Below are 144,179 nucleotides of genomic sequence, written 5' to 3' on the forward strand. Positions count from 1 at the left end.
AGTGGGTAAGGCATTCATTTCCACAGCTTGTCTGCAAATACTTGCATTTACCTTGGAAATGGGCCCAACCCAGAAGAGAGACCAAGAGACTTCCGTGCTTTGGAGACCTTCTAATCTGAGCACAACAGGACTCCAGATACAAATGCCTTTGTAACATGGATGCACATTCAGCCCTGGATGTGACTAGAGGAGCTGGGGCCTATTTCTCCTGCTAAGAGAGAACTGTGGAAGAAACAAGATTTGAATAGTGCATTTTTAAATGACACAAAATGCAAAAAGCCTACCATGAGAGGCACACTCATCTCCTGAATTGGACTCAGCTTGATCCAGCTCACCCCTATTGACTCAGTGATATTTTTCCTTCCTTCATTATGTTTGACAGTATTAATCTGCTGCTGCAGAGAGCTTGATCAGATGCACGGCTCCTGAACCGCTGGGGAGCCAGGCTTGAGAGAAAGCTCTCATCTGAGATGCCACTCGAGCAGCACCTCAGCAACTCACGGAGGTTTTTCTTCCAGAGGTTGTAGAAAGATGCTACTTTTTTGTTTTACCTACAAAGACAATGGGCAAAGTGTTTGGCTTTTCAAAGGCTAACTGGGATGATGACAAGAGTTTGTGACATGGTGACTTGTTATTCAGAAAGTCTGCATAAAAGCCTTTTCATCTTGAAAAATAATGAAGCCAGAGCAGCACTGCTCCATAGCAGGGTGAGACCCACCTGCCAGGCAGAAGCTGTGGATGCCTCTCCCTGAACAGATTGCAGCAGAGATGAACGCACTAGATTGGAAAAGCCGTTTCCTGATATTTTTGTGACAAAGCACCAGATTTTGCTTCAGGAGAGGCAGGTTCATATTCTGGCTCTGACCACTGATAGCACAGACAAGCCTTTTCTTTCTGCCCTGGGATGCTACTCTGGAAACACAGGTGGATTAAGTCAGGCATTTTATAGCCAGGTATGTTGAAGTAGCAGTAGGCAGGCAGATGCATGCATTGGTCAAGTGGTTTGGGGGCTGCTTCTCATGCAGCAAGTCCTACCACCAAACATCTCCCTGCAGAGAGGAGCACTGAGGACCACAGCCACATCCCATCTGAATTTAACCCCCCGCAAGCCCAAGCCAGCCGCTCACTTTGCAAAATGAAGAAATGCTTCCTTTTCCTGTTGCATCTACATAGATTTTAAACTCTTCCCTGTGGGTCTCCCTTCCTAAACATGTGCACTGCTCTTGGCACGGCAGGCTGCCATGCGAGCAAGGACCTCCGGGCAACAGCATAACATAAACAGCTGTACAGACACCCTATGCCTGAAGTCTGAAAAAAGCTTGACTCGAAAAGAGAGAGGTTTAAAAGGAGATGTGAAGTTGTTTTCTTGCCCTTCAGGGCTGTGTCTACATGAGCCAATTTAATACCTATTACTACAAGTATTAGCACAGACAAGGCTTAGGTATCTCCATGGAGCCAAATTACATCCCTGAGCTGGCATTTCTTTTTCCATCCTCTAGCTCTAATGACTGAATCATGCACTCATCGAGGGGGATACATCTTTTATGATAGTCCCAGTCTCCTGGAGGCTTTAAAGCCCAAATTCCTGCCGAAATAAACTGTCTGTGGCTCACCATAGACCAAAGTGGCAGGAAATGTTGACTCATCCCTTGCATCAGGGCCACACTGATAATACTGTGGGTGGTAGGGCTGGGGAGGGGACAGGTCTTCCAGGTGTGGGTTTGAGCACTGCAAAGGGAGAGGGAAGAGCCACCAGCTGAGCCACTGATGTCCACTGAGCCACCAGCTCTCAGATGTCACAGCACCCACACTAAAGGGCAGAGGGGTTTTTAAAGCTGGTCTGGCAGCTGTGATCCCAGCAGTAACTATATGGAAAGGGACTGAGCCACCTCCAGAGCAGCTCTGCTGGGGACATTCAGATATGCCTTGGTCACAGCAATGCAGGGAGCACTTGTGGCCATTGGCATCAGCCCATCAGGTCTGTGACCTACCTGGGGTGAGGGAGGTCAGGCCACAGGTCTCCAGTCTTTCCCCAGCTACCCTGTCTGCAGATCATGGGTCCTGCTGTAGACAGCTCAAATACTGTCTGTGCACAGAGGGCCAGCACAGATTAGAGAGTTCAACACTTCTGAAGCATGGGGCAAAGAGCTTAAAGTACTGACTGGGGGCTGCTTAAGAGCAGTCAGCAGGAAGCATTGGGCTCAGGGTCTGGACTGAATTGAGGCTGGCTGAGCCATGACTGCCCCCATAGCACACTTCCTAGCAGCACCCCTGGGAGCTCCCCAAAACAGCTCAGGATTAGCCAAGTCCTCTCCACAGAGGGCAGAACTGCTGTTTCAAGAGGCTTGTCAGCTCAGAGGTGGCAGGTACAAACTGGCTGCTTGCTGCTACACAAGAATCAGTCTCCCGGAGCTCCATAGGTCACCTCCAGACTTCTAAAAAATGTTTTTAATGACTCATATTATGTCCTTCAGCTGAGGCGTTAAAGCAGGCTTCCTGGAGGGTATCGAAGTAGAAGTTTAAGGCTGCATAGCACTTTTTCAAAAGCAAAAAGGATGCAGCAGCACTGGAGCAGAGTCAGAGGCACCATCTCACTCTCTCCATCAAGCAAGCTAAGCCAGCAAACTCTGCATGTGAAACTGCTGCTGAACACCATGGGAGGCATAACTCCCTGCTTGGTCCCTAAGCACAGACAGCTAATGGAAAGGTAAAGCATGTCATATTCGTGAGAGACTTCCTCAGAAGACATGGTCCTCATCTTACTCACAGGTTGTTTTGTCTTCTGTAGCCTTGTGCAGGCACAGGGACATTTGAGAAACACAAGTCTCCCTTAGCTCTGAATGCTGCTGGGTTTGGATAAAGGCTATCTGAATAAACCAGAAATTTCCACTGCAGGAGACACAATTTCATTTCTGAGGAGATATGCTGGATCTGTGAGCACTGGGTATTATTCAAGCACTTTAATTAGACCCCCCAAAGCAAAAGGAAGACTGTAGGTGCCATTCATTCAGCAGGCAGCATTAGTACTTGCCCCTCCTCCATTCCCTGGCAGCATGGAGCCAGAGCAAATAACAGCAATAATACAATGCTGTAAACCCTGGAAGAAAGCAGACATCTGTTGCCCATCAGATATTACACCTTGGTGACCATGCAGCTCAGTAAGTATGAAAGTGATTACTTATACTTTGACAGCATGGCCACAGCACATAAATGGGAAGCTTTGTACAGCAGACTTGCAAGGAAGACCTATGAACAGCAGGACAAGTCACCATTTCAGCTGTGAGAATATGTCCATGTTGCTCTGACTGTTGCTGAGAGACATTCATTGCAAAACAGCTGCAGGTTGATGAAGAGCATATGGACCATCTCAGGTAGCCTTGATTTCACCTGGGTGCCATTAATCAGCAAGCATCTGCTGCATTGCTGGGGGCGTCTCAACCTCCCACCCCTGACAGGAGTTGCACACAAAGTCATTGGAGATGGTCATAGTTTCAGCATCAAATCTTTAACACCAAGACAAACATTATGTTGACCTGCCTAACTACCTACTAGTTTTACCTATGTTCAACACATAGATAACCCTTTCTTTCCCCTTGTTCACCTTTCATTTGCAGTCTTTGGGCACTATAAGTACTTTTGGATCACAGGTAGGTAGACTGAAATACCTTGCCTTGAAGAATTAAACAGAAGCCCCCAGTTCATTTTCTGCTGTGGCAGCGAGCAGAAGAGGCTCACAGAAAAGTGGGCAAAACCAGGCATGGAGAAAGCCCGAAGTACGGGAAAGGTTTTAGCACTGACAGTTCATGAAGAGGAAGCATCTGAGCCAGTGAAAATTGTGTGAGCCAGAAGTTGTCCTCATTTTTGATACAAAAGCAATAAACTTTTCACTGGATCTGGGGTGAGCGATATAAAACCCAATAATTTATAGAATCAGATTATTCCATTTTTGTGTCTGCTTGAAGTAGCTGGAGATTGCAAGTCTTCAAGGAAAAAACCTGGACCAGAAACATCTATGTTCTTATGCAAAACTGGTCTAGTTTAGAGGCCCAAAGGCTGAAAGTCTCACCCAACTGTCCAAACCCCTCTGAAATCAGTCTTGAATGATGCACAAGTAAGATAAGTTTCACCTCTCATTCCCCGCCCCCCCCCCCCCAGTCTCTTCTCAGAAGACTGATGTAAAACAACCCTTCTAATTCCACCAAGCCCCTTGCTTTTTTGCAGGAACAGCAACAAGGATTTAAATCCAGCTCTGTCCTCTAGAAAGGAGACATTTGAGACATCTGCCTTCTGGCAGATGGCATCACCTTCATGACTGATTCTGCCCTTGCTGGGGCTGGACCACAGAGGCAGGGCTTGGAGGGGAGTCTCGGGTCCCTGGGTCCCTTTTCTCAGTGTAGGCTCTGTTAGATCCAGCAGATGAAACACAGAGGACACAAGATGTGCACTACAGAGCATGTGGAAATCTAGCTTCTGGTCCAACCAAGTCTGAGTTATGGGTTGCTGACATGACCCCTGGATCATGCAACATTGATGCTCAAGCATCTTTAAAGAAATGAGATAATGGAGGGTTTTCTCCCCTCTGCCTTAGAGCAAAGTTTCTCAGCCTGTAGGTTTTCTCTTTCCCATATCATCCTACCCCAAGCTCTGCAAATCTGTACCTGTGTTTCTCCAGGTCTTTCTCCAGCTAATTGCCTATAAAGATTCAAATCATGAACTGCAACTCAAAGCTTTTCACAGGCATTAGGGGAGTATTAAATGGGAAATTCTAAAACTAAATTATAGTTTCCCACTACAAATGTTTAAAAAAAAAATATATCTGCTTTTAATTAGAAAGAAGGAAAAAAAAAAAAAAAAAAAAGTCCCACAGTTGACTACAGGCTCCTTCCTACCTACCACACGTGCAGGCTCTGGCCAAATCCTCACTGGGAACAGAGCAACAAAACTCCACAGGAACTGGTGCATTTACATCGATGGGCTCCGGCAGAGGATCTGGCCCTGCTGGCGCTTGGACAAGCTTGAAAAATCTCTGCAGAAGATCCCCTGTCTCTCCCCTTCCAGGCAGCTCAGGTTCCTGTTGAGCATCTCACACCTCTCTGCTGGGAAGGTATGATTTATTTGGCAGCTGGGCTTTCCCTCCCGGGGAGCTTCCTAATAGATCTGTGAAAGCAAAGGTTACATGGAGGCAGCTCCAAGGATGAAGTCATTGGCTTTGCTCTGAGACCAGAGATTTTAGCCAAGCCTGATGGTTTCAATAAAACAAAGCTCGCGAGCTTGCCGTTTGCCCAAACGGGATGAGCTTTGCTGCTGCAGCACCAGGCAAGGATTTGGACAGAGGACAGCAGCCCCTGCACAGCCTGCCATGGTGACAAGGAACTGCTGTGTAGTGACAAACGAGGCACTTTCCCTAAACTGTCTGCAATTGTGTGTCAGGCCTTGATTACTCCGGGGATTTAAGGCACCAAAGCCAGCACCCACCCTTCCTGCAGGCAGCTCAGTCCCTCCCCTGCCCAAACCCCGGCCCACAGCATCACCCTGCGCAGGGACCGGCAGCATCACCACTCGCCTTCACTGGGGGCTAGCGCAAGGGTGGCATATCCTTAAGTGGTTAATGGAGTTACCCCTCCTCTGTCTGCATCTGTCTCAGCTGTAGCATTCAAACCAGGGTACTCAAGTTTTGAGCATGCCGTCTTTGGGAAAAAAAAAAAAAAAATCCCAAATATTCAATGTCAGTCAATCTTACTGATTGCCTGTAGTTATAGTAGTCCATAGACAGAGATTGATAAGAGATGAGTATAATCACACAAGAGAAGAGTTTTCCCAAAGCAGAAATGCATATATATATATATAAAATACACTGCTATATAATAGATATATGCGTAGATGCACAGCCGAGAATGTCAGTGTGCATAAAACAATGCAATATGTTGTCTTTTTGACCTTCTCACCAACTCACTGCCTGCTAATCCATCTCCCCTGAGACTTATTCCCAAATCCCAATACTTTGAACAGTTTCCAGCAGATCCTGTTGGGGATGGGGGGCAGAAAAAAACCCCAACATAAAATGTTCCTCTGTCTCAGGAAAAGATACATCCATAGCCAGAACTACATTGGCTTGAGGGTCTCACAGGCAATTTGCAGGCCAGGTCTTTTTTCATCTTAATTGAGCATTTGCTTTTAATTTTGGAAGGTTCTGAGTTAATGCACTTTGCATTTTTTGTATTTGTATATAGTTACATGCCGTTACAGTAACTCAGGCCAGATCCACATCCCACTGAAATTCATGTGAATATTTCCAGCAACTTCAGTCAGAAAACAGAATTCCAGCCCTCACAGAGCAGCTTAAATAGTTAAAAACCCAATCTTGTAAATATTTTTGTGAATGAAAGTGGTTGGCTGTGACTCACAAGCATTTAAAAAACCACAGGGCATTTGAGAAATGTTTGCAATTCCCAAAAGCTTCAAGCAAGTCAGCATGAATTAGTGTTCACCCCAAATTTCCTAGCCTGTTGTTCATTGCTTCCTAATTTAAAACAATGTGGAAGTAAGAGTGATACCGTATGACTGGTGACCAGTCACAGACCGTGTAAAACTGAATTGCAAGCACCGAGCACTCGCAGAGGACGTGTCACAAACCGCCCACTGATAGCAGCTTTCCAGCCAAAGTGTCTGAAGAATAATTGCAACAAAAAACCCTGAGTCAGAAATGGTTCCTGAACAATTCACAGAGGCAAAAACTGCACATGAGCTCACTCCACCAGCTGCAGCAATACCCAAACCCCTGAAGGTCCATAAGTTGCTGCCATATTTATAAAGCTCAGGGTCACCCCACACCGGAGCTGTAAGGATACCCTTCACACCTTCCAATTTCTCTCACAAGGCTTCCAGAGAAGACCCAGGAGAACAAATGCCCCAACCTTCCTCATTTTGGAGGGTGGGAAGAAGTTTAACATGGCATATGTATGTGAGGGAAGGGGGCATAAGTAGCTACAGGATATAGGATTGGCTCTCAGCCAGTCAAAAAAAAAAAAAAAAAAAAAAATCAGTATTTACATGAGCCATGATTTAATTTCATCCTGAGACCTGCAGAACAAAGGAGTCGTTCAAAGGAAAGACACCAAGACTGTGAAAAATGCCAGATCAAATTTTTTCCACCAGAGAAATCTAGTTTTTGATCATATTCGGTGTGACTGGTCCTTCAGATGACCCCATAACATGGATTATAGGTTTGCATTATTTTATCCTCCGAGAAGCTTGCCACGCTATCTCAACTGTGCTTCAGCACTCACGGTTACAAGGCCTGAAGTATACTATACTCTAGCTTTTGACAACAATCCTTAGAAGACACATGACTATATTTTCTGAAACTCTCTCATTCCTGAGAGTACTTACTGAGATCCAAGAGGCATTATAAGCAACGATTAATTAATAACAAAGCTGGAAAACAACATTGCATTATTTCTGTAAAGCGCTCTGTGCCTCAGTTTCCCTGGCTGCGAAACACAATAGCTATACTGTAATGCAAACAACAAATATTTGCAATATTACTTTGCCTGGAGTGATTTTTAACCCATTAGACTCAAAGACAGACCATAGCCATCAAATCCAATTCATTCACCAGGGAAACAATTCAATATTTGATATACAAACACAGGTTCCTAGAAGCTCCTCAGAGCCTGAGCAGGTTACTGCTCCCCTGCAAGGACATGACACATCTCAGAGAGCAGAGGGAACACCTCCTAAGGGAGCTAAGAGTTTGAAACCCTTTATAAAATGTCCTGTAGAACTGCAAACCAAAGGGAAACCTGTCTTCCCCAGGTGTGCTACAGCAGCAAGAAGAAAGCTTGGGCAAGCCTGCTAAGACAGAAACCTGCCCAGGTGTTACCTTGGCTTTCTTGTGCTGTTTGAAGAGAGAATATCAGACTTCTGCAGGGTCCTCACTTAGCAGCTCCAGAGATTGCTGTCCCTCTACTCCCAGTCCCAAGCAGCTCTGAGCTCCTCATGATACCAAGCCAGGCTGCCGCAGTTCCTATTTAAGGGGTCTGCCCCACATCCAGCTGTGCTGCATGAGGGTGCCATTACAACACAGCTGGCTCCAGGCACTGCTAGTGCTGTGCCATGGGAATCTTCACTTCCACGCTCACCAGTTAACCAGAGAGAGAAAAAGGGGTAACGAGGGACTGAAGTTTAAGTTACACCGAGTCAGACAAGTGTCAGACAAGTTTAGGGACGAGGTGGATTAACCCCTGCTCAGCCCAGCAGAAGTTCCCGCTGGGCTTCATGGGGCAGCTGGCTGAAGGAACTTGGCTCGGGTTATACAGGCAGCCAGAACCTTTAATAAATGTATTAATAAGGATTTAGTCTTAATTAAATCAAAACAAGCTATTTCAAAGAGGAATAAGGGCATGGTTACCTCTGTAAATTGAACTAATTGGTTTAAATATGACACCTTCAGTTAAACAGGTGCAGCATCATTTAGAAAATGCTACAATTTCCATCAGAAAGGTGAGCTCTTTTTTTTGAGACCTGCTAGTAGAGCTGGAGGAAGCAGACAAGCTTTTGGGGACAAAGCTCTTCTGCTGTGCCCCAAATCTGAAATAGAAGCAGTTTCCACATTCTTTGCTCCTGGGTGGCTTGTGTTGACAGCACTAACAAGGACTGCACAAAAATTATGGGAGGTAATAAATATTTTCCATGCCACATCCCTTTAGAAAGTGGATAGGGTTTTATTTGGACTGCAATTTTTTTTTTAACAAATGAAATTATCAACATAATATACATGATTTCCTTGATTTTTAAAATATTCTCCCCAAACTTCTGGAAAAAAACCCTAGAAATCTTTTCTGGCATTTTTAGTAATTTTGGTTCTTCCAGAGCAGTTGAATCTGTTCTCTCAGAAAACCTAATTACTACATTTTCCTGTTGTAATGACATTGTTTTTTAACAAAGACGACTTTCAGCTTTGGGCTGAAGACACTGAATCTTCACCTGTCCCACCACAGGTTAGGATGAGTTCTAAATAAAACCTGCAACAGTAAACTCATTTTTGACTGTTTTCATCTCTGCTCTTGATCCGTTCCTATCTCAGGGTTTTATGGTAGGAGCTTTTTAGCTCCTGAGAGGTGCAAATATCTACTCCTGTTAGGTGATATTTCAGTACCATTAGTTATTGGTTTTGCTTTGAAATTGCTGCAGTGAGTGACTGTTCATCTCCCAAGTCCAATGCTCCCCAGTGCTCACACAGATCTCTTTGAAGTGTTGCTTTTGCCTCATAACACTTCCTTTTCTCTAAACTAAACACCAGGAATAGAGCAAAGATTTGTTATTTTTCCATGAGGTTTCATACATCTTACTGTATTTGGGAGGCAGAAAAAAACCATCTTCTGGATTTTCCTGGTCTATTAAAAAAAACAAACCACCAACTCTGTAACCTTTAAACCTAATATCTAAAGAGGGTTTGGGTGAATCAAACCCTTTGAGTGGGTGAATGGGTTTTGCAGTTATTTTAAGAGGCTGCGGGAGAGCTTGTCCATGCCATCCCACCAGGTTTGGTGTTTAATGACACGACACTAAACAACCTTTGGAGGTGTTTTGTTTTTTATAAGAAGGCACACCAGAGAGCTCACGCGCTTGCCTGAGAGCAGCCTGTTACCGGCAGCAGGGATGTCGGTGTGGGGAGATGCTGAGACCCCAGAGCCGGTGGGGCTGAGGGAAGGGCGGACCACCAGAAGCCTTGGCAGGACGAGGGGCTCAGGTCCAGCCTGGGGGTCCAAACCCTTCTGGCCCTCAGGGCAGGGGGACGCTGAGGGCCCCAGGATCTGCCTGCAAGCCTGAACCCATCAGCGTCCTGAGAGCAAGCCTGGAGCTTTTCTCCCTGTCCACAACACCCAATCAAAGAAAAATATTTGCAGCCATATTACGAACGACCATGTTGAAACCAGAGTTTCAGAAATGCTTGAATTAGAAGTCATCCAGCATAAACTCCAGCTGCTTCCACAATTTTCACTAGTGCCTCATTTAAATCTGCTGAGTGGATGTAAAAAGGAGCCATCATTTTTTGCAGCTTTGGCTGCTGGAGGAATCCCATCCATTCAGCATCACCTTAGCCCATGCCTGGGCTGGCTTTCCAGCCAGTGTACATTGGCGCTGCTCCACTGGTTTTAGCAGAGCTACACTGGTTTGCATCACCTGAGGATCTGACCTCGGGGAGCAGGCTGCTGCCTGCATTTACCAGGTGAGTGCATCTCATTTTGGCAAGCAACGGCTGCAAGCCAGTTAACAGCCTTTTCTATGCCTAGCCAGGTACTGACTGCAATCATCAGGGGAGATAATGTCATACATTAGGGCCTGAACCTCACTGTGACACCTTTATGCAGTTAAAAAGCCTGTTCTATATATACAGCCAGATAAAGATGTATATTGTAAAGCAGTGAGGGGGGCTAATCTCATTACAACCTCTTCAAAATGCAGTGTGAGAGTGAGAAAAAAAAAGAGACAATAATTCTGTGGATGCTGATTTCCATGCAGTGAAAGGGCACTTCTTTCACTTTCCTTTCAAAGAGAGGAGCGCAGTATGGGCAGGACATCAGCCAAACTGCTCTCACATCCTCCCTGTTGGGCTCTGCAATATGAGTCCACTTTCCCCACCACCCTCTATGACACTGACCCCAGAGGACACCATGGGACTTCTTGTGGGGCAGGAAGGTGAAGAGATGGGCAGGAATTTGAAAGGCAGAATGAAGCCTGGGGAGCCAAAAACGGGGCAAGACAGCTGGGTTCAATGTGGGAGGTCAAGGCTAGAGGAGCCACTAGATGAGGCGGGGAAGAGTTGCAAGAGGCTGATTTAGAGATATGGGAACCATGGAAAACTGGGAGATTCTTAGAGTCCATGGAAAAAGGATGGATGTGATTATAAGGCTCAAGACCAGCCTGAGAACAGCCATTTGTCGGCAGAAATAAGTCGAGGGGCGTAAAGGAGCCACAAAAGTGGAGGTCCCTCAACACCTCTCAGGCAGCACATAAGCCAGGTCAGTCCAGGTGCCACGTGCTCTGTCCATGCATGGGACGTGATGTAAGAAACAGCTTTTTTTTCCCCATGAGGTCAAAACCCTAAAACTACTTTGAGGACTGGTAATAAGGGCTGGTGGGTGATCACCAAATTAAGGCTTTTTTACTGCTGAAGTGCCTGTGATTCTTTAAGAATTCATGATGTGGTCTGATGTTGCATGTTGATAAATGATCTGACCCCTCTGGTGTTTGCAGCCCTTCGTTAGTGATCCCACAAGGGTTACAGGTTCTTGCTATGGGAGACTGAAATGTGGTTTGATCAAAACCAGCTTATCAGCCGACACCAAGCCAAGGTGGGGTTTAGCAGCTACCAAAGCAAATTAGCCCTCTAAGAAAAAAAAAAGGACCTATAAAAAAGTGCAGAACTGGGCTGAGAGAAAGCAGTTTGCAGGACTGTGTTGATTTAAAATGGGGCAACGTGCCCATCGTTTTAGTTCACAGTTCCAAGGTTGTATTAAAAGTCCCGTGCCTGGGAAGAAAGGTGGTGACACCAGTTTCTGCCATGAACACGGTGCCAGTAGAGCCTCCCCTGTGGGTATAAACACAAGGTTCCTACACAGCATTTGCAAAGGAGTTACGTGCCAGGTTGAAAGTCTTTATACATCAAACATTTCTTATCATGTCTTCTACCACCCTCATTCTGATTTTCATCTTCAACTAATATGTAAACACAAGCATAATCTGTAATATCTAGGCTGAGGTTCAACTTACTTTAAATCAGCTTCCCTCCAGGGAGCTGTGTGGTGCTGCCCTGATGTACAGCAGCCATGAGACCGGCCCTTGAGTAGGACAGGTAAAAAGCTGGGCACCCAAATCCTGTTGGAAATAACCTGTGTACCCTGATCCCACTCTCTCTCAGATTGCACTTAATTGCAGAGCTGTGATGTGTGAGATAGGGGAGATATAGGGTCTGTATCTGGTATAGGGAAGCAAAATGTCTGCGATGGAGTAGCTGTGTGCACTAACACATTTACTTGTCATTATGAAGTGCAGCAGAGCAGATAAACCCATTAGATATTTAAAAATTAGTTAATGCTAGGATGCAATGATTTGGGCATTTGTAATGCTGCTTTAAATTGGATCAATATTTTCCAGTTCATTTTACTGTAGATTTTTAACCCTGCTATTGCACTGAGCTCCGTGCTCTGAGCAGCAGGTAAGCTAGCAGACGTAGGAAAGATTTCTGCTGGGATGTGACCAGTTGTGTTTCAGGAAGTGCGTCAGCTCCTGGAGACTCGCTAGGCACCATCTCTTTTATTCAAGAGAGCTTAATTGTCATCCAGGACATCTGGGATGATCTCTCAGGGGCTTGTGTTGACAGAACATTAACTAACACACGAAAGCTCTGGGATCCCATGACATGATCCATCACTGAGTAAAGACAAGTTGCCTGTATCACATAGGATGAATTTATCAAGGAGCCAAATCATTAGCATAGAAAGGTCATCTACTTGTCTGTCATTATTGTGTGAGGCAGATAGTCTATAATGTGTGCAGGAGTTCCCCACGGAGTGGCAATCAGCCTCTTGCTACACTATTTCATTGTTCTTTTTAAAGCTGGTGAAGAGCTTTCTCATTGAAATCTGAAGCTGTAAACACCTGAAAGGAAATGTATAAATCTTGGCTTCTTCTGTATATGAGTATGAACACCCTGGGATAAAAAAAGTTCCTTGCATGAGTATTACTGATCTCCACCAGACACAGTCAGACCTAAAGATTTGAAATGGACTCTATATGGCTTGTAGCAAAATAAGATTTCAGTCTTAAATAGCAGAAGTCTGCATATGAAACAAAAACTCTATCATTTTTTTCTCCCTGGTTATACCATGAGCTGTGCCATGTAGTTTAACAGTGTGGCCATAGATGTCCACAACCAAATGTCGATACTGCCAATTCCTCTGGCTCTGTCTCCCAGAAGGTCAGGTAAACCTTGCCAAGCAAGCACTAGCTGGACAATTCTTTTCACCTCATCAGCCAACCTGCTGAATCTGCAAATAACATCAAGAAAATGCCCCAAAAGCAACATATTTTGGAACTGGACAAAAAAATCAATAATTTTGCTCTGTCAGTGGTGAACGTACGGTCTATGTCATTCCATTGTGAACTTGGATATAATCCCATTTGGCACTTGAAAAATACGAAACCAGCCCAGCTATGAATATCATTTTATTGTGACTCTGGCTTTGCAGGTTTGCAGGTTCTCCACTCTTTTCCATAGTGCTTAATTTCCAGTGTTGCTCAAAACACGAGCTGCTCCCTGCCATCTCTTTCCCCAAGCACTTCTGCCCGGGGTGGCACCTGGTTTCTGGGCCAGAACTCCTACATTGAGTCCATAGCTGCCTCTCTGCAGCTGAGAGCAGAACATCAGGGGTAAATTGTACGCAGACAAGCAAGTCTTTAGTGTGTCCTTGAAATGCTGTCTTGGGCTGCGCTTCTTCCCCCTGCATGCCAGTTCACTGCGCATGGGCTGCTTGGGCTTTCACGCATCGCTCGCCTGAACGATAGAGTGATCACACGATAATAAAGCTGCATATTTCAGCTGGTCTGAGGGTCAGGTTGAAAACTTGACCCTAAACATCAATGACGCATGTCTATGGTGGTAGTATTTCACACACTTTATGGGAAGACCTTGGAGGCTTTATAGTGCATCCTCTCAGAGGCAAACTGTCCTGCCTGCCTTTGTGATAACCTTGCCGGCAAACAGATCTATAGCACCTCATATTATTTCATTTCAGAGGTTCCCATTCAGAAAAGAGGCACTGAAAATCCATAACAATTGAAATATAGTAGAATTTGAACCAAGGTCACGCTAGCTTGAGAGATGACCTGCCGTGTTCAAAATTAACCTCACCCGATGCATGTGCTGCTGGGTTTACAAGTGATGCTCTGAACCCCTGATATTCAGAGTAACAAAAAGAAAAATGTTTGCAAGAAAGGGTGGACTGGTAGATATGAAGGGCAAAAGGAAGCCATATGATCATTTCGCCTATCCTCATGCGTAAAACAGGCCAGCAAACATCACTCTGGAATTCCGCTGGTGAGATCATACATATTTCTCTGAGCTCAGTTTACCTCTGAGAAGAGTCAGGAGAAAATCCAGAAAAAAAAAAAATTCCTATCGACCTCAATAGGGCCAAATTTCCAAGATGCCTTGGGGCAGAACAAAAAAAATCCATGTTTTTCTGTGTTATAAGCATGACTGCATCCCTGCCCCCTGCCCAGCGAGCAAGGGCTGGTTGGTTGTGTGAGCTCCATTAATATGCTATCGGCATTTTATGCACAGAAAGGTGACCTATTGCTTTGCCTGTTAATAGATCTTCTACCCTGGAATGTTTCTATAAGGCAGCTAAAAAGTTAGCCAGCTTTCTCTGTTCAGAGTTGCACCAGTTGACCTCGGAGCGTTATTTTTCAAAGGATTTTGCAAACCTATTGCAGAACAGCTGCGTGATGTACTTCTATCAGTTTTGTCCTAATTGACATCGACTACAAACAGGCTTAGCCTAAGCAGAAATAAGTAATCTTATGCTGGGGGAGGCTACGCACAAGGCTGGCTGTGTGCAGGGAAAACTGGTTCCAGTTTTGCTGTGGTCAAGCTCCTGGTTAAAAGACAGAGGTTTTTATAAAATGCACAAAGGCAGCACAGAGGGATGCGGGAGGCACTGTGAGTAATTGGCTGGAGATATCCATATTTAAAGGAAATTAGGGTGATTGGGTTTCTTGGTGTATTAGCTGTCTTCAAAGGACAGAGCTAATGCTGCTTGAAAGTTTTCTAAAAATGCAAGTTCATCAAAATGGAAATTTTCTGCAGGAATGTGTCCACTTCAACAAGGGTTGAGTCTGAAAACACCCTAAACCGAAAAGCTCGACAGCAGCAAACCCTTCCAGCTTGACATCACTGGACCAGAGCGGTCGGAGGAAGTTTCCAAATTACATTTTGGCTTCACAACTAGAACGTGCTTTTTTATCATTGAAGGCAATATGCAGCCATTTGGTCTCCTTGAAACAGAAGCTCTGATAGACATAATTCCCTTTCTAATTCACTCCAACAGAAAAATATGGAAATATTCTACCTAGAGCCTAAGGTTGTGCTAATATTTTTAATTTCAAATGTTTGGATGCAATTCATAATTCCAGAGCTGTCTGGTCAACCCAATGCCCTGAACACCACATCGACCATCCAGATGGACGCTGCTGGTGCCGGGCTTTGCTGTGAAGCCACCGCGGACCCAGCGGCTTGCAGGGCACCAGTGCGTTGGCAGGGGCTCTGCACCCCACAGGTCCCCGCGGCTGATGCCGATGGCCCTGTGACATCGACAGCAGCAGCCAAAAAGTGCCTGAATCACCTCAAGTACTGCATGTCTCGAGCAGGGCCGACAAATACTGGCAAATACGCCGGTGCACTGGCTTGCATTTTTTCCCTGTTTCTTCTATATTAACAAAAGGTGGGGGGGAGAAGCCTAAGTAATGGATTTTTTTTTCTGCTTCATTTTACTCCCACCTTCTCTGCCCCCTGTAATCTGATTTTTTACACCTCATTTATGTGTTTTTATTCAGCTCATCTTTGTGTTTTCTTTTTTTTCACACCTTTGGATCAGCTCTCTCCCCGTGTCTGGCACCTGTGATTATATCCTTCAGCTTCACAATGCAGACTTGCAGAGCAGCATTTAATAACAGGGAGGATTTGACTGACTGGAGCTTTGATAATGGTGGTGGGAAAGGCACAATCGCTGCCTTTTCAACAGTATACTTTGTGCAGAAAGCATTCGACAGTGTCACAATCTGATAAAAAAAAAATCCCAGATTCTACCCATAATTATATCTTCTCTCCTATACCTATCCACCTTCTTTTCAAAACTAAGCTATTGTGGGTGACACCAGTCTCTGGGGAGCTGGGGGTGGTGGGACACAAACCTGGAGAGAGACAGAGAACAGAAAAAAGTTCAATTCACCATGATTTTGCCTTGGCCTCTCTGTCTGCCCACGCTCCCGCATGTCTTTTTTCAGCTGACACCTTGTGCTCGGCCGTGGGCAGGCCAGCTCCGTCTGTGATCTGGTGAGGTTTTAGGATGACAAAATATCGTCCAACTGGTGGCATTGCTGGTAATCCATTGGAAAAGGAAAGCCTGAAGGCTTTCCAGGAAATTAGAAACCCAGGTGAATGAAGAGGTTGCATGGTTTTTGATCATCAGCTCCACTCAGAGTCCCGGCTGGGAGGAAGATGAGGGACTCTGGATGTCCAGCTCTTGCTGAAAACAAGGTGCGTGTGTGCCCTGCTGCTTTGGGGTTTCTCGGGATGAAGAACCCCACAGCAGCTCTGAAAATACACCCCAGCCCTTTCCAAAATGCAGATGGCCATGAGGGATGAGGACCATGGCACTAAAGCAGCGCACAGTGTTTCCCAGCTTTGGCTGGACTTTACGTTAGTCCTATACCTCCACACAGGTTTAAACTCTCCAAAACAGTTTATAAACATGGGATGGACTGTCCAAAGCTCTCCAGAGATGTCAGTGCCCACCCCTGGCAGCCAGAGATCAAAGCACATTGGATGCACCCAACACCACCGAGACCTCAAGGCATCCGACCGCTTTTAGAAACATCTGCGGGTGCAAGGAGGGGACAGAAGGAGTGACCCCAACCCTCACCCCTCAAGTACTCATCCAAACGGTGCAACACCAGAAGCTGAGACCCACCCCCCACCTTGGTCTTCTCATTTAAGCCAGCTAGAAATCTCAGGGACTGGCGTGAGCGATGAGGGTTCGAGGCGCTCTCAGCTCTGCTGCAAGCAGTGGCAGGCACTCGAGCCAACTGCTCTGCCTTTCGCTGCGCAGTCTGCGTGCTTTGACACATGGAACTTCCAGTAAGCGGGGACATTGCATCCGTCAATGCTGGCAAAGGACCAGCATCATGAAATGTTTTTTTTAGAAGCGTCCTTGGGAAGAGATTCAAGTAACAGCTGTCCTGGCCTGTGTGGACAGGGCATATCTGATTTGAAATGGCTGGGGGAGCAAGGAATGAAGCAAACATCGAGGAAGATTTTAATGATGGTGTTACTGGCACCAACTTCTGGCTAAATACAGTAATGTGGAAAAAAAAAAGCTGTTGTTGTGACGGTCTCAGGGCTGCCTTTTGGCAAGAGGACCTGCCCTCTGGGGTGTGATCGATATGGTGCTAACAAGCCTGGACAGATTGACGGCGGCGGCTATCGATAAGGGAGCTGCTGCAGGCACGGGGGATACAGCGCTTTCCCCAGCGCCCAGGCAGAGCTGACGTGGCAAAGCATCGGCAGAGCCGGCACAGGTGAAATGCCGAACCCGGCATCACCCGTGCCTGCTCGAGGATGGGGCTCTTCCCCCCGACGCCACTGCGCTCAGGGTCAGGGCCATAGCAAATACTAACCCGGTCTTACAAGGGGACGTTATAAAATCCTCCTGGATTTTATAAAGGCAGATGCAGCTCCGATGGCCAATGCACTCCTCTAACTGGGGATTTCTAAGCTGCTAGCGCAGCACGACCAAAGCAGTGCAAAATCGGCTTCGGCACCACGACCATTCCCACATGATGCAGGGCTCATGCACGTTAGAGTGCCCTGATCATATTTTCCTTGGTTTACGGCTGATCTTACAGCCCTATGGCAAATAACAGCATCTGTGGCTGCACTACAGGAACCACTGAGTTAAAACAATACACGGGTTTTTTTCTGCCGCTGCATTCCTTTAGGCAGAATTAAGCATTTTTCTTTCTATTCAAGTTCATTTTGAAATAATGTGTCAAAAAAAAGAGACCCCCAACTATCACTGAAAACAGAATCCGTCTGGTCTACATATATACTTGAGATCTTATTTTTTAAAAGTGACTTTGTTTTTTAAAATCAAATTTTAATATTTGTTATATTATGGCTAAGACCATGCAAATTCTCTTGGGTAAAGAACCTATTTGCCAAAAAAAAATAACCCAAGTTGGGTAATGCTGAAATCGAAAAATTTATGCCAACGTCAATATGAGCATTACTCTTAAACCCATTGTTCAGTTCAAGTGTTTTCTAGGTGCAATGTTTTTAGTTGTTCTTCTTTTATATTTACCTAAATTTAACTTAAAAGCATAGCTGTTCTCACTACTGTTCCCTTCGATTCCCCAAACAAAACCACTTAATTTGTCATTGAATGAGACATTTTTGGTAACTCTGTAACTACTTTTTTTTCATTTATTGGTGGGGGGGGGAGTTCATCCAAACTATTATGTTTGTTTAGCCAGTAAATCCAAAAGAAATCTGTATTTCACTCAGTTTTAACAGGAGCTCTTATTTTAAATGATGGAGTGAAAAAGGAAATACCTGCTCTTAAATCATGAATAGTCTAAGTAGTAGAATATCAGAGTAATGAAACAAAAAATAATTGACCTTGTTTTTCTCTCTGTATGGGGATCAGCCCACCTTTCAGTGTGGTTGCTTCAGTTATAGCCCTAAATTAGCATCGCAGTCGTGAAAAAGGACGGCGATGTCAAGAAGCCAGCCAGACACTCACTGTGCAAAGACAAGAATACGAAACAACTCCATGATAATCACCATCTTTGTTATATGATTGTGCTATTCATTTTGTAGGAATCATCTTTTTACACTTTATTACGCAGTGCTCTGTCTTTCTCCATTAAAATCAATGGCAGACATAGGAGGCAGCCTGTTTTGTTATGGTCTTCCAGGCAGCTCAGACACTTCTGGGAATCAGGAACAGAAGAATAATGCGTTTCAATAAGCAGCTTATCGACCAAGTAGGAGTTAAGTGAACCTGTGGTGTACTTCTCTAGTTTCTTTCCTCTCACATGATTATTGCACTTTACTCGTGCTTTGCTTTTGTTCCTTTGACAATCAATACCTTGCAACGACTCGCCTGATCCACAGCCCAGCGCGAGCGGTGCGGTGGGGTAACGGGACAGTGGGTTTGCTCCCATCGGTCCCACCAGCTCCCTCATCTCTAAAATCTTGGAGCACTGGCTGCTGTCCGAGTAACCAGCCCACCAGATGTGTAGTGCTCCCCTGCTGGCTTTCCAGCATTCTGACCAAATCTGGGCTCACAACCCTGCTCTTCAGAGAGGCACGAGGAAGGAGGAGAGGCTGCACCAGCTTCAAGTCAAAGATTTCCCTTGAAAAACGCAGGAGACATTGTCCATGTTTCCTCCTAACCCCTTTAGACAATTCAAAAAGAGGCACTGCAAAGAAATCCATGGAGAAAAAAAGTGAAGTATAAAAGCAAAGGCAGACACTCTTCCAGGGTTGAAATGGAGAAGCCCAGCAAGAAACAGACTGGTGAGTCACAGTAAAGACAGATCTAGGACATGACAGATCTTATATTTTCTAGATGGTGATGAACTAATCCTCTTTCAGATCCCGGTTGGCCAGGATGTCCCATATCTGTTACAAACAGTGCCAGATGGACCCTTGCAGGTGATGGACCCGAGAGCAGATCTTTGCTCCAGCACGCAGAGCTCTGACTTCAATGCCCTGGATCACAGGACTTCCCACAGACATCCTAAAGCAGAGGAAGGAAATCTTTATGCCATTTATGCTCCAATGTTACAGGAAAGACCCGGGTTTGGTGCTGAGACTGAAAGGCAGCAGGACCTGGGAGCCATCATCTGTTAAACACCTCCTGCAGGTAACAGAGGCTGCGTCTGTGGGATGGGCAGCTGCCTGACCTCCGCTTGGTACCAGACAAGGCACATGGCCTTCCTCAGAGGTTTTTTCTTTAATGCAATTATCTGATGCATTTTACAACAGTTATGAACAATATACAGCATTCTCAAAGACAGTAAGCCTCCTCAGATTACAACCTGGACCCTGCAGCTCCTCCATGTTGTGCAAAATAGCATTAAAAGCATTAAGTTCAAGCCAGGGACCATTTTCATTGACCAAGACAGCTAGAGGTGAAACCATGTCGTGGGTTTCTCCTGTGCACAAAAGCTGCTCCTGTGCATGCGGTGTGCAAAACATCTGCTGTGCAGGGCACCTGCTGTGGCGCAGGAACGGGACGTGTGGGAAGATTTTAATTACTCACCATGGCAACCTACATTAATAGCTATAATCCCCCCTAATAAGCTGGATCGGCCCTTCTCCCACATCCACAGAAATACCTCCACGAAGGACATTTGTGCTGTAGATATGCTCTTGGGCACCCGATGCCAAGCTGCAGAGGATCAGCACGAGGCCCCATGCAAAATGAGCCTGACCCATCCATGACAACTCTTTGGTATGACTCTCCTGGCCAGATCCAGGGGGATCCCACCCAAACCCACAGCGCTTCCCATACTCTCACACCTCTGGCAGCTGAAACGAGCTCATCTTGTATGGTGAACCAGCTTGTAGTTGTTTCAGGCTGGTTTATCCTGAACTCATTGATCTTACTCCATTGATCCGAAGCTTGGATTAATCTGAAGCTAAACCTCTCCCATCAATGTCAGGGAGATGGCCCTCCAGGAATCAATGGAGATGAAATACTGTGTCCCTCCTGTGAGCAGACACCTCTGAGCCACATGTCTGCATCTCGCCCTCCTGCTGCACCCCAGCAGCTCTGCACAGGAACACCGGTGAGACCCCTGTGAGCTGTGTTGGCAAGATACCAACTGCCCTACTTTCCTGCAAGGAATTATAGACCTGGGGAAGCCCCAAGACAAAATGGGAAACGTCAAAGGAAAACAGAATATAAGCTGCCAAACTGCCCAACTGACACTGCAGGGACAGATGAGGAAAGTTCTGCGAAATTCAGTATAGAGCTGCTAAAAACTACAAACAAACAAAAAACCCACAGAGAGGAGACAGGGATGCATCATGCAAACACAGCATTGATATTTTTACTTCTCCTTCATCTGTCTCTCAGACCATAAAGGTGACCTGAACTTTGCCCACTGCCAGAACCACCACAGCCACTTTGGCTCTCAAGTTCCACTTCTATGGCACAAACCACACCAAAGTTTCCACCAGATCTCCGGATCGCCAGGGTCCTTGGGAGCAGGCTGCAGGGCTGCGAACACCGTGACACAGCACCATCATTTGGCCAAGGTCAACAGCAGCAGCAGCTCAAGTTTCCCATGTCTCTAGTACTGACATTTCATATCTGTGTACTGAGCCCATCCTGGTTTCTTTTACATGAAGTTAGAGGACTGTGGAACTGGAGGGACTCTGGAAATGACTGGAGCTACAGCAGAGTCAATGCAAGATGATCCAAGGTCCTCCTCACCCTTATTGAGATGGACTTTTTCAGCTTTTCCCTTGAGCAGTGTCTGCACTTCACCTCCCATCCTGAACAGTCATTCATCTTTGGGAGACTCCCATGAGAAGACAAGGACAGTAACACCCCTTGGGGACAACGCTGCCTGCGGAGCTCAGCATCTCCCACAGACCCCACTGCAGAGGTGAAGAATGACCCACTTGTTTCGTTATTCACTCCCGTGTGCTGAGACTTTCGACTTACTGCTTGCCTGGCACGCGACTGAACCCCTTCCTTTGCAGAAGCGCTGGTAGAGGGTGACATTAATTATATTGGAGGCAGATGTCTGATAAATAAACAACCTTGGAAAAATGATGTGGCACTTCAAATGCAGCGTCCTTTGCCTCACCTTGCAGGCTCCTGGGAAAGCACATGGCTCATGGCATGGCACAGGGCTTCAGTGCCTTGGGAAGGACTGAGGAGGGGAGCAGCACCTGCTGCTGCGCTTTCTCCTGCTCATGCCAAGGAGCTTCTCATGCTCACCTCAGGCTTAGCTTTTTTTTTTTTTTTTAAATTTTTTTTAAGTGACAAATCCACTGATTCCAACAAAGCAAAAGAGCCTTTGGCCAGGTAAGGATCCAGTTCTTACTGCCTTCACAAAAACAGTTTGTACAAGTCTAGCGCTTTTTATGTGAAGATTTTATTCAATCATGCACAGTACAATCCTGCAAGATGGGCTAATATACTTACTTTATGACAGAGAAAATAGAAACACAGAAACCCAAGTAAACTATTTAACCACATGCATTTAGAGACATGACGTGTGCTACAAAACCAGAGCTTGAGGACTGGCAATACTGGGAGAAAGCTAAATTCACCTAGCCCAGATTCATAAAAAGAAGTTGATATAATCCCCCTCTGGCATTTTTTAACCAGACCATGAGCTCATTTTACAAGATCCTGACCATTTGAAACCTGGACATTAGAACAACTCCGAAGCCCCCTCCCCAGCGATGTCCAGACCATGACGGCAGTGATAGCCTCTTCCCAAACAAACAAGCTCTCTTCAACAGCGCAGGTGGGAGCCAAGTGCTTTGGAAAAATTTGCCTAGATTTTGGGTATTGTCAATAAGGACCATTCAGAAAGAAGAAGTAGGCAGGAATGATGCCAACATGGAGAGGGTTGTTCCTGCCATGAGAAAAAGGCTTTGCCCCGCAGACAACCTTCAAAGCTTTCCCTTTCCCAAAATCCCTTCATGGGGACACGTAAGACTCGACTCTTGAAGGCATCAATCTCCTGCTTTCAGGATGCATGTGTGCCCAGCTCAGCCAGCCCATGCTGCATGTCCTGGGTGACTTGGGTCAACTGAAGTTGGAGGTAGCCAATATAAAAAGCTGGAGGTGACCAAACTCCATATAAACCAAATAAGAGCAGTCCTGAACTGCTTCCAGGCCATACAGAAGACAGGTATTAGGCTGAGCTGACTCTTTTGCAGGGAGGAGGGGAGAGAAAAAAAAGAAAGAAAGAAAGAAAAAAGAACAATGTTACATTGTTTATAGATTACTTACTTTTTTTTTTTTTTTAATTAAAAGTTTAAATAAAGCCCTGAAACTTGATAATGGACACTTTAGCAGAGGGTAGCCACATGGAACCAAACCTTAGAAACCATGAAAGACCTGATTTATAGGAGCGGGCAATAAAACATCAGTGGAAAAAACCCCAGCAGTATCTGTCAGGAGTAGACTGTCATCTTGCCTTTGACCCCATTTTATACTGGTGCATTTCTGCTGGTTTTCATCTGGAGTTACTGGTATAATTGGAACAAAACACCAGGACTCTGCTTGCGGGAAGGGGATCATGCTTGGACACCACCGAGCACCAAGCCCAGCAGACAAAGCGGTTTTGTTGTGGCCCAAGGTCTTTTTACCCCCTTCCACAGACATTTGAGCCAAATTCCAATAGGTAATGAGCCTGGGACTGCCTAGGTAAGGACTGAACACCAGGGATATTTAAAGGGGGGAGAGGGGAAAACCCTCCAGCAACCAAATTGTGCTGATTTTAGACTGGATCACACAAGGCTGGGGAATGACACATTGAGCTTCAGCCCACTGCGAATTATAAGACCCAGGTTATAAACCTTTGAAAAATGGAGTTTATGAGGGAAATGGCAACTGCTCATTAACTCCAGCTGAGAGATGGGGCTGCTCTAACTCTCAAAGCAACTTCTTTACAACACGGCAGATCGCTTTAAGGGTGGGCAGGGGTGCGTGTGTGTGTTTTAGCACAAACGAGATGCAATCTTAATTATTTTGGTTTGACTCATGTTATGAACGTTACAATTGTACACATATCTGGCAATTGAAATAAATACCCCAGAGAAGAGTTACAGGTATTTTGCCAGACCTGTGAACCAAGCCTGAGAAAGAACCAGCTCCCATTTCTGATCTCAGACACCCAACAGAGCTGCCTCAGGTTCACGGTCTGCAAAATTTAGCTCAGTTAGATCCCAAGGGAACAATAAGCCAAGCTCTTCTGCCATTTCAGGGGACAGTCACACACACAGATGTCATTTAAAGCCAAAGAAACTCAGAAACTCCAGGCATGGCAAGCAGCAACAAGGCACTTGCTTCATTTCAACAGATAATTTTTATTTCTCCCTCTTTCTATTTTTTTTGCAGAAGGAGCAATGCAGCAGCTGAGTAAGTGCAGAAAAAGAGTAAGAGCAGTCTCTCTTTAAGGCAACTGCCTGGTTCAATGTAGGTTGATTTAATGATAAGACACTGTTTGAAGTTAATTGTAACTGCAGGGAACAACAAGAAAGCTGGAAACTCACTGTCAGGCGAGGCGAGGAGCCGAAAAAGACACAGGGTCAAACTGTGATACAACTCCAGGGAATACATATCGTGATACAGCTCCTGGAAAGTCTGCAGAGTTACAGTCAAAATTAGTCTACATCCTCTTAAATACAGGGCAGAACTCAGCTGGAGGAATTTGGCCATTTTAAGCCTCAAAATACAGAAAGGAGATGTGTCCTGCTGAGCCCATGACAATGCCAAATAGGCTCGGCACAGGCTGGTCCTGAACCCCTTCCCTTCCTCTCGGTTCTGCTGTGATGCTGCTGGGTGTTCATGAGCGCTTAGGTCCCTAGAGAGATGGGAAGAAAGTGGGCTTTGGGATTTTTTTTTTATGTGTGTGTTTTTGAAATAATGGGATTATCAATTTTTAAAGCCAAAAGAAACTCCTAGGAAAAGCTATTGTCTCCTGGTTCTTTCTTAAAGTTATGCCACTTTAGAGAGTAATGAGTATTGAACAGTTTCATGGGTACAGGCAGAAAAGGTTTCTACCTTCATAAAGATTCCACGTTAGGGAGGGAGACCTGAGTACCATGCTGGAGACCCCAAAGAGGATACTCCAAAATTAAATTTAATGGCAGACATTTTTCACTGAAACACAGAGAAAAAGCCAGACTGCCATTGCTAGCGCCCAGCCTTGCAGGGGGGGCAGGAAGTGGGAACCAGAGCACAGCACAAAAAGGGGATTTCTCCATTGGTTTCACAGGAGACAGCACAGTCCCGGGCTCCTGCACTGGGGAGGAATTCAGAGCTGTGGTCCTGCCCTCCGTTTGGGGTTTGGATCCTCGCTGGGAAGGGCTGCACTGACCCTGGCTGCCCCGCATCCTGCCCCACAGCTCCTGGCAGTGCAGCCCCCAAGGAACTTACAGGGATGTTCAGCCCTGCCTGAGGGTCACATACAGGCTCATTCCTTGGAAAAAAATCAAAACTCCCTAAAGGGAAGGGAGAAACAAAAATTTGGAAGGCTTGGCATGCTTTCCCTCACTCCAACATTAGCATTTAAGGCATGAAGTTGACAGGCACCTTGAGCAACATCAGACAGCGGTAACTGCAAGAAGTGCATCTAGCAAACACCAAATCAGTGCAACAGGGCAGGGGGCTGTTCTGCAGCCACACGGTCCCTAACGTGGCTGGGGCCTGGCCAGGGTCTGCCGTGGGCTCCCACACTGCCAGGGACACCCCCCAGGCAACACCCCCCCTAAAGACTGAAAGGACTCACAGACATTAACAGGATCAGGTCCCCTAAGCCATTAACAAACCAACACCCTGTAAATCAAGCATTTAGATTTATTTTAAAGTGTTTCTAACAGCAGTAAATTTTAACAGCCTTTTTTTTTTTTTTTTTTCTCGTGCCGCTATGCATCCCCTAAATAAGACTGTCTGAAATCAAGGGACCTGGCGGCCCGAGCCAGTACAGCCACCACTCACCATGGGATGCTCTGAATTATAACAATATTCCAAGCAATAAATCATAGTGTTTTCTCTACTGGAAAGTGGAAGGTGTGGGAGGGGGAGAGAAGAAGGAAAAAAAAAAAAAAAGAAAAAAAGAGAAGCTTATCTAAATCTATTTACACGGAATGATTATTCAATTAATTTTTTCATTACACTTGCCAAAAAGAATTGCCCGTGTCTTTAATGCTGTGTGTGAGATTTCATTAATAATTAATAGCAGCAGCTCTTTCTCCTCTGTTTAGCAAGAGGGAGCTTTTGTCTTTGGAGGTCACACCCTGACACGCGCCGCAGGGACACAGCCCTGCTCAGCTGAAGGCGCGGGGACTCTGCAGCCACCGAGGTGTGTGTGGGGACAAACTCTCGTGCTCTGAGCTACTGTCAACGGGGGTTCACTGGTTTCACCTTCAGTGGAGCGGTGTTTGCCACAGCAAACGCCTCGCAAGGCGAACAGGCACGGGGCTGCAGGAACGAGCAAGTCCTCGTCCCTGCCAGCCCCATCTCCCCGCCTGGCGCCTGTCCCTCCGCTCCTCATGCCCAGCTCGGAGAGCCCAATCCTCTCCCCCCCAGCTTCTTTGCCCCCGGCATCTCTCCCACCAGCCCTGCAGCCCCTTTGTGCCTTTCTGCCAAACCCACCCATTCCCACCACGCTGCTTGGTCCAGGGTGCCACCAGCTCCACGTCCTCGGCTCCCTGCACCTACGTGCTCGTGGGCCTGCCCTGTTTGCAGCAACTGGGATGAAGACCCTCATTATATTGAAGTGATCTGCCTGGAAGAAATAAGCTAAATTGTAACCCTCGTGCCATGACCATCTTAGGTTTTAGCAGGACACACAAGAGGAGAGCGGTTTAGGTGGGGTAGAGGCACTTTCCCAACCTCTACCAACAGCCACACAAGCTTTCCAGACTATAACCTGCTGTTACAGCAGTGTGAAACAAGAAGTGCTGTTAGCAAACACAACCAAGGCTCCCAGCAAAACCCTCCTGAGCCCCAGCACGGGCACAGCCCCGTGATGCTGGGTACACAGCAGCAGGACCACCCTCTGCTGGGAGAGCTGAGGGGCTCGGAGCTGCTCACACAACAGCCAGGTCCAGGACAGCACCGTGCCACCGTGCAAGGTTGACGTGACCTTAAAGTTGCACCTTGTCTGTGGGACAACCAGGTTACCTCAGACCACGGAGCGACAAAAGCAAAGTGAGCAGTGCAAACAGCAGCTATAAATCACCCTATCCTTCCCAAACATAACATTTGTAAGAGAGCCCTGGGTTCTTATAAATATTTAAGTCAAATTTCAGCTGTTTATGTCTTACATCTGTCTTTATCAGCCTGTAATCATTTCTCTGCTCACATCCCACGCCGCTGCCTGCTAATTTAAGCTGGCTGCTCTTGGTGCAAATGTGTTTTCTCACTTCAGTTTGGACAACCATCATCTGAATTCTTCTGCCTGGCAATCCTCTCCAAAAATGCCTCTGCCGGAGTGGCTTTTCATGGAGCAGGTAAAAAGGAAAAAGAAAAGGCCTCTTGAGATTTAATGATAACTCAACAAAACCAATTAGAATGTACATGATATCTTTCTCTTGGAACAACAATCATAACGTGGCTGGCTGTGCATGCCTGCGTGTTTTATAGTTTCTTCTTTCCTTTTCGTGCCACACAAGCTACATATGATAATGACCTGGTTTCTTCTAAAGAGTGCATACTGCTCTGTTCAACATGGGGGAAAGGTGGAAGGGCAAAGTTTATCCGCAAAAAGTCGGCTGGTGTGGATTATAGCCAGAGACTGCCAAGTTCTGACTTTCTAGTATTTTTTTAGTAGAAAGGAAAACAAAGAGGAAATTGTTTTTGAGAACCTCTTGGAAAAAAAAAGCCATGCTTTCCAAGCAGCCGTAGGGCTGGTAAAAACTGCAAGAATTTGGCAATTCTGAATATCCTATTTAACAGAGGGGAGACAAACCAAGGACAGAAGGGGAGCACCCCACTGAACCAAGGTTTCCCAGAGTCCCATCCCTCCCTCTCAGTGGCCCTATAATAAAAATCCTCTGGGATGTTTGAGAAAGGTCCCAGTGTCCCCTTCAGACATACTGAGATTCCTGTCAGCTGGAGGTACTGCTGGGCTGTTTGCTGCAAGTAAAGTGGAAGGAGATGCTGAGGCTCAGTAGGGAAAAGAAGAAACCTCATTCAGTGCTATTCCTCTCCTGCTAAGACTCCTCTGATTGCCTGTGATCTCCCGGAGCCCTGGGAGGGGAGGAAGAGAGGAGCAATGAAAGCCAGAGCTTTTCCCTGTGAGCATGGAAATCCGCCAGAGCTCGACTTCCAGCGACTCGTCAGGAGCGCCACTCACACCAGAGCACCCCACGAGGCCAGGCCGTCACCCATCACGGCCAGGCCACCAAGGCACAGCGGGTGGAGGGTCACCCACGACAGCAAGCTCTGCCTGGGGAACTCCAACTCCCCAGCTCTCTGCTCCCAGCGGTGGAGCGAGATTTGCTCCCGTGGAGGGCAACTTGGAGCATGAACCACAGCAGGCACCTCCAAATCATCCTCCAGACATGCCTGTCTCTCCTCACCAGGGATGTTTGCCCCACCACGTTACCACGAGCCCTCGTGAACATTTCCTCTGCGAGCTGCTGCAGGCAGGGAGCCCGAGGAGGAGCTTACAGTCCCTCCTCCATGCCAAGGAGCACCAACACGTCCTCGCCGGTGCTGTGAAGCTGCAGGAGAACAGCACCGGCTCTGACACGTCCTGCAAGCTGCCAAGCGCAGGTATTGACGTGCTGTGCTGCCTGCGAGGAGGGCTGGAGCTTCATCCCAAGCTGTCCCAGCCTGGCAGCTGCTTGGACCACAGAATTGGTGCCAGCAAATGATCAACTCGGCCATCCCTAGTGGTCCTGGCACTTCCAGCACTCTCTGGGGCTGGAATTTGGAAAATCTGGGTTCAGTTCCCAGCTCAGCTACACATTTTTTTTGTCCCTGTGGGCAAACCTCACTGTGCTTTAGTTTGCCTTCTACAAGCTGGAGTAAGGTTACAGCCTTTTTTCTCACCACTATTTTGACTTGTCTACTTACATTACAATCTTTTGGGAGAGGAGGCTGTACATGCGTATCTACCAAATCTAATATAAGTGATCTAATCCTGGCAGATTTCTCTAGGTATTACTGTCATACAAATACTGAGGACTGTGTCTATATAGACAGCTTAACCCACTCTCAGGCGCCAGTAAGTGACTTATCTCAGCCCTGTGCCCATGCACGAAGGTCTCTGGCTTGATTTAAATTTACTTTCAGAACCTGAGCTCCGGTTCTCCAGGATTACTGAGCCCAGAGACCTGATACTGGCAGCCCACCCCACCCCTGTGGGCATAAGATATTGCCAACATTCAACTGCGGAGCAAGAACTTCCCATGCCATTGTGCATCCGGGAGAAAAATAAGCCTCAGCAAATTAATTTAGATAAACAAGTTAGGTCAATCACCACTTCCCACCGATTTTATTCATTCTAGTAAACAAGCCAAAGAGGGCTACTTTTTTCCTATGTTTTGCTGGTTCTCTTTCAATCTTTGGGACATGATTTCCTCACTTTCCTACTTAAGAGCAGGACTTAAACACTTAAAAGTTATCAACTTCCATAACCTGCTCTCCAAGCACGATACTGTCCCACTCGCACTGCCAACTGGCAGCATCTGCCACCTGCAGCACTTGCACATCCGCCCTGGGGTGAACAGGGACCCACGATCCTGGCAGCTGAGGCACTTCTCTGGGCAAACAGGCTGCTCTGGGTTTTTGAAGTAGATATTTCCCCCCAATTCTCAGCAGAGGTAGCATTGACTGTCAGGACACGCCATGACTCTGCTCAGGGCTCTGTGGTCCTTGCAGGTCTAGCCCAGAGCATCTTGCACAGGGTAAACCTCACAAGGCCCCAGAAAACTAGAGCTGCTGCTACCACGTGTCTGTCCGAGGCTGGACACTTGCTTGTGCAGGAAGGACAGGCGCTCAAAGGGCTTCACAACGGCATCACAGCTCGGAGCAGTAAATAACCACGATATGCAGCTGGGGAGAAGTAAGAAGTCACTCTCACTTCCACGTCCCTTACAAAGCTCTGGTTGTCCATCGCCTCCACCCAGCTTTCTCCTTTGGGATGGCACAGCCTATTCTCTGCTTTTAATCGAGGGAAAGGAAAAAGAAAGAAAGAAAAGGAGAAGCAGCAGCCTGTGCAGTAACCAAGTCCTTCGCTGCCTCCTGCACAGCTCCAGTGCAATGCCATGTTTGTTCGAAGGTAAAGAGGAAGCATTGGGGATTATGGACATGGCTTTGATTTTATTTTAAAGGCTTTAATATTTGGAGCTGTATTGATTTATCTCAGCATGCCAGTGTACCACTGGTAACTAAGCAACACCAATCCTCTCTGTATTCTGGGAGGCTCCCGGGATTTTGCCTATGAATGCTATTGCTTTGTGTGTATGAAACTAAATGGACCATAGGCACCATTTGTAAGTGGAGGATATTTGAGTTTCTTATTTTTTCATTTCTTCTTGCTGGGGGATGGACATACTTCCTGGCACAGCACTGTACCCACAGCCCAGGCTGTAGAGCAGCAGGACCCAGATGCACATCCCTCCTGGAGATGCCAATGAGAACAACTCAACCCAAAGTCATACAGATGCACTGAAAAAATGGGAAGAAAAGCACCTGGTGTGGTGCTGCCATGCCCTCCTTTTTGGCCTATCTGAAAAAACAAACCCCAAAACTAGCAGGGTCAACTTCTGTGGCACTCAGAGTGGCACAGGGGAAAGCTCAGCAGGCAGAGAAAATAGAATAGAAATTTTCAGTTGAAAGGGACCTACAATGATCAGCTAGTCCAACTGCCTGACCTCTTCAGGGCTGACCAAAAGTTAAAGCATGATATTAAGGGCAAGGTCCAAATGCCTTTCAAACACTGACAGGCTTGGGGCATTGACCACATCTCTAGGAAGCCTGTTCCAGTGTTTGACCACCCTCCCGGTAAAGAAATGCTTCCCAATGTCCAGTCAAAACCTCCCCGGTGTAGCTTTGAACCATTCCCACACGCCCTGTCCCTGGATCCCAGGGAGAAGAGCTCAGCACCTCCCTCTCCACATCGCCTCCTCAGGAAGCTGTAGAGAGCAACGAGGTTGCCCTTCAGCCTCCTTTTCTCCAAACTAGAGCAAAGCTGGCTGCGCTGAACTCCCTGCTGCAGCTTTGCGGAGGGTTTCCTACCCCTCAGCCCTCCATCATACAGAGCAGGGACCTCAGCCTTCGCCCCATCTGCTGGCATCTCCCCTTCCCTCCCCTGTAGCTGCCAGCAGCCCTGGCAGAGGCAGCCCCGACTGTTTCTTTAAGACGATGGCGTCTGTGTGGTCAAAGTCAGCAGGCAAAAGAGGCACTGTCAGCTCGCGCTATATGGTTCAGTGGTTTGGCGTTAATGATGTTTGTTTTGGAGCCCGCCTGCTGGTCTGACCCATTTAGGATCCTTGCTGTACTACAAGCTTGCCTTTCAATTATAAGGGGAGGCAGAAGGGGTCTTTAAAATGAAATCGGAGCCCACCAAGTCTGAAGCTGCCAAGCGCGGTCGCAGTAAGTCAGGCTGCCATTGTACAGCTCTCCTTTGAGCTGACCTGGGGACACAACGTTAGTAATTTCACAAAATGGGAAGGAAGAAAGGAACCAGCTCTGCAGACGGACGGCTTCTCCAGCTTGGGATGGTGCTCCCCTCGCCACCATGAGAGCCAGGGCTGCTCTGCAGCACAGAGAAACCACCTTTTTCTTCACAAGGCTTTTTCTGGAGAAGGGAAGGACTTGGGCTGGGTGGGCCATAGAAGCCCTTTGACCCTTGATCTGTATCAGCAGAAATGAAAGCTCTGTGCTGCTGCCTTCAGCAAGACCAGTGCTGCTGGGGAAGGGCATCCCCAGAGGCCAAGGGGACCAAGGGATCAGAGATGTGTGCAGGGAGCTGGGACTGGGGACCCCCACCAGTTCCTGGGGGACTCTCGCATGACCCACTCCACGTCAGTCTTGCTCATCCCGCACAGGAATGGGAAACTTGCAGCTGCTGGAGCAAGAGCATCTTAACCTATGTACCCAGCAGGCGAGGAGCTTGTCACAGACCTTCTCAGTGGAGCAGCAAGCAATGCATTGCTAAACCTTCTGTTCAGAACCTCTTTGCAAGCCTGCGTTGGATGCGCTGGTTGTCCTGATCTTGCTTCAGGCCTCTGCTGCCAGAGGAGCTCACTCTGAACATCACCATACCTCCACTAAATCAACCTTTACCAAGAGTATGACAGCAATTGCAGAGCACACTGAAGACCTCTTTGGCCTTATGCATCACCATGAGCATTTTAATATTATTATTATTAACCAGACCCTCCCATGGGGAGAAGATGACCAGGTGGGCATCACTTTTTATCCTTTTGTGGCTAAAAAGGTTGTTGCTCTTTATCTTTTCATGGCCTGGCATGGATTTGCCAGACCCATGCCCTGGACTGAGGCAAGTCACACAGCTGAGTCTGCTCCCACAATGGCCTCGTGTATGATGCTTTGCACTGACAAATACTTCCAATTAAGAAGCACAATTATATGCTTGTCAAATGGACAAATAGTGCTAACAAAAATGCTGTGGAGTGATCCTGTGGTTCTGGCATGTACAAATTGGTCATTATTTTAACTTAGCTGAAACAAGAACCGTGTAGATTAGGGGGCTGGGTGTTTTTTCACATGAAATCCGAAACCAGGCAAAATGCACATCAGCTTTGCCAAAGAGCTTCCCTGAGGTTTGCAGATTTCTCAGCAAGTCTGGACTGAGTTAGAGGAAGTCAAAATGATATGGGGAAGCACTCAGCCTCAGAGGGGGACCCAGAGCAAGAGCTTTTGCCAACTTTGAATCCAAACCCCTTGTCATGGCCTCCTCAGCTCAACTCTTCCCCGAGAAGCTGAAAATGGTGCCTTTCAGGTAAGAACTGGGCTTCTACAAACACCTTTCAATAGCATTAACATGGATACACAACCTATAATGGGAACACCCAGGACCAACACCTGGGCTTGTTCTGCACTTAAGCAGCAGTGGTTTTGGTGGGCTCCTTGCAGCTCTCCATGACCCCTTCCCAGCGGGGCTGGTAGCAATCAGCATGCTTCTCTTAATTCCCATTGCCATGGGGCCAGCATGGTCAGTCCTCAGCATTTCTTGGCCTCCCAGAAATACCAACAGGCAATTGGGGAAATGTGTCTGGTCACCTCAGCCAGGAATACATGGTCTCAGGGTACCCTGTATATAAGCACACATGCAATGCAAACAGAAAACTCCAGAACAGCCCCATCCCTTGTGCTTGTCCACCTTCATTTAAAGCACCCAAAGCAATCCATTCCAAAATCCAACTAATTAAAAAATTATGGAAAAAAGGTAAGTACTTTGGGAACAGCATTGTCCACACTTCACCAAGTCTTACTGTTGCTCGGAGCACTCTAGAATTAAACAGGTGCTTAATTTTAAATTCTCTAAAAAAATCTTCATTCCTCATTTCCAAAAAAAAAAAAAAAAAAAGTTAGTGGTTGCTTACGCACCGTCTGGCAGCATAACAGAGGAGATGCCCTCATCGAGATGCTGAGATGCAGGGACAGATGCGTTAGGGACTGCAGGTTCCCAATCACAGCATTGGGCAGCAGCAGCACAAACTCATCCCCTTCACTGACTCACTGAAGCTCAGGGTAAAATCCCATCATGCTTTCTATTGCAGCTAATTGCTTGGCCTCTCCTGCAGCTACCTCCAGACACACAGCTAACAGGGAGGGCAGAGGCAGGTTTAGGTGAGGCAGCTGCCTACCTGCTGTTGATACCAAAATGAGCTTCACATCAGCAACAGAGCGGTGATTAACTGATAATACTTTTCAGCACCATGAGTTGGATTTGCACCAGCCATCTACCAGCAAAAGCCTCTGACTCCCAGTGAGCCTCAGTATTAAAAGACATTGGGAAGGAGTTGAGGTTCAGAGAAGAATGGTCCTCAATTAGGGAAAGAGAGCTCAAACCCATGAAGCATTTCAAAGCGAAACAAAATCTTTGGATGTTGTTTGGCTGTTTTTATCTGCAAATTGAGTTTTACCTGTGGGGGGAGAAAAATAAACCCTACAGAAATGCTTAGTGCGGTGGAAAAAAATAATGTTAAATAAAGCTTACAAAAATGTTTCTCTTTCTGAAAATCTTGGCTGGCGACAAATGGCTTATGCCAAGTTATAAATCAAGCGTTGGGTTTCTTTTAACGCTCAGCATCCCCTGATTTATGATGCCATCACAACCTCTCGATTGGTTTCTGACTCGGTGATCCATCTTCCTCCATAGGTAGCTGCCCATTATAACGCCTTTTCCTGAGCAGGCAGCACATTTCGCTTCCCAGAAGGGCCTTATAAAGGAGACGATTGAGCGGAAACCCGCTCGCTGTCAAGAGCACAGACCCGAGAGGCCAAAGTGGCCAGAGAGGGAGGGGAGATGGATGGTGTTTGTATGAAGGAGTAGCACTACTCACTCGAGTACATGCACTGAGGGGTCCAGGTTTGCTGGCCATTGAGCCAGTATGGCCTTTGGCAGCACAGCTATGCTCCTGGAGACCCCAGGAACAACCCTCCTTACTTGCTTTGGATGACAAGAGCCCCCATACTTCAGCAGGGTTTAGTTCCCAACAGCAGCCATCCCTCACAGGTGGAAACAAATTAAACTTTGCAAGCTAGAGGGAAGAGTCAAGCTCACTGAAACCTCTCACCAAATAGGAAAGCCTTCTCCTCTAGAAGCAACCCACTCCTCAGCAAGGTTCTTCCCATGAGCTCAGTGATCCAAGGACATCAGGGCTTACCTGGGACTCAGAGGACCAATGCTGTGACAAAATTCCATGTGATGCAGTGGACATTGTGCACCTCCCCATCAGGTACCGGTTGGGTGGGAGCTGTACAAGAACTTGTTCCTGTATCCTTGCTTGGCTGTAGAGGTCACCAGCCTCATCTGTTTGTAGGCACCTACCTCCTGGATATCCTAACCCACAGAACGCTCCCTAAGCCACTCTTGCCAAAACAAGTCATATTACTAAAGTGCAGCTACTTATATTGAGCTTGTTTTAACCAAAATAGGTGAGGGTGGGTTTTGGTGACCAGCAGGTATGGCAGTGGCAAGCAGCTGGGAGCACTCACCTCCAAATCCAGCACAGCTGGAGGCTGTTAAGGTGACCCAAGCACCTTGGAAATGAGAGACAACAGGGATGTCGAGGGGAAAGGTAGCAAATATCAACCACTCAAAGCCCTTTGAGGTTTCCAGATTGCAGGAGGCCATGGGTTAGATCTGTGTCCTAGACAAGGCATCAGCCCTTGGGGTGAGTGCAGGGATCATCAACACGGGCTGGAAATCCCTGGAGCGCTGCAGTTCACTGGCTACAGAGTCATGCCTGTATCAGACAGGTTATATATCTTTATCTAAAGCGCTGTCTCCTATATAAACATTTTCTTGGGGAGTCCAGAAGCCGGCTGTCCACTCAGATGGTGCCTTTTTAACTTCGAAGATAAATAGGGCTTTTTTGTGTCACTATAAAGCATTATTTATAGTGGAAAGGGCCTGTGAATGGCACATGCTGTCAGTTCAGTATGTAAATGATGCCAGCTCTGTTTGCCACATCCCATCAATTATTTTCATACACTTTTCTTTGCCTTCATCTGTCAGAAGAAAAGTCACCTTGATGCCTTGAAGTGGTTTTCTTCTCCCATTTCCTTTGGTGTGTGACTCTACTTTGAGGCTTGGCAGGGAAGAGAACATGGGATTTTCAGAAGCAGTTAATTGAGTTGGGAGAACAAGCCCTGATGGCCTTTGGAGCTCCACCACTAAGCAAGACCTGCCTCAATCAAAAACTGTGCTACAGGGCTTCTTCACAGGAGCTTCAAGGATGGGATGGCCTCAAGAGGCAACCCTGATCTCATGGAAAGGGTAGAATGGCAATGCTTACACGAGCAGAATAAGTGGGATTAGACTCTCAGCATCACCCATGTGTATTTTTTTCAAACAGCCTTTGCTCATCCCATTCTTGGAAGTTGAGTGCTGCTGGCTTCCACTCTCTTGTGGCTTTTTTCTCCAGGCTCAACTATTTCTCAACTTTCATTATTAGTCTTTGGGTTAGACTACTCCCTTCCCACACTTACTTTGGGTGTCTTTCTCCCATTCCCACTCAGCACCACTGGATCATCCCCAGTTAGACCCTTAGCTGGTATAAACTAACTTTCTTGGATTGGTATTAGCAGTTATGAATCTGACCCAGTTACCTATCCCTTAGAGAGCACTTTACAGGGGTTCAACAAAAGGCTTGCAGAACTTTTGGAAGCAGAGACATCCCCTGTTACTTTCCCCAGTTATGAGCACGGCACATACACAACACAACTTCAGCCAGCCCTTCCCCCTGGCCTGCAGACAGGCAGGCGGCAGCGCTCGAGCTTAAGGTGCTTGCTCTCTCTTCTGATGCAGAGAGAGGAAAAAAATAAAATAAAACAAACCCATAAATCACAAAGCTAGCAAATGAAAATAAATACACTTAACAATATTTCCATGCCGCTTTTTATTATTATTATTTATAATGGTATTACAGAATTTTGTAAAATTAAAGTAAATGTCAAGAAGAATGTAATAATTTTCCTTGGGGTTTGGCACATTTGTGTGCCTGACAGTTTCACATTTTTCTTTATATCCTTGAAGACAGGAGCCTGACAGGGCTATATTTTGTTACCCACTTTGTTCAATTTTGTCATAAATCGGAGCGAACAAAACAGTGAAAATACAGACACCAAATTAATCAAAGAAATTACATTTTAAAGCACCTCATACAAACATGTATGAAATAATCATACTGTGCCAGGAAAGCACATGAAAAAAAACAACATTCCCTCTCCCAAACACATGCACTTTGACCCAAGAAGGGCAGAGACCTCACCCCAGAGCCATCAAGTGTTATGCACCAAGATGTTGCTCCTCGGCTCTGTGTCAGGACCTTTCAACAGGTTGCATTCAAGTTCACACCTTCATCCTCTGACTTCTGCTGCCGCCAGCTCCCCCTGCAAACACCCTTCAACCGCAGTGCCCGGCTGCGACTGCCAGGCTACGGGGGACCTTCCGTTAAAAGTGCGGTGGCTGTTCCTGTTCTTTAAAGGGACACATTTGCGGCAGCATAGGAAGAAGCACCATGCATAAAGAATTGCAATTTCCATGAGAATGACAAGGAGAAACATGAAGCGAGTGGTAGGGCTATCCTCCGGCCAATCCTTTCTGCCTGAGTAAATTCGATTTGAATTCCTCTTGAAACACCAGCTCTGCAGCACTTGGACTATATTGAAAAGGTCACTGGAGGCAATGTCAGACATACTCTCCAGCTGCACTACAAGTGCACTGATAGAGATTCGTAACCACGTATTACTGCAGCTGGAGATCTAAAGTGACTCTCCAAGGAATCCTCTCCACTTATCTGGCAGCAGCAGACTATTTCATTACTTTAATGCCTGGGTGGAGGCGTTAGTGCCTTCTCTCCCTTCCCCCCAAACGCTGACTTGGAAGCACTTTTTGGAGCTTGTTGAAGTTGGTGAGGATGGTCGGTGGGGTCTTGCAAATCTGAAGGGCATTTCAGTCATCTGAAAGAGCCGCATGGGTATCTCACCTACCTTCTTCCTACCTGTCTGGGCTTCAGAGGACTGTTTGGATATAAAAGAGACCAGGAGCACTGCAAAGCCACAGCGGCTGAATCAGCTGTTGCCTGGGATTGTGCATAACACCAACAGCATCCAAAATGCACCTCTGGTATGGGCAGAAGTCTTGTTATCTCCTGCTAGAATTAGGCTTAAAACCTGAAACATAAGATGTTTCCTATCTTCTCAAATTTAGTATTTTGCCCTGTAACCCTGTGCTATGAAAACATGAATTTTTCCCCTTACCCAGCTAATAACCGCCCCTTTGCTGCTGACCCAGCAGCGCTGGATGCAGGCAGCGGTCGTGTTGCAATGACTTGCACGTACTCACCCGTCCCAAGGAGCTGGAGAGCAGCAGCGTCGTACAGAGCACGGTGCAATGGGAGAGCTGAACAGCAGAGAACTGGAAAGCTGCCACATTCCCTTGCAAATGTGGAAGCAGTTCAGTGGTAGATTAAGGGATTTTTTTCTACCCAAACTACATGCACCCATCACTATATGGCAAAAATGCATTTTAAGCTTATTTGTGTATTTGTTGCTAAATACCATAATGGTCTCCAGCTGTCTAGCAGGAGGGCCCATTCACTGAAATTTTACTGTTGATTTTATTTTTATTTTTAAATTTTTTTTGCTTCCATTATTGTACTATAAACGTATTTCCTTCTATTTTGCTCTGTGCCTGTAGAATGCCTGACGTGTCCTATCACACCTGTTTTCTATTATTTGTCAACCATTATTTTAATTCCCCATCTATTGTGCAGAATCTGAAAATCCTCTGATAAATCCCATTCTTTAAAAAAAGCCCATGAGAAGGTTTTAATAAGTGAAATTTGTATTTTTCCACACTGTGCACAATGAAAGCGTCCGGTGAATAACCCCTGATTGTCAGGTGTTCACATTCCCATCATCTAAGCAGGGGGATAATTAGCAGACAAACGAAGGTTTACAATTCTGCAAATATCTCAGAAAAACCATTTGGCTGCTTGATCGGTAGAAGGATATTTTTAAAACTGCCATTTGAGACTCAGCTGTATTGCTAATTAAATGAGAATTTCATAAAAATTATCTGAAAAAAGTCTCTGTTAATTGGAGAACGATAACGAACAGACTTGCTAAACAGAGGCATAAACGTCAAACAATTGAAGAGGGATAATAAAGTGCCATGTTATCGTGTAATGCCAGGCAGCTTTCCTACTTCTATTTGAAGTTTTAACTTTTAGCCTTTTTCTTTTTTTTTTTTTTTTTTGTGAATGGCATCCAAAAAAGTGCTTTGCAATCATAATTTCCAGAGCTTCCATTCGGCGTTAGCAATGCATGGGTAACAGTGACTGTCGCATTAATGGCGTCCCTGCCTTAAGACTTCTTGCGTTCTGTTAACAGCTTTTGTGTTCTGCAATGAATATGAGGGGGGAAATGCATTAATATTGTATGGATGTTATTCATGCAGGATAGTGGTGTTATTGAATTAGTGATTCTTTGTAATAATAATGACTTCCAGTACTGCATTGTACGGTAAAATACATGGAGTCAGGAAGAAACTCGCGAGCCTAATGAGCCTAACTCAAATACAGTTTTGTTGGTGCTGCTCAGCGTTTGGTTCTCATGTGCTGCAATCGTGCAGGGAGCAGCGTGCACCTCCCTTCCCCTCAGGTCATCGGATTAAGACTGATCATATATTTATAGGGGCAGACTCTACCTGTGCTGGTGCACTGGAGCAGGGAGCGCTGCCGGGATGGTGATCCTCGGCCACCCCGTGCTGGGAGGAAGGTGCCATCCTAATTCCACAGCTGGCACGGGCTCATGATCTTGCATTAGCAACAGGCTGGTGGCTTGCAACCTCCAGTCCACCTTGCTCCTTCCCCGGCCCTTGGCACCGTATCACAGGCACACAGCAGATGGCACAGAGCTGCATGGAAAAAATTGCAGGAAAACCTTCATTCATTTTACACCGGCAGAGAGTTCTGCAACTGTGGCTGTCTCCCGCAATGTGAAATTTGCCAGGCTGCCTTCACACTCTCACAGCCCAAAGCGAGCAAGAGTGTGAAGCAAAGACCTCAGCCTGAGCATGAAGTGTCTCTTGGATATTCCACTTCTGTGAAAAAAAACCCTCAGCTTTGTGAAAGCCCAGTGTAATGAGAATTGAGTGCCCTCCATGAGAAATATCGATGAATTACTCTGCAGTGGAAAAAAAGGCAACTGTGATGATACACATTTTCCAACTGCAGCACAAACAATTGCTTTTGAGGCACAGAGAGCCTGGGCTGAGAAATCTAGTGAAATGAAGTCATCTCCAGGCTGGAGACAGCAGTCACATTTACTGGAGTGCCAAAAAATAGCAAGAGAAATTTTGGCCAAAGAGACTTTCTTCTAACAGTGTTTGAAGCGAGATCATCTCCCATGCTTTTGGCTCAAGCTCAGTTTGGGATTTTTCTAGAAGAGTTTCTTTATGGGAACATGTACTTAAGCATCTACCTTGGTCCATGGAACCTGTTTAAATGTGTTGAATCTCAGCAGCCTGAAGCAGTCTCTGGGAAATGGCCTTAAAAGTTTCTGGTTGTTGCTGTGCTGGTGGCAGTGCTCTGGCCATGCCACTCTGCCGCAGTCCTGTGTCACCTCCCTAATGCACTTAGAGACCACAACAGAGCCATTGGCCATGACAGTCTGACCCACTCTGGACATGGAAAAAGCATTGGAAAATGATACTTCTGGGAATAGTAAAAAGAAAACTCAATTTTGCAGGGCTGGACTAATACTGTACTAACACGAGAATGGAAATCCAAAGGCAAATGAATGAATCAGCTGCACATCTGGTCCAGCTGTGGGCATGCAGTATCTTTCCCAGTAAGCTGCTCAGATGCCCTGGGAAGCGAAAATATTAGAAGATGCCTTCTGCTGACCTGCTGTTCCCACTGGCTTCAGAGGTAGGGCAGGACTAACAGTGGGCCCTTTTTCAACTGTGAAATCCTTTTCTTTGAATTACATCCAGAGCCTTCGTTGTAATGGTCAGTCCCTGCTGGGAAAGCCCCAGGTTCAGCTCCTTTCTCTGACACAGGCCTTGGGTGACCTTAGTCATGTCACTTCATCCGTCTCCACAGCAATTCCCTTTCAGGCAATTGGGTGTAGTGCTTCTTCTAGGCATGCTGGGAAGAAAAACACATTGTAGGTGGTAAAAAGTCAGATAATTGGATAAAAGCCATAACAGTACAGAAGATAGATAGAAATAAGATTCCCCTATGCATTCAGGCGCCCGGTTCATTCTCTCCAGGGATGCATTGTGTAGGATTGTGTAGGTGAGTTATTGGACTAGCTGATTCTCAGCTGCATTTTGGGTCCCCAGTGCCACAGGTAGCGGCTGTTCTCTGGGAAGAAGAAATTGCAAGGAATGGTCTAAATTTAATGTGCATAGTTATGTACTATACACACACAAGGCACGGAAGAAACCTGCATTACTAATAATCTGCAAAAAGTGTAAGTTAATGTTATTACCACGTAAGTTTAAGCACATTATCACACAGGCTTTTGCCTGTTAGCACGCAAAGTGTGCAGTGCTTCACACCTGCCCTGGCTGATGCCAAGCTGGCGAGGCACTGGCCGGTTGAAAAGGGCAGCCAGCCAGCCCTGCTTGGCTTGTGTCCATGTGGTTCAGTGGCACCCAGGTGGACAGTGGTACAGAAATTGAGAGTTTCTGCTGTGAGATTTGGAGCTGGATTGGAAAATGCAAGGAGGCAACCGGTTCAGCCCTTCTCCAGCACCACGTAGAAGACTCCTTCAGGACCATGGGTCTTGGTCATCACCTCCTACAAGTAACTCATGGGACAGACTATGGCCAGGTCAGAGTAAAGTGATTTAGGATGTGAATTTTTATGACACATCTATACCAACAAGAGCTTTACTGTAGACAGACTTACAAGGGAAGTGTTAGCAGAAACACAAGATCAGTGTCAGTGCCCTAACCCCACCTCTTTCATGAGCAATGGGACTTTTGAAGCCTGGTTTCTGGAAACTCTGCCACCAGTTGGTTCCTCTGATGCCTCAGGAAGAGATTATAGCTGGCACTTCTAGAGTCCAGCCCAGCTCTGTGCAATGGTTTCAGAGCCACTCTAGCCTACCCCCATGTTTGAATAATGTGATGCTGATAAAAACATCTTCAACACCAGTATCACTTTGTCTGTATCACAGCCATAGTATATTTACTAGAGTTACGTATTGGGACATATGCATGTGTGTAGAACTGTATTGGTAAAAGCATGTCCTTCTCTCCTCCCCTGCAAAGATCTGTAGTTGTATAAACATTGCAAAATTGAACTCTGATGCATCTTCTCTTTACCCTTAGAAAAACTTTGAGCTGTCCACACTCAGTCCAGTGATGAAGGTCATGAAAGGTGAAAGGTCTGCTTTGTAGACGGACAAAATGGAAGGTGCAGCCCCAAATGACTTGCCCAAAATGCATCCTGCCATGAAGACACTTCGCTGAATCCCAGTTGCACCTTGATTGGGCTAAGGAGCTAACTGCAACCATTAGCTCTGGCTTTCCTCCCCAGACATGCTCAGGATGGCCCACGTGGGGCTGGGGGGAGGAGGGAATGGAGGACACATGCCATCGCTTCCCCAGCGCTTGCTCCAGGAAGGATGACCTCTGTAAGCAGCCAGCGAGTCCTGCCTGCCTGAGACCAAGGAGCTGTGACCTGGGGAAGCAAGTGGGCTTTCTCCCACCTAGCTTCTGGTACATCAACCAAGTAATTCCAGTGAAAATAAGATCCCAACTGGACTGGCTCAGAAGGGCAGAGGTGGACTTATGTGATGAACTGGACCATGAGAGTAAAGGTGCTGAACTAGTTATCAGAGACTTTCCTAGCCCAGGGCAAGAACAGGCAGGGATGTACGAGAGGCTTATTTACAGCACTGTATGCCCAATATTTTCCTTCTTATAGTCTGCTGCACTCAGGCAGCTTTTTTTAAGTGGTGCATGGCGATTCTAGGCACAAACCACATCAGCGATTAATTGGATTCATGGGCCTCACTTCCACGCACCCCTTTGAAACGTTCCCTCAGGAGATCATAAAAGACGGGGACTGAGCAAAGTAGTAAGAGGAAGGTATAATGTGGAGAAGACCCTTTTATTAATCCTGTTCTGCCTATCTTTCATTAGCACACCTTATTATGACATCCTATAGATTTGCTGCTTTGGCTCTGCTGGTGAGAGGCAAATGATGTCTTAATGAATGATGGTGCCTTGAGCTGATAACGGACTGCCCCTCACTCCCACTGAAAAGAGATTGTGTTCGGCACAGTATGTCCAACTGCACTTAACATAATTGGATGAAACTTGTAATAGTTTGTTCACTCCAGGTGGGTACAAAAGTCATGGCAAAAAATCCCAATGACAAAATATCAATTGCTGTCTCTTGCTTAAGGGTGTAATTGTGGTTAGTGGTACTTGCAGAGCAGAGCATCTAGGATGGCAGATAACGCAAGGAAGGACTCACACTGGCATGTAAAGCACAATGCAGATGCATCTTCAGTATAAAGCTGCTGAGGACGGGGGCCAGAGTAGGCGGCGTGTGTCAAGACATTGAAACCGCTTTGCAGACTGTCTCAGCTAAGTAGCATTTACTCATCCTGTGCTCAGAGGATACTCAGCGTAGCCTCATGCGGCTCAGTCCCGGTGCACTCGTCTTCCTGCTGCTCTGGTGCAGAAATAGCGCAGGAGCGATAGTCGTGCCGGTGCCCACTCCAGCTGGGTGCCGCTTCAGCCCCATGTGCCTTAGCCACTGTGTCTTAGAACATTTTCCCAAATCCATTACTTTTACACCCTGAATGATTACTTCATTTAGCACATACATCAGAATTAAAATACCCAATATTAGCTCATATACGTTCATGTTCAGTGATGGATTAATCGTTCCTGTTTTCTGGAGCAAAGCCCAGCCCATTTCATCTAAGGACCGAGGAGAAATGTTCCCTTGTCTCTCGAAGTCTGAGACATCTGCTGTGCTTTGTGTATCTGCTTGCCCACAAAAAACCAGTGAATGCTTAAATAAAAAAAAAAAATTGCTAAAGCTATAGATCACACCTGTTTTTTTCCTGCTTTCAGAGCAGGTGCAAAGGAAGCATATCAACAGTACAGTCAGCATAAGCCTGTGTCTCCTTTGAGATTTCAGATGTCACATCATGTTACAGTGGATATGGCTTTGTGATCTACTATGCTGCATCATGGGCCACACAGGAGAATGCAGAGTGTGAAACAAGTCCGTAATGAATGAACACAATGATAGCAGACACCTACATTAGCTCCAACCAGGCTGAGATGAAAGAATCCTGTATGCTAAATATTATGGCCAAAATAAAATAAAAGCAATGGGTGAGTGACCAAACTGAAATGCTCGAGGTCTCCTGTTCCCCAGAATTAATAGAGATGTTGATGAGTCAGTGCAATGAGTAAATGATGGGAGGAAACATCCCTACCTGTCATCCTTGTGGGCAGCAGACTTGTAGCAGGAACCAAGGCTGTGTCTATCAGGCACAGCAGCCGAAACTGGAAGGCATCACTCAGCCAAAACTACCTTGGCTCCAGCAACAGTTTCTCAGCTTGAGGGCCTCTATTCTATGGAAACTGTACTTGTTGAAGTCCATTTTCTTCTAAAGCATGGGTAGCAGGACTTTGTTTTTTAAATATTTTTTCCCCTTTAGGAAGGCTATGTGTTCTGGTGGCAATGAGACGTGTTGCTCTGGGGCTTCAGTCACATCATTCATCCCAGTGCTCAGTGTCTGGTCCTTTCAACCAGGGGCTGTACCCTGCCTTGCTCTGCCTGGATGTGGTGCAAGGACTACGTAGCCCTGGTGTCTCCAGGACTCTCAGGCCCTACTGCCCTGCGTCAATACTGAAACACAGCTGTAATTGTGATTAATAGGGTTTGTTCATCTGCCTTTTAGTGATCCCTAAAACATCAGATTGTGAGTAGCTGGCGAGGAAAGGGGCAAAGAGAACAGGGGATGGGAGCCGAGATATTCTCAAACTGAAAGAGTCACTTTGTTATTGAGATCTCTATGTCTCACCTGCCTCTTGGCACAAGAAGAAAACCTCTCCTTTTGTTTGGTCACAGACCAAGAATGCTGCTGTCTTTTTGCATTGTGAAAAAAATACAGAACAAGAAAATAGCACTGAAACATTTCAGACAATCTCCTTTATCCTGTGCTCAGCAATTACTCTTATTGTCAGCAGGAGTAAAGAAGCATGTACCATTTGAAAGTATTTAGAACTGACTGTGTGTTTTCAAAACACAGGATCTTTCAAGGGACTACTCTCTTCTCATTTGGTGACACAGGCAATTAAGTTTTTAAAAGGTTCTCTGTAGCATTAGCAGACTATATGATATTCTTGAAGACGCCTTTATAGCATCCTAAAGACAAATTGCTTGCATCTTCCTTGGAAAATAAAAGGCTAAATTCCAATACTGGAAACTGACCAAGCTCCATTTTATATGCAATCCAAGCTGGCTGGCTGCACATTGCTGCTGCTCCACTTTCCACCGTACAGCCCTGGCTTTAATTCACCATGGGGAACTGCTCCCCATACCCGATGCCCCTTACTGGGGAGGGAAGGCTCAGTCCTGCCCCTTTGGCTTTGCCCTGTGTCCAGCTGCGGTGAGCACCCAGCTGCAGGGAGAGGGTGTCAGGGAGCACCAGGGTCTGGGTATGTCCCCTCATTCAGCTCTAGCTAAGAGGAAGGTAGAAATCAGAGTACAAAGAAGCAAGGAAGAGCCCATCCTTGGGATTGGCCCTCAGCTGCTCTAGAATTATATTTCTATTAGATGCTGCCATCCTTTTGGGCTGTAATGTATTTCCTCATTATGGTAAACATTCACATGGCATTTGTGATCATTTCTGGAATGACGTAGCACAAAGTTGGGTAATAAAATTGCCTCTGATCTCAGAAAGCACAAGGCTCAAGACAAATAAAGTCTGTAAACAGTTCTGCACTTCAGGATGTTTTATGAGCTGAACCATCGTTTACTTAGGGCTAAACCTGAAGAAGTTCATTTCATCTCCTGGAAAAGGCACCGTGCCTGCAGGAGGCTTCGTTTCTCAGGGGTTATTGGTGTGGTTACTACAATCAAACTCTCACCTACCTATTTCCCTTTGCTGCTCGCAAGTCCGTGTCATTCATTCCACATTTCCCTGTCTCAGCAATACTTCCGTGATATTTAGAAATGTATATAAATGTCAGCAAGCGGCAAAAGCCCACAGGACTCTGCAGGCAGCAGGTAGGCGTGGAGTTCACTGGGATTACATTACACTGAAACCTGAGTGCTGGGGAAGGGGCCAAGCTCTCCCTTCCCAGGGTTTCTTGGCTGCATTGCCGGTTGCTGGAGGGGACTCCTCGGGGAGGCCTGACACCGGGCAGTGGCAAGAGATGGACTGTGAGCGATGGCATCTCTCGCCGCTATCTCCAGCGGTGCCAATGTGATGTGTGCAGGTGATGGGCGAAGCCAAAGCTGTGCAGGAGACAGAGACAGACCCTTTCTTGAAGCATGTGCGTCACAGTGGAAACTGGAGTGGGGACATACATGTGAAGTGATGAGAATGGCACGAGGATGATCCCTTTCCATTGAGGCTCTAAGATGTTACAGACCAGGCTGTGCTCCAGCTGAGGTCAAAAAGCCTTTTGCTCACTCCTGTCGCAAAATGGAGAGGTTTGGACTGCTTAAAGAATCACCTCCCAAGTTATTAGCAAAAATTATTTAAGAGGAATTTATAAAAGTGCGACCTCACAGAGATTCGATGGCAAGGTTCACTCTATTACTTAATACATGGATGAAATGGACAAAGGAAAAATCAAGTTAGAATCAAACTAAAATTATGTATACAGAAAGGTTAAGAGAGAAACATACAAAGGAAAATTGGGTTAGAGTTGATTTATCACGATTGGTACAGAGATCGGGAATGTAAAAAGGTAGGGGAGACCCTCCCGTTGAGTCATGAGGTTCAGAGGAGACCCACTTGCTTTCTAAACTCCTGTTGGAGTCTAGGTGCGGCTGGATCGAGTCCTAGTCTCAGACTTGGTCAACGGTTTCTATCTAAAGGGATTATGAGTATAATAGCAGCCTGAGATTCATTCACAGTCAAATAAAGTTCACGACAGTGACTTGCGTATAGATTTGAAAAGCAGTATTTGTAATATACTTGCTATAAAATATTCGGGTTAGTACACACACCCACATGCACAAAGACATTAAGAGATATACATAGAAGTGAGTCAAAGAGGTATACCTGTTAAAAATTCCTCTCGAGTTCAGTGAAAATATTCACATCACATACTTTGGCATCTTTCTCAGTGGGCAAAGGGTTGAGCCTCAAGGAGCAAAGAGTATCAGCCCAAGTCTCATTGGCTTTTGGTGGCGGACCTCTGATCTTTGCAAACTGAAGAGTCTGTGAGCTTTGAGAGGTGTCCCACTCAGAGGGAGATGCTCGCCGCAGCCTGCTGTGGTCCAGGAGAGCTCAAAGGATCTCACTTAGTACTGTTGTTTATAGGTTTGGGAGATGATTGGCTTTAGTCATCAGCAAATTACTGGAATTCCAGCTGCGCTGGTACCATTTCACATGAGTTACAATTCAGATGAGGAAGGCTCCAGGGCTGTCAGAGAATGACTTAGGATTCTGATACAGGATACTCCAAGGCAGTTAGGAGAGGACTGAGATGTGTCTCAAGGTTGTCAGGAAATGACTAATTATCCCTACTCCCGTCCCCAGCCTCCACCAGGCAACAGGAGTCCTTGGAATGGTCAGTACGACTCGCTGTCTTTGGCATGCAAGAGTTCCCGGTACGGTCAAGGGACGCTTAACCCCCCAACTCATTACACTTATGGTAAGGCCTACTGAGACTTCCTGAGTTTCTAGATCAGCCCAGTGAGGGGGGAAATGCACCACCACAACTCCATGAAGACACACAGCTTTTTGAATTTTAAAATACAGCTGGCAGTTGGGGCACCTTCCAGAAACAAAAGGGTAAGACTAGCATGGCACTAAAGTGAACTGCCCAGCTTGGCTGCCCAACACCGGTTCCTAGGGGCTGCCATGCCCCGCGCCCAGAGGGGTGCTGGCTAATCACCCCATGCAGATGAGGGAGACTGAACATCTCACCACATCTAATAGTGAAATCAAGAGACATCACCAACTTGTTCCCCAGGATGGAGCTGCTGTTGGGAAGCAGGTGGCTCACAGGGTGGTAGCAGAGGTTTCTCCTTTCCTGCTGGCTTTGGGAACGGCTTTTCGGTAGAGCGCCATACCTAGCGTCCCACTCCTGATTCCTATTTTGAAGGGTTGCACGTGTAACCACCAGTGAGAGCAAGGACAGTGGCAGCAAGATGCATCCTGCAATGTTGAGTCAGACCAATGTCATTTAGAAGTAAGTCCACTGACATGGCAGATTTAGCTAGGGCTGCCCTGGGCTTCTGTTTGGAAAGCTTGAACCTAATGCATCACTACACACTGAAATCAGCAGTGTCATCCCCAGTGTCACACACAAGTCACACCAGCCACTGTTAAAACCATGATCTCCAGACCAAGCAGGGCCAACGTACCAGGTTGCCTTGTCCAGCTGAGTTTTGAACATCTGCAAGACTAGAGATCCTACAGCCTCTCTAGGCCCCTCATCTGGCATTTGACCATCCTCAGGGTGGACACTTTTTACATCATATCTAATCAGAATTTCCCATGCTGCAATTTGTGCCTGTTGCCTCTTGTCATGTCACTGGTGCATCTCCAAGGACAGTCTGGGTCTGTTTTCTGCACACCTTGCTACTAAGAGTCATAGACAGCAATAAGATGTCCCCTTTGCCTCCTCAACCCCCCCAGTTTTTCTGAGCCTTGCCCCAGTACGTTGATGCCTTTTTGCAGGGGAAGCCCAGAACTGGCCACACTACCTCCAGTGCTCAAGTACGCGAAGGACCAGCTCTGGGATTCACATCTGCAGCCCTTGAGTAGCTCCAGCTGTGCTGCACTAATTCATCACCCGCCGGCGGGTGTCAGTAGCTCCTGGAATAAAGCAGAAGTCGGAGAACTTTCTCGGCTGGTTCCCCTTTTGACAGATTTCAAGCATTCACTCTTCTCTCATCTGGCTATTTGTAAGGGGTTCACACATCTATAGCTGCTCCGTTAGAGCTTGTCTTCACTGCTGGAAAGCTTCATTTGTTCAGGATAGCTAGTGCATATCTACTGTTCAGAGGTAAAACCAGAGTGTAAGACAAGCCACGTTAGTTATATCGTGAGGGAAACTCATTAGAGTCAAACTCAGCTGCAGACTTAGGCTGACTTTATCTTCCTGGTGTCTTTACCTCAGGATAGCACAAGTCTTTGTTACACAGGGGAAAAAAAAAAAAAAAAAAGGTAGTGATTTTTTTGCAAGAGGCTAAAGGAATCCTCTTACAGATATTTTTGGGCCAGACCAAAAAACCCAAGGGGTTTGGGGGATACCTGGAGGAAGAGGGAAGGGGAAGATGCCCCTAGGCAGCACCAACAGGGTGAAATGCTATTAATGCACCTCCCGTGTCTCACCACGAACCCTTTCCCTGGGAAACTCCAGAAGGGCCCAAATCCAGCATGTGAGAAGAAAAAACTATTTATAATAAGGCTGCAACGGGTATTCCTCAGGTTTACAATCAGTTCATCTTTGCAGCTTGTACATAAAGGGGATTATGTATGTTACATGATCACAGCAGATGTTGTCTGGGATTTTCCTACGCCTTTAGTGATTTCCTTCACTTTTTTGAGCACCAAACCAGAAATGGCGGGAAGACAGCAGGTAGTACTGCAAATGGCAACCATTCCTCTGGAAGCAGGAAAAAAAAAAAGGCCTTTTGCAGGCCTGAGTGAAAAATGGAAAGTCCCCAAGTCAGCCATCCTTCTGGAAACCTCTGGCCTCAAAATACACTTTGCCACTGATCTGTTCTAATTCCAGGAACAACACACTGAGCTGAGGCTTAGACCTTGGGCAAATTCGCCTTTTGGCTCAAACAGCAAAGATCTTTAGCTGAAAATGCCTGCTGCTGACAGTCTGCGTGATGGCTGCGTCCCAAGCACTGCTGGCATAGCCATGGTGGAAAAAATAAAATACATTTCATTCCCCAATGGTCATGCTGTAATGGCATGAAATTAGAAACTCTAATCAATAGCGCTTTACACAGCATGACTCTCATGTCAAAAGAGCCCATGGTTTAAAAAAGAAGAGTCACAAATAAATATGAAAATCAAGGCTGCGAAGCGTCAGTAATGAAGTATAATTCTGTCAAGCAATCCCAGCCAGTGATTCTCTTCACAAAACCTTCACTCAACAAATCCTTCCTTCTCCACACCTCTCTGAACTTCCATCTCCAAATAATTTTCCTGTATTTATTTGCCCTTCGCACATGAAATGTCACTGATTTGAGTGTGAGTGACAAAACTGGGAAGGGCTGTGTTGGAGCCCTTGCTCTGCCTCTGGTTGTTTTTGAATTCTTTCACCGCTCTGTTGCTTCATCACGGGGCTTTGGAAAAGGCACCAACCTGCATCTGTTCACCTTGCTGGGGCACATGGTGAGACGGATGACACAAACTTCTTCTAAGATGTACTTCTTATATTCCTACAAAATGTAAATCAAATGCAGATCGTTATCAATATAACAATAACAGAAGTCATAGTTATCCTATTTATATAAAGAATTAAAGGCAGCTATGGCAAGACCCTTATTTTTTGCTTGTACAGGCAACACATTGCCAGAAGAACCACCGGAGAGGTAAAGTATTCAAAAATAATAAGCAGACCCCCAAAGGGCATGAAGAACTGACAGCTACAGGGCACTCAGTCTGTCATACAAGTCTTTCGGGAGCTGGCAGCGTTTTGTTCAGGGACAGGGTTTGGTTTTTTTCCAGCACTTGTTTTAAAACTCCTCTCGCCATGCACTGCTAACGTTAGCACAGCTTGGCAGGTGGAGAAGTGCCCTGAAAATAGCAAATTCTTGGAGTGTAGATTTTGTTAATTAGACCTTCTTCCTGCACACAGCCCTGGCTCTCTGTGCAGCTCCGGTGGCAGAGACACAGTGATCGACCAAGTGTTGGATGTTTTCAGGAAGAGAACAGATAACAGCTGCCTGACTTCAAGACATATAAATGAAAGTCCTCCAGAAAGACCTGCCTAATCCAAAGGCACAAAAGTCAGTGGGAAAAAAACTTGCATGGCCTCAAGTGAAGGTCTCAACCTTTGTGAGGGGTGTCCCTGGCAGTTTCCGGGTCCTTTTCCTAAATTTGCCACCAAACCACGCTACTTTGGTTAACTGAGTTACCTGCAGCCTTATCTTTAGCATAGAAATGTATGTTTTCCACCTGAGCCAATACTACCTGAAATCTCAGTGAGGACAAAGCAGCTGAGGTTTGCACACTGAGTCCATGGCCTGACAAGGCTTTACACTGGTCAGGGAACTGCAGAATGGCGTCTGGTGGGTAGGCAACGCAGGCTTGGCTGCAGTCAGCTTAGTGACACGGTCCTACATTGGAGCTGCTCAGCTAGACTGTTTTTCAAATGTAAAGAGACTTCTTGGAGAGCCTTATTTCAAAGGCAATGCCCTTCTTGCCTTGCCTGACAGGAGGCTGTGCAGGAAGCAGGGGTTTGTAGCAGCTCCTCCAGAGCTCTTTGCAGAGATTGAAGCCCAGATGGCATCAGTAACAACAAAACCCCAAGTAAGAACCCTTCCCTCCAGACACACCGAATATCTAAAGAGAGAGAGGTGTTTTGGAAAGGGCATGCCTGCTCATGCTTCATGCTGCTGAGGTGAGCCCCCAAAACACCTCCTGATGAAGGTGCCCATGGTCCCTGTCAGAGGCAGGATACCGTGGGTCAGGCCCTGCTGAGCAGTTCCCACAACGCTGCTTTAGCTCTTTCTCTCTGAAGAAACAGTTGCCTTCACTTCAGAGCAGTCACTTATATCATGCCATGTCTGAAAAGTGGGATAAAAGCCAAAAAATATGTCTCTCCCAAGCCCTCAATAAAACCAGTGACTTGTGCAATACATGCAAAGCTTTAACTTCGGGAACTTCATGTCACCAAGCATCTGTTAATCAGCAACGCGCCAGTCCCCAGGGATTGTGGAGATGTTAAAAGGTTATCCTTCTCTCCTGCACATTACGCTGCCGAGCTCCATTACACACAACTGGAGGATGATTTTATGTGTGGCAAAGAATTTTTGATTCTCCGGATATTATTTTAGATGTGGAAACCCAGCTGCTGAATGCTGCTTTTCAGGTTAAACAAAACTTGCAGCCAACACTCATTCTCACACTATTAATGAAGATAATCTTGCCCTGCCATTGACTTTTTTCCAGAAATAGCAGGAGAGGAATTTTCAAATACTTTCAGGTTTGCAAAATGTTATCTCACTCTATTCCTTTAATCTCCTGATGCTGAAAGATGGATCTTTTTCTCTTATGGCTGGATGTACTTCTATACTTCAGCAGCAAACCATGAAAGAGAATCAGGCTTAAGGAAAAAAATAATAAAGAATTTGCAGTGTTAACATTTACTTGGGCTTGTCTAGACTTTCTCAGCTTTGAATTCCTACACGATTGACCAGACCGAACATTACACAGAAGAGACAAACAAAATAACAAGCTTTGCATACAAAAGAAGGCCTGCTAGGCAGGGGAAGGGACCAGGCTCTTCTCTACGGCAGTGGCGGACAGGACAAGAAGTTGGAGAGCTCGAGAGCAGCCAGGGAGAGAAGTAGGTTGGATGGGGGAAAAGATTCTTGCGGTACTTCAGCACCAGTACTGAGTGTTGGGATACACTGTGAGGTCTCAAGTGTCGTCTCAAGTGTCAGAGTTTTAAGAACATATTGAGCAAATATGACAGGGCTGAAGCTGGCCCTTCCCTGGAGGAAGAAGATGGCCTGGAAAATCTGAGGTCCCATTCACTTTCTGGTTTCTAGAAAAACACAAAGATAAACTATACAGCTACAGTAAAAGGCAACACATTCCCTAAGCAATTCCTCCTCCTGAATTGCAGTGAAGGCACAATTCATAGCCTGCTTTTTCATTTCCATGAATCTTAATTGTTCACATAATAATCGCAGAAGTATTTAATAATACAAAGCATATGGGCCAGATGTTCAACTGGTGTAAATCAATAGCACTCGGGAAGCTTCAGTGGTGCTGTGCTGGCGTAATCATTTGAAGATCTGGCACTGTGTTTTTAAGGTGGCTCTCAGGATTTTAGTACCTTCTTATTGCTTCCACTAAAACCAAGTCACAGTTTATTGCCCACATACAAATAGCCACCCCCCACCAAATGCTCAGAATCTAAGATTAAAAACCCAAAGCTCAAAATAGATTGACTTAAGGTCATTTAAAAACCACTGATTTGGCCTCCTCTGGCCATCATCACAAAGCTTTAACATGGCCATGTATTTTCCCAACTGACCGTACCCTAACTCGGGTAGGGATACACAGTACTCACTTGACCAGCTGCCCATCCAATGCCTTGTTTTAGTCTCATCAGCTAGTGTGTGAGCTCTGCTTTATTTGCTTCCCACTATAAAAAAAGAAAAAGAAAAAGCTTTTAATTCACTTCCTCCTGGGAGTTTCTGTGATGCCCATTGATCCACTCCACAAGTACTTTGCAAACACTAATGGATCTAGTGAAACTCTCCACTAATCTCCTTCTGAAACTTGGCACCAAACTGCTCACTTCTGACAGTTTCTCCTTTTACAGTTGTTTTTCTTTGCTACCTGTTTCAGTCACTCCAGGGCTCATTAATTGTTCATCCTTTGTCCCTTGAAAATTTTCCTTTTAATCTTTCCAGTAACATGTTGGATACTGATGTGAAATAGACTTCAATTTGCAGTCTTTCACACCTGCAAAGATACTATTTGAACTGATTGTGGCATTACCGGTTGCACATGGATATATGTAATTGAACTGAAAAGCTTTGCAAGACATGTATTCATTGGACTTCTGATCTCATTTGTTAGAAAGCCTTAGGGAACGGGCAATTTCGACTCCTCAATTTATGAAAACTGGTCATAGTTACTTAAATGGAATAAAATAAATCCCGGGGCATGTGTCCCTTCTGGAAACCAGGTTGACAATTGCGCCCAGAAGAGAATTAAATTGCTCAGTGACAGTACTGTATCGAGTGAAAAATACATATATCTCAGAAAGTCAAGGTAAAGTTTTTTGTGGAGGTTCCCAGGTTAATATTCATACTGCTAATGTGACTCCCTGGTTGAGATTCTTGCAGATTTCAATAAATTGTATGGAGACTATGCAAATAAGACGGTCTGCTGTAGTTGAAAATAACATACCCTTGTTACCCTTGTGCTAATTGTATTTAGGGCTAAGCTTTGACCTACTCCACTTCCATAACTAGGGCTAGATTTTCAGCTGTTACTAACAGCTGGATTTTCAGAAGACCTGCAGACCAGCATGGTTGGGCTCTTTTGGCAGCACAATGCATGGAGGAGGAATTTCACTGACCACCAGCCCTCAAAATGCTGGTGCTAAAGCCTGATCAGTAAATCTCCTTTAACCTGGTGTCCTGTCATAATACCCAAGGTGGGAAGGGCTAAGGAACTTGGGACTTTGCACCCACGTGGAATACTGCAGCAAGAACTCAAACCGAGAAGCCCTCTGGACTGTCTTTGTCCAATCCACATGCTGAACTGGCCTTCAAATAGGGTCCTGAGAGGAGTATGAACCTCCTTCAAGGACAGTCTCTGTCCTGCTGTGAGAGTACGGCCTCTTACGCATCTTTACTAACGTCTCTCTTTGAGGATTTTAAGCCAGATACCCCCTAAGGTCAAGAAGCTAAGCTGGTACATGAGTTTTCTTCAAATAGTGCTATTAAAACTAAGCAGATTGAGGTCCTTAAACCATTCATGGTTATGAAGGTAGCTGCCAGCTCATATCAAGCCCTTACAGCCACCGAAGAAGTTTAACAACAGAGAAGCATTTTTCTCTTAGTGATGTCCATCTGGCATGAGACTTGCCCCTCTGGAGTAGATTTGTGCATCACTTGCACAGGAGTTGAAGGTGGCCTAAAATACTGCTGAGTTCTCCGTCTCTTGCCCCCAGGACACAGAGACCTTTATTGTCTAGCCCAAACCTTTCAGAAAAGATTGTAGTTTATCTCAGTAGGTCCGAGTTGTAGCTAGAAATGGCCTAATCTCTAAAGGCTGTGATCTTTTTTGACCTTTAAGGAGGTTACCTGCAAAAAAAAAAAAAAAAAAGCTTTGTTTGCCATTCCTGCCAGTCAGTGCCTGTCCCCCCAAAGACAACAAAGTGACATCTCTGCTCTGAGCCAGCACACTACCAAAGACGCTTAGTCTCCTCCTTCTCTTCCCCCAAAGAGACAAGGCTGTTTAACTACACCTGCAGAACTTGGCCTGAAAGGTGGCCAGGCCCTTCTGCCTTGTACTCCTGCCCTCTTTTTCTGCTGGCTTGCTCTTCTTGTGCAAACATCCCATTCCCATCTAAAGCATTCAGCAAGAAATGTGCAAAGTGACCTTCTGGAGGGCTGAGAACTGGGTCCTGGGTGTCAGATAGCAGTTGCCACAGCTATTAGTGTGCTGCTGTATGAGAACACTAGTGTGGATTTATGAGATTATCTTAAATCCAAGCTGCACATTTCTTAATTATCAGTATTCTTGTCCTGTACAAGAAGAATTTGCATAATTTCACAGCAGTAGAAAACAGCAAAATCAAAACAGTAAATGAAAAGATGCACCAACTCATCATGGAACTGCATATACAGTTGCTGGCATTGTTCATTTTCCTTGCATATCTAATGCAGACACCAAGGAAGAGCAGATCCTCAATTTAGCTTCCACAGAACCACGCCAACTCGTGCTAGTTGAAGAGCTGGCCCCAGATTAGCACATTTATTCCACAAGTTCTTCATGGAGCCCAAATAGTTTTGGCAAAGAATGCCAATTCAGACAGTGATCCTGCAAATATTTAAGCACTGAATACTGTTGCTGTTACAGGCGGTGTTATTGGCACCAGTGAGACTGCTCACAGCAGCGGAGGGAGCCAGGGGATACAGCATTTTTGAAGCTAAGGGCCTTACAGAACAAACAGATTCACCATTTGTTTTTTAATAATATGGGAATGTGTAGCACAGGCAGCACATTCCTCATGCATAGGCAGGGGAGAAGTGCAAGCAGCAGGCTCCCAAGTTTAACGGCAGAAAAAACAGACAATGGGATTTGCACAGGGACTTGGCTGCCTTCATCGTGGGTTTAATCCTCCAGCAGACTCGTGCTACAGCATCCTGGGGTGTGCGCACACATCCTGCTCTGCCAGGGAGCTCCTGGGACAGCCTCAGGCTGCAGGTGGTGGTGGGCAGCCTGCACCGTCCTCAGCTGCTCTATATCTGATGTTGACTTTTGCAAAGGGGAATTAGGAACCCAAACAACCGAAGTGCTTTAATCCAGCATCACTTCATTGCTGCCCATTAAAAAACAATGATTTTAAACCAATTTTTATCACTTCAGACAGTACAGCTGCCCACGTGAAAACTAAGTATGTGCTTTGACCCTGTCTTGTCTACATTTGTGAATAGTTCAAATACGTGCCATACTGGCACCATATAACTCAAAACACCATTGCCCCAGTGATGTATTTTGAAGGGAGACCATTCTCACGCTGTACTATATCAGGGGAATGACAGGTCCTTGTGATGTACATCAGCAGGAAGATGACACTCTGCTTTTGTGTTTTAATGGCTCCAAAATATATCATGGAGAGTGCTGTCTGATTCCTGGAACCTGGAGGCAGGCACAAGGTGTTATTGTCAAAATAAAACAGATAAACTCGGGCACATTTGGAATCTGACTATCCCACAAGGATAGCAGCAGGCAAGGGGTCATGGAAGCATCTTCTTATGGTAGATAGGGATGTTTCCTCATCACTTCATTAGTTCAGCCCCAAAGTGTGTTCCTAAAGCTATACCTTCAGGATTTAGCTTTTTGCTTAATTTTTACCATATGCTTCAATCCCATGGACTTTCAGTGGATTTGCACATGTTTAATTTTAAGCACATGTTTTGTTGCCATGCTACTTAGGGATGGTAATCTGGATTTTATAATGCTGACCCTAGTTCCGTATAATCAGAAGAAGAAAAGGAGAATAGGAAAATAATTTAGCAAAGAGCAGCAAAGATTTGTGAAGAAAGGACACAACTGCACACTCACTGATATTTTATACATCCCACTGGCATCCGAGGAGCTAACTCCAGCATGTTAAACAAGAGGCATGAAGCTGTAGAAGGAGGCTCCACCAGTCCTTAACAGCAGGTGAAAGCACAGCTGGTGACAAAGTGCAAAGAGGGAGCTGCAAGAAGTCATGTACCTATGCAAGGTCCGAAAGTGCTTGTGAAAGAGATGACCCCAATGCAAAGTCCTGCGTTTAAACAAGAAAAAAAAAAAAAAAAAACAAATAAAAAAACCAAACCCCCAAAACCTCCCCAAAATTTAAGATTTCTAAGAGGGCCCAATTTTAGGGCAAGCCCAAATCCTCAAAGGCATATTTCCCATTTTAAAGCATCATGACAAGTGGAGTAAGCATGGCAGGTTCATAATCTACCCAAGTGAAACAAGAGTCCTGACCAGAGCTGGAAGCTCCCATTCCCAATTCCATCATTTAGCTACTGGCTCAGGCTCCATCTCCATAGATTTAAAGCATGACACAGGCTCCCAGGCTATGCTATGTAAAATCTGATTGTTACATTCAACGGGTTGTAATAAATTAAATTAACTACCAGTAATAAGTTCACAGGCAACACTATCTTTTTTCAGTAAAGTATACTTCCTTAAAATATACCAGCAGCGTCAAATGTAACTAGATTTAATTTCATGCTGAAGAGTCTGTGAATATTCATTTTAAAATAGTCACCAAGAGCCTAATTTTAATTTGTGTGATGTTTCTGCTAATACCAATGCCTACTTAAAATATCCATTAAAAAGCCTTAAGAATATTAACAGGGAATTCTTACAGAAATGCACTAGAGTTTTATGTTTTGAATTACCATTACAGGCTTTTTGGTTTAACACTCGTTAAACAGATTTCATTATTAACAAGAATATGTGCAAATTAAAACAAGCCCATTAAAATCTAAAATTCCATGCTAAAAAGATTAGGGACATTTGAGTTATCTTTCTTCTGAGGGAATAAATGTAATAAAAAGTGATAGGGAGCAAAAACCAATACTTAGAAACACACACAAGATCGACAGTGGTTAGACAGTGGTGAGAAGTTCTTGATGAACTTCAGAATAACCTGTTTTATACGAGAAGTCCTCTTCCTTGTCGTTTTTGCTCCCCATCACAAAGACATGGCATTTATAAAGTCTTTGTCACAAATCTTCACCTGGCTCCAAGGTGCAGGCAGGGATGCAGTGGCTCAGGGAAGAGACATATCATCCCCCTCGACACCAGTTTGGGTCTCCAGCAGGGCTGGAGACTTCAGACTTCCTGGCCAAAGGGTGTGCTGCATCTCACCTCAGCCTGCCCTCTGCTCCCTACTTCCCTAAATCCTGGCTACTGAGGATGGAGGTGAAGGTGTGGATTTGAGCCTTAAATCGTGATCCAGCACAAGGCTGGATCTCCGGCAGGACACCTGCAGGGCTTGGCTCGGCGCTCTGCACAGGGCTGGACTTCACCCTGTAGAACAGAAATGAAACTGCTGAACAGCTTGTCAGAAGTCGGGCTCACTGCACAGCCTTGGGCCAGGCCTCTGGAAGGATGTCCATTGCTCCAGCACTAAAATATACATGTATTTATATGGTGAACTTCAACCTCGGATTCAAGGGGAAGTTAAAGGACTTCACACAGAAGTGAGGCACTGCAAAATACACTTTTACTTCAGTTGCTTTCAGAGGCTTTGGCTCCCAGCTCCTCTATTGATCCCCTCAGCTTCTAAATAACCCTCAGCTCAATAGAGTCATCAATGAAAAGTCTGCTACTCTAATAAATCACATGAATATTTACACTACCCTGTGTAAAATACATCTTTTGACCTATCAGGTGCTTTATATCCCTGTCCCCTGTCTAGTTACTTCTGTCCTCCTCTTTACCTATTGCTGTGGGGGTTGGGGGGAGCCACCGACCCTTCCCTCAGCTCCAGCAAGCCGCAGTGAATTATCTGTGTTAAAACTCTCTTCTGTCAAGCTGCCAAATCTTCCGCATTAATCCTGAAAATTACAATTAATGAGTGCTAAGAGGATCTTTCCACCTTTGTGTATGGCTCTATTCAGTTGTAGTGATCCCTGCTGCTCCGCCAGCATCTGAAGCCTCTTATGGTCATGGCTTTTGGCTCTGGGGTAGGGCAGTGTACTCCAAAAAGGCAGTGTGGCTGGTGGCCGTGGGGCTTCTTCCATTTTTTGCTTGATATCCTGGTGTCAAGGATGGCATACACTGAAGATGGGGAAAATCTGAGTGAGTAAGAGCCCATGGCCACCAGAGCATGGGATGTGCCCCCCGTGCATAAGGTCGTGTTAACATTGCAGGAGTTTGAAGTCATTATTTAGATTTCCTGTGATCTGCTGTGAGGTGAAGGATGGGGCTGGAAATCAGGTTGCCATAGGTCTACAGCCCCACTTTGGGTGGCTAATGTGACAACTTGAAACAACTTCATTGAGGCTCTGGGATTCAATTTCCCAAGCTGTTTATGCAGCTACAGAGACTCAGCTCCCTGAGGACTGCAAAAAACTTTAAAATTGGGTATTTTTCATTGTTAAGAACCAGAATTGAGAATCTCATTGACACGCAAATACATTATCCTTAAGTGTGGATTAGGGATCTCTATATTGGGTCTGGATCAATTACTCTCCTGACTGTGCATAGTGAAATACTTGTAGTAATCTTCAAGACTCAGAGAGAGATCTGTTCATATTTTTAAGCACAGACTGGTTGCCATTCTCTGGTGACAATCCCACCTCCACTTGAGCTGCTGAACAGTTCCAGGAAGGGTTTCTGTTCTTGATTTTTTTTCCTTGGTGTGACCAGCAAAAAACTTGATGGGTGTTTAATCTTCAATAAGCAATAACTAACTTACCTAGCCATTGGCAGTCCCTGGCTCTGGTTGATTCACTACTCAGCTAGAAATGAAAGTACCTCCTACAATTCAATGGGTTGCTAAGTCTTGTGCTCCTACTTTCACAAACCTCTTCAGTGACATTTCCTCTTCAGGACTATTTATCTGACACACAATTCTTTTTTTTCCTCTGTGTGTTCACTTGACTCTAGTCTGCGTTTACACAAGCCACTTCACCATGAATGGAGCATTTGTGCATTTCCAGTTTTTCAGTCCCAGAAATAACCCTGCAGAAATCACTAGAACTACACTGGAGGAAAAAAGCAATGGATGTCACAGGAGAAACAAGGTTTATTTCTTTATTTCCTTAGAGAGGAAATGCTAGATAACTAACTGCTTCCCTGAGTTAATAATTTCCACTGTCTTCAGTGGAATTATTTCCCATTTGAACTAATAATGAATTTAACTTGTAATTCCTAGGTTTAATCTATAAATTCAGCTAGTAGTAGCTCTATGAGGTTAAGCACTTTTCTTTTCCTCTCACTTTTAAGTGCTCTTTAAAATCAGAGGATACAAACACAATCCAAAGATTAGAGTAGTCCAAGTATCCACTACCCTGAGCAGATAACCTGCTGGAGAGATCTCCATCTGTATAGGTGGGTACCTATAGATGGATAGATATCTGAGTGGGACAGGGTTAACTGGATTAGCTAGGCAATCGGCAATACAGAGCTGGGCAGGAGTGCATGTCCTCATACTATGCATTTGCACAATTTCAAGCACTTAATGGACTTCTAATCTCAGCTGGGGACTAGAGCTGCTGCTGTCACATAAAACTGTAACGATTTCAAGGCAAAGGAAGACATTTCACAGTAGTTATTGCTGACATTAGAAATGTCAGCTATGTCCATACACCACATCCAGTGCTGCACACAGACGCACGACTTAGCTCTGCTACCAGAAGTTATACAGCAGTGCTGGTCCAGCATTCTGGCAGAGCATGAGAGTTCTCAGCTGTGCCTGCAACGGTTCATCCTGCATTAGTTTGGCTATGTCCACACTGCCATGTGTTGCGTGATATTCACAGACCTACCTAGTCCTGTTAAATCTCAAATCCTGTACAGGTAATGGAGGCTGTGGTAGGAAGAGAAACAAACAGAAGACATTCAGTGTCAGGCCAGTGAGCTGTGTTGGTCTGCAACTTATGAATAACACTCTCAAAGCTCCCAGTTTATCTGAAGCAGAGCTTTTTGGTGGCATTTGGCACCAATGTGTTCCCGTTAGTGGAGTCATCTGTTGGGGTCACAAACGCATACTAGGAGAGCTGAATGATTATAAAGAAAAGGCCAAGTGTGGAAATAGCAATATTCTAAGAGGTTTGATTTGCAGAGACTTAAATACTAGATCTATGTGGGAAACAGGTGGGATGGCATGCCACTAAAAGATGTTGGCTTTGGGAAGGAGCAGGAAAGACAGCAGCTGTATCTTAAATGTACAAAGATAGCGAGACTCGTCTCAAATGAACCCTGTCATTATAAAATGAGTTCTGTGCAACTTACTGTGAAACAGTGATTCGGCCTTTCTTGGGTGGAGATCACAGACGTGCAGTTGGTTTCCTGAGGACAGAAGACCACACGAGAGCAGGAGGTAGAGGAGAACACAGCATCCATCTGGAAGTGCTGGGTCCTGGGGAAGTGAGACAGAATTTGGCCAGTGGCTCCTGAATACAAGTACCACCATGGTGATGGGATCCAGTGTGAGGTGATGGATTTAACACATCCTTTGATGCAAGAGGCCCTCTCAACACAGAGCATCACTGTGCCCACTGTTTCCAAGGGAAACAGTGCTGTCTATAAGATCACCAGCCTTCTTTAGCTCCTGGCACTAGTTGTTTGGGTTGTGGGTAATTCTTCCTCTGAGAGGGCAAAATTGACTCCTTCCTGTGAGCACACTGAAAAGGCATTTGTGGATGGAGATGATGCTGGGATAGTGGTGCTAATAAAATCAGTGGAGAAACAGCATTTAGCAGCTGGGAGGGGAAAGAAGCATTTTTTTCAGGAACACACAGGCTTTGATGTTGCATTCAAGCCAAAGCAAGGGCATGTTTTAAATTCTCAATAATTCGAATTTCTTTTTAAGTTCCCAAGCCTGGCTGAGCTCTTAAAGACAAGAGATCTTGCTCCTGGGGTTGGCTTTCCTAGGCAATCGCAGCTCTGCTCAGAATACTATTTAAATACCAATTATTGTAATTCTCGGCAGAAATATTACAGGCATTCAGATTTTTTTCTTAACAGCCAAAGGGAGACATTTCCAGCATCTATCAAACCTCTTTTATTTTAATCCACATTAAAATCTCTTTCCAGAAGGACTGGGCAAGGGAGCATAATTTATCATTATAGTTTAAAAATTTGTCATGGCTGCCCCATGCCAAGCCAACCTGTTTAGAGTAACCTTTTGGGGGCAGGAGGGATGACTGGAAAGAGCAAAGGGTATTGAAGTTAACAAGTAATGGACAGTAGATAGGTGGAAAGCAGTAGAAGCAATATCCCATGCTTTCCTGCAAGTAGCAAATTCCCCAGCTCCCACATTGTGGGGAATACACCCAAATCTTCCTCTGATTTTATTGTGGAAGTGAGTGAGCAGCGCACGGCTTGGGACTCAGATGGCAACAAGCAGGCAGTTCCATCAGTGAAGGACTCCTGCCGTGACGGTGGAGTGTCTCTCGCCTATGGTCACCCTTCCCGCGAGGCCCTGGCAGTCCTCCCGCTTACCCCAGTTTGGAGGGAAAACAGAATTATTTGGTACCTTGTCTGTTGAGACCCAGTGTCTGAACAGCAGTCTTCAGGAGGGTGAAGGGGTCTCCTGCTGCCAAGAGTCATCATGCTGCATGACGAGGCTGCTCCAAAGCTGTCATTTTTATTTCCTTCAACGGTTGCCATCAAATCAGGACAATTGCAATGAACATCCTGGCATGAACGTTGAGTCAGGGCTTCTGCGATTAAAGTTTTAGTTGTTATTAACAGCCAGCACTATGAAGAATTGAAAAATACATGTCAGAGAAGAGCTGCTGTGTTATACAAGAGATATGTTCGTGGCTCACTCCTCAACCCAGGTGACTTCGTGGATGTTGGCCATGAAGTGCAGCAAAGGAGTCTGCTCTGCTCCTTGTACCTGTGGAGCTGCTGCTTCCCCGGCCCAGCATGGCTCTGGTTTCCAAAGGAAACAGGGCTTGTTAGTCTGAGCTTTCCACCTAGCCCTCTTTCACTGCCTCTTCCCCCAAATATTTTCAGCCAGACAGCTAATCTCAAACAAATTTGGCAGAGGCAAATATGAAGCTCGTGCAGATTTTGGGAGAATCAGGGTAATGGTGAGGTCCCCGCAGAGGGAAAGCGGCACTGTGATCAACCTGGAGGGGTGCTTGGTGTGTCGGTGGGGCCAGGCAGCACACACACACACTGCCCACCCCTGCGGGGGGCTGGCACCTCCCAAAGACCCACAGGGACATACTGCCAGGCAGGGAGTGGGACGTTCACAGCCAGGGGGGAGCTTCAAGCTTTGCAAGGAGGGAAAAGGCCTTCCAGGCACAGAGGCAATTGCAATGTTGGAGGGAGGGCAGGGAACACGAATCCCTTGCTCACGCAGCAACTTGTTATTTTAACATGACTAAGCAGCCCAAACTGGTGAATGCTACTCCTGCTCCTGCCCGAAACCCCATTGGCAACCCCCCAACCCTGCTCCCAGCATGGGGGGACTGGTGCCCGTGCCCCCAGCCGCTTCCCAAGATAAGCAGCATCTAGAGCTCAAGTTAAGCTAAAGGCTGTCTCTTTTCCTTCCTCTTCTTTCTTCAGCTGCACCCATTGTAAACTGAGCACAGCTGCGGTTCTGGCCCTCAGACTGTATAGGAGCTATAGCAAAGTGTTTAATGTATTCTTAGCTTTTAAAATACTATTCATCAGTTGCAATCAAAGAAGAGAGCCAGCATCATGTTGCCAGCCAAATTAATCACAGCTCCCCCATTCCCCCCTCCACACACACAGTCACGTTGTGTGCATCAGTGGTGGTCTCGAGACCACAGTTTAGCAGACACTGGAAAAGGCCAAGGTGGTAAATGTAAATCCTGGCTGCTCTTAATCATGTTCGTAATGACCATGTCATCAATCATAGGCCTTCTCAAGTGCTCAGCAACCACAGCCCAAGGGTATATTTTTCAAAGAATTCAATTCAGTAAGGTCTCTCAAAAGCTGGGTCACCATTATTCCCACTCACACGGAAGGAGGGTTTCTTCTGACTGTCTGGAACTGGCAGTGCACATAAGCTCAGCATCTCCCTCAAAAGCCTGACTGCAATGAGTAAAGTCACTAAAATTTATGCAACTCAAAATTTCACTGACCTTTAGAAGAAAACAAGCTAAGGAAAAAGAAAACACATCAATAGAACAGATTGGGAAAAAACACAGCATTTCTGCCATTTCCCTGCTCTTGGTATTTTTCACTGGGGACATGGTCAAAACACTTAAAAAATCCAGGCTTTCAAACTCCCTAAAAATGTTGGAACATTAAGAACTAATGAGAATTTTAGTGGTTACAGATTTCTCCTACAGATCTCCAAAGGACTCAAGACCTTCTGGCTATAGACACATAACATGGAGAACCTCATGTGAAACAAGCCACACACAAGCGGTAAACATCCCGAATTCCCAGAAACAGTACAAAACAAGCCACACACAAGTCACCAAACCCGATCATCTCCCACCTGAGCAGCAATGGGTTGGGCACAGCATTTACATTATGCCCTATTGCAAAGCCGATTATGAAGCCCATCCATGAAAATAGAGACAGTCGGTGCTTCTTCTGAATGCCAGTTGTGCAGTGCTGTAACAATGATTACATTTCACACCCAAGACAGAACTGAATCAGACCTGTTTGATGCCACTGGAGGAGCTGATGGAAGCTTTAACACTTTGAGGAGAGTTCAAGACGATTTTACGGAAGCACGCCTTGGGGAAATTGAAATGTCAAGCATAATTTGGCACTTGAAACATGAAGGAGAGAGGCTTTTCATTTGTTTTCATCTGCATCTTCCCCTCCTCTGAACTGTACATGCTCCATTTCCCGCTCTTCCCTAAACTTTCATTAGGCAATGTTGAAATCTGCTGGATTTGAGGAATCTCCAAGGATAAACAAGTATCTGGCATTAACCTGCTCTGTAAAAGTCAGTTTGACATGTCTCACTGTTCTTCCATTCTTGTTAGGGAAACTAGTCCAAAACAAGCTTTTCCTCTGTTACCTATTTTTTCCCATCCATTCATTTGATCTTTCATGTAAGACTAGAGGATTGCTGCTCACTAGTCCAATTCTTAATAGATATGGGTTCACTTGGAGGGGGGGGGGGGGGGGGGAAGGCTTTTGATCTAGGTTTCAATTTCAGACCTGATCTCTGGGGTTGCAGACATTCAATCCAGCAGCAGCGCTGCTTCAGCTGGCTCTTAGCAGGCAAGGGGCAGTTGGAAAGACCTAGGAAACGGGTGAGTTTGCTCTCCCCCTAAAATAGAAGCGCTCTCATAGCTGTCAGCACGAGAAGTAACAACAGGAGTCAGCAAACAGGCCTCTGCTAGGTGCAGCTCCTGGGAACGCTGATAATGTGTTCTGGGGAGATAAATTTTTAATTCTCCCCATCATCTGAGTAATTTCTGGTGAGACAGAGCACAGAGCCCCACAACACTCTGAATCTTTCGCACAAGGATTTTCCATGAGGCAATGCTTGCTTGCTGTAATGGGAATTTCTTGCACCAACTTCACAATTTTAACTGAAGTTCATTTTTAGAGAAAAGTCAAATGAACTTTTGATATTACAGAAACACGTTAATTTCTGATATTGTAGTAACTTCCTTAAAAATATTCTCATTGCATAGCCATTATGAGATATAACTTAGCATAAGAAACACAGAGTCACACCATTATGAAACATTTCAACTTTGTAAAGAAAAGAGTTTCAATCCACTTGAAACATGGTTTTAGTTTAGAGGGTTTGGGACTGTCATTTTTCAGGAAATTTTTGTTCAAATTTTTTGGCATGAGGATAAAAGGGGCTTTTAAGAATTCCCTATAAAGTAAAGGAATCCATTTACTACAAGCCTTGGAAGTCACCTTAAGTGACCAATACCGTTTCCATGTTTGACAAGGAGCTGCAAGGTACAGCACATTTAGTGTGCAATCCTGGCTCAGTTTTGCCTAAAAACAGAGGCAGAAAATCAGCAAAATTTTCCTTTTAGCTCAACAGGACTATTTCAGGAAGTGTCACTTAAAAGCCAACTTGAAAAGCCCCTTCAGCAGCATCTGAGCAGCTCTTCTTGTCAGGGGGTGCTTGCTCCATCAAATGACCGGTGGTTTTGCATGGCTCCAGCTGCAGGAGTGAATTATTTCAGAGCTACCCTGTGTCACTGGATGCAGAGGCTTTACACTGATGACTAATTTATGTCAGTGAAAGTGGATTGGATTTGAAACAAAACCCATTGATTTTACATCACCACTTCACAGTAGCTCTGCCACCAGAATTAATGCACAGCAAATGAAACCGTGGCTCCTCGGTCCTCTCTTGGCAGGGGAATGAGGCAGAGACGTCACTGCCTGTATGCCGGGGCTCTCCTTCATCCTTGTTTGCAGCTGCCAGACAAATAACAGTTTTAGGGTAGTGCACACCAGGCTGAACCCCCAAACCTGGGCTTCATACATCATCCTGCCACAGATGGCAACCCACTTCAGCAGCAGCTCAGAGAAGCGCCGAGCATTTTCCTAAGTCCTACTGAAACCAATGTTTCAGGGTGTTTCTGGAAATCGGCCGCATGCAAAATCAGCAGCAATGACTTAGCATGGACCCCTGCATGTACGAGAAATGCCCACGAGAGCCTGGCTGCAGGACAGAGATAAATGGAAGGATTTGAGGTCCTTGCGCTGCCTCACCTGACAGCCTCCACCACCCTGCCATGGTTTCCTGTGTGGTAGGGAAAAAGCGTTTCTCTCCACAAGGCAGCAGGTTGTTTTACACAAGTAAAAAAAAAAAAGTCTTCCGGGTATCATTGGTAGGAATGGCCCTGGATGCAGTACTTCATGGCTGTCTCGTGAAAGGGAAAAAATATAACCTACTTCACTGGTTAAGGAGTGTATTCCTCCTTGTGGGTGGATAAGATATCTCTCAAGTGAATGACTCTAGTATTTATTATGTCAGATTATACCACTTCAGTTACTGGTTCAGATTATAACAAAACTGGAAAAACAACCACTTATTAGATATTAATTTTATCTTACAGATTCTATTGTAAATGGGATACAGGCCCCTATGTATATACTACAATCCTTAAAACAGCTCCATCTAAATGCAAATGCAAACCTCTGCCTAACACAGAGCTGAAAGCCTTCCTATTAACACGCCAAGAGATAGGGGAATTAATTTAATGCTTAAAAATTCCGAGGGATAAGAGGAATTTCTTCTGTTCATATCTAGCATCATTTTCTCTTCATGACCAAAGCACCCATAATATGATAATTTTTACCTTTCTCAAGCTTACTGAGGGAAAAGACAGTACAATCTCTCTCTAGAAATTACTTTATGGGCTGTACTCTATTGACCAAAGTGCAGGTATGTGTATGCTCGGTAAGGGATGCCCAGGGAAAGACAAAATATGAAGGTGACTACAGTGCAGGAAGGTTGTTGGGATTCAATTACTTGTCTTTGCAAACTAATCAAAAGCAGAGATAGTGCTTGACAGCGTTCATCCCTCATGAGCATCTTCTTCTCTACCTGCTCCTCTAAGCCCATCAAACACAGGGGGCTCACTCTGTATCTACCATATACATACACACACACACACAGTGTGAGATACTGATTTCTCTTTGGAGGACTTCAGTGATCACTCAGTGGCATGTGGAAGGTGCCGACCTCCACTACAGTTACTACACATACTGCATCTGCAGACATACATGGTCTGGAAAGCAAGAGACCGCTCTGTCTTGAAGCCTTTGTGTAAGCACAGCTGCTCTAATGCCACAGGCTCATGGTGCCCAGCGTGCCCCCACAGCAGTTCCCAGCCTAAGGGTATGGCAGGTCGGAGGGGAAGGATGTTGGTCTGGCTGTTCTAGGAAACAGAAGCGTGCCATGGGGAACTATTCTCTGCAAATGCATCTCCATTTTGATTCCCAGGTGCCAGGCAGCAGCAGGCAGCAAACTCACACGCAGTCAGCTTTGCAGCCTTCTCTGCTCCATTGTGGGAATTAAATTCTTACAAGTAGCTGTATCCATCTGTATGAAAAAAGCACATAGTACATGGCAAATGTGTCTCTTTTTCAGTATTTATGAAACTGAAATGCTTTCGTTAAACTTGGTGCCTTTCCACCAAAATATATGTAATCCAAATTTGCTCTGCAAGACTATTTTCAGGGAAAAAAAAAAACAAAGGAAGAGTCATGCACTTACTCACACATGCATCTCAGTAGGAAGAAGCATCCACCTTAGTATACACACCATGAGGGTCTGGAACAGACATCTCGGAAGCTGCAAGACTGGAAACCACCATGTCCAGACGTAGAAACATCGTAATGCAAAAGCTGGACAACTGAAAGAAATATTCAAGCCACTTCCAACTGACTTGTACTCTGAAGTATGTCTCTTTCTCTAAATCAGTTCAGAAACCAAACACATTAATGACAATGAGGTTGTGTTGATGTGAACTATAAGTTATTGTTGTACTGAAACGGAAGCAGGAGCGAGTTACATCTCTGCAGGTTTGCTTTTGGATCGGTCTCACAATTCACAGGTCGAACTTACCCAAAAAACCCCTACAGCGGGGCACTTGGGCAAGGAACTGATGTGTTTCTGCTCTCTGAGTTGTGTTTTACATCACACAACACTTCCTATTCATTTCTTGGAGTTGTTCTTATTTTCTGTCAGAAGCGATATTTTTGTGCCCATGCTGAATGGTTGGCTACTGAATTGCTCCAAAGGTTACAGCTTTCACAGCTAGGAGCTCTGCAAGGGTGCCAGAGCTAGCTGCTCTCATAAATACATAAGTATTTTCAGAGTAATGAAGAAATTTCTTAAGCTGTTTTCTCTCTGGACCTTGTCCTGCCAGTGCCGAGTATTTTCTGTGCAAGAACTCAGTGGCTGGGTCTTTTGTGATTAATCATTTGCAAGATAATGCCCTAAATGGCATGAGAAAAAAAAAAAAAAAGGTAACTTCTCACAGCAAACAGATGTGCCTCAATTTAGGGAACTCTACAGCTCCCTGAGTACAGGGTCAATGTTGCTGAGCGTGGAGTTTCCTTTGGCAAAGCTAATGGGTCTGGCCTGGCCTTTGATCATCACCAACATATAATAGTGATTTAAAGAGACTTGTGAAATTTGGGAAACGAAAGACTCATTGTAGCTGTAAACTGATGAAGAGGCCACTATAGCCTGAAAAGATGGTGTAGAACTCCACACATAAGTCACTGTCATAAAAACATCATTCTCCCCAAACAGCTTTTGTTACTTCATGAAATACAACACTTTCCAATGTATTCCTGTAATCTAGAAAAGCTTTATGAAATATTGACATTACTGGCATTACTGATATTCCCATAGTAATTATTTTTCTTAATAATTAAACATTATGGCACAAAATCTGGTGAGGGCTGCTCCTGATAACTAACCTTTTAGACTTAATTTACTTTCTACTCTTACAGAAACAAACATGTCCTTTTAGAGTCTAAAAATTACTGTTCTTGAAAATGTTCACTGGACTTTATATTAACAAGGACATGATGTGAAAACAGGATTCTAGTTTCTCTGAAACTTAGGGTTTTTTTCCTTTTGACTATTTATTTAGCTCAAATTACATCAAATTATGAACTAAAACTGAAGATTGTACTCAATTTTATACCCATTGTGGATCTGTTTTTCTAAATGGAAGCTATTGTGGAAATCCTCCCTGACCCCCGCATTACAAACACTTGCTTAGCAACACCCAGGAATCTGGCGTCTCCCCATTCTCCTCAGTTTTGGGCCTCATGGATTCCAGGCTTGGCTCCACTGTAGAGGCAAAAAATATAACATAAAGCCTTTCAAACACTCATTGCAAAGCACTCCAGCTTTACTAACAAGAACTCTTATTTATACCCAGGATCTAAGCTTGAAGGGATCTTGAAACATCAGAAGTAGTTGGGGAGAGCTTCAGACATTTTCGATGAGATGTGGGAGATAAAAAGAAGATACAGGAAAACCACAGGATAAAAGCTAAAGGAGAAAAGTAATCCCAAAATAGCTCTGTTTGGAGTGCTCTTCTGGAAGAGTTATTATACTGTTCAGTATGGCAAAACATCAAAGAGGGAATATTTCAACCAAATTACTTGTGAGCTGAATTTCTCATCATCTTCCAGATCATCACAACTTGCTGGTTTTCTTAATGTGGCCCTGTGGTCAAACATGGAAGTGTAAGGCTCAACAGGAGAGGGCTTTCTTGTGCATCCAACCTAGGCAACACAGGGAAAGAAGCAGAACTGTTAATTATGCAGCTGTCCTTCCCCAGAATTACTGCTATTCTACTCATATGCACATATCACTATTTCCTGTAGCATTTTGAACACTGGCATTTTCCTCTACAAGGGGCTTCCCTCTTCATCCCATTTGCACACCTGTATGGGTCCCAGTCCAATAGTGAGTTTGTGCAAGAATCTACCTCCAGACCTCTCCAAGTCTCACCGATACCTGTTGGCCTGTCAATGGACCTTCTGTCATGGACCTTTGCTGGCTCCAGGCGTGGATGAGGAACTGGCTAAACTGTCCTAAATAGGATTTTCCTCTATTGCTAAAGATCAGTGGTGGTTTATTTATTTCAAGACATTCTAGTTGTAGCTTTAAGCACGTGATATTATGGGTCAAGCTAAGAAAGCAATTTCAGATTATAGCCCAGAACATTTTCAGAAGTGGACTCAAACAGCTTTTCACCAGTGAAAATCCTGCCTCTTTGCATTCATGTTTCCTCCTCGTGCCCCCCACTGCCTCTCTCTCTCTCTCTCTCATACCCCTGCACTCATAGAGCAAGTCCTTGAGATTAACCACAATATGATTACATTTTAATTGAGGCCAGCTTAGTGTGGGGACATCCTTTTAACTCAGGAGGCCTCAATTCCACAGAACCATAATGAACTAATAATGAATGTGCTAAAGTCATTAAATCAAAATTCATAAAAGGGTGAATATTGCTTTCTTTTATAATAAAGCAATTAAAATCCCATATACCATAATAGATACTACTAAGGTGCACTAAGTGTTCTTTAAGGAGGTTAGTGTTTAATGCCACCACACACAAATTTGGGGATCTTTTCAAAATAGGACTGCTACACTATTAATAGATGATCAGAACTCTTTTCATGTCTTCTTTGGTTCAGCATTATTGCCTGCTTTAAGAAATACTGGCATGATTTCATTAGTGGGTTTTGTAGAATAGTTAGTTATAATAAATCATGACTTGCAGTATAAGTAACTTTCAAACAGTGAAGCATGGTACCGTTACAGATATGCTACTTTTTGATTTAGTTTTTTTCACTGTTCCTTTCATCATGACAACCCCTTCCCATCTCTCATGCTCTGTTCCTTGGGGGTTAACAGCCCCAATCTACAGTAGCAGAGAAAGCATGCGATGGGTACATCTGACTTTGCAAGTCAGCCCTGGCTAGGGGAAGAGTACTCCAGAGAAATGCATGTCCTGACTTATGAACACCTGCCTCTTCATGTGGTGTTTGCTCCAAGGAAAATGCCAGTGAGAAGCCCTGGATTATTTTAAACACGGACCTCATTGCCTCAGGTATTGGAAAGCCAATAGTTATATGTGGACTCAGACAGGGAAAAGGTCCATGAACAGACAGGTCTTGAGCTGCATGTTAACCATGTGGACACATCTTTTTGTCCACCTGGTCCCTAACGTGCTGCTCAGAGGGAGCTGATGGTGTGTGCTAGGAAAGGACTGCTATGCAGAAGCACCCGACTGGAAGCAGTACCTGAGTCATCACAGCCAGATACTCACAGCACCCAAACCGGGGCAGGCTCAGAGGGGTGTACATGAGGCCTTGGTCCCTATCCCCTTGGCCCGGCCACAAAACAGTCCCCAGCTCCCAGCTCTACTTACTTCTGCTCAGCCCTTGCAAACCGGCCACTGTCGAAGACAGACCCTTGGGAGAGCTGGGCTCCTCGGTACTTGCACACCAAAGATCCCTGCTGCCCAAAGCTCATGTTCCCACCTAGGAGAGCCCCTTCACTGAAGGGCTACAATCCACCCATGCAATGACTGAGAAGAAAGAAGAGGCACAAAGTGACTTGGGATCAGATAAACCAGTCAGCAGCAAACCAGAAACATCACCAATCCCGTGCTAGTGCCTGCTGCGCCAGACCTCGTTGTCTCCTGCAGGCCTTTGGCCTCCATTCAGGAAAAAAATCATTATTGTGCACCAAATGGCTGGGATCTAAACAGAAGACAGTTTACTGTCACTCACAAATTCACACAAGCAACAAATGTTCTTCCTTTTAACGACGCAGTCACGGAAACCCAAGACTTTGAAGACTGCTCAGGAAGAGAGACCAATGGAAAGCGCGTCCCAGGACAGGCGGGCACGTGTGCCTGTATGAAAGAGACGAACAGATTGGCAGAAAAAGAATTATTAAATAGTACATGGTGGAGTAGGGGATTATCTAGAGAACCTGATATAAGAACAGACAGATTAAAGGAACACTAAATATTTATTACAAAGTCGTTCATATCATATGCAATAATACATGCCATAGCTGCTACTGAATAATACAGGCAACAGCCAGTTGCTGAGATTGCTCTCTGAGTTGGATAAAATAGAATTAGAGGTTTTATCCACTGGAGACCATGCACTGTTATACATAATAATCAAAATCACTCAGAAGAGCGGGAGAAGTAGCTCAGTGATCATTGTAACTGCATGAGATGAAACACGTTACGTCCAGGTTACTGCAGGCCTTTGCCATTCACAGAAGGCTGGGAAGGCACCAGACAATCGCAGCCCTGCTTCTCCCCAAATGTTGGTGCTAGTGGAGGGGATGAGCCCAAAGGAATCCAAGGACTTTAACCCATAAAGGGCCAAAACCGGGGGCTCCTGGTGAGTCCATGGGCTCTGCAGCAGGCCGTGAGCCAGTTTGTTGTATGCTGGCTTTAGGGTGAGGTACAGCATGCTTTAGGCACAGCTGAAATTATTCTGGTTCTGTATTTCTCTACGTGGGTCGCTCCACAAGTGCATTGGCACACTGTTTGCACAATCTGACCCTAGAGTTAGCAAGGAACAAAACATGTTATTGCAACCCAACAGTTTGTCTCACGAGCCCGTTTCTTCTGTTCCACGCACACCAGGCCCTTTCAGCAGGCAGAGGGGATGTGCTCCTGAGTTCCCTGGGTAGGTTAAAAATGAATTTACATAAATGGAAAATCTCCTTGCTGTGGCCCTTGACGTCGACTAATGTCTAACATGTTATACACAGGCAGGAGAAGAGAGATTTGTCAAAACAGAAGCAACCTGTCACCATGCAGCTCCTTTGCATCTCCCTTCCAGAGCTGAGCCCCTCGTACTGGTTTCACAGCGTGGCCAGAAACTCCCACCAAAATGAGATTTCCATTTGGTTGTGTAATGCTCACCAAAACCAAAGAGATCCTTTTCAGTTGTGGGGAAGGGGAGAAAAGGGCTTGGGAAGAAAACCCTTTCAGGACTGGGACTTTCTAACTAGATACAGTGTTTTTTTTCAGAACTACTGCACATTAGTGGGTACTAGCACAGCGGTAACCGGGATGGCAGTAAGACAGAAAACACCACAACCTGTGTGTAGCAGCACCACAATACTACTGAGGATATCCTGCGAGCAGCTCCTCCCATTGTAGCACAGCATCGTGCAGCAGTGCTGACAGAGCTGCGCCGATTCACATGCCCTGAGCCGGACCCCGTGGCACCCCGAGCACAGAGTGTGGCTACACCCCGCGCTGCCGAAACAAGCCGTAACAGTTAGAATTAAAGGGCCAGGTTCTCCACTGGCTCAATTCCACAGATAGAATCTGGTTTATTGGCATTTAGCAGAGTAAACTTTCCCCTCTTGGCGTGCTATTCCCCTATTCACTTTTGGAGGTTTTGCACAGGCGGTTCCCACTGGCATCGGCAGAAATTACCCAGAGCAATCCACCATGAACTGAGAGCGCGCGGATCCCTAGGAGTATTGTATTTCTTAGTTTCTCATACATACCGAGGAGAGCATAGCCGATTCACCGCAGGAAACCCAGGTGCTGAATTCATCTAACAAGCTGCTTAAAACTCTAAACAGATGTTTCTGTGTCTTTCCTGCTTCTTGAGCAGTCTGTGTGGAAGCACCAGCAGATTTATAATAGAGCAGATGCATGAACCATACATGCTTTAATATCAAGGCCTGAGTCATTGGAAAATGGTTTATGACTACTGTGTGTGCATATAATTTGAGCAATGTGCCATAGGGATATAAGATCAGTCTTGTCCGTAATGGAAATGTAGATTGACCGGGCTAGAGCCAGAGTGGAGGTAGCAAAATTCACACTGAAACTGAAAGTTATACCTGTCTTGGTATGTTCCCTGCTCCTGCAATGACTCATGAAAATGTAGATTGGGTATTTAGGCTGGATCTCATCCAGTGCCCAGAGAGGTGTACAAAACAACTCATTGATTTCAGTCGATATTTTATCAGGGTCCTTAACTCTCCAAAGATTATGGAAGGATCATAGATAGACCAGTAAACACACTGAGAACTATTAGAGCCTGGAAAAGCTAATTCTCACTTACACTACCTCTATTTTTATACTCCTGGATTGGTGAAATTGTACCTCAGTGTCCACAATTTCTGACTGCAGCATCACCAAGCCCCACAGTCCTCAACAGTCACAAAACTGGTTTGAAGAGCAGACACTATTTAAATAAACTTTCCCAGAATTACTGCATTTTCCTGGTGTTTCCTGACCCTTCAGGATTTACTACTTGTAACTTTTTTTTTTTTTTTTTTTAACACAAACTTTCACAGGAAGAAGTGCAATCTGATACTCTGATGTGCTCAGATCTCTTCAGGAACTGAGCTTTAATGAGAAACACTAGTATCAGACTTCTAGGTTAGAGGAGGTGAATCCTACTTGAGTTGACAACAGTCCCAATAGTTGCACCATGGCATTGCGATAGGATACACACACAGTGTCCCAGGTGGTCCAGTGAATTAGCTTTAGCATGCCTTTCTTGGCTTCCTTCTTCATAAAGCCAGACTTCCTGGACTGTTATGATTATTCAAATGCTTTAACAGTGGTTCTTAAGGCAACCAGGACACAATCAGAGTAAGATAAATCAGCCAACCACAAGCCCACAGCTCTAAGGTGGATTTGGAATTTTAAAATTGAATTTTCCCCCTCCCTCCCCAATCTGACCATGGATCGAGGCATGCGATGAGGATGAGCCTTTACAATATCATCCTGATATTGTAAAAAACTGGTTTCAAGGAAATCGGAGGTGGAGATTGAAGTCCCGAAGACTCACAGATACTGAAGAAGGTGTGGAGCACCTGAACATGTGGTCTTCTAGGTGGGTATGTCCCAAATTACTGTCTCTGCTAGAAGAAACCACATTGACCACAAGCACCAGAGAATCCTCAAGGAGAGTTTCACAAGCATCGAGCACACTGATGCCCAAGAACCACTTAATACATGCAAGACAGACTTATTTTCTGAAGTAATACATTATAATAGTCAGTTATTAATCCTTTCAACTGTAAATTGGATTTTCTAGGTACCACAGACATCGCTGACAGGTAAGCCACTGAAGCCTGGCACTAGAGATTGCAGGAGAAATCCTGCTCTCATGGAAGTGTGGGGGAACTCTCTCCCTGCCTCTCATGGGAACGTGATTTCACCTTTCCATGTGAGCTGCAGAGATTTCTACCAACTGGTCATCTCAGGGTTACCATTTCAAAGACTTTCTTACATGAGATATCCCAGGACATTTATAAAGTTAGGAAGAGATTCAGAGCAAGGAATAGAGACCTCTGCTTCAGTTAAGTGCGTATTTATACCCACAGCATTCACATGTTGCATTTCCTGATGAAATGTGTTCCATTATTTCTGAAATATTAAACATGAAAAGCAGAGCTATAATGTATGAATTATACAGTGTTGCAAAAGCTATCATCATGTCCAGTTTTTTGGCATTTCAATGTATAAGTATTATACCGAGGAGCTTTTATACTAATGGATAACTGCCTACAGTGCACACTTAACCTTTGTCCACTTCAGTTGACTTAATAGTGCTACCTACGTACATCAAACATCAATTCATCCAAATTGGCAACATAAGAAAGGCATGTGGCCAAATTCCTTCTCTCCTGCTAAGCTCAACTCTACAGGATTTGAATAGTGATGCAAAGGAGAACCCATGCCACTTAGACTAATTGGGCTAGATCCTCAGTTAGCCCATTCTGCTTATCCTCAATTTAGGTTAACAGTTAATCAGACACCATAAAAAGCTAGTTATTGGACCCAGGCAGATTCCAAGTAACTGCCAGTAAACAATCTCATCTGATGTAACACACTTTTACTCTATCAAACATGAAGCTTCTTGGGGGAAAAAAAAAAAAATATAACTGCATTTCATAAAGACGGTGCACATCCTCCTCTACATGTAGAAAAGCCATGCTGACCTCCTTGCTCCAGGGAAAGAAAAATATGTCCCTTAAACTTTCAGAGAAGGGAAAGATGGTAGGCTGCTAGAAATAGCCATTTGCTCCACTCCAACTCTGCTCCACGAGAAACGAGACACTGAAGTTCATCTTTGGCTTGGCAGCATGCACGTGAGACATGGGCAAACAGGAGACCAGGCCGTGCTGACCCCTGCTAACTCTTTGCAGGGAGGAGCAAGACCTTTCTTTGCTCTGTATTCTCTGTTTGACTTTCGCCATGTCACATAGTCCCTGACTTCTTACAGGAAATTTTGTTTCAGTGATTATCAAGCACCTGAATTCCTTTGTTCACACTTTTACTCCTGACCTGGAGGCTACTCCCGCCGCCTCACCTGGACAACAGACATGAGGCCACCCCTTAGGCTTGCTGCAGCATCACACAAGCTGTTTCATTGGAGACTAATGTTCAAGAGCTCGAGTATCATGATAACAGGACCAAACGCTACACAGAAAAAGTGTTTTATCTCAGACAGGGAGAAGAGTAAGTCTATACAGCTCTTAGAAAGTGGTCCTGGGAGCAGCTCCTTAAAGGACTAGCAGACTATTCACATAGGAGTTGGGAGGGCAGCTGCATTATCTGGTTTGCTAACATTGAGATAGTCCGAGTGCACCCAACAACTCCATCGTATAGCTTGGCATACACTAGGGTCACATTCGCAGTTATTGAAGTGCAAGTGAGCTGCTTTGGCTCCCTTTACAGTCAGCAGAGCCCTAGGAAGCCCCACAGGGCAGTTCAACCCGCCTTACAGCCACTGGCTAAACTGAACCCTGGAGGGGCCTGTTTTTCTCCATCAATTATAAAGGGACACTAAATGGCTCCTTACAATAGGTAAGTCATTACAGACATCCTCTGTCTCTACAAACAGCTTTGCACAGGCAGCGAGCCTTGCTCTGCAGCCAGGCTAGAGATCCCCCCAAAGTGCCATGCAGACACAATGGAGAAAACAGGAGCTGAGAGAAAACAAATACATCTGTCTAGTGTCAGTGCAGCAGCGTTCAGAAGCCTTTCTGCAGACAGAGGCTTTCAGTAATGAGAAGCAACCGCAGATAACTGACAGCCAGAAGAACTCTCTTGCTGCCTGAGCGCTGTTTCAGGATGGAAGCTGGCATCTGCAAGGAGGCAAAAAGCTCATGCTCTGCCTCTCTCCTCAAAGATTTCATGGCTTCCTACTGACCCCAGTTTAGCTCAGGTTGGCTCACCTGGGGCAGCATTTGAGAAGCTGATGAAGGTGATGGATAAGCCCAGCACCGGCTCCATGCTGAGGGCTGTAGCGTGGTACATCAGGCAGCACACTTGCCATTACGTCTGGAGATGCTCTGCCTGTCCAAACCTTTCATGCAGAATCACTTATGTGTCTTCCCTGCTTTTGTATTCAGCAGGGAGCTGTTTCCTTCATTTAAAAGGCTGGGTAACACACTGCTGCTAAAGTGCATTTGTGATGCAGCAGAGTTCACCTTTCTTCTGTGCTACCTCTTGCAAGAGGAGCACGGTGTCTAACTCGGCAAGTTCTTGCTGAGCGCTCGGCTCCTCTAGGCCAGGCATCGTAGCGTGCTCCCAGGAGCGCACTTAAGAGACCAGGGGACACAAAGCACGCGCTTGCAGCTCCACGCAGTGCTGGTTGAGATCTACATTCCCAGTGTTATCTTTGTGCTCTCATGAAGTGCAATTACCTCCTCATTCTGCAGGTCTGTGGCCATTTAATCTCTCCCATTTTGTTTCTGACATCTCCAATAATCCAACCCTGACACTCCTTATAGATACCACAATTACAATACAGAGCAGCTCTTGACAGGATGAGTTGTATTTTGCTTCCTTCCTGTAACGCTTAAGTCACCAGGCATGGCTACATGAAATGGCAAAAGAAACCATCACTGAGGATTTATATGGGTCCCCAGCAGATAGTGACAGTGCTATATATCTGTCTTAGCCAATTAAATGTCTGGAAGCTACCCAGAATAGGCCAGCCGAGGCAGAATTTACATGTGTTTCTGTTTTCAGTAATAACTCAGCTGTGATTTCTTTTCTTATACTTAGGTCAGAGACTTCGCTGTTGCCACTCTCCTGCCTTCCCATCCCATGTCACACACTCTGCAACTGGGGGAACTAGTCCTCAGGTTTTGACATGCCCATGATGGCGGGGAGCACGGTGCAAGACATCAGAAGCAGAACAGTTCCCAAAATACCCTTGACAAATGGGCTTTTTGCTTCAGCCATCACAGAAATGGGCCAAGGAATTAGCAACACCTTCTGACTGATCCTGAGGATAATTAATTAGCTTGCAGAAAACATCTCCACACAATGCAAGGCAACATCAGATATTCTTCACTACTCTCCCAGCTCCTGATATATTCTGGGATGTGTCATATTCCCCTTTTTTCTCAGTCAAGAAATTACAACCTCAAGTTGCTCCAGCAGAATCCAAAGGGACCATTGATTGGCTGACTATAAAAACTGAATGGGCCTTTGACAGCCAATGTATTAAGGCCTTGCATCTTCTTTATACCATTTGCAGCAAAATCTAAGGCCAGAAAGTACATAAACAGATTCAAATATAATGGGTTTCCTGATCTCTGGTGTCAGTTAATCCCCAGCTAAGGTGAGATCTCAGAAATAACTGAATCCTTCCAGAACAGGTCTGATTTGTAGGAGGGCTAAAGGATTTAGGCATTCTACTGCCACTGAGTTTGTTTACACCTTATTTATATAACATTAATTCCACACTTTGGGATTTCTGGTTACCTGCAGGAATCGGGAGGGATTATTTTCCCCTGCTGATGCACAACTTGCCCTTTCAGCTGCCTCCTCATTTTCTGCCTCTGCTCCAAAGCAGTCAGTTTTAAATTCATCCCCAAACCTGGCATAAGGCAAGACGCATTCCTACCTAACGTGTAGGATTTGCAGCAAGACAAATCTCAGCCTTCAGCACTACCAGTCCCTGCAGAGCATCATGCTGGAGCTGGCCCCAGCCTTGGTACTTGCTGAGAACCAAAGGGACTCTCTAAGAGAAGACATCACGCCCCGCTTTACCTGCAAAGGAGTTGCATGCACCAGCCAGTCCCCACTGCACCAGGGAGCTGCAGACAGGGGTTAAAGACACCTTGTGGAGGGGTTCAGGGAGGGATTTTCTCCTGCAGCTCAGAAGAGGTGTGGGGACGTGTGGCTGATGAGGAGCTGGGAGAAGAGGCAGAGCCTAACATCTGTTTCTCAGCCAAGCAGTCATGGTCTCTTCAGGTGACCCTGAACATGTGCCATCAGCAGCACACTTGGAAAATCCACTCTGCAGTGAGGATAATTAAACCAACCCACCTCACAGGTGTTGGGGAGGCTTCTCCTCCACAGCGATTTGTGACTGTCATAGCACAGCATACATGCACCGAGGGAGTAGGATTTGTGTAAGAGGAGCTCAGCTGAGATTAGCACCTCCAGGCCCCCATCCAAGTGAAGGATAAAGGACCATGCCTGCCTTTGGGAATATCTAATCCAAGATGTCAGGGCTCCTAATGAACACAAAAAAGAAACCAATTACCCTACCTGTATCTTAACAGAAGGTATCTTAACAGACTCAGTGACATTAGGGTTATAGTTTTTTCTTTTGTAGTGGTAAATGTAGCAGTGTACTTGTCCTTAAAATCAGGATAAGTATTATTTTTAAGGAGCTAATGAGTAGATACTTGTGGCATATACTGAAGATGCAAAGAACGTATAGAGCTAGTGGGTTTTAAGGAAACCTCACAAGACCATACTAATCTTCAGAGGGATGTATGTATACTAGGTGTATTTGTTGCCAATATTATGACTGGACTAGTTATAGCAGTATGAAGTTTGCTTTCTTCTCACCCTCATTATGGTTCAACAAACTAATCCCTTTATTGATGATATAATGTGCATCCCCGTGCTAACAAATTATTTGCTGTGTGCAATTGATTGCTGCTGCTGTAATCATTACACACAAATATCTTCTGTATCATTGCTCTGTAGAAAAATATGCTTTCCAGCAAGATTATATAGAGTAATAGTGATTATTCAGCTTCTGTAAAGTTATCTATCTCCTTAACCTCTATGCAGCCTTTATAGCAGCTTTATACAGATATGCTTCAGAAATTTATCCACCTACACTTTGTAAAACTCCTTGTTAAACCACCTTCCATCTCAGCCTGAGGATGAACTTCCAACTACTTCACAAAGAGGGCTGTGTCTAAGAGTAATTGCTTAATTTAGGAGAGCCAGCCAGCTTCCCTTTTTAATGATATTATTCTTCTAAAGTGAGTTTCACACAGGTAAAAGTCTCAAATCAGCAGCTCTGCGGACTGGACTCCTCACCTGAACATAAAGCCTGGTAAAAGGAGCAGCACGTGTTCCCTCTGTGATTGAAATCTGAGCTCAGTTGAAGGTAATTTGCCCCCTACACCATCTCAGATCAAGTTTTATACTGGGAGGATGGACAAGGTGTACAAGTTAACGAGTCAGTGCATCTACAGGCTCTTGTCCACTAGGACCATGTCAGCATTCCCAAGTGCACTCCACAGCCCTTTCAGATGCTTTTGTCCCACCTGCTTCAAAAAAGTGGGTACTCCCAGCCTGCTGGTCAATATTTGGTCCGAGAGGAGACTGAAAGGAAATAAGCAGCCCCTGGGTTTGACGTGATGGCAAACAACCATTGACAGAGCGTCCCTTGCACAGTGTCCAAGCTCACCTGCTTTGCCTGCTCCACAACAATTCTAGATAAAGAAAGGTTTGCTGGTAGGAAGCATTTCTCACCAGCTCCCAAGCACAGAGGTGCATGATATCAACTTCCTAACCATGCTGGAAGCCCGGCTCTCCAGCCCGCTCATAACAGCTTCACTATAGCCACAAAGCAAAGAGGCAGCTGTTCCTGCGTGACATTTCTATAGATCTCTGAGGATCGGCACCTCAACTGGCAGCGTCAGCACAGACAGGATGGTTTACTACAGCTGAGGATCCAGCCCCTATTGTTTACCCTGCTCTATAAAACTGTCTTGTAAAGGTCGTTATTTGCCCTGCTTGTGCTTGTCACGAGGCCATTTTGCTCTGGTGTTTTCAGATGTGACTGATAAGCACTCGTGCCTGAAATGTTTCAGATTCACAGCCCCTAGATATTCCCAGGTAGAACAGTTACACACCAAAGGCAAATGGCTTTCAATCACAAGAAGAGAAATGTTTCTGCTGCATTATGCACAATTACGTGCTCAACTGTTATGAATAACTCTGAAGCTCCTGCTCCAGGACTATTGCAACTGTATGTGCCACTCGCTCAGCCCCTTTCTGCTCTCTTCTCAGAAAGAGAAGTGCAGGAGAAGCAGTTTCACCCTCTACCATTGCAGAAACAGCCATTATTTAAATCAGCTACAGCCAGAAGGATGATTTGGGCCCTGTATAAATGTAAAACATAAACCATCAACTCACCTCTGAGATATCAAACTGAATCTGAGCCAGGATCACACTGACCCAGCAAGTCCCACCATTCTAAATACACTTAGAAATCTATAGAACACAAGCTGTCTACTCATTGCGAAGCTGTCCCGGAAAAATCTCCCCTTTTACCGAACCAAAACCATCTGCCACTGGTACCTCTACAGCTAATGGTGCCTCGGATACCCTGCTGTGATACCCACAACCAGCCTTTCAGGAGAGAAGTCACCAACCGATCAGCATCTCCTCTGTGCAAGGCAGCCCAGTTGATCTCATTTGTTTCTGGTTTGCTGGGGCTTGGTGCTGAGCTGTGAGCAATGCCTGCACACATCAGCTGGCTAACCCATCTCCTATCTGCCAGCGTAACGATGCGTGCAATTGGTCCAGAGTCAGCAAGCAAGGCAAAACGAGCAAAAAAAACCCCTACCTACCTGCAGGTTTTTAGGTTAACTTGGCTCAATGTGAGTGCATTGAGTAGGGGAGGGATGGCACTGGGCACTGCACCAGCAGATCAGAGTGGGTGGTGACAGCCGTCAAGGGGAGCCAGGAGTGGGAGGAAAGGTTTGGTCCAGGAGGCTCTTCACAGCTCATGTTCTGGCTCCAGCATTACCAGGTGAACACCGCCACTAGGGTCAGATGGAGCATGTTTCAGCTCATCCTAGCTCACCATGGGCGCTCCAGCACGCACCTATCTCTGAGCTCACCACTGAGCCCTCAGGACCACCACACAAGAACTGAATGCACACATTATTCCTGATTAGCCCTCTCAACAGGAATAAGAGCAATCCATATTGGGAGAAAAAACAATGGGCCATTTTCCTTTTTTATACACATGGATGAGGAGTTGGTGCAATTAACTCTGCTTTGAAAAAACAGGGTTTTCAGTGAGGAATGTTGTTTTTGCTTCTAATTTTAAGATGTTCAACGATGCATTTAGGACAGTGGCACGTACCCTGCGAGTGATACACACATGCTCACATTCTCTGTCTGACAAAGGAAGCCATCAATAATTGCTGAGCCTGCATGTACGAATTGTCTCTTGAAAGGAACTAAGAGACCTCAAGAGCGCTAAGGAAAACAAAACTGAACTGGGAAAGACAGTAACCTGACAGTTTTCCCATCCAAAGATGTCTCTCAGACTCTTAATTGCACAGATTGCTTCCGATTACATCAGGTAGCACCAAGAAGTAGGTTACTCTGCAGAAAGAGATGACAAAATAAGCAGAATTCCAACTACAGTATCTTTGATCTAGGCTCTGGTTCACCAAGACTCTCATTTCTGACAAAAATAGAAAAATTTGCATCATCACATGGCAATGCTGCCATCAACGTGACTACTTCATCCACATTGGTCCCTGCCTCAGGCCCTGGCTGCTCCTCTTGGGCACTAGAGTGATGACCAAACTGGAAAGAGGTTTCAAAGACTGGAAAGCTAGTGTACAAAATACAGCAAAAATATACTGGTTAAAACAGGTGGAGCTGCACGGTTGGTCAATCCTCTGAGGGCTGGGTGGAGAACACAAGAACATGAGATAAAAACAATATTATATACTAAGTCCAGAGAAAGAACACGGCCTTCATACAATTTCAGATTCAAAAATCAGTCAGCAAGGCTTGGATATAGTCAGGAAAAAGGTAGGTGCTTACCTGGGATAAGCGCAGACAGCCAGCTTACCACCTCCCTGCCAGCGGTACAGTCAGGCACGATGGTGTGATGGGTGAAGGTAAGGTTTGTGATATGGGCACACCTCTTTTTGCTGTTTGTTCTGGCAAAGATGATTATTCACCATAGGGATACTCCTCTTGGTAAATACTCCTGGAAAGAAATCACAAAGAAATACAGAGAAGGCATCTGGCTTTCCTTTTGCAGCCAGAGAAATTATATCCAGGATGGAAAACAGGTGCCATGAACTCACAGAGGAAGAGCACCTCGACTTGCATCATGGCCATAAGGTGTGTTGGGTGCTGGGGTGTACCTGCTTCTTCAGGACACGAGCATCACGAGCATCTCAGAGACAGAAATGGGCCCAAAAGTCTGAAAAGCCGGAGGCACCAGCAGCGTGCACAGTCTGTCTGACATTACTACGGGCAACAGTCTATTTGACTATTTTTTGAACACAAACCATAAGCTCAAGGGCTTCAGTAAGTGGGTGCCCTCCTTAGGGCACATTTGAGAAAGCTGATTTTCACACAGCACCTTAGGGAATGAAGAGAATTCAGTTAATGCTTTTCTTTTTTTCCTTTTCCCCTTCTCTGTCTTTGACTTTTTTTTTTTCCTCCTAAGTTGTTGCAATTTCTAAGAACAGCAACAGTCAAAGGCATCAAACACTCACCCTTTCAGGGCCAAGCGTGTCTCCCCAGCACTCCAGTGCAGCAGGCTGGGTATGGCATTTATAGACACTTAGCTGATATATCTGGTACGATTAACACTTAAGGAAGGTCTGTTTTCTAGTTCAAATAGAAGTGCAAGTATGTTGTCAACTCCTTTTTTGTTTTAATTCCACACTAGTCCTACAGAAACAGTCAAATCAAAAGCAACCTCACACACTGCCTCCCTGGCACACAGACCTCACGCTGCACCTCTTCCAATAACTAAATCTCACAACAATGACTAAATCTTACAAAGAAAGAGATTTATTCCCCCTGCCCTCACCGGAGGCAAGGTAGGACACACCCAGATGAGCAACCTCAGACAGAGAGAAAAACCGAGTTGAACAAACACCAAAAGCACCAAGAGGCCAGGAAGATTTATTAAGCATCAGCCTTATTTTTGATGCTGCCACATTTAAAACCTTTTTGGTGTTCAGATTTGAATAAGAGTTTCTGAGGAAGTACCACTGGAAAGTGGCTTATGAACAGCAGAAAGTCACTGGATCAGATAATAACCAGCCACATGCGCATATGGAGGAGAAGGGGGGCTGCCTGGGATAAAGGAGGAAATTAAAACTGTGGAATATGAAATTATATCCAGTGTCCTGCATGATTCCAGGGTTGCTGAGTTAAAGGCAATGAATAAATAAGAGAAATTCAAACCCAAGCAGATCTCTAGGATGAGACAAAATTCATTCCTGGGTGTTAGAGCAGATTTGAGGAAGGAACTGTGTGCCAACAGCAATTACTATGGAGAACTCGCTGAGCACAAGTCTAGAAGACTGGAAAATTGGAAAATAACAAACCAAATATGGTATCAATATGCAAAAAATGAGAGCAAGCCTGGCACAGGAAATTACAGGGCTATCAGCTTAATATTCATTACATATAGGAAAACGCAAGGTCCCCATTGTATACAAGAGTGTAATTAAATCAAGGGGTTCTGCTGAAATCAACTGCTTGTGATGTTTATGAATTAGCAGCAGACTCAAAATGCAGCCGCAGCCTCAGCATTCAGCCCGGGGCCTGGTACTATTTGTTACAATCTATAAACCAGCCCTGGTGAGAAGTTTTCTCCTAGACAGTGTAAGTTTGAAATCTCTTGCTCAGAGGTTTGGGGTTTTTTTTTGCTTTGCATGTGATTCAACACTGAGGAGGATTAGCACGAACAGGCCACCTGAGGACAGTGTCTGGGGGAAAGTGTTATGGGCTGTTTTACTGATTAGTGCTTATTTGTTTGCTGTTTAGAGCAACAGCAGTGAAGCAGATCTCTTATTTCTCCTGCTTCTGCCCCCCTTTCTCCACGGCAGTAACATCTGCAGTTTTCCACGTATTTCCTCCTGGTGCTGGAAAGCAGTGCCAGACATTCATTACACTTCAAAGGGTTGTCGCTTGATGCCTACGGAAACCCCCTCTTCCACTTCGCCTGCTGCACTCCCATTGCATGGCTTGTAAAGTCGCATGAGTTTTTATTTTCAAAGACACTGCCAAGCTTTGCAAGAGGGGCGAGGGCAACATTCACCATCCCAGGCTTGCCTGCTGAACCAGCAATGCTCTGGTGGTCCCGTCCAAGGCCAGAGCCATGAGGATTTATATCGAGGCCTCCACTGCAGGACAAGTGACTTCAGTAAACTCTGAATCAGGATCCCAAGTCCTGGGAAATACCAAGGATGCAGCTCAGCATTCAGATGAGCTAAATGTGTTCGGCCAGGCCAGATGCCCCAAGTGATGTACATTAATCCTCACCTGCTTCTCTGCAAGGAACACGTAGAAACGTTAATAAATATTTCAAAATCTCCTACAGTGCACCTAGCTTTCAGAAATGCATTCCACAATACTTTATCACCCTTAATAACCTCCAAGAAAAATTAGGAAAGAACACAAAGAGCGCATTCGAAGTGTGCAGTCACAAATACCAAACAGGATTTTGAAACACAGCAAGCAGAGCCAGAGAGAAAATACAAGTGTCTTCACTTTCATCACAAGTGGGAATCACACGGTATTTGTGCATATTGGTTTGCGTCCCCTTCACCCACACAGAGCTGCAGAGCTGGTAACACAATGGGCTCCAAAGAGGAAGGCAACAGGGGAGCGGTGTGCTCAGGTAAGGGCTTTAGATTAAACACTCGCGCGTGGGAGGCAGGGGATTGTGCTTTTCTAACCAAAGACCTGAGATTTAAGCTAAATCTGTTTGTCTTACTCACCTTCATCAATATTAATAGGTCAGACATCACCTGTGGAGAACCAGACAGTCCTTCGGGGGCTTATATGGATTTTGCTGATTGCCATGTTGTAACGAGTCTCTGGTGCGAGAGGCAGAATAAGAGCTGAGCCACGGTCTCCTTCGTGCGCACGCTGAACAGGAACCGAGAGAAAGCAACCGCAGCGTGTCCTGGCCACAGAGGTCAGCCTGACAGGCTCCAAGGGCAAACAGAAAAGCCAACAAGCGAAGAAAGGACCATTGCTCATGGTCACTTCTAGGTACCAAAGGGTCTCAGGGGGGCTCAGCCCTGTTCCAGCCCCCCTCTTCCCAGCAAAGACCTAGACTGAGGCACCAAGAGCACTTTTGGCAGCAGCTCGTATAGTGCTGACGGAACATGGTTTACTTAAAATTCACCTGATGAGGAAGAAATTAAAATCCTCAAGGCTGCAAATTAAAAATTGTGACTTGATAGAACAACAATTTATAAATAGAAAGACCTATTTCCTGCAAAAATCCTCTGGACTGAGTATTGGAAACTAATTAGTAGACTGAATCACCAGAAAAAATGCTGGTTTCCTGTTACTCACGAGAAGATACTACTTTTCTAGCACTTTTCCTTTGGCACTGGTGATCAGCATAACCTTGTGCATGCTTCACAGCCCCACCTTAGTTGCGTTTCCTTCCTATTCCAATAAAACACAGCAAGGTAAAGGACAAAATTCATCACTAGCCATTCCTGTTATAGCACCAGTGCTGCACACTGTTCTTTTTCCTCCAGATTATATGATCATGGAGCAGGAAGGTGGGAGCACACCTAAAATGCTTTGCTAAAAACACCAGCTCCACCCAAGAGGACTTTGAAACAGAGACCTTCCCACTAAATTCATTATGGAGATAAACCAAAAAATAGCACCGAGCTCAAGCAGACTTTTGCACAACCCCATATAGAGATGGGAACCTCAGGGTTCACAGCATGGGGTCAAAAAGTGGAAGTGAACCCCATGCAGGCAGCCTGGCCATCACTCGCGTGTCATCTGAACTGCTCAAATGGGATCTGCCTGCATAAAGTCTTGGCTTCAGCTAGCAGAGAAACCAACTCCAATATCAGTACCATAGTGCCACAATACATTAAAGAAGCAAAACTGTCACAAAACAAAGTTCTCAGAGTGGTTAAGGCCCAAATTTGCAGAGTGCAGAGCCCTTTCTCTAACAACTCCATACCCACTACAAGAGCACACAAGCAAAAATTGTTCCTCACTCCCACTTCTGAACAAAAGCCAAGTTCCCAAGTGGTTGCAACATGGATGGATCTTTCTGGAGCAACTCCTGCTGAATTGTTCGGCTGCTTATTATCTCTGAGGACGTGGAAAAAGCATGGCTGTGGTAGACCCACACTGCAGCCTTCCCCAAGCACTGGTGGAAGCAGCCCTGAGACAACTCAGAGAGCAACTGGCAACCAGAAAAAACTTCAGAGAAAGGGGAGGAGAGCTGCAGGGCTCTTCTGAACAGACAGGGAGAGACAGGCTGCAATGGACTATGTGACTGGTCTCAATCCTGAGGTCTCTTTGGGCATCCTCTTCTAGCTGTGACCTTGGGCTGACCCTAGGAGCCATCACACCACTGCCCAAGGTCACCATCCACTCCAGTGAGCCGGCTAAGCAACACAATTCCCCAAATTCTCTGCAGAAATCAGTGTGATGAGATACAACATAGTCCTACAGAACGCCCCAATTGAGCGTAGGGCTGTTCAGAGAAGGCAGTGTTCTTTTATTACCAAATTAACGTTAAAAAAACCCCATCCATTTCACTTTCCACATCAAAGATCATAATCTCCATGTAAAAGAGAGGGTTGATGAAAAAAGAGGTACTTAGAAAACACATTTTAAAATTTAAAATACTACTAGTACTGATTCTTCTTGCTTGTAAAGAACTCTGGCTTTTTGTCTTATAAAGTACTCCAAGATCTCATTTGCAAACTACCACTGCTAGCTACTCTGTATTTTTGCTGGCTGCTCAGTTACTCTTTGGGGATTTCATATTCTTCTAAATTTTGTAAATGGCCACTAAAGTGGAGATGAACATTATAAAATACATTTCAATCACCCTCACAATTTAGACTAATTCATTGGCAACTGTACAAAATGCTATTTACAAGGTACTTCCATCAGCTGGTATCTGGCATTAAGTATTTTGAATCAATCTACCATCATTTTCATCTCTTATTTTTCATACAAGGGAAATTATTGATCGAAGCTTTTCAGCCTCATTTAATATACTGGAATAGGCTTTAAATTTTCCCATGTAAACCTCACTGGAGATTAGCAACTCTGTCTTGCTTAATGCAACACAAATCCGTCTCCCTGATGAGACCACAATATTGTACATGACATCATGACCACTTTACTAGTTGATGGGCCCTGAGACAGGCACCTGCTAGAAACTCCCCAGGGACTCAGCATTCAAGTTTGGTTTGAGTTACTAGGCAAGGGTGGTGCCTTAAAGGGAAAAATGGTGCCTTTGCCTCCTAGAGGCCATTACACTATTGCAGAGTAATACCTGGGATGGATTTGTGGGGAGGCAGACTTTTTTCATCACTCCTATGAAGTCTGCATTCAGTTTTCGAATTGCATTCCATTTTGCATTCAGTTGCTATTGTGATGGGTGTGTTCAAAACGCTAGATTAGATTTGTGTATGTTGAGGACAGAGAGCTTGGCTGAATTTTGATGAACTCGTTCTTGAATAAATAAGCAAAATACCACTGAATAAGATACTCAGCCAGCTTCAATAAATACATATGGTAGCAAAACAGCCAGCTAGACAAACAGAATATATCACACTGGAACAAGCACTGATGATTTTGTAATGACTCCGGCAGCTTTCAGCATATTAGATACTACTGTAAAAAACAATATGCAAATGCCTGAGTCCAGCTTACAGTAAATAACAAGTTATGCTCATGTTACCAAAGCAGCAGTCAGTGAGTAATACAGCAGAGTCTGCACCCCTCTCCCTTATCAAATTTAGTCTTGAGCTAATTGGCAAGCACTGGCACAGGAGTGCTGCTGGATGCACATTGCACGGGTGATGCTTCCCCAGGCTGCATGACTTCCAGACTACCACGGTGAAACTTCACATTGGAGACCCTATCAGATAAGGACATCAGGATGGATTGAGTGGGAATACAAAAGTGTTTTCTTGGGAGGAAACACAAGATTGTAAATGCTATTTCAACCGAAGCCCAATACAAGATAAAAGTGCTTCGAGCTGCTGTGGCATCCACGATATTGGATTCAATGCAAAACAAGAAAGAATGGATGTGCTCAAGGGCTGAACTTCCAGTGGTCCATTTCATGGACTAATTTGTGTGCAGGCTGATACTTTCAGTACGTTTCTGTACTAACAGAGAATAATCATAGGATAAGTAGAGCAAGGTAAGTACATATGCTGCCATTGTTTTCTTGCAGCATAATAGCATCATCAATGAAGCCTGAATGCAGCCCAATTAGCATACCGTAATTAGAATCACTGCTGCTTTTTCATTTACTTTTGCACACCATGACGAGGTGTTGGTTGCAGTATGCAGGGCTGCAATCCCATAGATAATGCTGATTGTGCAAAGCATGTATCCTATTCTCTCATCAAAAGAAACAAGGGAGACATTAAACTGCCTTAAGCTGCTAAAATTTCAATTTTGGCCTGACTCAGGAAAGTCTCCAGCTTACCCGAAGAATATCTAAGCACAGGCTGTGTTCCCAAGGGATAAGCACACCTGTAATACATGTTGCCTTTAAAGGCAAATGGAAGTTTTAATGAAAAATCTGATTTTCTAAAAGACATTAACTTTTAGCCTGTAACTTTTAACACCTTGTTGACTACTGCTTAGAGCTTAGATAGGCCTCAGTAGCTTGGCTGAAGAAACCCTGTGCAATTGTCCTGTTTTGTGACATGGCTGCCCTTGGAAAGAGCAGATGGTGGATATTTGGAGAGGGCTCTTTCAGAGCAGCCAGTAACCAGGCATTTGTTGAAGTGTGGCTCGGCTGTGGACTATTTATAACCCATCTACCACTGAAGAATCTCTTAATGCTTCTCCAGACTTAAATGGCTAACTTTTATGGCCCATTTATGGCCCATTTCAACAAAGCAGTTAAACATGTTCCAGGACTGGTATCTATATGTAAATAAAGGAAATTGTATTTGGCTGGCACCCAGGCTCCCCATCCCCACCTCCCCGTGCTGGCAAGCTGGCCTGCACAGCTCCAAGCCCCACAGCCGCTCATGCTGGACGTGGGGCACCAGGGATGGGGAGCAGCACCCTCACAGCAGAGTTCTGCATGAAGCTCACTTAACAGCATCCCCTTTCCCTTTGGAATCCATCCTGCAGCACCTGAAGCTCATCAGCAGCACCACAGCCTCGCTGCCCAGGGGAGATGCCCTTACCTGCTGCCTGTCCCCTGCTGTTCCCAGGACTTGCAGCACACACCCTACCTTACGCCAACCAAACACAGTTTAATTAGGATTTATACCAAGGCTGGAAAGTCAGAGGTTAGTGGACTGGTCTGGAGGGGCTTAAAAACCAGCAGATTTTTAATGTGTTTTGTTCATATACCCCACAGGAGAAGGTAATCACATAAGCCAGAGTGGACAACATGGTACTTTCTACAACTGGAAATGATGATACCGTAAGAAAGGGCATATAAGGAGAAGTATTACATAAGACGTAGGTTTTACAAGCTTTATAAAGACTCTCTTAGCACTTGTTAGTGGCAGGAACCTCCCCATGCGCCAACCGGTCTGAAATGGGAAGGATAGAAAAGTGCCTTCCATTTAAAGAAATGGGCTGTGAACGTGCTGTCAATGTCTGTGATTCTTTTTATTGATTTACAGTGTGTAAGCCATAAATCATTCTACCTTTTACTGAGCCTATAACTATGCATCACTCTGTCAGGGAAACTCCTCAAATTTTAAGGGGGATGTGCAAGAAAACAGACTTCTCTTTCATTGACTCGGCTAGATGAGCTGCAACGGCCAAGGCTAGATTTAACGCACACGGTGGGGTGGATACATATAGACAAAACACTTAATTTGAACAGCTGCCCATATCTGCTGCTCTTTATCTCTTCCAGGATTAATCTTTGGCTACAAGGAGACAGATGCAAGCCATACTTTCACTGGCACGAACTACACAGGGGTTTGCTTCTGTTCAAAACAGATCTCATATGCACACAAGCCCTGCAGCAGGGCACCCCAGCTGCAGAAGTGCCTCTGATAGCACCAAATTAAGAGGGACCAGCGTGGCTGGGGAGCCATGCTGTTAGCTGGAGCAGAAGCAGCGTTTGTCCTGAAGGTGGATCTGCCCATTGCAGCAACACTATCCACTCTGCACTAATCTAAAAATAATAAAAATGTATCAATCCTGCTTTACAACAGACTTCAGGAGAAAACCTATGTTTAATGAATTTATAGACAAATTTCCAGCTGGCTTCAGTTTGAACAACGATTCCACCTACTCTTTCCAGCTCTCAAGAAGAAACCCTACAGAATTAGATAGTTCAGGTTGGGTTCATCCACAGCATTCAGCAGTTACATTCTTGCTACAAAAATCTTACCTGAAGGCCAAGACTCAGCTGAAGACCTACAAAATCCAACTGCTTTCTACAGAACTCCCCTAGGTTTACTCCCAGCACAGTCATGAAGACCTCCTCTGCAACGGGAGCAGCACTAAGCCATAAGGATGGCTGCATAAAACTGGGATCAGTGGGGACTTCACCCATAAAGGGAGCTTGCAGAGCACCATCTACTGGCACTAAGAAGTCTTCCTTCCTTGGTAGGTCCTGTCATGCTTGGGTTGTTTTATGTTTTAAATAACCTTGCTGATCTGCCTCGTAAGGCATTTCATTCTTTGTATGCTAATTTAAGCCCAAAGGCAAAAATGCATTCTTCTTCAGCAAAAGACCTACACACCTTCTTGAATCCAGTCCGGAATCGAGTCTTGCACAGGTGTAAAATTAAGGGTGTGATTTAGTGCTTTCCTGAGGAAGGACTGCTTGCTGCATGAGCACAGGGCTTGCTGGATTGGGACCTCTCTGCTTTAAGGTTTTCTGATTAAACATCCCCACTGGATTACACTGCAGGAGGCTCCAAAGAGCAGTTCTCTGCCAGAGTGAAGCAACTAGGATAATTCAGCTCTTCTGCTTGCTCAGGGCTGATCACTGAAGGGGCAGAAATTAATTTCCTATAAACACAGGCATATTTTTTTCACTACCTTGGCAAATGCAGTTGTAAAGAAGCCATTACAGGAGCTGATCTTTATGATGCGTGACTTTGGCTAGTCCCAACGGGGGATATTTTATGAGGCATTTACATAAACATATACAAATCAAAACGGCCAGCTGTGGTCCTCCTGTACCTGCAACGTATAGATACTTCACCTAATTCCAGGTCTACACAATCAGCCACCCCAAAGCACGATGAGGTCAGGTGGCTGGGATGGACAAACTGAAGTGAGATCTGATATGCATCCCCAGTCCCAAGACTATGAGACTTTGCGCAGCTGTCTCAGTACACCGCTAGGCACACTGAGGCACTCAGAAATGAATAAACTACCAGATTCCCCACGATGCCTGTATGTGGGGATGATACTGTTCATCAGGACTCCACTACAGTCCCTCTAAAAGACATTAGTTAAAACAGTTGGCCCAGAATTTACCTGAAGTGGAGGTTTTAGAGTCTTTCTTGTTATAAGTATATTTTGGGCATTGCTTGGTGGAAACTCAATAGTCAGAAAGTGTTATCACGTCAGGATGAGAAACAGTGTGGGGATGACACTGACAACATGCTTTCTCTTGGAAGACGTGGGTGGTGCAGAACTTCCTTTTTAGACCTTAGTATCTAGAATTCAGTGCCCAAAAATCACTCCTTTGTTCCTTAAGCTCACAAACATTTATTCAGCTTGATTACCTCGGCCAATGGCAGGGAAGGAGCCAGAGGCAGACCTGAGTCCCTGATTTCTGTCTTGCCATTTCCTCCATTCACCTTCTCAACTTCCATCTCCCTCCAGACCCCTTCTCTTTATCCTAGTTGGCATCAGTCAGTTGGCCAACTATTTTTCACTTATTACTGCTATTTTCTTCAAAAGATCAATCTTGGGCAGCTGACTTCAGTTCAAACACACACATGCCTTTACCAGGATTCAGTCTTCAACTCAAACAGTTGCCTCCCCATCAGGCAGTTGCAAGTACCCAGATCGCTTTTACGCTGTGCCCTCAAGCCAAGGTTGCTCCAGCATGGCAGTGTGTCCATCCTTTCTATTCCTCTGCTGATGCACGTGGAAAGCTGGACTTAGGGGAAAGGGAAAACTGCTGATTCAGCTAAACGCTGGAGCCAGGGGAAGGTATCTCTGAAGGCTGGTTGTCAGGCCAGGCTTAGCAGCTGGCTGAGCTGAATTAAGTTCTCTGCCTTCTGTTTATTTCTTTAAATGATGGAGGGCCCCTTTGTACTTCCCGGTCAGGCTTGTTAAGCTTATGTCTGGCAATGATTCGTATTGATTTGATGGGCTTCCTCATGCTCACAGATCTACTCTGACCACTGAGAGCTGTTTAATTACAACAAAGAGACAAAGAACCTAAAAGATCCATCTCAAAGGATCCAAATAAGAATTAATGCAGAAAACCAGAGGAGTTCTACAAAGTTACACCACAACTTCTTAACAGAGAAAACAGCTACTCTAAAGAGTAGTAAATCCTACAGAAAACAGCCTTCCACTAGATGATCTTACAGAGATGCTCTTTCCCACCCCAGAGCAGTGAAAACCACATTGTAGCTGGATGACCCATACATGGGCCTTCCCAGGGACAGGATCCTCTACAAGCGAATTAACATTCCATCTCTGCACGCTCCTGATCTCTCACCTCACAGGCAAACACACACATCTGTCACACAGTACTCCTGGGGTATTCACCAGGCCTGATTTGAGAAGTACATGGACTCACTGAGGAGGACAAGGAGGCTGGTGTCCCCTCCGCAGCACATGGCATGTTCAAACCCCTTCTCTCTTCCCCCAGCTATACCATAGCTACACTCACCCTATTTGATTCCTGTTAATACATACAAAATCTCACACTAGCTGCTCCCTGAGCATTCAGGAAATGACAGCTAAAGTCCATTCAAGAAACTACATTCAATGGATGGGGAGAGAAAAAACACATTGCTTTGAAAGTATGGCCTGATTTCCTCTCCATTTCCATCAAACGGAGTTTTCCAAACTCTTCTACTATTTTACTAGCTTTTGAAATAAGGTCACCTCCTTGAATAAGCTGTGTTTGATTTCAGCAGGCTATGCAGCCTGATCAATACAACTGTCCCTCCTCTCCACCTCTCCTGGTCTGTTCTCATTTGCTTGAAACTGCATCTGAACTGCACCTGCTTCTTCACCATCTGGAAGACCTCTATATATTACAGGTCCCCACTGCTGCCCTGTGTCTGCTGCTCCAGAGAAAGCTTAGGCCAGCTTAGACTGGCCTTGTCATCTGTAGTAAGATTGTTAACTGGTTATCTGGCCTTGTGATTACTGGTGTAAAAAATGGTAAGTGGCTCCCTAGAAGGTCGTAGTATCCCAAAGGTGTAGAAAAGTGGGCTGAGGATGAAAACAGCTTGCTGCACCATGGGTTGGAGTGGCTCTCACCCTCTTCCAGAGGCTTTCAGATCCCAGACTCTCGGTGCTCAGTGAGGCAGGGTCACCTAGGTCTGCTTTGGGACTGGATCCAGCCAGTGAAGAACACAAGATGGGATGGGACAACAGGTGCCTGGAAGAAAATTGCTAATTCTGGCATTTACAAGCCAAAAGGGAGATTCCTGATCTGTAGCCACAGCATATTATTCACACAGCCCTACAGCTGGATGCTTCCCCATGCAGAAACCACACAGAAAGCTCACACCCCACTTGCCTTGCACTTACGCTATATTTTAGGGGTTGAACATGCTTTGTGCAAGTTCTGTGCAGGGTGCACAGTGAATTTAGAGCAAGAATAAGGTAGCAGCTTCTCTGGATTTCTAGGACTGAAGCACTCCAGTGCTTCCCTGCTAATGAAGTCTTTCCTCTTGCCCTCCAACCTGGCTCTGACTGATCCATGGAGACAGGCTCAGATATATACAAATGTCAAACCACTAAGCTTGATTACACTTTATAAAGCCACAGTGGGAGAAAGGGAAGCCTCTCCCTCTTCATGAGCTGTTGTCTTTAACTGGATACAAGAGTCAGACTGGAAAGCACCACTGGTTCAAAATCAGCCAGCAACACCTAACAACTGGGTTAATCTGAAGTTGGGAATATGAAAGCTTTTGCAGCAGTTTGCTGCTACAAAACAAACCCAGCCCACCCTTTCAGCAGCTGAGTGATCAGAACACAGCATCAGTTCAAAAAGCACTCAATGGTATTCTCATCCATCATTTTCTGTCCCTTTTTTTTTTTTCCCCCCCAAACTGGTGGATATTGATTACCCAGTCTACAGACTTGCATAGATCAATACCTGTTTTCAGAAGAATATTGTGCAAATCTGAAGAAATTAGTTTATTTTGTAATGGGGAAGAAACAGAGTGTCAATCAGACCTTTGGACTTTCCTGTCAAGGCAGTGCAGTTGCTAAAGTACAAAAATATGAGACAGCAGAAATAGGCCAGGCTGGTAAGAAAAGGGACTTGTGTTTACAGAAAAGGAGGCAGCAAAGTAAGAGGAATGGAACCATCGCAGTGGAGATGCTGCCCATCCTGAGATCCCCCTAAAGACCTGCCATTCAGTTGTGCTTTCCCTGCCACATCTTTTCCTTTGCTGTAGCACAGCAAACATGGCCATTGGCTTTGCAGTGACAAGCAATTTATGGTTTCACCTGGAGCAGTGAGGAAAGGGATGTTTTTTTCAGTCATATGCACAGCAGCTAATTAGACCCCACCTATATACTGCTGCAGGGCAATCAAAACCCAGCAGAACTTGAGGCTGAAATGTTCACATCTACCTAATTGCCAATAAAAATGAACAAGAAATGGAAGTTGACTTCCCACAGATACCTTAAATTTCAACCTTAACATTCAAACCACTGGTTATCAGCATTCAATAGCATTATGAGAAGATCTAGATGTCACTGCCAAGATCTGGCCCCAGTTGTATGAGGTTGTTCACCAGCACATATGAAAAGACAGGCCTTGCTCTGAAGAGTTTGACCATCTACACTAACAAAGCTGGTGGCGTCCTGATAATCTCCACAATAACCAAGCAGAGTTCATACAGAGAAACAATACTTTATAACTGACTACATGAGTCTCATAAGAAAAGAGATTTTCCCCAAAGTTTAGTACACAAACCAGGTATTTTCTGAAGAATTTACTTGCTCCTACCAGCCTGCTCCGTAACCAAGTTGTCTGTTGAATTTCTATCTTGGTATCACATAGCCTGGGAGCAACTAGCCCCAGGAGACACGAGCTTTGCTTCTTTAGCAAGCGCTTTCAGAAGAAAGCCTTGCCAGTATCAGTGTTTGCAGTCAGAGTACCAAAAGTCACTGGACTGCCCATCTCTTTTCCTTGGAACTGGCAAAGGTACCAAGGGAAAAGAACTACAAAAATAGTACCTGGAATTTGATACTGTAAAATGAAAACCTTCACCTGGCACAGGTGCTCACAGGAAATTATGCTTCTGCTGAGAAATTCTTTGGGTCCCCCAAAGTACAGCTACTTTCTTCTTTAATTTGCATCTCCTGTCCCGACTTGACTTTATTTAGCATCAGTGCCATACTGGTACAGCATTTCTATTACTCTTAAACTGTATGCCCCCATATGTGGTACTGCCTGTGCAACTGCTCTCCAATTAAACTGCATACCGAGAACATGTTGACATTGTTAAGGTTAATGACCTAATGATGAGCACCAGGAAACAGGTTTGCAATAAAATGGTCTGTACTGATTGCTTCCATGATGAATGCGAACAATATGTTGGACTGGGAACAATATGTTAAACAATATGTTGTGGTTTATCAATGTCATGGCGCAGCGCTGCTGCAGTGGCTGCTGTCTGGTGATCCTCAGGAGGGTCACTTTGAAATGAACACAAGAAATGATCGGTTCTTGCAGGGGAGGAATGGGTAGTACCAACCATAAGGAACGAAGGAGGAGAGCCTGATCCTGCCCAGCTCAGGATCATCAGGAACCGTGGGCCAGACCGGCATGGAAACACAGATTTGTTACACCCGCCACTAGAAATGAACCACCTTCTAAAAGGCTAAGTTAAAATAATACAAGGACTAGAGTTTAATGTAAGACAGATTTGGTGCCCCTGAAAACACGCACTGTGAAGCAGACATTAATACAGAGGAACGGCTCAGCTGTTACGTGAATAGATATAAAAAATTTAAGAGCTGAAAAACAGTCCTTCTAAAGAAGTATTTCCCTTCTTCATGGAAAAGTTTAATTTCTTGGGGGGAAAAAAACCCCAAACCAAAACCCAACAAAAACTTTTCATTCTAAAAAGTCTTGCTTGGAAAAGTAACTTGAGGGCCTTGGTGCAGGTGATGCAGAACCTCAAAGGGCTGCTCTGTACATCTCCAGGGCCCAGCCACAGAAGAGCCTGGGGACAAGTCAGCTGCTGCCACCCATGTTGTGCAATTGCCTACCCAACACCACCAAAACCCCACAGGAGCAGCACCCGCAACACAAACTCCCCAAACTCAAGTTAATTAGAATCACGTTAGCATCAAGCAACGCAGAAACCACGGCGCGCAGCTGAGCCGGGTGACTCTCCAGCACCTCTGCTGCCGTCTGGTTTCAGCAAAGCCAGAGATCAGAGGGAAGCACTGTGCTAATGGTGACATGTTCACGAAAGCCAGGAGTCAGGCAAATAATCAAACTTTCTGCACAGCCCAGGCAGAAAGCTCAAACTTGCAACCTTCAGAGAGAGAAACACTGAACAAGAGAGGAAGCAACACTCAGCTTAGCAAAAAAATGCCACTTCACATCAATACATGTAAACTTATTTTTCAAATTAAGAGAAATAAAGATAAACATATAATTAACGTTCTACCAGCCAAAAGTTAGCCCCCAGTTTTACAACCTCAGTGTGCACAACCCCGAACTAGATAGGACACAAACAGCTTGACATACTCACCAAAGCCTCTGCACACACCCACTCCCTCCCAAAACCCAGGCCCTGTGACAAGACAAATCTGAAGCCTCCTTTGGGCTCCTCCCCTCCACCCACACCCCCCAGCCTCCCAGCTGAAGCATAATTACAATATGGGTGATTTCACTGTATGAAAGGAAGTCTAGCCTAGCTAGACTTCCAAGAGCTCCTTAAGCGCTGTGAGCTTGGTGCTAGCTTCCAAAGTTTGCCTTTTAGCAGATGTCAGAAGTGAAAGATGGCAACCAGGTTTCCTTGTTCCTAGAAGTAGGTGGCAATTTTAGCAGAAGGAAATATCTAAACCTTCAAGTAAACGATAACCCCTTCGACAAAAGCTGTCAATGAAATAGTTTGCTCAGGCACAGATAATCTCACCAGAGAAGTGAAGCAAGACTGGTAGAGACTGTCCAGGCTGACTTGTGGGCTCAGAGAAGATGGACAAGGTTTTAGACACTTCAGTCCCAGATTAGGAGAGGGAAGGGCTTCTCCAGGGGGGAATTCAGAGCACATTTGAGGAGTGTGTCCTTAAATCCCCATTGACTATAAATAGACACTAACTCCTTAACTGAATTAACTATGTAACATTTGGTAGTGCGAATACCTCTCGCTCCCCACACATGCTCTTTGTGTCAAGGGCGTGCGTGAATTTATTTGCAGCTCTTGTCTTCCTAACAAAGGAGAAATATTTAGAGAGTTGGACTGGGAGTCAAGAGCCTGTGTTTCTGCCCCTAGGTCTGAGTTAAGAAAAATCATTTAGCTCAGTGATCCAGGAAAATGAATGCCCTACATTTTGGCAGTAAAGCTGGATAACAGTTTCAAATGTTCAGCTAATAGATCTTGGGCTCCTTGGTCACTTAAGAGCTTTGAATACGTTATTCTGCACCTACCAGAGTGAGATGGATTTTATGCACTGCTGTCTTCAATGCATTTGAGGCTTTCCTATGAAAAGTTCCGCATTAACACGTTTTACTTAGGGTCTTCTCTGAAAGTCAAGCTTTCCCTGAAACTCTGGCTTCAGTGTCAGGTGCCGAGGGGCTGACTGTACCTCTGTGCTCCTTAAAAGGTATGGGCTCACTAACATTAAGCATGTAGGTTTTTTCATCTTAGTATCAGTCGTAAATTTTTCATGTCTGACTCACAAAGTAAAGGAAAAATTGCATTCAGTGTAGAGAAAATGTACTCTTTGTCAATCCCAATCAACTTTTAGAGCAAATAATTTAATTACAAATGAAAGAAAACAACAAAACCCAAGGAAAGCTAGTACTTCCCCAGATACAAGAACATGTCAATTTGTTTCTAACTCATTTTGACTGGTGATATATCCTATATGATCTCCAAAAGTCATTCAAGTATTTATAATGATGTCAGCTGAAACAAAGGCTTGGAAAGACTCTGGCTTTATGGAATGAATTTCAAAACCATATGCAGGGATTTAGCTGTGTGACTCCCATTAAAAATCAGTAGGTTCCTGGAGGCTAAAATCCTTGACAACTGACCTCTGCCAACTTGATGCTCTCTGTGCCATCACATTAGAAAGTTGCAATGCTTATAGGTTAATGCCAAAACCCTCTGATGAGAACAAATAAGCTTAAAAAATACCAAGCCAGAAATCACCTTGCTTCCATTGCTCTGGAAATACAAAGCCAGCTAATTGAAGCTCAGATTCTGCATAATTCTTGAAAAAAAACTGCATCCACTTTGAACTCCTGCCTGTCCTGAAGTTCACAGGCTTTCATCCTTTCGAGGTCTTTTTATTTCCAGCAATCTCAGCAATTCTGAGGGTTCGAACAGAGCAAATGTGGCAGACACCTTCTCTTGGGTCTTGGAAACTTAGTAGGGGAGCGCCTGGGGGCTACTGGTACCTCTGACCTCATGCAAACCTTTCCACCTCCCTACAGCCTCTTTTAGAAAAGGCGACGTGTTGGAAAATAACTGCCAGCCACCCCATGCCTTGCCCGTATCTAACCTCAGAGACGAGGGTATGTTGGAAAACATGTTTACATGTTGTAGCTTACACAGTTTCAAACAGGCTGAGGCATTTTTTAAAGTATGTGTTAGAGGATGTCAGGAAAGGAAAACAAATAGTTGACTAGCTATGGCTATCACGACTGCAAATACGAGTTCCCTTACCTATGGCAGGAACGAAAGGTTCAGATAGATGCACTTTTAAAACTAGAAAGGTTTTAGAAATCATCACGCCCTTCTGTTAACTACTGCTCCCAGCTGCAGCCCCTGCCCCTCGGGCAGGTCCACCTCCCAGCGCCGGCTGAGCCTAAACGGCTTCAGTTTGCTTTGAAGTGAGTGAAGGGCTGTGACTCCTGAGTGGGGACAGGATGGCTGCAAGTCTCCTTCCTTGACAGCAGAGTCCCAACAGGCTCTCTGTCAGCTCCCAAAATACTACAGTTTGCTGCTCTGTATATCAAATTAATCTGGCACTGATTTAGGAAAGGGAACCTCAAAGATGTCCTGCAAAAAGCCCAGCTCCCTAAGGAGCAAGAACAAAAGAGCATTGGTGAAGTTGCCTACCATTGGCATCTCAAGGACAGACATCCTGCCTGATTCACCTGCTTAGACGGCCTCCCAAGTCAATGGGTGATTCATCCCGTCAGTCATGTCTTTTGGGAGGGGATGAGTCACGCTCTGAGCCTGCCAAGCCTTCTCAAGGGAGACTGGATGCCTGATTTTGAGAGGAGCGGAATTATGCAGGCTAGAGCTGAACTCCGGTTACCATAGTTATTATTTCATCTACAAATCAAAACTGCAATTGTTGGGTCTGTTGTGGGGCTCTTCCCTGAGCAATACCGATACAAAGAATCCCACCAAAGTCAGCAAACACCAGCAAAACTCATAGTTTCCACTTGACACATGTCAGGGGGGGATTGGGCCCTATGCAGGAGCCTTCCAGTTCAGACTGGCATCCTTTCATAAAAATCACTAGTTACCCCTTTGATGTGTGCTTATCTACTGCTCTGCACTTCCGAAGGAAAGGGAGTTGCACTGGTTCCTGCGTGCTGAGGTATTTGCCTTGCTAATGAAGACGGTGCGTATTCACTTTTGATCTGCCAAGAAATGGAAAGTGAAAAATTAAAGCTGATTTCCACCACTAATATTGTCACTGAACATCACTGCACTGTCTCCTGGCGGTGATCTATATGCATGCTGCTGCTGGAGAGAGCTGATGCCATATAAAAACATGTCAGGCTGGTTGGCCCTAGTGGATGCCTAGAAATACCAACTCTCCGATGCAGTACTGCCCTGTCTGGGCTTGGTGCAAAGCTTGCTGAGTTCCATAACAGAGAAACAAAACCAGCATGTTTAAACCAACACCTTCAACGTTTGGTTTAAAACTGGATCCCAATCAAAGGCATATATTATGAAAAACCTGGCATACAAAGCATCCCTTCCCTTCAGTAGGGAAATCCTTCCCTCTTGACCACTGTTGGCTTGGGTCTGCGAGGTGGAAGTATGGTGCACGAAGAGGTTTTTATCACTCTGTGTTGCTTCCCCAGATCTCAGATGGCCTGTGCACAGCATAAGCTGGTGGAGGCTCCTGTGGCTTAGCCTGAGGGTAAGGAGTCATTCAAGGGATGAAACATCTGCTGATATAGAGCGTGGACTGGATACAGGGGAGATTCAAAATAAAACCCATCTCCTCTTAATGCAGCAAGTATCTCCTTCTTCTCTCCCAAATTTCAGAATAATGTCAGTTAGAGCAGCAGAAATTTCTGTTGTTCCCTCGAACAAAAGAGATCAAAACCTTGTCCCACTGAAGTCCCTGGCTAAAGTCACGAAAAGCAGGCTTTGACCCTAAGCACCTTGGGGTCTGATATAAAACAAGTTAGTAGAAAAGCTTCTATGGCAGCATGAACAGACTGTACATCATGATTCTTGATCTGTACAAACAAAAGAGAAAATGTGGATAAAAGGGGCTAAAGCCGCAGAGGGACCCAGTGTTTAATGGAGCTGCCTCTTCTTCTGTGTCACTGAAATGGCACTGGAGGACAAACACAAAATTCACATCGTCACTGGGTGCTGAAAACAGGTTTGCTGAAGTCTGGACTTTTTAGCGTTTGTCACCTCTTTTGTACAGACTGTCCCCTCAGCCCTGTCCCCTGGAAGACACGAAGTCGTCCCACGCAGCCCTGAACCTGCCTGGCGTCCCGCCGTGCATGAAGCATCATTTCACTCGCATCGAACTCCCTTTGACTATATCCGTAATGTGTGAAGGTCATTGCCTCACTTCACACGTCTCAGCAGTGCTGTATTTCCACATTTAGCCACTTCAGTTTGTCAATATTAACATCTGTTACTATTTAACACCTGCCACTGCTCTAACGCACGCGGGCTTTAGCACACAGACACAGTGATCCAGCCTGGCACGCTGCTCCGCATGGCGAGAGGAGGAGGGGATGAGCCGCACGCTCCAATTCATCTGCTCACCCGGGGTGCCCAAACGCTGGCTCGCTCACACTCCCTGAGGAGAAAGGAAAACCCGAGAAGTGGCTCACCTGCCGCAGGGACAGACGAGGATCAGTGCTGGAAGCTGTTGTTTGCTCTGACGGAGTTGTAAGCGGCAGCTCTAGCCGTGTTCCTGCCATTTATCCAGCAGATCAATTGTTTTCACTGCAGAGGTGGGAAAAAAAAACCCAACCCACAACTCCAAGCTGTGAAGTTTCTGTCAAGATTTCCCATAGTCAGAGTTTGGCCTCCCTGGGGTCCTTGTTATTATGAAAAAATAACAGCGCGTGAATGTGAGCAGCTCCAAATATTTGTGTGGCTCACAATTCATTTCTTATTCACCTAACTCTTTAACGAATATGTAACGTGGCCATGACAGCTGAGCCATAACTAGACGTGGGCTGATGCTGTAAAATCCCTCTCCACACGAGAGCCTTCCCAGTGTACAGTGCTGTTGAACCCAAAGGTTTTTACGCAGACTTTTAAAGTTGCTCCACCCTCACTGCATACCGCTGCCAGCCCCAATTTTGTGTAAAATCCTGCTCTCTAGCATTTCCTACTGCCCAACCTCAGCTTCCCAAGGTCCCTTGCCCGAGGAGCTAGATGCTACAGTGCATCATGCAATGATCAACTGCACGATGACTTTGCTGAAGCCCCAAGTCCCACGGCATACACCCCAAACCAGAGCCGGCTGACTCTGAGCTTAATAGAGAATATATCAGGCTTTGGGACTCAGGCTAATGCTGGCCACTGAAGGGCTCTTGATAGTCAAATAGTAACTTCAAGCATTATTTTGACATTGCTTAGGTGGCACAGCAAAGCACAAGGCCTCTTGTATTAGCGCAAGACAACTGGGAATGTCAGATAAAGTAAGAATTGACTCCAAAGCAAACCCAGATGTTACATTTTCACTGTAATTGGCTTTCATTTCCACATGCCTTTGCATTTCCTGGTTGTGACTGCGAGCAGAAATACCCACAGATAAGCCTGCTCCTGGAGAAGTGCCGCACAGTTTTGCAGGCTGAGAAGTCCAGAGAAACATCCAAATCCAAGGGAAGGCGTAACTAAACTGAAATCTGTTTAAATGGCTTCTTCAAGGCTCATCTACCACTGTACATCACTGCCTGCAGTCATGATGGTGGCATCTCCAGTAGCCAGTACAAACCCACATAAATCAGAGCAAACACTACCAAACAGATGTAGCTGTTTACTGAATGCCTCTGCAACCGTTGGGACAAATTCAGTCTTTCTGCTGCTAGGTTTCTTCTGCTGAACAGGGCTCTTCATTTTTACATTCCCTTGAACTACATGGGATTTCATTTTCTCATGAGTAATGTGTCTCATGAAAGCAGTGTCCAACTGGGACATCATTACAAAGCCTCAAAACATTATTTTTGTAGAAAAATCCCAGTAGAATAAAATTAGTATACTCCTATTTAATTAATAGTGTGGACTTGCAGATTCTCCAAGCCATGGCAATCAGCCAAGCTCACTGTCTTTAAAATAGGTTTCAAGTATCAGAGTTTTCCACCCCCAAAACTCCCTCACTCCTCTGACAAGACAAATATAATTACTACTGATTTGCTTTACCTGTTCAGGTAAAAAGCCAACAGTTCCTTGTCATTTCAAATAGCTGTCTTGAAATTCCATTGTTTGTTTAATATCTGTTTATTTGTTTAAAACAAGTTTTATGTCTATTCAGCTGTGCCTGCCTTGCAGGAATTTTATAGACTACTAATTCTGTGCAGACAATATCCACTATAAATAGGAATGACTGGTCACCATATGAAGCAATTACAGTGTTTCTGGTCCTTCTCAGCCCCTAAAGAGGATGAGAAAGAGACAGAAGAAAGAAGGAAAAGGAAAAGGAAAAGGGAAGGGAAGGGAAGGGAAGGGAAGGGAAGGGAAGGGAAGGGAAGGGAAGGGAAGGGAAGGGAAGGGAAGGGGAAAAGAAAAGAAAAAAGAAAAGAGAAAAGAAAAGAAAGGAAAAGAAAAGAAAGGGAAAGAAAATAAAAGATAAGAAAAGAAAAAAAAAAGAAAGGAAAAGAAAAAAGAAAAAGGACATATTCCTCCTTCCCCCCCTGCAAATTGCAGGAAGATGGCAAACCTCCATCTCTGTACAGTGACGGAAGCTGTAGCACAGATAGCTACAGCTAGTAGGGGTAATGCGAAGAAGTTGAATTTGGTAACTCGGGAAGCTGATCTTGAAAGAACCAGAAATTTAAGCAATCCTAAATGCTTTCTCTTTCTCTGTTTCTTCCAGTGTCTCTTATTAAATTAGGGCCCTTCGTATACAATATTCCCTCTGCCTTCTGCAGGAGCACCAAGATTCTTTCACATGTGAGCTTATCATACACTTTCTTTTATTCTTCACTAGGGGACTGGAGGATATTGGAGGATATCAGCTATAGCATAACCCAGGGCAAGTATTAGGTAGTACGCTTGATAGTCCTGTGTTGTCATCAGGAAAGTTCACACATCTAGGTCCCATGGCCTCAGGGGAACAAGTGATGCCTTGATTCAGAAACACAAATCTAAATGGTTGAAGTGTAAAATATTGGAGCAAGAAGCACTGTAATGAGAAACTACAGACTATAATGAGAAACAGGCTAGAAATCTCTAAAGACCAGATAAGATTGTCCGAGAGCTAGTCATATGATGCTGCAAGTGATGGCTAAAGCCCTGAAAAACTGAAGATGTAACAGGAAGGTTTTCACCAAATAACTGAATAATATAAAGATGAAAGAATTAAAAGCTGTTGGTACAGTGAAGTTCAGCACTGGAGGGAAAAAAAGGAAAAAAAGAAAAATACCATTTTGATCGTTCTTGCACAGATTTTCACAAGACTGGGAACATATGAAATAAAATCTGACTTTCAGCATCTTCCTTTGCTTCTTTCTCCACACCGTGCTACAACCTCCTGTCCTTGCTGGTAAATGCAAAAGAAGTATTTGGAAGATATTCTCTAGAAATAGGAAAACATACACTAGTACACAAATGTGGCAATATCCAGACCTACCTTTGTAAGGATCTTCTAGAGCTTAACAATTCCTCTGTACAAATTTCCTCTAACTGGCCAGTTACCAGTTCATACATACTCAGCGGTCCTTGACTATTGAATATCCTCAAAAAGATGAGCAGCAGCAGATTTTTGACAGATCCCTCTCACTCACGCACTAGAAAACAAGAAGTAATATGTGGGAAATTAAGTCAGATAAGCTTTCAGGCCTGCAAATTGCTTCACTTGGATTTTACCTTAGAAGCAAATTCAATCCCATAGCAGCATTAGCTGGTTTCAGGCCACTGGATATCTGTCTTGTAATCAAAGATTTCACCTCTTGTCTGATACAGCTTTCTTTTGACATTATTCACAAATCAGAGAGAGCACCTAAATACAAATGTTGTCAAAACCAATGATTAAAAGAAGAAGAAAAATCTTCAGAAAGAGATACTACAGTTGCTGTTGAACTTGTCCTGACAGCAACCCCAGCATCTTTCAGTTGTCTTCAGAAAACCAGAGGTGAGAAAGGGAGAGATTTTGCCAGTGTGTGGGCTGATGGCATCAACTTCCAGCCAATGTTACCAGGCTGTGAGGACTGACAAGGCTTTCCCAGGGCTGAGGACCCACTTCTGAAACCATGATACACTCTGATCTTTAAAGTGCCTCAGAAAGAAACGCTCTCCATAAAGCAGAAACAAATTCGGATCACAGGTACAATAAATTTCATAACAGTGTGGTCCGGCTAAGCTAATTCCAACCCCAGTGGAAGGCTAATGAGGGAAAAACTACCCAAACATTTACTTTCACTGTAGCTCTGACACCTTAGTGGGAGGTAAAAGTAGATACTGTTTTCATGGAAGGCACATACATTCGTTACTGTGGGCAATGGCCTCTCCAGGTACACTGACTTGGCTTAGAGGCCATATTTGCAAGACATAGTGTTCCTTGAGTTCTCATTTCAGATAATTGCCCTCTATTTACCTCCGAAATATTCCCCGCAGACTTTGATTTTCAATGCAGTACTTACAGTTCATATTACTCCCAGAACATTGCAGAGGCACGGTGCTCACTGCAGACTTTAAAAAGAGTTTTGCAAAAAATTAGCAAAGCCATACATAATACTGGCACAAACGTTTGCTTCCCAAATGTCTCCAGCAGAATTACAACTAGGAAGATGACTAAGAATGTCTCTGTGTGTGTGGCACAGATAGAGGCACCTAATCCCACCGGAAGAAATACAAAAGGTGTGCAAGAGAAGAGAAATGTTCATCAGCACCAAAACGTCAAACTCACTACCTGAGCCAGGAGCTGTGGCTCATGACTGTCACAAAAGCGTCTAGATTTTGCAGTGCTTTGGGGTCTGGCAGAGGGCCATATTCTCACAGTGTTGGAACAAGAAGGTGACTTTATAGGGACTCATCCTGAATAATAAGATTCATCTTTAGTATTCCCAACACACGACAAGAAGTAAATCAGGGTCTCCTGAGTAGGACTTGGAAACAAGGAAATAAGCTTTCATCATCTGTTATTTTTTATAAAAGGGGGAAGGGAAGATGTGGACTACAGAAATGCTTGTCCTTCCCAAGTACCAGATGTATTGTGCTGACAGTGGTGATCTTGGCGAAGGGAGCAAACTGGGAAGAAAACGAATGGGAATTTCAAGGAAGGAGAATTTTTCAGCTTCAGCTTTCCATGTGATTCTCCCACTCAGTTTTCTACTAGCAAAGGAATTCACTTGGACATCAAAGAGGGAGACTAGTCATATTTCTTCTACCTGGAGAAACATGTCAGAACAAAATGGACATATGAATATCTTAACCTAAACTTTTCAAAATGCCTAGTGATTTTAAATTGGTGACGAATTCCAGGGGTAAAAGAATGGTGTCTTTAAAGGATGCTCAGTGTGGTCATCTAAAAATCAAATCACATCAGAGTGTAAGCATGACAACAAGTCACAGGTAAAAATAAGGCCCCTGGTTTTGCTCATCGAATAGCCACATTGTACGAAATTATACTTCACCTATTGTACAGATACACACACAGAAACATAACAGTGATCAGAACTTGTAATGAGCAGAATTTGCATTGGTTTTGCCAAAAGCATGTAATGAATTAGTAATCCCCAGTAGAAATTAGAACACTCACATTTCCTGATAGATGAAAGAATGGCTGAAAGTTGTGGCAAAATGCTTTCCTACTTCAAAATGCTCTGCTGTATGGGAAAAAAGGGACAAAATGAATATGAACAAATTTTCATGAGCAGTGTGTTTCCCTTTGATCAGCTCTGCTAGGTAGTAAATACTATATGCACAAGTACATAGCCACTAATTGAATCAGCTGTATGCTTTAATAATTGGAATTGACTGAAGAGGCTTTCAGTGGGTATTTTCCCAGGACCCCTCTCCTCAACATATCCGTTACATTTCTTGTCTTATTTGCTCACATTTCAATTTTAAATCCCGCCATTAGTAACATGACAGCAGCACTTTCATGAGACTGCCTGGGCCCAGCGAAGGCTGTCAGAGCTAACATGCTGATCCTAGGAAAGGGAGCCTGATTAAAAACCTCATTGTGTCAGCCAGGCAATCAGATGTTCATTATCCTATGACACACGACTACTGAAATGGAACATTCACATATTTTAAACTTGAGAGATTTGTACTTTAATATAATTATTTTTGAAAGATTCTTCATCAGAAAGGTTAATAAGAGCAATATAGGTTAATAACAGCACTAAGGCAGCTGACATAATCAGATAATTGACCTTATTGATATGTTAAGTGCCCTATGCTTCACCTTGGGATGTGTGACTGCTCTCCACAGTCAATTATCTTATAATGATGCCTGCTTCTTAAGGTCTTATTGCTTGAATATTGGACTTCATCCAAGGTTTTCGGTGTACCCCCCCCTTCCTCCTGCAAACCCTCTCCTGTAGGATTTCTGCTCCACTTTCATCTAGGACTATGCTAACATATAACAGGCACTTTTCATAAATACACTGATGCAGAGAGTGTCATTGATTGCCTATAAATTGTTTCCTTCAACAAAACTGGGGTGGATTCCCATTGTCTCCCTTCAGTAGGGAACAGTCCTCTGCTCTGCACAGCCTCTCTGGGCTACTCCCGGGCGCGGGACGCCCAAAGCACAGCCCTGCCGATGCTCCTTCCCTGCCGGCTCAGCACACGCTGCTGCCCACCAAACTGGAGAGATACAGCCCTTGAGCCTGGCATGATGGGATGCTACGTGGTGTGTATGAAGCCTTGCTCACTCACCCTTCGTGGTATTTCTCCCATGAACAAGGCTGCTCGCTCAGGCTGCCTTCGCAGATCCACAGTGATCCCTTTGCTCTTCACGTGACATCAAGAATAGGAAAAAAAGCTGTATCTGCATGAAAAGGAATGGTGATTTCCCCCCGATTTTTCCATCCAGGTAGGTGTCGTGGCCCTGCTCAAACCTGCATCTCATTCCCAGCCTGATTGCATGTGTGCCCACTCCAAACTATGCTGAATTTTCCACATATAGCACATACCTATGTAGGAATGAGGCTGGTTAGTAGAACGTAGGGAAACCACTGGATTTCTGGGCTGGGCTGCGTGAGGAAGGTATGGGTCTGGGTGTTACCTGGCTTAACCGCCTTGACCCTTAGCTAGGAGTGGTGTTCTGGATGCTGCTGTTATCAATACATGCCCCTTAGTTGTGGAAAATGATAGGCAGACATGGTGGGGTCTGAATGAGCTCTTACTGTACTGCCACAGCACGTGCCTGCCTTGCTGCACACGAATGGGTGATGTGCTGGAGCTGTAATACACCCTGCACCACCCCTGCCAGGGTTATTTCTCTTACTCCTGATACCCCAGGGAGAGCGAAGGAACAGCTGAGGATCGGTCGGTGGCAAAAAGGCTCGACAGTGATTAGAAGGGGCCAGTCCGGAGATGCTCCTGGGTCTCCCAGGCAGACTGCCCCTGGCCAGTCCCAGCTTTAGAAATCTTTCCTTAATCTGATTTTGCTCATGTCCATGCAAATGGTGCTCTTATCTCAAGGGTGGCAAAACTAATTCATAACATGCCAGAGAGTTAGAAAGTTTTGGCTACATTTGGGTTTCTTTTTCTTTCTACTTGCAACAAAGCGTGCTTTGGCGGGGAGTGGACAGGATTTTGGAAGAGAAACGGAAAGGCCTGAACTTTGAGCTACAGGTGCCAGGAGTTTGAAAAGCATTTGTGATCCTGGCATCTGCCTTGTGCATCCCGTTCCCCCCTCTCTATCTGCTGTCTGATCTCCCTCCCAGGCACCAAGGCACGCTCTAAAACATTTCATTTGCTCGACACTGAATCCTCTTGTCACCTAATGGGCTTAAAATTGGGATAATATTCAGCTAAAAGGCATTAGCTAATTTTGTGAGAGGCCGAGTATGAATCTACACTTCTGAGCACACACCAGAACAGGGCTGCGACGCAGAGGCCAGTGAAGACAGAGATTTACTCTGCAACCACTGTGAAAATGAGGGTTGTAGGGGAAGCCATTATTTCTGAGGCATTTTCTAGATCTTCCTCAGCACGTCCTTGAAGCGCTCTGCGGTATTTTCACCTCTAACTGATGTAAATGGCAGGCCAGTTTAATGCTGTCCTGCAGTTTAACAAATGTGATGGCAAAATGTAATGGCAGGCTGCTATTTGGTAGCCTCTCAGGCAGGACCTTCCAGCAGCAATCTGCTGTGCTCCAGGCTTCTCACAGACATGTGAAATGAAGGATTGCTCTGCACTATTTATTAGTAAACCTGTTTTCTGCAGTTTTACCTGATGGGACTGCTCTGATCATCATAATTCAACATATAAAATTTAATCTGTATGAGTTGCTATCAGTTAATATCTTAACAGGGATATCTTTGCAGAAGTATTAGCCCAGTAGTCCAATTAAGTTGCACAGGCAGGGTATCTTCCATAATCTCAGGCACTTTGAAACCTTTGGGGATGTATCTGCTGAAAGAAAATTGCCTCATCCTGGCACCAGTACTTTCAGCAAGACAATGCAGGGCTGTAGTTACCTCTGTGAGCCAAAGAATAAAAATACAAAAGGTGGATTAGGCCAAAGCAAACCAAAATAGCCCGGGAAATACTAAAATAATTTCCAACTAAATTTCTGCCTGACAATCTCCTGCCTGCAGGGCAGTGGGCACTGCCATTAGCTCTGAAGCCACGCTAGCCATCAAGGTCCCCTTAGTCCCCTCCCGAAACTGGCTTTTCATTTTCAGGGATGGAGTACAGATGGTCAGCTTTAGCTTTGGCACTATCCCTCTTACCTTGCTGCCTTTCATTCATTTTTAATACACCACCCTTGGACTGCTGGGAATGTCTGGGAAAATGTAGATGTCTGTGATTAAAGTGATGAAGAAGGGAGCCTACAGGATGCTTTTAGCTGCTTTCCAGTACATATGGAAACACAAAACACAAGGTGATCACATCTGGTCTAGGCAGAGTACTTGTGATGGCAGGAGAGGTTGCAGTTGTGCAATATGCTTTAAAGTTTGCAGAAAAAGAGACTCTACACACTAACAGACATTCACATTTTCAGCACTCTCCAGTGATAAGGTTTTACAGTCCTTCCCATAACATTATCTATTAGTAGCCACAAAGCATCCAAGCAGAACAAACGGTTTTAAAGGAACCAAGAAAAAATATGAGCTCAGAGCAACACATTTTGCTTCTGATCCATTACATAGTAGACCAGAAAAGTGAGAGGGGCCCTGTTAAATATATCAGCCCGGCGATACATGGGGCAGGGGGAGGCACACCCAGCAGGACACATCTGACCAAGTCAGGTTTCAGGGTGTACTTGTTCCATTGACAAGTAAAAACATTAGTTGAAAATATCCTGGTGCTCTAACTCTGCTCTGAAAAGGATCTTCAGAAGCAGATCACCTTTAGAGTGCCATGAATTTTTTGTCCAGGCACTTCTCTGGGAGGAATTCAGAGGAACCAAGGATTTGGCCTGAGAAGCTCAGCTTGCCCCCCATGCCGGAGAGCTCTGCTCCCATTATCAGGGTACTCCGTTTCCCTGCAGTTCTAGCAGGCTTTCAGGGACATTTGTTGGGATGAATTTCAACCTCTGTGTGTGGCATCCATGCACTTCCTCCCTGCTGTACCAGTACACCTCTGTTAATGCCCAGTAACACCACAATAACTCAGAGGAGCACCTCCAGTGCCCAATGTTGTATGCAGGCACAGGGAGGGAAAATCCTTGCCTGCCGGACATTTCAAGCTGGGGATAGACAGTGAACAGAGACAGCTTGCCCTCCTTTTATGAACAAAAGGTTGGCTGTACCCCTTTGGATAGGAACTGGATAGTAATTAAGAACCTGACTGACTTTTTAGACACTGAAGTAAAGTCTTTTGAAAAGCTCAGGGGCTTGGTCTGTTGTAATCAATTAAATTGATAGCTACTCACAGCAAATCTGGGCCACTGCCAGTGAGCTGCTGTGGCTCAGGAGGAGCGACTTTAGGGCTCCTCTTCCCCAAGGCGAGTCCATCTGCAGAAGGGATGAGATGTGCAGAATGGCTCAGTTGTCCTAACTCTGTCCCTGATGCTGCTCATGCTGGGTATTGAGTAGAAGCAGGCTTAGATCAACCCTGAATAGCACTGAAAATCCCATCTTTTCTCTTTGAATAAACAATAGCAGCTAACTAAGACAGCTCATGCTGTTCTAAAGCACCATAAATATTGCCGAGTTTGCAAAAAGTAATGGCCAGCTCTCACAGAAATCACTGGGACTGTCTGGAGCTCATGAAGGGGAAAACCTGAGTAGAGGAGTGGCTTTTGGTCCACACAATCTGCTTATAAACACTCTGGTGGATTGGAGATACTAGAGAAACCCTGACCATGTAAAGCTAGTAAGCGCCTGGTCATCTGGGAGGGGGAGGAAGGAAGGAGCAAGGTCTCTGTCTAAATTATTTCATCCCTGTGGAGAAGGAGGCTCCAACATGAGCTGAACCCTAATTAGGCATGAAGGAAACCTGTGAACATCCTAATCCATGCAAAACATTTCAATTGGAGTTCACACCACATTAGACATCAGAGAATCAAAAGACAAGGCACAAATCCCTGAGAAGCAGCTTCAGTATTTCCACTGCTTACAGAAGTGTTTGTTTTAGACCAGTGAGAATCTTTCGAGCAAGGACTCCCATTTGCCTGTTTTACTGCGTCAACTACCAGGACATTTATGACAGCATACAAATAATGCATAGCAGTGATTAATAAATAATAAAGCAAAGCATGGTACAAACTCTGAGCTGAATCCATTTCCTCTCCTAAACTTCTCCAGCACAGCCAACACTTGCAACTGCGTTTCAGAAAACACACTATTTGTACAAAAGTTGAAAAATACCACTGTCGTAATTAGATTTTCCATTAGGCTTGTGTGGCATAATTAAAAATATAATTTCTCTGTAAGCACATAGCAGTGCTCTAGGAAAAGGGTGTCACTACTTATTAAGGACATACGCAGGTACTTTAGCTAACCGCATAAATTGATTAAGTACTAAACTAGGCTATGGAGTCTAATTGTTTTGAACAAATACCTACTTACTGCATGTGAAAGGACACATTGCCTTGCCTGTTGGAAAGCATAATTTATTCCAACAACTACTAACTTTACTGTTGAATACCATTTAGCTCTGTTCTCAGCTCCAGGTACCCAAATGCGTCCTATGGACACCACAGAAGCAGTTCTTGAAGTTGAACAACTCTGATGAAAGCGAGAGCGTGGCAGGACACTGCGGGCAGGACCAGGATGTGCCCCTGTCCCTCTGCCGCTCCACGTGAGCCATGTAGCCACTTTGGGCGTCTGTTTGCCCTCTGCAGACTGCAGATCGTAATAGCTTAACCTTCCTTTGCAAGTACTGGCTAACACTCCTCCCCGTGTATTTCTCACTGAGATTTACAAAGGAGCAGAAGGGAGCCAGTTGTTAAAATCAGATAAGCTCCTCTGAAATTCCTAGCTGCTATTATTAGCCAGATTTGACATACTTTTACTTAAGCAGGCAGTTGTGGTTTGTGTGAGCCCAAGTTAGGACTTAGTGGTCTGCTCTTCACAGGCGTGTGGGACGCTCCCAAGTCCTCAAAAAGTCTTGGAGGAATCTCTGAAAAAAACCCCACAGCTTATATTTCCAAGAAGGACTTCTGCAGTGTTTAGAAACTCCTAAAGCAGCAGCACTGAAACGATGAGCTATGGGCCTCTGCAGCCTCTTAGGACAATTCATCCAGCTCATAACCAGGCAATTGCTTGCCCACCATCTCAGCCCCACTTCTGACATGGAGACGGGCAGGGAGCTGGCACCTAACACCCAAGTGCAATGCAACTGTCCACCTGGGCGCAGCTGATCCGGTGCTGTCCCAGCAGTACTTGAGGAGCTCAGAGAGGAAGCAGAGCTTCCCAACATGAACTTAAAATACAGCTGATGCAAGAAAGAAGTACCTGTCAGGCTGGTAGGATTTGAAACAATAAGCCTGATTCTCCCAGCACTGTGATTTCCTACTGTTGTGCTTGCCCAAAGTCATCTTAGCTTTTCCTGCTAATAAGTGAGAAGACAATCTGACCCAGCACATTCATTGACAAGCTCTGTGGAAGAAACCTCAGGAATATTTTATTCCTCCCACATTAGGAACCTACAGAACATACAGAGAAATTTACCATCACATAATGATCCCTATTATGCAAAGCGAGGCTGACAAAATTTCCATCATTACATCCCTGACAAGTACTCAGAACTGCGGGGGCTTTCAGGCTTTCTTTTGAAAGAAAAAAGACCTGCAAAGTAGCTTTAATATCTTAAATATGGAGCAAGAACTTTCCTCTCCCTATTCACAAACACCTTAAATACATCTCCTTCTTTCACAGCTCGTTAATCCCTACTCCTCTGCTCTTCAGACATTTAAATTCTTTCCACAGATCTAACACAGCAGAGGTGTTTATATCATGTTTAATCAGCACTCACCAGCTCTGAATGCCCCTCATGACCTTACTGCTTTTTTAGTGACCAAAGATCATTACGAAATCAGCTAAGTGCAATGGTGAGGACCTCACCGGAGCCTGAAGCCCTTGTGCCACTACCAAACCACAATACCCCCAACATGTTTTCTCCTATTTGTGCATCCAAAAATGCCCATCAAGTGGTACGATTATCGAAACATTGATTAAAAACCTGAATCTGAAGGACAAGCAGATTGGCAGGGATTTAGCAACTTGCTCAGTATTACACTGTTTTAGGGCAGCACTACACATTGTGGGGTGCAAATCTGATCCAGTTACTCTTTGGTTGGAGCTCCATAGGGACCAACCCTGACCCCAGACCTCTGACTGATGACACTGGCCAGTAATTTGCTTTGTTAACTACAGTGGTCTGCACACACAGAGCTGCCTTCCAGTGCCATTTCATCTTCCTCACTGCCATTTGAATACCAATGTAAGTAAATATCAAAGAAACATGTGTGAGGAACGAGCCTGTGGGGCTCATAGGCACAGCATCCATGGGCTTTTTTGTCTTCCTTGCCTTTTTTTGTCCTTTTCTGTGTGTCCACATTTCCCCTCCTACCTCAGATCCACACTTTTGCTACCCTGATTTCTGTCCCTGTTCCACCACAGCTATTCAGAGCTTCTCAACCTGGGTCTCTTCTCTGCCTCTTTCCAGCCTCCCTAACCAGCTTTCTTCCCTCTGCTGCTCAGCAGAGGAAAGAGCAGAGACTGAGAAAGTTAATGAACATCACACCAGGGTTACTGCTTCCAGCACTCTCCCTCTCGCGTACACTGCGGGCCAGGCACACACGTGAGCCCCAGAGCAGTAATTAAGGGATTTTAGGAGGATAATGCCCTCGGAGGGCTTCGGCAGATTGACACATGGTATTTCTTCTTAATAATGACTGTCCTGAAACTTATCGGATCTGTGTGCTGCTGTGTTTCCGGCAATTTGTAAGAACTGTTCAATGTGTAGCCAGCTGGAACGCACAACAGCACATAATTGTTCTATTACTGCAGACTTCAATTGTTTCTCTTTTATTCATGAAATGGCCATTTATTGGAAGAAAGGTCCTTTTTTTAGATGCATTTTTACACAGCTCTAGATTGGACTTGCCAGGACTGAACAAGGGCAGACCTTCCCTTTTCTCACTGTGCTCTTGGAAGGAAAATGGGGAGTACAAATGCTGGAATTTTTGTTTTTTAATGGAGATGTTGAAAGCCTTTTACATTCTGCATTGGAACAAAAATGAGGCCTTTTGAAATGTTGCATGGGAGTCAAGGGAGGAGGCCACCCACGCTGACTATGGGTGAGGCGAGAGCAAGGGTCTGCTCAGCAGCAGCCCCGAGCGCATCTCCTTTGAATCAAGAGAGCGCCCAAGGACTAACGTTAGGGAAAGAATGACTGCTATCGCGAGAAGCCGCACAGGGCAAGGGAGGAAACCAGCTGTCTGGTGCTTATAGTGCTCACCTGGAAGTCAGGAGACGTGACGACTTGCACTGTGGTCCCAAGTGAGTGCCCAGATGGGAGACAGTGGTGCGAGTCTCTCTTTTAGACCAGCAGTTCCACAACAAGCCAGGAATCTCTTGAAAAAAGGCTCACCAAAGCCTAAGAAACCTATCCCATGCAGACTTGAAAAGCGTCGTAGAACTGACTGTGCTATCTTGAGAACTGTTTCCCATACAATCAGTATTATCTTGATTTGCTAGTGTTTTACACAATACAAGAGCCAAAACCCAAACCCAGGAACCCCAGGTCTGAGATTCCTAATTCCCATTTCAACTGTTGTTCCCCCAGCAGAAGAGCAGAAGGTGGGGGCCTGGCAAGCTGAGGCTGACCTATACTTCACTCTACAACAACAAAGTGAAACATCACATTAAAATGTATATACAGGAGGAAATACCTCTTGCTCTCCTAGCCTTTCTTTAAGCTATTGAAATGGCTTTAAAAAAAAAAAAAAAGGCAAGATGTAATTGTTTCCTGTGCAAATGTTGTGCCAGACTTTATTTTTATGGGCTGTATTTATTGACTTTAGCTATTTTTCCAGTATGCTGCACAGCGTTAGACTTGGCAGGAAGTCCTACAAAGTGAAATAACATCTCTGAAAAAGTGGGAATTCTCATTGTTTGGCATGGTCAAAGAAAACTTCAGCCAAGCAAACTTATGACCTTCTCTCATGTCAGACTCAAACTCAGGCCAGGTCAGCCACTAGATCAGACTCTTCATTCCTCTGAAGTCACCAAAAGATCCAAATTTGAGGGTCGGATTCAACACCTAAGCGAAGCCATTTGCCCCCATCTGCTGTACGCCACACTTCCACTAAGAGCACCTATTTGCCGATGCAATTACAAGCAGAGATTTGTAGTTTGTGTAGATACTGATTTGTTTTCAGGGGAGCAAAATAAGACACCCATTCTCACCAGGAGCCATTAGTGAGTTAATTGCAGTTGTTTAAGAGTTAGGTCTTAATGTGCCTGTCAACTCCAGGCACTTGCTACACTTCCCAGGATTTTGTATGCATCTGAGACAGATGTCTCCAAGGCAATCAGAAAAGTCCCATAGTATACACTGAAGAAGACAGAAGACAACTGAAGAGATTTGTGTTGGATGGAATGACAAGCTCAAGAGTTTAACTGCACATGGCATTTCTGGAAGCTTGCCAGCTCCAAGTTTAGTGTGTTTTGTGTACTTCACTCATAACTGTTTATTGTGACAGGTAAACACTTGTTTTGAAAGCTTGCAGGCGTACTATTAAAACAGAAGTGTTCCTGACATAGTCAAGCTGTGCTGTCAAATGTTTATCTTCTGAATGATGAATGCTGGCTTTCTTTTTTGTTCCTCTCAGTCTGCGTGGAACAGATTTGAACAGTCTCTCCCAACTGTTTGGGCTCATTTCACCTGGGGGACATAGCTGAAAGCTGATGGGCCAGAGAGCAGCCCTGTAATTATCAGCCCATATGCCAATAAATGAAGGTGATGCAGAGAACAAAGGAGGAACAATAGGGTAAGCAAGAGCAAGCTCAGTGCCGGGTCTGTCTGCAAATGCAAACGCAGATGTTGAGCCTTAGAAACTATACTAGACTAGAGTTCAACAGAGAGGGCTATTTCCAGAGCTTTGAGCATCTTGGAGACACATATTTCACAAGTCAAATTCTGGAGACTTACACTAACTAAAAAGTTAGAAGCAACTATAACAAATGTTTCACAATATTATTTTTTACTCTTTTTATTAAGTAAGAAACTAGAAAATCTGGAAACAGTTAAGTCACAGTACTGGATGTATACATAGCCTGTGAAACTGCAGACAATCATAAAAGTTATTGGCAAAAATGAACAAAGAATCTTATGGGTGAGAATTAAAATTCTCCACTTGGTGCAAATATGCCTTCTACAGAACTAGCAGAAAAGCCTGTGAAAAAAAGACAGTAATTTCTGTGTATCTTAGTGTAATTGCATATGTTAAAAGGCTGTGGAATTCAGCAATGATCCCATGGGCTTTCAAGTGGATTTCAGATATTTCACAGTGTGTCAGTTATAGATTGAGACATAAGACTTTGGGGAAAAAAGTACAATCTTTGATTAGATGAAATAGCATCAGATTTCCATGAAAATGCAAATGCTTAATGAATTCATTGCTAATGCCGTTCTGCTGCTTCTTTGTTCTGTTGCAGTGGTACTTCAACCATGGGTTTGCTGACCTGCACTGGCTGTAGCACTGGGGCCAATTTAACCAGCACCATTGTAATGGCTACCTGCTGGGGGCACATGGACGAGAATGAGAATCAATAATTTACGTCTGATTTGAGGAAATCAGTCTGACACAATGCCTAAGACATGGCACTGCCCACCACAGGACGCATTGGAAGCGTTCATCTCACACAGGAGTCAAAGGAGAATTGAGTATTCATCAGGATATTGAAAATACTAGGGATCACAGGAATAATAATAAAAAAACACCTCTTCCAAGAAGGCGTTAAACAGTGAAGTGCAAGTGCTTAGACAGTATCTAATTACAAGGGCAAAAGAAGAAAAGAGCCCCTCATCACCAAATCTGTAAATTCAGTAGGTCCGTGTCCCAGCTTACTGTACAGAGGTTGGCCATACAGAAAAGCTTATACACTAAATTAGGCTATTTCAGCAGAAGGTGGAATTAGGACTTTACTGCCTAGGGAGACACATATATTATACCTTTGATCCATGCTCAACACAGAGAATTTGTGCAGGGTTGTTACTCAGTGGAGTGATTGCTCTGAACCCATTACGGAGTGCACACATTGCATCCCTCTGGCAGGAACATCTGGTGACCCATAAACCAGCCAAAGCACCGGAGCTGTGGCAGAGCTGCTCCGGCAGGTTTATTTACAGCCCATCAAAACTCCAGCCAGCAGCTCAGGTGGGCAGGCAGGCACTCCTGTGAGGTGCCACCACCTGCCGAGTAAGGACGGCTGAGCTCGCTTCGCTTGGAGCCTTCTCCAAGGGTTTGTGTTGCAGCTCCCTCGGTCTGCATTGTGCGGGGGAGAAGGGGCTGGACTCAGGGAGACAGCAGGGAGAAAAACCCAGGGAAGGGATATGGTGGGAGCTGGACTCTGACCGGTACTCCAGCTCCTCACAGTTTTTGGATGAGCAGAGTGAGTCTGTGCTGCATCAGTGCTACCTGCCATGTTACCACTACGGGATTGGGTATTTAAGGTCCTAAGTGCAGATTTACTTTTTCATCAAACCATGGCCCTAGGAAGGGGAGCAGTTTAGACAAGGGGTGAACAAGCACTAGCCCAGCATTTACCTCTTTGTTCGATTTGCTCTTTCAGACTAAAATATTTCCCATTTCTTTCCCCCTTACAGCTGTTTCCTCAGGTGTGGATGTAGCATGAGATCTAAATATAAATCATCACAAGCAGCTGCTAACTTCAGTGCATGTCAGGAGTTACCATACCAGGGCCGATTCCTTGGGTGTTGAGCATCCTCGCTACTCCGAACCCTGCTGAAGTTTGTACAGAAGCAGGCTGGCTACAAAGGGGCTTCTGTCTTTCCTTCCTCCCAGCTTTAGTGATCAACAGAGCAAACTACTTCACCATTTTTCTCCTAATGAAAAGTTAATGTGTCCTGTGCAAAACAAGAGGTGATCCCTGTGCTGGGAGTCTATGTTAACTATCGCTTTTGTCCTGTCAAATAAAAAGCATATGAAAAAGGCAGTAATAAAAAAGCATTAAGACTCATACAAGGCTTGTTAAATGATTTAAATCTTCATAATGTATAGCATTTTCCTGGTAATTAAGTTTGAACATTGAGTTGGGCTAAATGCTTACTACTGTTAGATAACACTTTAAATGCTCCCTCACACACTCAGATATTTTTTTTCTCTACCACAGCCCTGACAATTCAAGGTAGTTGCTTTGAAAAGCACAGGAATTGCTTCCTATTGATGAGGCACAGCACAGCAGTGCAAAGTCCATTTCACACTCACCTTATGCTGCTGCACAAGCTCAGCCAGACCCCAACTCTTGTAAAAAGAGATCTGGTTGGAATATGCAGCTTCTTTGTCAAAAAAGAACAGAAAACTTGGAAAGAGAGGAGAGGAGTTGCATTTTTATGTGAAGTGGGAGGAAGAGGAGGTAGATGCTCTCTGTTCATGTTTCTATTTTATTTTTCTAAAGTTCGCACTGAAAAACAATTTCAAGACAAAGTCCTGACCTGCCCTGGTAATTTGCCCGTAAGCAGAGATCAATGGTTGCTCCCATTTTCTTTCCCACTTCTTCCTCCCTCTTCCTGCTGTTTTTGCCTTCCTATTTATCTGCTCTTGGTTTACACATTCCAGCTTTTGTTCTCAGCTCGCTCTTGCTTTCCTGCCCTCTCAGTATTCAGTTACATCCAGCTACACCACCCAACACATTCTTTACAAAACAGTTCTTTTTATTAGAAAAGCCTGATGCCTTCTACTCAGAAGTACAATATTCAGATGGGAGGGTTTGATCCCATGCAGTAGAAGACAACCATGCTTATCACACCTACATGCATAATCCCATCACTCACAAGACCATCTGAACTGCAAGTTGTCCAATTTAGACTGCAATCACGTTAAATATTTTGTTTTAAATGCAACCAGGTCAAGACAGTGTTGCAAAATAAGCTAGGTAAATGGATGTGATGCACACATCAGCTTTGCAATTTGGTCAGCTAACCTACAAAGCCCCAGTAGGTTAACTGACATTGCTAACTTGCTTGGCAAGGGAAAAAATATTTAGATATTCAGTAAATGCTTCAGGTGAAGCCTTCAACCACTCAAAATTACACAAAAAATTTCTTGAAATTTAGGTCTATTTTCAAAATCCTCCTAGGCTGGCTTCATATATCATCCAAGTTGAAACTGTTCTCATGATATATTATACATGGAGACTGTACTACATCATCAGAGTTCTGACACTGCCATGTTCAGGGTATGCTAGGATACAACGTAATGAATTACAACAGTGGACATTGACAAATACACTTTAGGGGAAGTTTAAATTAATTTTTTTAGCTGCTTGCAGTTGGCTTAGAAAGTAATTTTTATTAAATAAACTAGTGGGAGAGCGGGCAGATTCAGAGCCCTTGAGAAAGGGACTGGCAGAGCAGAGAGAACACAGGACAGAGAGCAAGGAAGCAATTTCAGCTCCGAGATTAACGTGCTCTGTGATTTTTGGAAAAATCAGCTGGGCCAAATCCTGACTGTGCTCACCCACAAGCATGTAGCTCTGCTGAAGCACCCATGTATCTGGATGAAACACTGATGCCAAGTTCATAGGTGCAATCCCATGTCTGTGGGTTGGACATCAAACAATTCCCACTGACTTCAGTGGGGTAATATATTGCTGTAAGCACCTGGTATACAAGGTATATTGTGTATCAAAGGGATGAAGCAGATGGGCTCTCACCTGGAAAATTCATAATCATCCAATTTTTTTTTTTCATAAAAAATAAACCAGTAATAACAATAAGAAAAGGATAAGGTACAGCTGATAAAGCCAAACAAAAAAATCTTAAATGAGAAGCAAAAGCTAGTACCTTCAAGAAAGCCCAGAATACTAAACATCTTTTCCCTCTAAAGGAATCTTCTGTCATTTCATGGGGAATCAATTAACCACAGTGTCTTATTCAGGTAGACTTTAGATTAGTACCATATCCCTTCACTATAGATAATTAACCTCAGTTTCTGAATTAGCAGCAAAATAAGCCTGTTATTAGTTTTTATAATGACTAGAACTCAATATTTTGGGTAGTTAAACACCCAAGAGTTTAAATTAAAATAGACATCTGACAGAAATCCCTGAAGTGTTCTTCAGATCATTAATACTATAAATTCCACAGTAGATTGAACTGACAATGTTCCCTTTTCCTTCTGGAGCACTCCAAAGGGATGAGCTACTCCCTTGAATCAGCATTCAGTTTGATCTCTGAAATAATCTCTCCTTGATACCTAAAGCCTCAAGGCCAACAGCATAGTTAAACTCATATCCTCCTCTTACCAATAGTGTTATGTCTAGTGAAGTGAGAAAAAAATAAATGGAAAAGCCTACTTTCCTGGTCTACCTACTGACTGCTCCATACATTACCAAGACAAACTGATGCTCATATCCTAGAGCAAAATCTCGGCAAGGGTCACAGCCCCAGGCAGCAGTGTGGAGAGAGCGCTGGGAGCAGGGGGAGACCATGGAGTTGTCACTGCCTCCTGGGCCACAGGGAGAGAGCGGGCTGTGCAGAGCTCCCATGTGATCCTAAATGTGCAATTGGTCTCTCCACACCTCAGGTCTCCTGCAATGGAAGTGTGGGCCACAAGGGTGAGAAGCACGCCCATGAGGCAACAGGGCTCAAGGATCCTGAGGAGATGCTGCTTTATCTCCCTGCCCCACAGCTGTATCATGTCTGTGTGTCTCTTCCCTGGGAGATGCTCTTCCTCAGCACCCTAACACTGCTCACCATCAAAAAGCCTTTCTAATACCTAGCCTGCATCACTTTTGCTATAAAAGGAGCCTGTTACTTGATGTCCTACCTATATTTGCCTTTTCTTCCCACCAACATGACACTGGGACTTGCTGAACTTCTGGTCCAGTCTTTACTTTCCTCTACTCATCAGTTCCCTTTCTGCAGAACCACTGTCCCTTTCTCATCCTCTGTGCATTGATTATTCCAGCCCAAGTTTCGTGCCTTGCACTTGTCTCTAATTTAATTCCCTTTTTTTTTTTCCCCAAACCATTTCTGCAATTTGTTGAACTCATTTGAATTCTCATCCTGTTGTCCAATATATTTGCAGTCCCTCCTAGCTTGGTGCCATCTGTAAATTTAATAAGCGTACTATCTATTCCATCATCCAGGTTGTTAATGGAAACATTGAACAGAACCGATTGCCTTCCTCGTCCCCAAGCCTCAGTCAGTCTGTCTGTCCCTTTTAAGGTCTTGCAGGGGATATTTCCCCTGCAGAGAGGTGGAGGCACCTCTAACACTGACTTCTGTGGAAACTGTTACATGTCCCAGTGGGGTCAGTGAGTGTCAAAGGCGGCAACACAAATTCTGAATATGCTGCTCAGTGCACTGCAGATCTTACCAGAGGTGTGCTTTATTGCATTTTAGCTCCAACCAGCTATGCATAACACCACAAAGGAAAGAAAGAAAGAATAAAAGCTCTAGGGATTGTCCCGCTGCAAGTAAAATGTGTATTCTAAGAGAAATGAATGTTTACCTTCCCATTTATGTGAATCAATTAGCGATAAATATCCCCAGGGCATAGAAAAGACTAACACAGATAACAAAGGATATGCCCCAAATAACGGAGGATTAGAAAAAGGCATACACAAGTAATAAAATATCAGCTACGGATGCCACTTGAGAAGATTGCAAAACAGAGAAGAGTAAGTAGCTGAAGAAGGAAAGAAAGCAGAGGTGACGAGAAAATTGCAGTAGCAGTAAAGATAAATGATGAGCATGCTTTTTGGCTATATATGCTAGAGTTAAAAGAGTTCAGTGTAGAGACAGGAAGGTCTTCAGGAGAATAGAAGGGTAATTTATAAACAAAAGAGGCAGACAGGTCTTCTATGCCCCAAAATAAGTCCCTTTTTTTCCCAGTTCTATCAGTTGCTCTAAGAAAAGATATTACCTTTTCCTACAAACCTTACCTCTTGACAATACTGAAATAGAAAGATATATTTGCCCTGGCACTCTGAAAGGACAATGGGAAATAGATGTCGAGAGCCTAGAGAGAAAGAAACATTTTAAGAATGAAAAAGGACCAGAGTTAGAGCTTCTCAGGAATTACATTTTATCTCATGAAAAATGTCACCAAAAAGGAATAAAAATTGGTTCCCCTTTCTCAATAGCTTCATTTTTGCCAGAATGTTTTTATCAAAAAATGAAATCTTTTCATCAAAAACCTCTAGGCCCCCAAACAAAACATATGTAGCTTTAAAGCAAACTGAAGTTTCCTATTTGGGCCTTTTAGGGCTTTGTAGCATTATTGCAATACAAATCATGAAGAATGAGCATCTCAAGGCAATTTAATTTTTTTTTTTTTTGTAAAACCCCTTACTAGGCCTTTAATATTGATTTTTGCTGGCTTTTAAGCAAAACCAGTAATAAAAAGTGAAGAAAGAATAGAAGGTGATCTGGCTTCATGCAAGGTGGATGGGAAATGCTGGGGCAGCATGGGCGCAGGTAGCCATCCATTGCTGGGCTCAGGTTGGGCTGCTACAGGGGACATAGGCATCTGTAAGACTTGCACTGGCAGCCCTTGGGGAGAGGGCAAGAGGACACAGACCTCCTAGGTGTTGGCAGCAGTCTAAAAGCAAGGATCGGTGCTTTTTGGTGCCAGCTTCATGCCTTCATCAGCATCACCCTCTCTGGGATCTGGTCCTCCTTCGACATCCCCCTTCCCACAGGATGCATCTGGCCCTGGGTCACTCCCAGCTCTTCTCCACCCTGCCACTCTTGCTCTGGACCAGCAACATCTCATCCTGGGCTCATCTGCCCCACCTGGCATCTCTCCTACCCAGGCCTTGCTGACAGTAAAGAGCAAAAAGAGTAAACAGGGAGTAAGCCAGGAGGCAAGGGAAGAGCTGTTTTCATTTGGGGAAATTTTGTTGCTGTTTTTGGTTCTCAGCATGTCAGCAGAAACTCAAGGCTTGTCAGGAGGCTGCTCCCAATCCAGTAATTACTGGAGGTGCCTCTAACTCGGCCCTGTCTTGATCTTACACTGTGCGATCACTTTATTATTCAGTTTTATTTTATTATTCAGTTTGATTTGGCAGCTGCCTGAGAAACCTAAGGCTACTCAAGCTGTATATTTTAAGATCTTTAAAATCTGTTGATATAAATTCTTTTAAAGTCTTCAGGCTTGAGTCAACATTGTTAATTCTGAAGCTCCAGCCCATCAACTTGGCAGGACACTTCACACGCACATGCACACATGTACGCGCACAGCTCTGCAGCAGCTTAAACAGGGATCTCACTGCAGAAGTTGTGATTTTTCTTCTGGCTCACAGCCAGCCTGACTCCAGGGCATTGTCCGAGGGCTTCAGTGGAGGAGAAAAAGTTCAGCCATTTGGACAGTGCCAGAACTGGGTACTTAGAGGAGAGAAAACGTGATTCCTGGTAGGAAATTAAAACAAAAGCCCTGTTTACTTCACAACTCCCTTTTGCTCTGGTGGGGATATGGGTGCTAACCTGCTGGTTCTTCTTTTAAGGCTTGTAGTGAGACTTTCTCAGACACGTCAAGCACTCTCCCTCTCCCCATCTCTGTCACACTAGGGGGAATTTTGGACCCTTCTCCAGGTGGAGGCTATCCCTCTGCAAGAATCTAAGAAAACCCCTCACCTTGCTTTATTGGGTCCTTGGATCTCATCTCTTCAAGGGAGAGATCTGCAGGTTGTTTAATGTTCAGGTTTGATTTCCTTCTGTACTTTGATTTCAGATTACTCACCCTCCTCTCGGCCTTTTCATGATCAAAACTAAGATCCAGCTTCCCCCCTCTGACTTCAAACAGTTTTAATCCTGCCTCCCTAACATCTATTTTCCTTCTAATTCCCCGAAGAATTTCTCTTCTGGGATCGCCCCTGTTCACATTCTCTTACATGTTCAAAGTCCTTCACATTCTTCTTTCATCCATGCCATGCTCCCCTATCACAGACCGCTCTGATCACACTTCTTCAAGGGCAGCAATGTGTATTTTCATCCACAACTTTAACAGGTTAGAAGAGCTGGATCCTCACTGCCGCACTGTGTTCACACATCAGAGGGCCAAAGAGAGCCCAGGAGACAATTCAGCTGTTCACGCAGAGGCTTAGCCAGGGCTCTCCTGCTTGGAAACACTGCAGTGGTGCAAAAGGCTTTGTCCATACACAGAATTACTCCTGAAGTGTAGCAGGGGTTGGCATCCAGCTTGCATCTGGCAATCAAAGCACAGTAATCTCATCTTCTGTCCACTGGATGTTGGAGGTCTTGGGGTGGGGGTCACTCTTCGTTAAAGACAGGAGACAGAGGTGGAACTCAACCACTCAAAACACATTTGTTTTTATTTGTAGGACTTGGTATTTCCTTTAATGTAGCTCTGCAATGTTGTCACCTCATAATCAGCAGGTTGAAAAGGTACGTGTCACTACTAAATTACTACATACTGTTATGTGGCTTCGTTTAACTGTTGTCACCAACTTCACTTTTCAGTGCTGTAATTAGTCCTTTAATTAGTCCTCACTTTGCTGCCAGCAGTGCTCCCCATCTCTTCTACGTTTTCCAATGACAAAACCCCTCCTGTGATACCTCCTGGTACGTGTCTTCTTTCATAGCTGAAGGACTAGTAGCCCTTGAGCCCCATGTTACCTGCAGGTCTGTGCTCTGCTACAGCTCATATGAGGTTTGGCTGTAGCTTTCTCACAGCTTTGCCACTGCTGTCCTTTCAGCCTTGCTGGCCTGGGAGCGGCTGCAGTGGTGGTAGCCCTTGGCTCTGCCCTTGCCCCTGTGCTGAGCAGTGGGGATTGTCCACACCAAGGTTTCCTCAGAGCTCTCACTTCTCTGTATCTGCACCGTACCACCCAGATCCTCCCGTTTCCTCCCATTATAAAACCATGTCACAGGACAGTGCACAGTGTTATACAGTTCCCTTTAAAAGGTCATTACACACTTTTCTAGCAAAGGGTTTCTAACCCCTATCCCAACAGTGAACACATCACCACTTTTGCTCCTGCTGGATGCTCTAGCAATGGCAAGCCATCTAGGTTAGGTCCAGCCCTTACAGAAACTGCAGTATCAAATCCCCATTTCCTCTGCTGTTCCCATAGGATAATGCCTAAGGCATGGCAGAAATCAGCAATAGCCCAAATCAAACCCAAGAGCTCTCCCATAAGGAGTTTTTCAACATTCATTACAAGAAACAAATCTGGATCATTTTGTGGTGCAGGGAAGCTGGAAGGGAGCATGAGGGGGCCAGACAGCTGGGAAGGTTTGTGCCAGCCCTGCTGCAGCTCTGCCCGTAGCTGGGCAGCTCACCTGCAGGAAAGGAAAGCAGCACACCCCAAGCCACACCACGGCCCCCGAGGAGCATCTTCCTTGCAAAACCTGTTTTCGGACTAGTCCAGATTTTAATACCCCGTGGATTCACATCATCTTTTACCTTTGAAAATATTTATTAGAGGTGCTTACAAGATAAAGTAGTGCTCACATCCTAGCGTTAATATTCTGTTTTACATCAGTTCTCATACATCTCCCTTCTCATCCTAGCACTTGGGTACTTTCCAGTAGTGAATTAAGTAACATGCCTAATATCTGTCATACATGGCTTGTTCTTCCTCTTTTATGATAAAAAGGACTCCAAATATCTAAGTATGAAATCTCCCTTTCTATCAGCATATTTCTTTTTTTTTCAGGAGACATCCTCCTGGTAACTTGGCATATTAGCTGCTCTGAATCAGAGCTATAGGATTATTCCTCTAGGCCATTTTTCTTCAGTGTGGAGGCATGCATATACGCATTTGGAAAAACAAAAGACAACTCAACCTGCTGTTAGAGGACTAACAACTTCTAGGGCTATGATCCCTCTTGGCAAATCTTTCCCGTTAGGAAGTGTAAGAGAGCTGCCAGCTCCGCATCCTCCATCATTAATACTGCCAGGCTTTAAAGCAGTGCTTCTGGGTTCACACCTGAGCCTTGCCTACAAATGAGATGGCTCTGTGTTCAATAAGCACCTAATACAAACACACTGATTTTCTTTTGTCTTCCTGTTGACTTCATCATATCCAGTGTCAGGCCCCTATCTTGTCAGACAACTTTTGATGTGTTCAGGGACCTAAGACAACTTGAATCAATGAGGGTTGGATGTGCAAGTATTTTGGAATAACCCTGTCTGCCATTTTGGGGGCCCACGTCCCTTTTAAGATCTGGCCCTAAGTGATTCATCCACTGGAAGTCTATAGCTCAGCCATGCAATTAATCCAATTCTGCTAAGTTTTGGTCTGGTGCTCTAACCTCCAAGACCATTCTTTCTCCCTGATAATACAGATGGCAGAGAAAAGCCGTTTAAAGGATGAGGCATACTGGATAAGGAGAACAGCCTAGCAAGCGTAATGGAGACTGGGGTAGCGTAAACTTTAAATAGCTTTTAAAATCATTAGACTAACAGTGTGTAAATGTATAAAACCAGTCAGTCTGCACATCGCTCACAAATTTGCTATCGCTGGTCAATTGGAATCCCGGAGAAGTCAGCGTTACAAGCCCTAATGCATTGTATTTAATGCTGCAGTGGGGCTCGATGTACTAATTACATGTAAGTTTTCCAAGATTTCTGCCGGGAGTATTTCACAGAAAAGATAATTGTTCTTTTGGGGGTTTCAGCACTCGTTTATTTAATTATGTTGGAGTTTTCATATATATTGTGAAAATGCTAGCAGAAAGAAAACTGTCTTAGCCAGATGGTGAATATACTGGGGAAAAGCGAAGCAGAAAGAGATTTGAGGAGAAGGCTGAAGATGATCCTGGCTGCTGAAGGCATTCAGGAGCTTGGAAGGGACCAAATGAAGAACAGATGTAACCTGTAACAGGAGCCTCAACGTCCCAAACAGCACTGATGCTTCCTGGAGTATTACCCAGGGTGGGGAGGATACTAGCTGATAAATCCCTGACAGCACCAAATAGGTATGGTGTGAACACCTTCCTCAGCATCAGGTAGAAGAGATGAAAATGCTGCTAAAAACCTGTCATTATTTACCCCAAGAAATGCCTGGGAAGCTTCTGGTTTGATCCAGGTGTGCACTCGCCTTCCTCCCTACCTACCACATGAGCCTGAAGTAAAGAAATGTCTCTTGTGTTTATATTTCACCCAGTCTTGTGAAGTCTCTCTACCTCCTTCCTTCTCACTGCAATTACTAATCTGGATTAAGAACATCCACAGTGGAAGGAGAAAATGGCAAATCGCAACAGTTCACTGGTGAGAAACTAAATGGGACATCAGTCTCCAACCTTGACTCAGGGTTACCTATATTAAAAGTACTGCCACATGGCAGACATCAGAAGCTACTAATTTCAGCAGCAGCTCTCACAGAGGGGAACTTCCCAAAATAGCACTGCTTTTGCATTGCTACCGTTAAAAAAACAGTTTTAAATTAAATCTGCTTGTAGTCTGCCGTTCATGCAAAGCTAGCCCTAGGAAAGTCTAGTCTGATAAATATTTCACTTAATATGTCTGAAAGAGTTTCAAAGTTCTGGAAGCATCTTAATTCCACATTCTCAAAATGAAACTTTCAGACTTTTAACTTTCTGCTTTGAAATAACATTTTAAAAAAATTGTCTTCATTTTACACCAAAAAAGAAGCCGTTTAAAGGATGTCAAAGTTAAGATAAAATACTTTGGCTCACCTCAAGAAAAGGTTTCTATTGATCTGATCTGAATGACATTTCTTCATTCATAAAATTCACAGACCTGATTTTTTGGGAGCAATCCTGAAGCAGGCTGGGAAATCCTTTGAAATCACCTAACTTCTCATGAGCTGGGAAAAATATCCTAATCCTCACTAGAAGAGACTGAAGAAACATTTTGACAGGCAGCCTTTAGTCAAGGGTAACAGAAACGATTGCTGCTGTCTCTTGCTGTTTCAGAAATAATCCACAAGAAACTGGTGGCTGCCAATGAGGAACAGCTGTTCATTAAGAGACCCAGTCAAACTGATAGCATAAAAACCTGTTTTCTGCCAAATTCAAGGGGAATACACGACAGAAACACCTTTCATACCATGTAGGAAGCTTCTACATTTTCAAAAAGCAATATTTGTGCCAATTTCACCAAGATCATAAAACCAGTCAATTCTTTTTTGACTCCCACCAGCGTAAACTGAAGTCAGTCGGATTCAGCACAATTCACTTCTCTCTTACAGCTCACGAGGCAGTTCCTTAAACAAATGGTAGCACAGGCTAATAAAACAGAGCAGTAATAACCATGAATAAACTGCTCATTAAAATAATAATACTGCTATCACTAAAAGAATAATGAAAACCTCTTTTACGTAATTCTACTTGCCATGATTATTCTGTACAGAGCGATACAGGAGGTTGCATCTGAGGCTGCAGAGGCAGCCAAGTTGGGAAGGCAGTGAGCACCCAGTGCCCAGCTAACCCTTCATTCCAAGAACACCCCCAGCTCACACTCCTGTATCCTACTGGCTTCACCTGTTTTTCCACTTTTTAATTAGCCCTTTCAACTAAAGCCACCTGAACCCATTTCTTTTCTAGATGCTGAAGTTTTGTCTCTGCCCACCCTCCCCTTTTCCTATTCATCTCAGTGCTTTGGATAATTTGTTTTCCTGAAAACACCATGTTTCAAATGAATGTGATAATCTTTATTTAAGGGTTAATGAAATATTTAACCTCCGGTTTCCAAAAATGGGTCCTATGTTAGCGTAAGGAAAACGAAGCAAGCATGAATATTTGTAATCCTGGGTGTATCGACAATCCACTCAAGGCTGCATACCTGCAAAACTTAAATGAGTTTGAATTGACTTACCTCTCAAGGTTTGACTGAGCAAAGATACAGGCTCAGCTGCAGCTGGAGCCAGCAAGTCCTTGCCTAAGGAAGGGAGAACTTCAGGACTTGGCTCTGAGCACAAAGCATTCTTGAAACACTTTTACATTAACTGTAGGCTTCTCAATTAATTCGAAACCCCAAAATTGTACTCGATTTTCCTGACAGCCCTGCTTCCATACAGCTGCATTAATGAGCATTCAGTTTTCAAGAGCTATAAAGAGGCCCTGCATAACTCTGGTCCTTTACATACGTGGTTATCGTGGCATTTCCTAGTGGTATGACAGTAAGTCAGAGCAGCACCTCAGAGCATCAGGTTTATATACTAGCACATAAGTGAGTATGTCTCCCTTGTGCACTACCGAGGGGAGACAAACAGGTTCCACAACCAGACTTCGAGATTCCTCTTTTGACAAAAGCCTACATCTACCTACAGGATCGCCACCCACCTACATAGGCTGGTCTCAAGCAGGGCACAGAGAGTATTAAGAAGCCAGGAAAAGAGTATAAAAGAGCTTAGGGCAGAAAGAGAGACAGACCATCATGTCCAAAGGAACAGCACAGAGTGACAAAAAGCGAAATATTTAACCTAAAAAAGCAGAATATTTAGCCTAATGAACTCATAGGGAGCTTTGCTTTTGAATTCAGATGAGCTCTCAAACAGGAATTTAGCCAGGTCACCAGTCTGACATCAGAACCATGCAATAAATGATGTTTCAGTTTGCTGGCACACGTGAAAACGGGCATGGGTTTTCATTCGGTAACAAACTGAAATGATTTTTTTTATTATGTTGGACAAATATTTTTTTAAATCCATTTTTTTAAAAATCCATGGCATTTTGGATGCATAATTCTTTTGGCATTAAGTAAAATATTTCTTTTTAGTTGAAGTTCTCACCTTCTTCTCAGCTTCCAAAAACTGCAGGAAACTGAAACAAAAGCAGTTTTTAAGAGAACTCAATTATTAGAATAAATATTGGACTATGGTTTTAATTTATTCCTCCCCCTCACTGCCCCCCAATAAAGAAATGATTTTATTAAATATTCAGTTATTTCTTGTTCAGAAATGTTCTCCTAGCTCTGATGCACACAAATTCACCAGAAGATAACTGATATCCCAGAACTGGACAAATCTTGGCTTCCATAAACATACACCCCTTTCCTAACACCTCCCTGTGCACAGGACGAATCCTGGTCTGGGTCTAGTGTTCACTAGCAGTGGTATGAGAAGGAGCATCAACTCATTAAACCACCAGAAACGTCAACTGCTTCCTGTGGTGGGACAGTTTTACTGAAGCCCAGTGGACAGTTTTATCAATATCCGATAATTTTTAACAGCCTCTGCTTAGCAGGAAGGGATGCAGGGACTTCAGCTCGCCCAGCCCAGCCGTTCCCAGCACCTTGCCTGCAGGCCAGAAGTGACTACAGGCAGAGAACCTTCAGACACCATGCACGAGGTAAGAAATACAATTTCCCAAAAGGAAGGCGGGCACACTCCACGTGTGGGACCTTGGTAGTGTCCAAGCAACGTTTTCTTGCAGTTCAGGTCTGGAGGGCAGTCCAGAAGAGGTGGACTTTCTGCAGCACCCAAAAAAGATCATGCTCGATCCTGCTTTCTTACCCAAGGTGACAACATCCCAACACACAGAGAAAACCACAGGAGACTCTCAGGTACTCATTTCTGCCTGTTTGTACCTTGGTTTGCTTGTGTCCTATTTGTAAAGAGCCCTGGCAGTATATCTCTGCATACACAATCTACTGAATATTTCCTAGACAAGTATAAAACATATTTTAACTGCTGTACCATAATTCTCTTCTTTTAATTAGAAAGCGTGCTAAATACTAGTGTCCTTGGGGATTCTCACTGAACTAGTCAGGTTTCTGATCATGGAAGTTTCGCGTTAATGAGACTTTTAGTTTGACTTACAAAAGCTCTTACATTTACACAGCAAGGCTTTTAACTTCAAAGTCCTTGAGAATTGTTGCTGTGCATCTGCCTTGTCTGGGGCCTTAATTCACAGTTCTGGTCTCTGTTTATTATATAGGGAATGTTTTGTTTAGTGTTTACAGATATATATTTACAGCATTTAGGGATATTAGAGCTTATACCAAGCTCCATTACTATAAACACTGATCAAAGGGAGAGTTAAGTGAAGCTGAAGCACTAGAGGAAAATATCTCTGCAGTCACCATGGGAAAGGGCAACTGGGAGAAGAGGGGAAGCTGCCTGCCTGGTTACACCACTTCCAAACCCTCCAGCTCTTCTCTCTGCCTTCCTATCCTGCCCACCTGCAAACTACCGACCCCAAATGCATTTTGGCAGAGCAGGGAAAGCACCTCAGTTCCTGCAAAGATTAGCAAGCATGCATTTGCTTGGCACTGTCTATATTCAGGCGCATCCAATGTTTTTCAAGCTCCAAAAAGCCTGTAAATGCCAAACAAGAGGCAGCGCTGAAGTTTCTGTTTTTATTATGTTTCCTGGTTTCATTTTTTTCCTGTGGGAGACAGAAAGGGAAATTGTTTTGGTGACTGTTTAAGTCAGTATAGATCCATAAATACTTTTCCACTGTGTTTATTTTTCTTATGCTGCTATGAATGTTTTTCTAGAGTTACACTAATGCCCTTGTAAGTCATATGTCACATCCATCTCTTCATCAATTTTCCTTTTAAACCCTGTCACTTAGGGAAAATCAGAAAAGTCAGTTGCAGCTTGAACATTATCTGGTTTTGGACAGTTCACTTTTCAGTTTTATAAGGGATTTGGAGTGCAGATGCTCAGTTACTGTAGTGCAAAGTTTTGATACTGAAGTACCGCAGCTTTACAGTGCTTGAACACCTTTGCACACCTACTGTCACCCTTCCTCTGTGGTCTTCTAGATGTTCACTGCTCCTCTGATGTACCGAGGCTGCAGTTCAAACTGCTTCCCCAACACACACACTAATTAATATTAGATACAAAGATCTGAGCATGGACATGACCTATATTGAACGGCTCCAGACAAAAAACGGTATTTTTGTAGTTTAGGACCCTAAACTGACTCTTTTAAAAAGCTGGCCTTAGATGTTGGTTGTGAGTACTTGAAAATCCATCCTTGAGGCCTTTTAGGAGAACATCAGGCTCGAGTGGTAGTCACAGGGACCAGCTGGGAAACAGCACTTCCCCAGGTGTTTGCCATGCAGCCTGGAGCTCCCCAGAACAGGGACAAACAGATAGAACTTCAAAGCTGAGAGAAGATGAATGAGGACTCAAGGACAGGACAAGCAAATTTGGCCCCAAGGAAAGCTGGGGTGATACATGGGAGCACAAACCCACCCTCCAACTTCACCGACTCACAGCGAAGACCCGCTTGCTTCTGGCAAAGCAGCCGCTGGGGCTTCGGCAGCTCTTCCCAGTCTTTCCCTAGCTATGAACTGGAGAAAACATGTTCATCCTGGAAGCAAGAACTCTCTAGCGAGGAGGAATAAGCAATGTTTGGTGCATTCATAATATAGATATTATTTGGCAAACTAGTTAAACAAATTGTTTCCTTTCAGAATCCTAGTGATGTGTGTGGTTGGCAAGTCTTCCTCCCTGCTGCTCGGCCACCTGTTCTCCCTACTGCTAAGCTAGCTCCATCTCCAGCCCCAGCTGCCTGCTGCTCTGGCTGCAGCCCTGCAAGAGGCTGCCTTCCTTTCAGCCAGCAACACTGTGCCTGCCGTATATCCACGGGGCAAAGGTGTATTTCATGTACGTCATGGGTATCTTTCAACTAATGTGGTACAGACTGGGCAATATTTGCTGTGTCCCTCTGGGAACCCTGGTCATATGGATGGGCTGCTGTAGGCATCACACCAGACTCGTCAGTGCTGGTGAGATTCAAGATGCACCAGTCATGGCACTGCTCCACCAACGTCCTGCCCTTGCTTAGGGTTAGGGGCAGCCGCAGCTCACATTGAGCTGGAAGTGGGGAGGCTCAGGCAGACCATCTGACAAAGAAGCCCTCCCTGTCTGCCAGCGCCAAGGGCAGACATCTCCCACTGGCAAAAACCTCCCTCTCAAAACATTTCCCACACTCTGTTGTATCTATTGGATTATTATTCATCCTTGTTTCCTGCGATGATAATATTATCTGAAGACCTTTGCAAACAACACAGCATAGTCCCTATCCTGAGGATCTGCTGTGTATGCTTAGCAAGACTGAAACACACAGGACTGCAAAGCACGGACTCGGATCCACTGCCTACAGGAAAGAAGTCCCACTGCCTTGTAGTTGGACGTTAAATTAAATCTCTTACATGATAAAACTTTCTCACCAAGTGCATCTTTGTCCCCCTCCTGTGGCTCGATCTGATCATACACATGTTGGTATGGCGGCCAGGGTTGGATGGACCCTCAGCAATGAAGAAAGCAAGTACTTTTCACTGTAACTAATGATATTTGAATGAAGCTCCTGCCCTGTCCTGCCTATCCTGTTCTCCAGAGAGCACAGACCTGAAGAATTGGAGTGAGTGATTTCTGCTGTGGAAAGAAATGTTGCTCTTCCCCAAATACTAACTTCAGTGTTTTTGGTGCTCTCAGCCCTTTGTTCCTCTTCAGGGATAACCAGAAAGAGTCCAGTTCACCCTGGCTCTGCCAGCTTCTGCACTGGACTTGCAACAAATGCATTCAGTCTGCTGCCTGCATATGTCATTTTAAAACAATCCTTCTGCTACCTCTGAAGAGGAGATCACCCTTGAAAATTGCTAGAGCTGGCTGCCTGTAGAAATGATTACAGCCATGTTAGGAAATTCTTTTAAAGTGTCTCTAGAGTTTGGGGAAATAAATAAATAAATGGATTGCCAGGACATATCTGCTTGGGGTTCCCACCATTCCCTGGGTGCAGCCGTTGTGTGAACTCTTCTGTAACGGGATGGGAACAGAGACATGCCAGGAGGATTTATCCTGACCTCGCCGCTGCCCTGCCTGCCCCACCTTTGCCCTGTGAAGAGATTCTGGCAACCAGTGCTTGAAAAACAGCCTTTTATGTTCTAACTTTCCCCCTCTTTTATTAATTTGCAGTCACAACCATTGCTTTTTCATTGCCAAAAATGTCCAGCTTCGTTATTCAGACTGTTTGCAGCTGAACAGACCAGAAGGCCAAGTGTACACACACACAAACACAGGCTCTGCAGACCTCTAGGCAAGACACAATGCTTGAAGTTTAACAACCAAGAGCCTTAGGATGTTTTGTACTTTTTGCAAATGCTTTTTTTTTTTTTTTGCAGTTTCTGTGTCATTCTTGGTGAACCTCACTTCCTGAAGGTTTTTATTATGCGAGATTTTGTCACAAGAAGTCTGCGTAAGGATAGGGAATTAAACCCATGTCTTCCAAATCCAGATCAGTACCACAACCTTTGGCTCATCTACTCGCCTCACTTGTCTAGCAAAGGGTACTGTACAAAGGTACACAAGAATACATTATAACCCAAGGTCAAGAGTGCTGGATGAAAAGGATGAATATATACAAGCCCATGTCCTAGAAATCTGCTCTGTACCCTCCACGGGTTTGCAAATAGCACTACTTAGCAGCAGAAATTAAATCCACAGCCTTTCAGCAAAGCAGGAACAGCACGTTGCTACTGCTGCTATTCTACGAACCTCAGAGGGTAACACATCCAACATCACCGCCCGCGCTAGGAGGGATGTGTTAGCTCTCTGAATATCCCTGATTAACACAGCTTTATCCCAGCATTTTGTAGCATCTACATATGCACTGCAACAAGGCTTGTGTAGGCTAATAATATCTTGTACCAATACGGCAGCGGTTTCAATAATCGCTAATTCAAGTGGGTCTGCTGCCAGGCAGCACTGCCGAAGCATGTGGAGACCACCAGGAACCCCTGCGGTCTGTGCTACAGCCAGGCCAGGAGCGAGATCCTGTGCTGCACCTTGCAGCCCCTCTGGGGATGCATCAGGACCTTGCAGAGCCCGGCAGGTTTTCGGCAGCCTGGGAAACTGCTTTAACATGTCGCAGTTTCCCTTGAGCACTTCTGTAACCCCCCCAGTGCAGAAGGCCTGTTGTGAGGTTGAATCCAGGCCCCCCATCTTGCCTAAAAAATAAAGGGTGTGCTGGATAATCATTCCTCTTTGAACCAAGGCTGAATTAGTAGGTATTACACAGGTTGGTCGGCAGTGGTGTGGGTACCACTTGCTCTTTTTTACCTACACACCTTCCTCGCTTAACTTCTCCCTTCCAGGACACCAACTTGTTCTTAAACAAAATATCCTTGCTCTACAAGCAGGCAATTCTTTGTAATGCAGAGAAAACCCAGGCTCCTTTTTCATGCAAGGGAAATCCTTCAGCAGAGGTAAAGCCCTAGGATGCTAATCTGAATCACCAACTCAAATTTTAAAAATAGTCACCCAGCTGGATAACACTCAGCCCTGCAGCTCGCTGCTGGCTTGGCTGCTGCCTCTCCTCCCTCGGCAGAGCCCGGCACCTGCAGCCTCCTCTGCCGGGAAGCCTCCCTCCAGCTCTGCTGCAAGGGGTTTATAAATGGATATCGCCATCGAAACATCCTTCTTTCAGGAGCTTTAGATGTCTCGTATTGAGTAGGCACCACGAGCATTAATTAATCACTGTGTGTGGGAGATTTGCTGGGTCCGTGGCAGTGAGTCAGTGCAATAAGTGCTCAGCCTGAAGAGAGAGCACCTGCAACAGCCAGGTAAGCCATCCCGGGAGCAGGGGGTTCGAGGATCTTGCTCTTTCGGGTGGTGGCAGCTTTGGGGTTTTGTGGTTGTTTTTAACATCTTTTCTTTCGTCTCCCTTTCCTCAGATCAGAAACCAACTGTGCTGCTGAGGGGATTGTCCCAGCATGTGACCCTTGTACTTTCGAGACGGATGAGAACAGGGTGTTGTGCGTTGTGTGTATGTGTACCCATGTGCGTAAGGTCGATATCCCTGCTGTGACTTTGCCACCTCATGGCTTCCTGCATTGTGGTGGGAGCAAGGCAAGCCCTGGGGAGGACAGGGAATGAGGGGCTGAGTAGAGAGCAGAGGAAGATCAGGGGGTGAAAAAGGCTCGCAGGATGCCTACAGCCCATGGGCTCCTTCTGAAAAGCTGCAGCACAGACTGCAGGGTTTGTCAAAAGACCTGCCCCATCAGGACTGCTTATGGTAGTACAAGGAGAAACAGGAAGCAAATAGAAACCCTTGACAAAGCAATGCCGGAAGAGTCCTGAGAGAATTGATAGGGTTTTCAAAAGGCCTCGGCATCTGTCTGATTCTCTCCCAGTTGCAATCAATGGGTCTTTTACCACCGACTCCGGCAGAAGCAGTGGTACAGAAAGTCTCTGAGCCATGCTGGCCCTAACCCACTTTGCACAGCCTCACGTCTTCAGTGGCCTGCAGTGATTTCCCCTCTTGCTGCTAGCAGCAAGGTGCACCTTCTGAAATGCTATCCCTTCCCTGTAACTGTGTCATGCTCCATTATATTGGGAAGCAACCTCTACATTGCTCTCTGTTACTGAATCAAGAAATTCTCCTGCATGCAGAATGAGAGCTCAAACACCCTCTTTTATACCACTGCTACTCTTCCCACTCTGCCTGCTCTGGAAAATCACTTCCATGCTGGGCACTGTGTACTAGAGAAGATCTTTTTTTCTGCAAAATGTTATTAACCATCTTTTTGTGAGCATGCTACCTCCAGAATCCTTCCTTTAGCATTAGCTTTTGGCTTCTCCCTGCAGCACTCCCTGTGCCTAGTGCTGGCATTTAGTATCATCAGGAATTAAACAGAACAAAACAAACCAAAACCATGTTTACTTTTCAAGATGGCTGCAGCTGGAGTGTGGCACAACATACGGGCCCTGAGGAGGAGCACTTGGTTCACTTAGTTTGAGGGTTGTGAATGTGAACACAGTTTAACATAAAGGTCATCAGATAGCTGGTATAGTTCCTATCCACCTTCTTTTGCTCCAAAGTCTGACATGCAGCATGAGAGACAAGGGTTTGCACTCCTGGGACATGCTGTCAAGCTGCCTCTTGCTGATATTATTGCCCTGAGAAATGGTAATCTCCAAGCACAGGGCTGGGCAGAGATAGCAGAGCGTGTGCCTCCCTGGTTTACAGGGGAATCTGGGGATCCTCAGCCTGGAACATTAACTCTGCATGGCTCCTGACACTTGGCATATGGCATGATTTCTGCTGAGCTTTTTCAAAATGTCTGTTTGAGGAATACAGGGAAACCAGGTATATTGAGACCTGCAATTGTATCTGTGCTCTGTGTTTGGGAATGGTAGGGGTCGTCTCCCTTCTTTTCTCAAGTTGATCTGACCCACAATGGTCCCAACACTGCAGTGCTGAGGTTTCTCAACTCTTCCTGCTCTAGGGGATGTTCAGGACATCCCATCCCATGTCACGGGAAGATTTCCTACTGAATTCAGTGGGCCAAGGATTGGGAGAAGGAGCTCAGCCCAAAGAAGACAGATTTCAGTTCAACAGAGAAAGCACTGGTGTTTTCTCCCATTGTGAGCAGTTCAGTCTGGCTTGCCTTGGAGGGCAGCAAGCAGCTGCTATCGATGTCTCTTTAAAAAAGACATCAGCATCACTCAGAAAACTTAGGCTTCATTTAGCCTAGTTAAAACTACTGTCTGTTACATTCTACTGCAATCATTTAAAACAAAGGAGTTCATCAACACTTTATTCTCCAGGTCTCTACATCACAGTGTCTGGGAATGGGAATAAGCCAGCAGTTTTTTGTTTCAACACCAAAAGAGTGTCAGAAAAGATTAAGTGAATTTCTACAGAGGAAAGCACTCACGGATGCAAGTGTCAGCTGGGCTGATGCTGTTTGCTGCTATAACAAATGAACAATGGCACCTATCCGTGCCCTGAACTTGCCATAGTCAAAACCAAACTGCTACAGCAATGATAGGGTATTCTCATGTGCCTCCACACAGCAGACTGTAAAACAAGAAAGGAGAAAAGAGAGATGATTTGAGGGTAAAAAGTGGGCCAGTGCAGGTATAAGCATTACCCATGTTTTGGTTGTTTTTCAACTGCAGCATGAGAGGATTCTCTGATGTTGCAATAATCAGGGGTTTAGTAGTAAGGGTAGCAAGGAACCAAAAGCCTGGACCAAACAGTCAGTGGACCAGGGAAACTTCCACAACCCAGTCTGAGATGTCCATACAAGTGAAGTGGCAACACACAGCACACCAGACGCAGAGATGAGTTACTGAGTTTTTTACATGAGTTTCTTTGCTTAACAGACGAACATGCCTCTTTCCTTCAGCTACCACAAAATTCAGATACTACCACTCATGACTGTCTTTAATACCCTGTGCCACTATGACCTTCCCAATTCAAAAAAAGAGATAATGGAACTGGAAAAGACACCAAGAAAGGCTGCAAGGATGATGAAAGGTACAGATCAGCTTTACAAAAGCAGCACTATCAGGGGACACAAATGCAAAGATACAGAAACAACCTCCAGTTCAGGATGTGCTCAAATCCCTCCTTCTTGCAAGCGGGAAGGGTGAAGCTGGGAAAGGTTGCTCTGTACACATCCTGCTTGTGCACTCTTCCTTTGAACAATCGGCCACTGCTGCAGACAGGTCCTGCCTGACTTTTAGCCTAAACTAAATGCAGCCACTCATAGGGCGTTACACCATATGGGAATGACAAATATTTCTTTCCCTTACTGATACAAGTCACTTGTCTGATCTTCATGCAAAGGGTGGCTGTATTTTAGCCCAGTTGCCAGGATCTAGGGACCAGATGCTTAAAAGCACATAACTGAAATGATATTTAGGCACCTAAACACGTCTGAGTATTTGGGTCGTGTTGTTTCCATGCGCTGCTAAAAGCTCCATCACATTCAGGGTAAGCAATGAAGGCTGCAGCACAACCAGACTTGTGGTGCCACTGGGGCAGAGCCGAGGCATTTTTCAAAGCTTGTCATGCTATATTCCTCTCAGAGAACAAAACAGGGAATTTCAGGTTTTAATTTGTCACTTTAAATGTAAATTAAATGTTGTATATTTTCACAAGTGAATTCAGCCAGTATTTATAATAACGGAAATCTGCTGCTTGGATTTCTAAACAAAAATTCCCCATGTTGCTCGTGCTTCCCTGCATGAGCTGTTTCATTTTAGCTTTTCTGTGTTCTGTCTTTGAGACTGCCTAAAAGAGTTTGTAAGGGGGAAAGAAGGGCTGAGCAAAAACAAAACTGAGAAATAATTGTTAGGATTACTCAGCAGGATGGCTGGACGACATTTTGTCCCTGTTTTTCGCAGGCAGAACTATTGCAGTGCTTAAAATTAAGTGCATGCTTAAGTGTTTTGTTGATCTGAAGCCAGAATACTCAAAACTGTATCTGATGAGACCCTCCCGACCTGGTCCAAAGTCCATTAAAACTGTTACAAAACTTTATAATACCTAAAATGTGCTAAAGTGCCCCAAACATCAATTGAGATCACTCGGTGGAACCACAGCCCTTCCTCCACAAGGAGACTGATGACATTTAGTCCCCTGGAAACCAGGAGATGAAAAGTTAAGTATGTTGACATTTTCTTTCAAGAGCAAAGGAATTGGAAAAATAAAGGAACCATCAGGAAATGATGCCTTTCAGGAACCTAGAAAGGCAATATTCCTCCCTCACTTTTCCTCTGTGTCTCAGGGTTTCGTTATTATTATGTAGGCTATAAGCCACTTGGAAAGCTCAGTGTATAACGCTGCATGAATTACAATACATGGAGACTGACTGGGTTGTAACCTGTAATGTATTACTTATTTTTTATTTTAATTGCAAGCAGTCTTTGAAACATTATAGAGCATATACTGCTAGACACAGCAGAAGTAATTAAAGTGAGAGGGCCACATGCAGTCGGCAGTAAAACACCAAATGTAGGCAGCTTAGGAAAAATGTCATTGATTCAGCATCAGAGAGGCCAGGAGGAGAAGAGGCGGGATTGAGATTGTCAACAACAGATCATGCTCAAAATGCAGCAGCAAGCACTACAACCGTTTAAAGCAAAAGCAGCGGAGGGATGTATTGTTGTAGAGCTGCAAATGTCTCAAACAGGGATGGTGATGTCAGCTCCGAAGGTGGTTTCAAAAAAAAAAAACAAAAACCCAAGCCAAGCCTGAACAAGCTGCTCTTCTCCCATCTCTGTGAGGAAGAATCTGGGTCACGATTTCTCCCATAGGAAAAATGAAATGCTTTCACACCATATTAAAAATAGTAATAATTAACTAAGGGAGGTAGAAAAAGAATCCATGGCTGTTCATCTGAGGTCAATGTAAAGCGATACAACTGCAGTTCAATTCAAAGCAAGGCCAGAGAGCTTGTTTGAGGTGAGCAAGGAGCTGATGTTTTCTTCAGCTTGCTTGTCCAACACCTCCAAGACAGATAGTGTGAAAATGACTTCAAAGCATTAACATACCCATGTTCCTGCACACCCTAACTCGTGTTAAATGGCATTGACCGTTCTGAATGTAATTGGCTACAGCAAAGGTTAATGATCATTTCTACCTTTAAATAGTTTATGAAGATGTTTGATGCCTTCTAACAAGGCAGCTATTGGAACTTGCTGCTCTTTCCACTGACTTGCATATCATTGATCTTTCTTCTTGAAATGATTATCCCCAGGCAACCTATAAATCTCACTTACTCTGGCTCAAAAATGCTGGACAATTTAATGAACTGTTATGAGGGCAAAGACAGTGGACAGGGTCACCTCTTATTAGCTAGCAGCATATGTGCTTAGGCTGTGTGCTTGGACCTGCACAGCTTTACGTATGTCTCAGAGGCAACAAAACAAACAGAACCTTAAGGCAGATTTTGTAATTAAAGAGCACGCATTAGTTCCAAGTATATCACTATATGACAGCTTTACATGCTGCTAAATATAACGGGCTTGGTAGCAATCTGGGGTAGAACATCACACCCCACCATTTAATTCAAAAACTCTCCTGCTACAAAAGTATCTGCAAGGGCAATTCCTTCCCCATTGCTTCACTTGCGATGAGCGTCCTACAGGTCTTTATCAGAGATCGAGAATGGAGAAATTAAAGGCCGCAAATGTCCAGAGCAGTCAAAACTTTCATCAAAGCCCCAAGTCACAGTACACAAATGCTTGAGAATTTTACATTGAAGGGTTTTTGATGGTTACAAGAGTCTGTAAAGTCCTGTGTGAAAATAAACCAAAGATCCTCAGCGATGAGCTCTGCCCCCAGCTTCAGGTTAACTTCACGCGTGCGTGTGTATGCATGTTTGGGAGCAGGGACAGACATCATTATCTTTGACAGGGAACCCACTGTCTAACAGGCAAGCAGTTTCAGGGACTTGGATGTGTTTAGCTTCTGCTTCCAACCACTGAATATCTTCATGTGGGTTTTTTTCAGCAGATAGAAAAGCTGTTTATGTCCACGTATCTTGAGAACAGCTTGTCAGCAAGTCACTTCTTACTGCAGTAAACATTGCTTACATTTCCTACATCTGGAGGACCTCTTACGAGAACTCCTGACTAGATACATTTCACAAATCTTTGAACTCCAAACTTAAGCCAGGTTTGCCTTCAGAATTTTGAACTGCTAGGTCCAAGATCTAAGCTACCTGCATGTTTAACCCTTTTCTCTGAGGTTAGAAGGAAATCAAGAGTAGTATTTCACAAGTACCACTGGTCAGTAGAAAGGACCCATGTTTTTATCTAGTTTTCTAGTTAGAATTGTCTGCAATTACAGAAGGTGATTGAAACAGATAACTGCAGCTCCAGTATTATCACCAGCTAAAAAGCAGACTGCAGGCTCAGTCTTTTTCCCTTAACTCCTTCAAAGAGGAAGAAAACGAGCAAGGAAAAGGCAAAAAGACACTACAGACAGAATCGAGCGAGGTGGAGGCAATGGGAAGATCCATGGGTAAAGCTGGTATTTCTGCTGCCCATGCTCGCAAGAGTATGACGAGCAGTTCATTTTACTCTCCGGGCTTCCCAGGTGTTAGGTAGATCATCACTGAGTTACCCGTGCTGTGCAGCAGCGGGCAGACAGTATGGCTGCAGAGCCCGCTCTGCAACGCCGCAACCAGCAGCAAGCCCTGCGCAGTGCTTCCCTTAACTGCACTGCATCCTTACCCTGATGCCAAGGAAGGAGCAGTGCTGGTGAGCTCGTCTTCCTCCTCCTGGCATGATCCAACAATGTTAATCAGCAAAGACGTTTGTCCACATCATCATTTTTAATGGGTCCAAAAAGAAAAAAAGACAGGCAGTTCTTAAACCCCAGACAGTGAACACAAATATAAATCTCCCTAGGCAAACCAGGGTAAAGTCCTGATGCACTTTACAAGCTGTAAACGCTGCTTTTATTAGCCATTTATGGGCCACTTTTCCCAACGCAGCTTTAATATTAAACAATAAAGCTCACAATACACTTACAAAGAAAAACAGACTCTCTCATTTACTCCTGAATTG

The sequence above is a fragment of the Aquila chrysaetos genome, chromosome 10 (assembly GCF_900496995.4).
Source record: "Aquila chrysaetos chrysaetos chromosome 10, bAquChr1.4, whole genome shotgun sequence".
Taxonomy (NCBI): Eukaryota; Metazoa; Chordata; class Aves; order Accipitriformes; family Accipitridae; genus Aquila; species Aquila chrysaetos.